The 122262-nt window shown below is 43.4% G+C and overlaps 7 protein-coding genes across 11 annotated transcripts; 4 read left to right on the forward strand and 3 right to left on the reverse strand.

Moving 5' to 3' along the window:
* Window positions 1-2892: 2892 nt before the first annotated feature.
* On the reverse strand, window positions 2893-4206 carry foxg1c (forkhead box G1c; the record flags this gene model as incomplete). The annotated part of the gene is made up of 1 exon (XM_080772975.1): window positions 2893-4206. The coding sequence occupies one exon, from the start codon at window positions 4204-4206 to the stop codon at window positions 2893-2895; it is 1314 nt and encodes a 437-aa protein (XP_080629101.1).
* Window positions 4207-6445: 2239 nt separating this feature from the next.
* On the forward strand, window positions 6446-11918 carry snrpd2 (small nuclear ribonucleoprotein D2 polypeptide). The gene is made up of 3 exons (XM_080771910.1): window positions 6446-6567; window positions 8322-8501; window positions 11499-11918. Coding segments are annotated over exons 1-3 (357 nt in total). The 5' UTR covers window positions 6446-6565; the 3' UTR covers window positions 11674-11918.
* An 8153-nt stretch (window positions 11919-20071) lies between these two features.
* Window positions 20072-60013, forward strand: vaspb (vasodilator stimulated phosphoprotein b). Of its 2 annotated transcripts, XM_080771786.1 has the most exons (14): window positions 20073-20597; window positions 45794-45965; window positions 49689-49869; window positions 50482-50548; window positions 52704-52786; window positions 53691-53971; window positions 54760-54896; window positions 54991-55033; window positions 55159-55186; window positions 55301-55343; window positions 55654-55710; window positions 57194-57269; window positions 57922-57979; window positions 58480-60013. In XM_080771786.1, exons 1-14 carry the CDS (start codon window positions 20593-20595, stop codon window positions 58512-58514), a joined length of 1266 nt encoding a protein of 421 aa, XP_080627912.1. In that variant the 5' UTR covers window positions 20073-20592; the 3' UTR covers window positions 58515-60013. The 2 variants fall into 2 exon arrangements, with proteins under 2 accessions (XP_080627913.1, XP_080627912.1); XM_080771787.1 differs by lacking the exon at window positions 55654-55710 and having other exon boundaries at window positions 20072-20597.
* A 1276-nt stretch (window positions 60014-61289) lies between these two features.
* On the forward strand, window positions 61290-96643 carry LOC308321657 (clathrin heavy chain 1-like). 4 transcript variants are annotated; one of them, XM_080772681.1, is made up of 33 exons: window positions 61290-61701; window positions 63479-63686; window positions 67337-67605; window positions 68531-68692; window positions 69035-69148; window positions 69517-69690; window positions 71998-72195; window positions 74559-74759; window positions 76401-76553; window positions 76720-76842; window positions 77003-77140; window positions 77309-77473; window positions 77659-77839; window positions 78397-78560; window positions 78723-78848; window positions 79829-79971; window positions 80315-80549; window positions 80823-80945; window positions 81516-81661; window positions 81752-81935; window positions 82330-82522; window positions 82860-83017; window positions 83406-83570; window positions 84366-84473; window positions 85341-85508; window positions 86025-86174; window positions 86304-86435; window positions 87247-87357; window positions 87817-87987; window positions 88544-88765; window positions 91107-91127; window positions 94386-94461; window positions 94918-96643. In XM_080772681.1, the coding sequence occupies exons 1-33, from the start codon at window positions 61660-61662 to the stop codon at window positions 95046-95048; spliced, it is 5055 nt and encodes a 1684-aa protein (XP_080628807.1). In that variant the 5' UTR covers window positions 61290-61659; the 3' UTR covers window positions 95049-96643. The 4 variants fall into 4 exon arrangements, with proteins under 4 accessions (XP_080628807.1, XP_080628806.1, XP_080628809.1 ...); XM_080772680.1 differs by having other exon boundaries at window positions 86025-86173; window positions 86294-86435; XM_080772683.1 differs by lacking the exon at window positions 91107-91127.
* A 665-nt stretch (window positions 96644-97308) lies between these two features.
* cfap45 (cilia and flagella associated protein 45) lies at window positions 97309-105832 on the reverse strand (the record flags this gene model as incomplete). Its single annotated transcript, XM_080772976.1, has 12 exons — window positions 97309-97476; window positions 97944-98168; window positions 98455-98648; window positions 99124-99237; window positions 99789-99935; window positions 100017-100146; window positions 100578-100756; window positions 101212-101382; window positions 102442-102586; window positions 105068-105207; window positions 105439-105564; window positions 105824-105832. 12 exons carry the CDS (start codon window positions 105830-105832, stop codon window positions 97401-97403), a joined length of 1656 nt encoding a protein of 551 aa, XP_080629102.1. The 3' UTR covers window positions 97309-97400.
* Window positions 105833-106462: 630 nt separating this feature from the next.
* On the forward strand, window positions 106463-113546 carry slc37a4a (solute carrier family 37 member 4a). Its single transcript, XM_080772234.1, has 10 exons — window positions 106463-106604; window positions 107327-107380; window positions 108037-108321; window positions 109076-109308; window positions 109653-109899; window positions 111189-111347; window positions 111647-111732; window positions 111893-112006; window positions 112539-112677; window positions 113345-113546. Exons 3-10 carry the CDS (start codon window positions 108165-108167, stop codon window positions 113509-113511), a joined length of 1302 nt encoding a protein of 433 aa, XP_080628360.1. The 5' UTR covers window positions 106463-106604; window positions 107327-107380; window positions 108037-108164; the 3' UTR covers window positions 113512-113546.
* Window positions 113547-116422: 2876 nt separating this feature from the next.
* On the reverse strand, window positions 116423-119153 carry trappc4 (trafficking protein particle complex subunit 4). Its single transcript, XM_080772440.1, has 5 exons — window positions 118962-119153; window positions 117909-118083; window positions 117708-117811; window positions 117353-117479; window positions 116423-116594 (listed from the first exon to the last, which is right to left on the reverse strand). Exons 1-5 carry the CDS (start codon window positions 119134-119136, stop codon window positions 116516-116518), a joined length of 660 nt encoding a protein of 219 aa, XP_080628566.1. The 5' UTR covers window positions 119137-119153; the 3' UTR covers window positions 116423-116515.
* Window positions 119154-122262: the final 3109 nt, after the last annotated feature.

A 122262-nucleotide genomic window follows, 5' to 3' on the forward strand; every position in this document is an offset into this window, starting at 1 on the left:
GGCTATACATCAAAACTATCCTGACCCCGAGTGTCTGGTGTCTTGAAAATCACATAATGAGAACTGTCCATATGCTGATTTATTCCCTTGTAATACCCTGTGGTAGGCAGCCCTACATCTGCACGGTGTGGTGATTTAGAGCTCTGGGGTTATTAGCGTGGATGTCTGTCAAAGGAAGGAACTTATTTATTACATTAACGGCAAAACAGTGTCACGTTACACCTGCAGCCTGAAGTCATAATACCGTTTTAGGCCAAAACCTGTTGATTCACAGCCCCATGCGTCACCTCTCTGTGCCTCTATAAGTGTCTCAACCACAATTATTCATGCAAGATGGCAGTGATGAAAATATTGTTATTATCTTTGTATCTATCTAGACCCTGAGTTTGACAACATACTGTCGCTTGTGTTGTGTGTCTAAAGTTACCTGATACAACCCATGTCTCATCCAACCACAGGCGACTGTGTGTGAATGAGACAGCCAGGCTGGGAGAGAGGTGGCTGGGCTGGCTGGCTGACTATGGAGACTTTTGGATAAAAGCCTCCTTTGTTTAATGGAGGCACCCTTCCAGAGAGAGCTGTTCTAATCTGTAACTCGCGCGCGAACGCGTGCACGTACGCACGCAGACGCAGGGCGCGCACGCAAACGCGGCCTGCAGTGGCGGAAGGTTCCTATAACGACAGTGGGTGCCAACCTTAGAGTATAGCCTATATATTTTAAGGTGCCCACCCGGCACCCGCCCCGCAACTTATTATTATTGGCTTATTATTTTGCCAGCGGGTGCTTCGGCTCCTGCGCACCCGCGGAGTTGACGCCGTTGGCGGCCTATATACTCGAACATATTTGTATTTATGGGCGCGTTCGGAAATAATCAAATAGCGCACTGAGCGCATGCTGTGCAATGCAAACTAATAGGCGAGTGCGCTCCCCCGGTGCGCATTTCCGAACGCACCCTATAAATCCCAGAGGAACCGCGGCGGGAGGAAAGGTGAGAGAAAGTTCATCCGGCAGGTGATGTCACACGCTGGGTGAAATCGTAGACGCTGCTTTAGATCAATAAGATGATGGACTGACTGACTCAGATGCGATGTCTATCTCTATCCATCTCTCTTCTTACATCACAGTCTGGTAGCCTCCAGGCTGCTACCTGCTGTTGTTGCACCTATACAAGCATGCACGATCTCTCACCGCGAGTCGCGACAGAATCTTCTGTTGCACATTTGAACTTTTGATTATCTTAAATCAACACTCTCTCTGCCTGTAATTTGAGGATTTCATTTCAGCAGTCATGTACAGTGCACTATAGGCCTGTGACCTGTCTATCATCATGCACGGACGTCGGTGACGACGGAGTTCAGTTGTGTCCAGAGTCCGAGTCCGACCCATTCTTCTGTGTGTGCGGATGGTCACTGGGGTGTGCGGGAAGGGTGTACGGTCGTAGCCTATATATAAGCAAGCAAGCACGATTCTGGATTTGTTGTTAAATGTCTGTTAAATGCACACTTGCAAACTTTCATTTGACATGAATCTCCGACAGCATGCAGGCACACCTGCTAATTTTCATTAGCAGAAAATCAGCTTTAACTTTAAACGATAAAATAATTAATAGTCAGTTTTGCATAGCCTATATACATTTTAAAAGTAAATGGAATGGGATTATTGCAGTTCGTATAGGCCTATAGGGCTATATTTAAAATTATTTATATAGTAGCCTATATTTTATTTTAGACTAGACTAGATTTTAGAGGCTAATTTGAATTGAATTGTATAATCAAAATATTGGTCTAAAAAAGGGGGAAAAAAACATGAATAGGCTAATTATTAGACCCGAGAGAGAGAGAGAGAGAGAGAGAGTTGCAAGAGATGGTCATTTTTTATAAACCCTATATCCGAATTACAACACCGCATTCATGCATGTTGCATTTTGCATGCAATCAAATTTAACACACTGCAGTATAATAACAACATCATAATCAGATTTTTCTTTTAATTTACGGTATCATTTGCAATATATTATTACATACAATGCATTAGGCATATACAGAAACAGTGACATGCACGCAAAACAGAAACGTATTAATTTGTGACAATTTGTGCAGAAACTATAGTGACTGCCCATGGTGAAAAATGTTGAAAGAAATCAAGAGTCCGACTATATACAGAAGGGTGAACAATTAATGTTGCAGTCTGTATACTCTGTTTATGTATATAGCCTATCTATAGGCTATATGTTCCATATACAAATATGTTCCCTTATAACTACATAAGTAGGCTACATGGGCTTATCAATTTGCGATATTTGACTTTTGACTTTCCCATTTAAATCATTCATAAAACTGTGTCATGCTTTTCTGCAACATTATTGCATGGATTGTATGCGCGTATATGGCCTATAAACAATGATGATGATGAATGCAGTTTATTAAGGCTGTTCTAACAAAGGTCCCGTTCATATAATTAGCTGAAAATGGCACAATGAACGTTTGATGAAATGCTCAGCAGGCCTCTATAGTGCAAACATTTTCATTTTCTTAAAACACAATTTTCCATTAAGAAAAAAAAAACGTATATAGGCATATGCGGGATTTTTGTCACGACATGGGCTTTTTGGTAACCCAAAAGATTTTGCACAGATGATGAGATATTTCATTTTTATTTTCTTTGGCTGTGTGTATAGGCCTTATGTTTAGGCCTGTAGTTGACTTGTTGAAAATAAAAAGTACAAGACTATAGGAACACATGAATCTATAAGCTATACACCAAACGAATGTCACGCAATGAGCGCATGAGTGCCCCTGCCCTATACGCATTGTGACTTTATGAAATGATATTTGAATGCATGGCTTCATTAAGTTCATTCTACCAATTACCCTAATATAATATATAACATTTCAGGAGAGAGGGCTCGTGCTGGCTTGAGGATAATAATTCAGAAACTCATTGCAGCTCCCATGAAAGTCATTCTTCGAAAGACACTGTCCAGGTCCCGTTGCCTTATTATTGGGCATGACGGGACAGTCATCTTGGCATGGGTGGTTAAACGTTGCGGAATAAGGCATCTGCTGTGAGTAGAAATAGCTGGCCTGCCCCGTGGAGAGCATGTTCAAAGAACAGGGATGATTGGGCAGAGTCAATGTGCATGGCACGGACGCGGACGAGAAAGCGGCGGCTGCGGTGCTTATTTGATGATGACGACGGGACTGCGCGCAACTAATCCCAAAGTAAGACGTCTCCTGGTTGGTGTGGTGGAGGTACCGGTGGTCAGCCCCGGAGGACACGGTGGTCGCACTGACTTGGTGATGGCGTGATGATGACGACCGCTGTGAAACGACAGATGCTGCTGCTGCATAATTGGAGTGATGTGGAGGATGTGGTGCAGGTGGACCGAGATACGAGCCCCCGGCGAGGTGGTGTGAGCGCACCGTAGGCGGCTGATGATGGAGGGAGAGAAACGACGCCGGCACGGGCCAATAAAACGAGCCGGTGGCGAAGGCCAGACTGGCCGCGGTGCTGGACGCCAGACGCGCGCCTCTTTTTATGGCCAGCTTGGCTCTGGAGCTCGCCGTGGTCCGGCGCCGGAGTTTGCCGGACGTGCCGCCTATGAAGACGTCGTCGCTCGACGGGTCCAGCATCCAGTAGTTGCCCTTGCCCGGGTCGTCGTAGTGGCGCGGCACCTTGACGAAACACTTGTTCAGGCTCAAGTTGTGCCTGATGGAGTTTTGCCAGCCCTGTCTGTTCTCTCGGTAGTACGGAAAGTTGCCCATGATGTACTCGTATATGCCGTTGAGTGTGAGTCGGCGCTCCGGGCTCTGCCGAATAGCCATCATGATGAGTGCGTTGTAACTAAAAGGAGGTTTCTCGGGTTTGGCTTTTTCGTCGGATGATCCCCTGCCACTTTTCTTCACCTCGTCTTTATTTCCGTCTCGTTGTTTGGTGGCGTTTGTGGACACCGCTTTATGTTCTTCGACAGGGCACTCTTTCTTCGTGTCGTTGCAGTCTGTGTTAACGTTGCAGTCTTCCTCTCGAGGCTTTGCTGATGGGTCTCCGGGGCATTGTTTTCGGGTCGGGGGAGACAACTTTTCGCCCTGCTGGGAAAGAGCCGGTGTCTCACTCATTACTCCCTCTCGCCTGAACAACAAGCTGCTGATGCTGAACGACGAGGACTTGTGGTGGAAAAATCTGACGGGAGTTTTTAAATCATCCATGTTGTTTAACAACACTCAATTCAATCAATCCCCAAAAGGCGCGTCTCTGAAATGTTAAAGAATCCACGGAGCGAGGCGCACACTGCAGTGATCCAAACGTCTCATCAGGATGCCACAGACATTATGCGCCACATGTGCGCACTCGGCTCACCAACCTGAAAACAAGATGTGCGCATGCATGCATGGACGATCACCCATGCAGTCAGCCGACTCGGAGCGCGTATATAGAAAGTGTGATTTAGTTGGCTGCGCTGCTGCCAATCTCGCTGACTGATCGATGAACTCTCAGGTTCAATTAACACTTCCGCAGCTCTTGTAACCCAAGCCTCTGTGTCTCTCTCTATCACCTGCGGATCTCCCTCTGGGTCCGCATGGGACCGCCTCTCTCCATCTCTTCCATTTCCCTTTTGTGTGAGTTGACACAATAATTTGGCAAACATCCCATGAAAATAACGACTGGTTGTAAGATCTGTAAATAATCCTTATCGAACAGAACAGGTAGGCTAAACGCGTCGGATTGTGTAAACAAACAACAGAGAGAGCGCGCACTGAAGAGAGGCTAGAGAAAGTCTTGGAAAGTCCGCCTGCGGGCACGCGTGTTCATGCACAGCTGTTGACAGACGGGCAGCAGCTAAAGGTGTGTGTCAGTGTGTGACATATGGTAACACAAAATATAGTTGCAAGTTAGTTTATTTTACCCTTTACCCTCTTTTCTCACTTTGGGTCCACTAACAATTCTCCATGCAGCTCCAAACAAGTGCGCACATGTTGGGAATGTTTCTAGCGCTGCAGGAGTCAGGACTCAGGACGCACGCATAATCTCTATGTCGAAACACTTGTAATCCTCACACTCTTGAGTCTTTTCTGTCAGATACTTCCTGTCAAAGATTATATTTGTTTTGGATGTTTAGGATTTTGCAGTGTCATGTTGATAAAGAGTTTGAACATAAAACTCATTAATAAACAATACACTTTTTTAAACAGTTTTTCGTAGGCCTATAAATTGTTTTCATTTTTGGTCAAAGCGGCTTATTTGAGTAAAAGCTATCGTATCTATTAGTGTATTTATAAACTATAGCCCAGGGGTTCTCATACTTTTTGCCTGGCGAGTGGCGACCTGTGGCGACCCCCAAAAAGGTGTCACGGAAACTGACACCCAAATCACATCGATAAATCAGTATAAGCCTATACGCAGTCGTGTGTCTCCGAAAACCTTTACCTATACCTAATTATATTGTTTACCTAAATATTCTGTATTATGAATGCATGTGCTTTTACTGAAATATTAGAAAACATTTACGGTAGTTTTTTTTTTATTCCGATTTTTATTAGGCCTATATATACTTTGAGTTGAGCATATAGCCTATAGCGTTTTTGTTCATTAACAGGCGTCGCCCATGCATCTCTCCAGCTCTTTAATAAACAGAACATACATGTTCAGGTTGATGGCCAATTTCATTGCCAGAATCAGGAAAGAGTTAAATTGTAGTAGCCTACAGCTTAAATTTTAGTATTCTACTTTTAATTTTGTCTGCTCATTTATTTCCCTTGTTCATCATGTATCCTGCATTCCCTCTCCTGCAGGATAAATTTGTATCCATGTAGGCCTATAAACTTTCCAAATAATTGTGGAGTATAGCCTAGGTAATATTGAAAATTGGAAATAGGCTACTCCACTAAAAATGCCCAACAATTGTACTTGTGTACAGTATGCTACTTGGAAATGTAGCCTACTTTTTTTTACACCACTGACAAAGACCTAACTGTTTGGTGTTCCAACATGTACCCCCTGGGCTGTCTCTTCTTACATCAGTTTTGTTTTTCTTCCCATGCAGGAGACAATGCTGTGTTTATCTGTAGATGTCAGTTGCCTACAAATAAATAAGGATTAATTACTTAATGTGATAATACATTTATGTAATAAAATAAAAAATAATAATATAAATGAAAATGATTAATAAATGAAAAACTGTATAAAATATTAAAATGTAGCCTATAAAGCATTTGGAAGAATGTGAAAGGACATATTCCTAAACGATTACCGGTAATAAAATAAAACCTGTATAAACATGTAAATAAGCATTTGCAAGAATGTGAAACAATCTTCCTAAACAATTCTTTAAAGAAAACCTGGCTGGCTGTATAAAAGAATAAGATTAAAATGTAAATAAGTAGTTGGAATTTGGTAACCCGGACGTGATTGCTGCATTTTCAAGCGCCCGCTGCTCGACCCGGAAGCAGTGTTTTACCGCACGAGTTGCAGTTGAATGAATCGTTGAATAGACGAAAATCTGCTGGAAAAGAATTGTCCGAGCTCCAAGTTTTAATTTTGAAAACACATTTTGTTCAAGAAGAAATCATGTGAGTACATTAGATAACTCTTGTTTTGTTTTGACTAATGCAGTAGGCTATACTGATATGATACTCCCAGACAGAGATAGAGAGTTGTAGACAGTAGGTGCTAGTTAGCATGCTAGCCCTGGTCCAGTGCACTGGAGCTAAGTGCTAAAGTTGTAATGGGGCCGGCCCGGCCGAGGTTGTATTTTTACATTGCCATTTATTTATCATCAGATAATTAACAACCAACCATAACCGGCATTCACATAGAAGGGCTAAGAAGGCACATTTATCGCAGCACCAGACCAGTGTACCAAAGCGACCGACGTGTAGCTATTTCATTGTTACAACCATGTTAGCATAACATGGTGTTGCTTCCAGCACTGGTTTTCAATTCTTTGCATGTCAAGGTCCATTATTTATTCGGCATTTGAGTCACGGACCACCATTTGGCAACATTTAGCGCCTCAGACCCTATCAGAGTATTTTCTTTGTCCACAATTCCATGCTGTATTGATGTTGGTACCATGGGAGAGACAACGGGCAAACGCTGATCAAAATAACAATTCTACATTCTCCAAATTTGTGGAATTATTGTAAATGAAGTAATGCACATCATGTTTAAAAAGAGTGAAAGATCTACAAAGGTCCATTTGGTTTCCAACTCCATCATTTAGCTGGGGAACACCTGGAACCTCCTCAAGGACCACTGGTGGTCCGCCAGTATTAGTGAATGTCTGTTTGATGGTGTAGAACAGGGGTGTCCACTCCAAACCTTTTTCAAAGGGGTCCATATTAGAAAACACCCAAGGCCAACTACATTTTTGATTGATTGAAATATTTATTAACAGTTTGCAGAATGACAGTACATTTCAAGCACAAACTCAATACAAAGACTGTTAACTGTGAGTGGACGACCCAATAAAGCATTTACACTTGTTACTTTACAAGAGGGTCCACCGTGTTCAAACCATTAAAACATATAGAGACGTACAAATAGACACTTCTATAATCTATATAGCAAAAAAAAAAAGAACAGGAATTCACCATAAAGGAGTTAAAAAGGGAAAAGAAACATACGGAAAAACATGCATGCACCAGGTTAAAAAACTTGAATGTAAAAATGTCCCATACTGTTGTTCATAATACAATTCAGGTATGAAGCTGCGGGCAGTATAAAATTTGCCCCAGGGCCGCATTTGGCCCGCGGGCCGCACTTTGGACACAGCTGGTGTAGAATGTAGATAGTTAGATACATACACACACACACACACACACACACACACACACACACACACTGTTTAGATGTGTCCGGTCCATGTTGTTAGGACCTTTAGAATAAGAACAGAAACAGTACCAATGTCAGGAGTTCAGCTGGCTACATGATACATGTACATACCTGATTGACTGACTGAACATTTTATTAACAGTTTGTAGAGTAAGTACAGTTTGAGGAAAGCACAGGTCTCCTAAGGGAATTTTAATTTACATTGGCTTGTTTACATTGGGGTCCTCCATTTTCAATTCATCAGAGCATTTAATGACATACAAATATACACAGTACTGTACAGTACTACACAGAAAACGTATATAAACGGTTAGAAATAAAAAAAAATACTGTAAGGGGTTATTTTTAACGGGCCAGTTTCAAATTCCAGCCAGAATACAATGCATGGGGGAGAATGTGAATTAATGACACTGGGTAAAACAAATGAATTTACCCCTATGCTCTGTCTAAATTGCACAGCGTCATGTTCATTCGATTTATTGTTTTCCAGGAGTCTGTTGACCAAGCCCAAGTCAGAAATGACCCCAGAGGAGCTCCAGAAACGAGAGGAAGAGGAGTTCAACACGGGGCCGCTGTCCGTGCTCACACAGTCTGTGAAGAACAACACACAGGTCCTCATTAACTGCCGCAACAACAAGAAACTGCTGGGCAGAGTCAAGGCCTTTGACAGGTAGGACTGGAGCTCATGGTCTTCTGGTTTGGGGACAGTCGGCGACTAAAACTATGTTTTTATATCATTTATTTTTTATTGCTGTGAGGAATGTGGAATTTGCCGAGCCTATCTGTGTAAGCACTGGCACGTCATTCCATGTTATCCACAGTTTTTGTATGTCATGTAAAAGAGAGAATATTTCAGTATGTGGATTTGCTAACTTTTATTACTGGGAGGAATGTGATTTGGTGAGATGCCTCTTCGTGAAACAAGGTGTTGGTCCATAATGTATATACATTTATTTTAGTATTTTTAAAATCTATTGGAGCACTATGGAAATCGAATCAAAAAATGTATTATCCCTATACAGAACTAGCCTGATTATCAGACTGTAGCGATGCAGTCCACTCAGAGAGTGGGCCGGGTCTTTAGGCTAATACAGAACAGTATACTAAAATATTTCAGAATGTTTCAGAATACATTTGCAGTGAGAAATAGGCAATGAAGTAACATGCTTTATTCAGCAGTACTGTTTTATTGGTTTTATTGTTTTACTTTGTGGTCCAGTGTAACGCGGTGCTCATAGCCAAATAAAAGACTTGCAGATACAGGGGCATAAATAGCGTGACGTAGTCAACGCAATTGTGTTGTTGGGGCACGGAGGCATTTGGGGCACAGCCTCCCACCCGTTGTGTTGGGGCACGGAGGCATTTGGGGCACACAGCCTCCCACCCGTGTGTTGGGGCACCGAGGCATTTGGGGCACACAGCCTCCCACCCGTGTGTTGGGGCACCGAGGCATTTGGGGCACACAGCCTCCCACCCGTGTGTTGGGGCACCGAGGCATTTGGGGCACACAGCCTCCCACCCGTGTGTTGGGGCACCGAGGCATTTGGGGCACACAGCCTCCCACCCGTGTGTTGGGGCACCGAGGCATTTGGGGCACACAGCCTCCCACCCGTGTGTTGGGGCACCGAGGCATTTGGGGCACACAGCCTCCCACCCGTGTGTTGGGGCACCGAGGCATTTGGGGCACACAGCCTCCCACCCGTTGTGTTGGGGCACGGAGGCATTTGGGGCACACAGCCTCCCACCCGTTGTGTTGGGGCACGGAGGCATTTGGGGCACAGCCTCCCACCCGTGCTGTCTGTCTATAAATACATGTATTGCCAAAGTTTGGCGGAGCCCGGTGGTGGCTGCTGCTAACACACACGTGCCCCGCCCCCCCAACAGCTCTGGTGGAGTGGAGTGTAGGGTAGCCTCGGTTCCAGCGAGTGTAGGGTAGGTTAATAACGTGGAGGAAGCCAGAAGAGGCGAGGCTGCAGTGAGCTTCCCCGACTGCGCTCAGCTGCTGCTGCTCTGTTCACAATTGTCGCAGGTTACAACTACTGTACAGTACCCCGCTGTTTATAAACCAAAACGCAGTTTGGGCTGCTTTCACCGGTGGCCGCGCTTGCGCGTAGCGGGGGGAAGCTGTGGGTGGGGGGGGGGCACCCGCTGACCAGCCTGCATCGGGGGCCTACTGACGACTAGTCACTTCCGATGTGCAGATGGTATGTGTCATGTGTGTAAAGGTTTACCCCTTCTTCATCGATGTGATTAGCTGAGACATGCACAGCTCCTGTTTTCATAACAATAAATGGGGAAATTAAATAATACCCTCAGCATTGGGGATGTAAAGAAAACGCACACACACACACACACACTATCTCTTGTGAGAAGTTAGCACTCCTGAGCACCAGCAAAAGGTTTTGATATGGAATCTATTTTTTTTTATTAATTAAATGTGTGTGTGTGTATATATATATATATATATATATATATATATATAAAATGGTATAAGTAACCGTAAAAATATCTACGGTATATGGGCCTAGGATTAAAATTAATTGTCCTGACTGTCTGTCCCTCATCTGTTTCTTTTTATCTGTTCACCTTGGTGTTCCATTTGATTAATATAATTCAAATGTATAAAATAAACGCAGAAGCCTTGAGAGAGGAATGAAGGCATATTCCATTCTAAAAATCAGAATTTATAGTTGGGAGACATGATGAAAGCTCACGTTTTATTGGTTAGAATAGTCACAGGCAGCTCAATGCTGGCTGCCGGTGAATGCAGGGATGTCACACAGATCATTCATTTCGGGAACACATATGTGACCAAAAAAGTCGTACTTTGGAGCTCTGCAACAGGACAATTCTAAATCACTTAGAATACATCCACTCATGCTTCCAAGCGATCCATTACGCACAGATGGAGACGGCCTAAAGAACACGACGCAGCTGCTCCTTGGACATTCTGAGAGAAATGGGCCTTTAAACTTAAGTGGAGAGCTACTCTTCTATATCTGTGTGGTAGGGTTGCTACCACACATAACATGTTGACAATGGCATTTTGATCTACCTGTGCAGAAAGAAAACTATCTTTCTGCACTTTCTAATCTCAATGTGCGCCGAAATATTACAATGCACCCATTTTAATTAAATGATCTGAAATTAATATCTACCATTTTAGATTTCTTTCAGCCTTAGGCTACACCGTTGATTAAAAAAATAGTTTGGTTGACAGGTAATTAACCGAATGATTATGATGTGGGCTTCTGGTTGCAACACTACCATTTTCACAATACCATTTCATGTTATCTTTAATTTGAAGGTGAAACTAGAGCCAGATGTTTTCATTCACATAAACAACTCAGTTGGTCTGAAATACAGGTGAGAAAAATAAAATAAATAAGAATTCCGAACAAGGGGGAAAACCGAAGCAGGTGGACCTAAAAAGAAAGAACATGAACTACCACCAGGGCTCACAGTGCATACTAAAATTATACATTTTAACATATAATTGACCCTACTCACCACCTCTAATTAGTATGAGACAACACAACTGCTTAATTTGACCTTTTATGGACCACACAGTTTTCAGACTGTCCACGACTCACAAGTGGAGAGAACTAACCCCCTGACTTGGAAAAACAACCCCCCCTCATTTTGTTCCCTATTCCTATAATTTCAGGCATTGCAACATGGTCTTGGAGAATGTGAAGGAGATGTGGACGGAAGTCCCGAAGAGTGGAAAGGGAAAGAAGAAGTCGAAGCCTGTGAATAAGGACCGCTACATTTCCAAGATGTTCCTCCGAGGCGATTCTGTCATCGTTGTGCTGAGAAATCCGCTCATCACTGGAAAATAAACTGTATTCGTCGGGGTCACCAACACCTTCCATTTTATGACAATATTCTGTCATTGTTGGATTTCTTTTCCTCCCCTTTCCCTTCATTTTTTTTGTATGACTTCGGTCATCATTATGTGAGGAACATTATATTCTGTATGCCTTTAGTGGCAGATTTAAGCTCACTGAGTCATGAGCTATTTTGCTTTGTCTAGAAGTTTTTGGTCTTTTTTCATTTTGATAATAAAAGTGACAGGAGTAATACATATGGTGTTGTGAGATTTTCTTCAATGTGGGCCATTAGCCAGCCAGTGCATTATTCTGTTCTACATCATTATTGCTATCGTTATTTGTACGATGCGCAGTTAGGAGGAGGCATTTTGCGCTGGATAAAGTGCCACGATGCAGCAGTGGGAAGCATGGATATTAGAGATGGTGAACAGGTTTTACCTTGGGAAAACACCTTTGGTGACGAGGTGTTTTTTCAACAGGTCTGGCAGGAGCCTGAAGTCTTTGTCTTAGAGGAAGCCGTTGCATGCACATATTGGTCGGTATTATGTCTTAATGATATGGCACATATTTCATGCCTTATGACTATTACAAAAAAATCATTTGTTATGGGCCAACCTTTATTACGTTTTCCTTCTTGAAACGGCAGTAAAGATGAGGGAGCCACTAGCTGTGATTTTGTTATGACCCACAGTTTTCTGCGGTTCCAGTCTGACCACTGGTCAGTGGTCATTGATGGATATGTATTATTTGCTTGTTGATAAACTTGATAATGCTTGTTTACACATTAATTGTATTATCAAGAAGCAAAAGTCAAGACTCTAGACTTGCAATAACTAGTTTATAGTCCAATGGGTCGCTACTATAATGCATGAGTTCCTTCACAAATGTAGCTACAGTAAAGAGCCATCGCCCCTTTCTCCCTTATCTCGCCTACCCTAATCGGCCTCCTCCAAAACCCCACCAATCCCTCTTGTTGTCCACCACCCCCCCTCCCTCCCTCCCCTGCCAGCATCTAAGGTGTCGGTCTTGATTTCAGTCCGCAGCGCTCAATATGCGACAAACTGCCGTTTAAAGGCCTGCTGCATTATTGATGAGACCAGATGTGCTGACTGTCACTTCACACCCTGCTCTCTCCATTTCAGGCTGTTACTCTCCCGCTCTTTCCCATCTTGTCCACTTTGTTAATTGCCTTAATAGCTTCTATAGGTGCTTTTTCTTCAAATGGCGGGGCATCTAATCTCAAGTTGTTGGTGCTGCTAAACTTGGCAATGAAAGTGTGTAACTAATAAGTGCACATATATTCTTGACTAGTTGTAATGTATAAATGTTATAGAAAGTCAATTGCTATTGATTCCTGCATTTGTGTTTAGGCCAGAGGTCAACCTCTTTTGTTACTTAAAGTCACGTTCAATTCAAATCAAAGCAAAAAAGTGCTTATTCACAGAGACAACCAAATCAATCCAAATAATGTAGCGTAGAGTATAAAAAGTATGTATATAAAGTAAAATTAGGAGTACAACGAGTGTACAGGCCTACAGGGTCATACCAGGTGAGCTGTTGGCTGTGCATACTGTGATGAAACAAGTCATGTATCATGTTGCACAAAATTACTGTATTGCAATACTTTTGCATGGGTTATGCTACAGTTAGGCTATTGCACACAGTGCACTGTTCTGTGCTACACTTAACAGTTCAATGTTCTTGGGGATTGTTAAGCTTGTATTCTTTATATATATATACTGTATGTATGTGTATATGTGTGTAATGGACCGGTCTGGTATGTGTTTTTCTTTCTGCCTTTATCTGATCAGAGTGAGGCAGAAATTGGGAGGGGACTGGGAGAGTCCAGGAGTGACATGCAGCTGCATGGCCTTGGGAATCGAACCCGGTACACGCTAACGCTGTCAGTCATCAGACCATCCATGTGGTAAACTCTTTGCTATCGTTCCCCTTCAGCTGTAGGCCAGTCAATCTAAGAAGATCTTGCTTTTGGTGGTGCCCCCGCATGCTGACGACGACGTCCCTCGTGTAATGTGTCAAACTAGTTGTTATTCATGATTCTGAATCCATTTCAAGCATTAGTTTTGCACGAAAAACACTCATTGGGCTAAATTAGACCATAGCCACAGCCATAGCACAATGTGAGTATGGCTATGGCTGTTTTTAACCCAATGAGTGTTTCGGTCTCTGTGTTTCGGTCTGACTCTGCAGAGCTTCCAAGCATAATCAAAATTTGATTCGGTTTTTTTTACTTTTGCAATTTATTTTGGGTCAAATCTTAGATTGACTGGCCTACTGGTGTTCCAAGTTTTAGGCTATTTAATCTGACTACATGTGTGTGTGCGTGTGTGTGCACACTGATTTACAGCTGTCAGGTGGAGCCATCTGAGATAGAACTATCATAGGTAGGTGGACAGCATTCATTGGATTTGTGAGCTCTTTCGGAAGACTATTTCCTCTATCATGTTATGTGTAGTTATGGTGTATTTTGACTACTGCTTTAGGCATATCCTTGCGTATATCCTTTCTGTATACACACAGTGACACACACACACACACACACACACACACACACACACACACACACACACAGTAGGGAAACTGCACTGACTTGCTAAATTGTGATTTACAGAAAGGGCAGGTGCGCAGGCATCCAGACAAATGGGTTAAAGTATTCAAGTTCATAATCAAAGTTTTCTCGAGGATACTCATGAAGACACTTTGAGAAGTCAATTTCCCTCCAGATGTCAGGATGAGTGATCCACAGCAGGAAGGGAGATGTTTTATTCAGAAGGCACGATAAGAGGGGAAGTGTGATTATGATAGCGATCGGCCACGCGTCGATACCCGACCCCCACGAGCAACGCGACACCTTGAGCCCCCCATCGATCGTGGCCGGTAACTGGAGCCACCGCAGTTTGTTTCCAAGCAGATCCCTGGTCCCGGTGTCAAAAGGCCAGGTGGAGAGAGAGTGTGGCAGAGTAGGTATAAACACACACTCAGTCACTCGTCTCTTTGTGTGTGATTGTGAATGACAAAGTCGTAATGCTGCAAGGACAAGTTCACTGACAGCCACAACAAAACAGATCAAGTATACCCCAGCAAATTACAGGTAGCTGTTAGGCCTATTTACAAACAGCTGATGGTGGGCAAAATTCCCAGGGGACTTTGACTACCAGAGCTGACTTGTATTTTATAGATATATACAGTAGATATATTCTTTTTTACATGCACATACATATTAATTAGGCTATGCGTTAATACTCGAAGTTCAAGTATGATAAAAATGTCTACAGTCTACCTCAGGGGTGCCCAAAAGGTAGATCGTGATCTACCAGTAGATCACACAGGCTGTGCAGGTAGATCACATGATGCCCATATAATTTTAATTTAAAATAGGCATCATCTGCCACTTGAATTAAGGCGACTTGACTTTTGACATCAAAAAGTGCCTGTCAGCTCAAAGCCACAATGCAATATCTTCTATGTTTTCAAAAGTGTTGCGCACAAACCTCAGTAGCATTACAAAGTTATATACAGTATAGGCCTACTAAAAAAACAACCAATTCCATTTCCACCCTTCTATTATACTGTATGTGACCACTATTCTAGGCTACTTTAGGAAAAAAAACTATTTTCAGCAAGTTGGCAATTCTTTGGGTGGGTAGATCTCGTTTAGCTGGGCATTTTGAAGGTAGCTCTCAAGTCAAAAAAGTGTGGGCGCCCCTGGTCTACCTCATACAGTTTGCATGCCCACCCCTAACCCTGACCATGCCTGTTCTGGGTGCATAAAAAGACCCTAAAAGATAAATGGCCTATAGGTCTTATTATAGGATCACATGACAAAAATCCTTGCCTTTTGCTTCTTTGATTTTGTGCTGACATTTAACCGCTGAGCTAATATAGACTCCTGCTTTCTCTGTGGAGAATTATAATTTTGACCCTCAGCCCTCAGGTCAAAATTTGTGTCAAACCGGAAAACCATTAAACCATGTGTCAAAGGTCGAGTCCAATGTAGACACTGACTGACACAGAATGTCTCAATAGAAGAGCAGGGATACCAAAAACAGCCACCCAATTGTATAAGTTACATACTCTAGCTACCACACAGATTGGACAATGTTTTTTTAATACAATAGTTTTAAGGTAAACAAACATTTACATGTTGCGTGTTCTTTCTTTATTTAAAGGACCACTTCAACACTTTTCAACCTATCTTCATATAATAGGTCCTCAATCTGTCTGTGTCTCATAGGAGGGCTGTGGGCAGTTCAGAAACCCGTCCACCAGTGACATCATCATGAGGAATCCAAGCTAATAGAAACTGCAGGCTTTCTAGTCCTGAAAAGTATACCGGTCTGTAGAAGTTGTTAGTATCATACCTCCATCTACAGGAATCCATCAGTAATACATATTGTTACATGAAGTACTCAGTAGAGGGCGTGCTGATACTTGAGGGATGAGAATGGAATGGATACACAGATGACTGCGAGCCAGACTGTTGCCTCCCACAATTTCCAATTGCCTCCTTCATATTATTATATAATTATAAATGATGGAGATTTTTTAGGTGCCCCCACAGCTTAGGCCGGGGATATTGGTCCAATGGGAAACTATAGGATCCCTTCTCAGTGCATTGAAGGACACTGTCACTCAAAGCTTGTTTGACACGCAATTATGCATTTTCTCATGAACATGTTTCATTCTTTAAGTTTTTTCCTTTTTATAGCCTACTTGGCTTGGGTCATCGGCAGTCACAAGGACCTTCTGACCATGTCACTTGGAGTTATCTGGACAGCAGCCCAGACCTCTTAAAACACACATGGTGACCGGTGACCCTCTCCCCCCACACACCCTCTGCTCTCCAAACACATTCCTTCCCTCTCAAAGAAACATGGAATGCAATTTTGAATATTTAAATGGTACAAAGGCCAGACTCTAACATCACTATCAAGTGGGAACTCAAATACTTTCAATACAAACTCAAATCAAATAACTCAAAAACAGTTAACCAGTTGATCCAATGATGAAGACACCAAGCCTAAAATGACTCACCAATGAGTAACAAAGGGCTAGCACAGGAGTGTAGAAGAATCACCAAGAGGACTCAGAGGCTGCTGCCTTATGCTGGCAACATTTTTCATAGGCTTATAAAACCTTCATTTTTTCACTTAAAAAAAGTACTTTTCGTGCATTTTGATCAAAGCTCCTGGGAGGAGATGCATTTGAACTGATTTTCATAGAGCACGAAACTTGTTCAGTATGAGGAGAAATTCCATTGTCGATGCCGGGTCAAATGGTTCATGAGCTATTCTCGTTCAAAAGCATGGCCCCCTCCTATCCTCCTCTAAATGTATAGGCTGACACAGATTAACTGTGTGTGTGTGTGTGTGTGTGTGTGTGTGTGTGTGTGTGTGTGTGTGTGTGTGTGTGTGTGTGTGTGAGAAAACTGGGAGGCCACTGACAAAAACTCTTGGCGCTCTGCTGTAAACGTAGCTGCGGTGAAGCTCAGCAACATCAGGCAGACAGCTGCAATGCACAAACAAACGTGCTCGCCGAAAAGGGTGACCAACCCACCCAGACCTCTACCGCAGCTGCATCAGGACAGGGCCGGGTTCAAGTGCACCAGTTGCCCGAGAACGTGCCTGCCGCTGCTGTGTGTGTGTGTGTGACTGTGTGTGTGTGTGTGTGTGTGTGTGTGTGTGTGTGTGTGTGTGTGTGTGTGTGCGTGTGCGTGTGCGTGTGCGTGTGCGTGTGCGTGTGCGTGTGTGTGTGTGTGTGTGTGTGTGCGCGTGTGTGTGTGTGAGACGCAACTTGGCCTGTTGTAGCTCCACCATGAGGCTGATTTGAAAACTGTCAAGTGGCATTTCTTCCTCAGCCTATAGTGGGAATAGGCATGCACGACTTCGGATATCCGTGGATATGCACGGATCTTAGAGTATACTCTAAGCTTGGGAAACACTGGTGCCGCAAAGCAAAGCTAAAGGACCCCTAACTCCAAACTCCTCCTTTGATCTTGAGCTTAGTCCAGTTACCCTGGGTATAGTAGTACCTTAATCTACCTTTCCTTTCCTTTCTACGCAAGCGATCGTGTGTGTATGTGTGCGTGCGTGTGCGTGCGCGCGTTGTTAAAGCTCAGTGCACTGTTTACTTTACACATGCCTTGCAGACGTAATGCATTCCTTCGCTGTCTCCCGTTCTACTTCTTTCCTCATTAGCAGGAAATAGTGCCGTCAGGAATGCTTCAGCATACGGTGTTGATAACTTGGCTGCTATAATCATTCATGTCATCTCCTTTCCGCAGTTGTTACCACCACTTCTCTACTAAAAGAATATAATTTTTCGGTCGAATATTTGTTGCACTGAGTCTGTAGGCTAATGAGTCATAATGAGTTGACCCCCATTTCACTCATTCAATTCAATTCGATTCGATTCAAAGGAGCTTTTCACTCATTCAATACAATTAAATTAGATTCAAGGGAGCTTTAAAACATACGTTCGGTTTACCTTGCCAAAGAAGTGTCAACATATAATATAAAACCGTTGAAAAATGGTACAGCCGCAGCATTGAGTGAACAGCTATGTGACATTGCAGCGTTAATTATAGGCTAAAGCTTTGTGCAACAAATAGCACCAATCTTTTGCAGTCATTTTGGGACAAATGTTTTCCTCAAAACTATACAAAAAAGTGCTCATATTTAAAATGTGTATAGCAGCTCTGTTTACATGTAGGCCTACAGTATGTCTACATACACGGTAGGCCATTCAACAGCCACGCTATGCTTAATTTATAATTCCGTCTGACTATTTTGGGCGCCTGCCTACAGTGTCGTGCGACGACGAAATATAAATCCGCCAACGTCGCGTCTGGTCTATGTATGGAACAACCATACCACCCTGACATTACGAAGCCGACCGCTAGGGCGCGGTGTTGTGGTGCGGTTAACCATGAAGGCAGGGGCCGGGCTGCCCTCACTGGGATGAGAATAGTGTTGCCATGTCCGCTTATTATAAGTACATTTGGGCTTGTTTTTCTGTAAAGTTGCTTATAGATATTGGTAGTTGCGGTTTTTTGGGGCTTGTTTGTTGTTTCTAAAGTGTAGTTGCTTATTTGGGCGTGTTTCTTAATCCTAATACTCACACATTTCCATGTCAAGGACCCCCAGATTAATGTATTGGTCCAACTAATAGTAGAAGCTCCAGAAGGGGTCCACGCGTTTGATTCTTTTTTAAAAAAAAATTATTTTGCATCCATAGGACCTCTACTATCCAGATTTTGATGATCCCAAGAACAAAGCTTACCATAAGTGTGTTTTTTCCAATGTTTTACTACCCCTATGAGACCTGCGGAAATGCTATTTGGAACACTGGAGACAGTGGAGAGGCTGTCTTTCGGAGACGGTGGCACGCTCAATTTTAGAGATAGACAAAAGATAGAGATACCATTTGATTCTAGACAACCTCAGGTTTCCAATGGGACCAACCTTGTGCCACCTGGCACAAGGGGGGAAGGGGAAGGGGGGGGTAAATACCTAATTGATTCAAAGTTTGACTACATTTTGGCGGGTGAAAAACGGCAATAGCCATTTTTCAAAAGTTCCCTTAAGCTGTCACTTCAATATATGTGAATGGAAATGGGTTACATGGTTACCTAAAAGCCTCCCCTGTACAGACATGCCATGTACAAATTTATGCCAATTTCATGCAGTTTTATACACAGTACAAATGTGTAATTTGACAGTGATACAGACGCAGAGAAGGCTCAAATACACCAGAGTAAGGCCAAGTGTGGACAAGGACGGACATGCACACCGCACATAGTCAAACTTTGAATCAATTACGTATTTACCCCCTTTCCCGACCAGGTGGCATGACAAGGTTGGTCCTATATTGGAAACCCTAGGTTGTCTAGAAATAAATGGTATCTCTATCTTTGGTCTATCTCTAAATTTGAGCATTCCGCAGTCTCCGAAAGACAGCCTCTCCAGTGTTCCAGATAGCATTTCCGCAAGTCTCATAGGGGTAATAAAACATTGGAAAAAAACACACTTTTATGGTAAGCTTTGTTCTTGGGATCATCACAATCTGGATAGTAGAGATGGATGCAAAAAATCCAAACTAGGAAAATAATTAAGGGGGTGCGCGTGGACCCCTTTTGGAGCCTCTACTATAAGGACCCTACAGCATTTAAACATATTTTGTGCCAGAGACCCCCATACCAGATTTATCACAAATATTCCACATTGTCACTTTTTTTCCAATATTTTTTAATAGCCTTCTTTTGTGCTTGTTTTCATGGACCTGGTTGCTTATTTCTCTCACACAATCTGGCAACACGGAGCCTAGCCTACTTTGAAGCTGGCGGCCGGCGGGGCGGGTTGGACGTCCATGAATTTACATATTATAGACTCTGCTAGTACGAACGACGACCGACCGACCGGGACAAGGCGAGCGTGTGGGACGAACGAAAAATCCAACATTTGCGAACGTGTCGAATGGAATTGGGGGTCGCAAAGAAAGCGATATCTAGTGGAGTGGAGGCAGGCAGGGGGGAAACAAAGTTGTAGATAATTTTTTGGGGGGGTTTGGTTGGTTGGTTATAAAAAAAGGAGTGTGGGATAGTGATTGGAGTTGACAAGCAGGCTGCTCCACTACTGTATGCACTCTGCTCCCCCCTCCTCCTCCTCCTCCTCCCCACAGTCCACACCACCACAACCAGGAAACCCGTCGAGGTGCGCTGCCTGCTTCTTTATTCCATACTCCCGACCCCTTTTCGCCGGGGGTTTAGATGTGTGTCGCCGCCGATTTTTGTCGTTTTTTCTTTTGCTGTTTTGCTTATTAAACCTCCCCCCGGGCTTCAGACTCAGACCTGAAGTGGCACAAGCTGCATAACAAGGAGAGGATCTCCACCAGCACTCTGGCCGAACAATGAGGTGGGTAAAGCGGGTCAAATAATGGGATCGCCTCTCCTCCTCTCTCTCTCTATCTTCATTGTGTTGGTTGGTGGAGCTAACATTCTGTGTGTGTTTTTTGAACTGCTGTGCTGTACAACAATAGTTTGCATGGAAAACTCTGAACGTCACACCACACCACACCACAATACACAAAGGATGCCCCGTCATTATTATAAAGGTTTATTTGAAGAGAATCGTATAGTTTTTACTAGACACACGACCAGTGAAGCAGTGGAGTGTTTAAATATATTTAAACGGTCATCTCGAGGAAAATCAATGGGGCGTGAGTTGGCTGCTTTTTACGATGTTGTCTCTATGAACTAGGTTCCCATTCCAAAGAACACTTTTTGTGTGTGATCCTGGGAATGAATAGGTTGCTTTGCGTGTCTGTCAGCGCCCAGTGCCAGTTAGAAACTTCTGTTCTGTTTGTATCGTCCACACTCCACACAGTCCACTCCACACACTGACTGCAGTCTGCAGCTCGACCAGTTCAGAGTGTCTGCTATAATCAGACATACTCGGAGGTGAGGCGTGAGGGTAGTAGAGCAGGTCCGATGACAACAGCCACATTGTTTTGTATCTGCTACAAACACAACTTTCTTTGAAGTTTGAACGGTCCTGTATTTTTGGCTGCAGCCGAACTTGCACATGGGTCCGTGTTTTTCCCCGTACATCACACTCTGCTACGTGTGTGTGTGTGGCTGTGTGTGTGTGACTGTGTGTCTGTCTCCATTTGGGAGTTGGGCAAGGCAGGGCTGCTCGGGCTGTGCGTGGAGAGCTCAAGTCCACGAATTCCACATCCTGTCACAGCCTGTGCACTTGGTAATTATTATACTTTGAAGCCACCCGCTCTTCACTCGGTTGGATTTTTTTCCCCTTCTCTCTCTCCGTCAGATTCAAACTGGCCTTGGTGACCCCCCACCTAGCCTGTAAACATGGAACGAATGTGTCACTTTCACTTGGACAATTTAACTATGATGTGCAAGCCTGCCTACAGAGATTCAGTGTTGAACAACTCTTTATCTCAGCCCTATCTCTGATTCTCCATAACAACCTCCTATTAGTTTCAGTTGTTGCACCATGGGTTGATCTAGGACTTTTATTTATTTTACACACCACCAACCAACAGTAAATTACTACACCCAAGAATACGATAAGAGTCCTATTGTAAGGTCCCTCTAATGTCCTGGCATATTGCCCATCCTGTCCTGTCAGCATGCACATTCCCGACATTGACACAGTTTTAATTGGAATAGCATTGATTCCACCACTTCCACTAACATCATCAATATATATATAGCCTTTTCCCAATGATGGGATTGGGTTTGCTCATTCTGCCCTTATTTGACTGACCCTATGTTGTATGAATGTCTGGCAGTTCAATTTCAGACCATAAAACGGGTCACGTCACCTTGCGTAATAGGTGAAGAATGGAATGCTGTTACACATTGAAGTTCATTGTCTCCTGTGGCCCTGGAATGTAAATGTTGACAGAAGAAGTTCATTTGATTAAAAGAAAAGAGGCTTCCACAGTTTTCCCTCAGTGTCTGCGAGCAACAACACAGCATATTGGCACCCCCAAGTTCCCAACATAACTTGGTGCTTCTGTCAATAGAAGCCTCCCCTTGCTGTTCACACATTCAGTGAGTGGGATACTTTCAGTATCCTTCTGCAGTGTGACCAGGTTTTAGAGCGTTGGTCTCCTTTAAAAAAATGAAAGAATAGACCTCGATGTTGAACATGAGATTCATTGTACTCCTCAACCATGTCGGTTACCACCATATACCAATTTAACCTTATAATTAATATAGATTATGCTGGAATCTGCTTCGGTATAAGCATTTCTGACAAAGACGTTTCTCCCCGCGTGTTTTATCGCTCTCTTCTTTTGACACAGGAAGTGCATCCGTCCCTTGCAATGATATGATAGCATTATGATTAATTGTTATTGTCAGAGTGGTGACTCTGCTACTATGACTCGCCTGCTATGCCTGTCTGCGACTAAATGACTACCTGATTTTGGCACTAATGGCACGACTCGGCTGCCTCTGGGTTCAAGAATGCGCACACACACTCGGGTGTAATGTGGCTGTTGAGACACCCTGTTTTCAATTTAACAAGTTGTTCCGTGAGTCTCAGTCTACAATCATTAGGATGCCTGGAAGCAATGCCGAAATTGCTCTGAGAAGCAGTGGATGATGACTGCTCAGCTTCACCCTTTGCACTTGAGCTCATTATTGATCCAACTTAAAAGCAGGGAAATGCTCTCCTCCCCAGTCTCCTCTGTGTCTCGCCTCCCCACTATTTACAGTCTAGATATCCTGGGATATAGTCAGCTACTTTTTATAGTCGGACAAACGGGATTGTCGGACTAATGCGCAGTCCCCCAATAGCTGTTGTTTTGACTATATCATCGACCCTTTTTTTCCCTGAAAGACCTACCGCATTGTTTTGTGATATTTGGCTTCTTGTGGCAGGTAATGTTGTGTAATCTTTATTACAGAATGTGAGTAGATGTTGGTTGATATATTCATGTCTCCACTTGTCTCCATAATTCCTTTTTTGAGTTGTTTTCTCTCTTTTCAAGTCAGATTTCAGTGACACTTTTAGGGCTGCATCAGTAGGACTTTTTCCTGTAATGCTATTTTTCTCCCTCGTTTTATATTTTCTGAATATTACAAATGGCATACATGAATAGTGAATAAGTCTGCATAAGCATTTCTTTCCTCATGAATATGACTATTGCATCCAGCTGAGCATCTATTGCAAGTGTAGCCAGTTGCCACATTTCAAATATTTTCTCTTTTGAACAAATTAGCTGTGCAACTGCAAAATGTAGTTATGAAAAACAGTGTTTATAAACACTGTGTGAAGGGCTGCATGTGGATCTGCACTTCAGAAAGATGTACCACGTTAGTGTGACAGCATGGCTAAGTGTTTACAATAATATCATAGCTCATGAATACATTTTTGAGGCTAGCCCCTCCTATATACAGGTTTAATGTTTGTCTTTAGTTCAATGTTTGTTTTGTAAACACCATTGACAATGAACTTAAGGGAAAAGTTACTCAAGTGACTCATTACGTCATATTGTCTCTTCATTGATAATGGCGTTTAATGTTTGTGTTGGCACTGTTTGTTTTACATCACCATTACATCACCTAATCAACATGAGTTAGACTTTAATATATTAGCGCCCCTCACTTCACACGGCTACAATTTACCCCCATCAGTCCTCCCTCCTCTCACACGTATAATAAATGGGCCTTTATGCCCGCCTTACTAACGCTGTGCTACAGGAGTTGCTCAACATACAAAACCTTCTATTGTCTCTGCAGTGACAAATCCAGTTTCCTCAGCGGTGGCTGCTGCTGTTTTTTCTTTTTATAGCCAGTTTAGGCTGTTTACACTCAACCCTCTGTGGGATTATTCTCTATGTTCTTCTCTAACCTTGACCATTACCAGATTTCTTTGAGGGGCCCTAGCCCCTCCTATAAACAGCTATTGTAATGTGTACTAGATTCTGTCTTAACACAAACATTAAATGCCATTGACAATGAATGGAGAATTCACGTCATAATATATGCGAGAGAATAATATGAGCAACTCGGCTGTCCGTATGTCGGTGGAAACCCTTGGCTTATAAGGGACCACCATTCTTGGTGACGTAACTAACTATGTTTCAAGGTTCGTAATCGTATAAGGTCAATAAGAGCGCCCCTCACTTCACACGGGTGTGATTATCTTTGAGGGGCGCTAGTTTGTTTTGTAAATGCCATTGATGACAATGAAGGGAAAATTTACGTCATAATGTGCCATTTATGTCATATTGTCTCTTTATTGTTAATGGCGTTTAATGTTTGTGTTTGCACCGTTTGTTTTACATCACCATTACATCACCTAATCAACATGAGTTAGACTTTAATATATTAGCGCCCCTCACTTCACACGGGTGTGATTTATTTACAATTCAACACCCATAACTAGTTTTTCTACAAGCATAACCTTTTGAAACTAGCCCTCTGGAGTTAACCTTTTCCTTGAAGATATCATTAGCATTGAGGGAACATTGTTCGGTCAGACTCGGTCTGCTAGGAATCCTCAAGTCCTAGCCTAGGACCGGATAGACTATTGCTAGGCATGTGTCATTATGTTAAGTAAGGACCGGTTGCTTGTTAATGTGGCAAACAAGAGATGAAACGGGGCTTTTGGTTATTGAGGAAGGATGCTGCTATAGCCTATATGTCTGCTATGGTCACTCATGACACATGCCTCGGTTATCTAGAATAAAAATACATGCAAAAGAGGGCACATGGAGGTTAAAGAGGACACATGGAGGTTAAAACAGGGACATTTTCACCTGCAATTCTGTCTGCTTTAATTGTTCAGATGGGAGATGGAAAACCAATGGGCAGAGAGAGAAGAAAATGCTAGGTAGTTGGGATTCGAACCCGGGGATCGGATGTAGAGTCTCTGGCCGGCTCCATATATGCAGATCTAGTATGTCAAACCATGTATGGCCGCTATATCCAGGGTTTGATGAAGTCAGTGTCGTGATTTTCATATATGGAGATCCAGGTGATGATATAGTCAGCTCCACATATGGAGATCCATGTGTTGTACCAACTTGGTCATTTGCAAGTGTGACTCGTGTCGCGACAACCACTCTGGTTATCATGAGACCGTCACAATATGACCATAATATTGACATTCCCATATATATTCTCCTGTTTTTCATTGACCAAAAAATGCACAATGAAAAACGGGTATGGCCAGGGTTCAAGGCCATATAGCACTGTGTAGACTCCAGGGTTTGATGATGATCGACATCGTCGTGATCTTCAGAGTTAGACGGCCATATATGGAACGTGTCACGAGGCGTGACAGACTGACGACCTCCAGAAGTGTGTCACGAGGCTTCCCTGATCTTCATATATGGTATGGAGACAGCGATATATGCCGCGTGTCACAAGGCGTGACGGACTGACAGCCATATATGGAGGTGTGAGCGATGGGCAGGTTTTGCAGGTTTTCTTAGTAATCAATAATAGAGTTGCCGAATGATGCAGTATCACTTGAAGTCTATAAACACTGAGAAACATCCAGAGTAGACACCCTGTCCGTGGCATCATTGTCAATGATGGGAAGTCTGACATCATCGTGAAACCAAAGCTCATTGTGGTTCAAGAGATGCTGTAATGATATAATGTATGGTCGGCATTGGCTGCATCTAATGGACACACACACACACACACACACACACACACACACACACACACCCTATAATGGGAGTGTAATGGACAGCAGTCTGTGTGTGCTATAAACTGCTTTGTATTACCAGCCATCTCAAGCACTCTTATCTCTCATCTATTCTGACCTCTACTCCATTCGTGTAGGGTGATGGTGATCAGCATTAGAAGCATGGTAGCATTTGTGCATAAATAAGTATTTGCTTTGCAGGTCTATTGGACCAGCAGCTCCATATATCTTCTATCAGCAGCATTGGTCTGCCTGCCAGTTGACCCAACAGTGAGTGGGCTAGCTAATTGAACAAAAAACACTGCAAACACTGCATCCCATTGCCTTCAGGCAGTGTAGCCTCTGTTGGACTAACTACTAACTAGTGGCTAGTTAGTGGCAGAGCCTTAGATATAGACAGAGTTACGCAAACTTCGTTCACTTCATGGGGCCAGTCCAATGGCTACATAGACTTCAATTGAGAATGGGGACCTGGACCAGAGGTAGGCAGAAATGTATTGGACTCAGGCAACAACCCAGCTTTAATGATCTTAAATTCCTTAGATTGATTTGTAGAAATAGTACAACATAAACATTAAAGAGACTTTAGTTGTTACTGCGCAACTCCAGCTTGTCTCAGTTCAGGCTGCATGAACAGCGCTCAAGCGTTCTGTTTCTGCCCCCCTCAATATAGTAACTCTTCTATTAGATGGCTCTGGTTAGTGGCTAGTTACTAGTAGCCAATCACAGATTGGCTAATAGTCTGTCCCAGCTCCAGGCTATGGTATGTGGCGAGGGGAGAGTCTATATTGTCTACAGTTTTGTTTACTTAGCCATGTTAGTTCTTACTCAGTGCTGATCACAACAGAACGTGGACATTTTAAGTTATTTAACAGATTTTGGTGTCCTGGTTGAATGAAGATGTTTGGTTTGGTGGGCCAAATTCTTTATTAAATACCTCATGAATTCCTCGTGGGCTAACCTGATAAAAATGTGAATGTGTTTTAAGCACATTTAGGGAAATGGCCCAGAGAAAATACCAAGATGGATGCACACTCGTCAAAGCACCTCCCATAAGCTCCATTCATAAAATAAGCTTGCAATTTGCAAAGAGGACTCATGCAGTAAAACTGATAAAATGATCCTTTTGTGGTTCTCTATCGTGATTGGATAACATTTGTATCCAATCTGAAAATGTATACTGTGAGAGATGGGGCGACCCCCTGTTACTGAACAATATAGCAATAATTACTATCGTGATATAGATCTTTATATATACAATGTTTTATTGTCTCCACCAGGCCGAAGGCATTGGGATGTTAACGATGTCACCGTTAACCCGGTCGATGTCAAACTTTGCACACACACTCCCTGGATGCCAGAACGGCCTGTTATAGGCTGAGGAATATATCCCACCCTTTTCACACTGGCCTGTTATAGGACCACTGATGCGTTGTTACCGTGGGAGAGTTATCAGATAGTCCAATGAACAGGCCGTAAAACATAAGACATGGAATTATAAGATCTGGCATATTTTATTGCCCGGGATACTTATCCCAAAATGAATGGTCATGTGATATGCATATATGAACAGCAAAGACATAGATGAAAGCAAATACGACCTGTTACATCACAAATCAGATTGGATCATATCAGTCCGTGGGTCGGGGCGCCCCTTGAAGCACAGGCCAGAGGGTTCGTCTGTCCTGGAGAATCCTGACGTGTCTCTACTTTTTCAGACACTATATAGAAATCTTTGTCTCTCTGTGACCTTGCTTGAGCACAGCTCGGGTGCACACTCTAATAAGTAATGGTAACTGCTTAAAGGGTCTACTTTATCCCAACACCACCAACAGGTGGATTTTTGCAAAAGACATTTTTGTAACAAAATGCCTCAGATCATCCAATTGCCATCAAAGGCATAAGAAGAAATGGCACCCTTTTCACATTGTTTTAATTGTTTAATACCAATCACTCTGACAAAACGGTCAATACAGTGTTAGAAAAACAGTTAAATAATTGTATTGATCTTTTTGCTCTTAAAAAAATCACTTCATGTTTTCGGGTGAAGTTCCTCCGCCCACTTTTTGGCTATCGCCTCTTCGCCTGCTATCGCCGATAGTTGCCGGATCCCATAGACAAATAATGCACTTTTTACACAAAAATTGGTGTTTTAACTAAGCATTATGTTATACTTTAGCTATTGAAAAATAGCAGATTGAGTGGCGTGCTACAAGCTTGTGGGTCTGCTTTCTTTAATCGTGAAAATGCGGCACAAATCTTTGAATATATATTCTTTCAGAAGACATTTTTGTTATTTCGACATCAGGCCGTGCATGGGTTTAAAACGTACTGTTAGTGTTTTCGATAATGTACCAGTATAGATTATTTCTACCTCAAATTTCTTGCAAGTTGCAACTATCATCAGAGGTTTCTGTTGGAACCGTAATGACGTTATTCAACAGTAATGTTGTTGATATATTCTTTTCAGCCAGTACAGTTGAGTTTAGGCTACCTTCTAAACGTATCAGATCTGTTGGATTAGAGAAAAGGCAAAGATTGATGGGATGTGGCTTGTTGCACAATAGTCATGTCAGGCCAAAGTCTACACAAGCACCCATATATCAAGAGTCATTTGTCAATTAAGAGGACAGGAAATCTGATATGAAGTCTGGCCTACTTTTGTTTTTCCCTACCCTTCGGGTCCAAATATATACATCCCCCCCTGGAAGACATGGAGAGAGTGCACAAGTTGGGACAATGCAGGAAAAGGGGAGTTTCTCTGTCATTCTCTTCCTACGTAGGGGCTGTTCTTCCGAGCGGTATGCCTATTATACCCCATGAGTCAGGGAGGGAGGACGGCGTGCTCCAACCTGTAAAAGGAATTGAACTCGCTGAGAGAAGAGAGGTGATGATGATGATGTTCCAAATAAGGGCATAAAAGTCTGCCAGTTGTGATCTCTCTCTCTCTCTCTCTCTCTCTCTCTCTCACAAAATGCTTTAGAGGAAGGGAATAATTAACTCGGGTTCATCCAGTGGACAAAATACTCAATTGTTTTACGTGAGTAAAAGGATCAATACTGCATCGTAGATTACAAGTAGAAGACCCATATTCAAAATGTACTAGAGTAAAAGTGCAAAAGTATCGGCATCAAAATGTACTTAAACTACTAAAAGTACTCCAGTATTGCAGCATGTTCCATCTCACAAGTTCAAAATGTATAAACATCTTAGCCGTTCTTCAAGCTCACAATGTGTCTCATTGCGACACATTGGCCAAAATGTATATAGGGCTGAAGTGGGTTTTGTGATTATAATCTAAATCTACAAAGTAACAACTAGTAACTAAAGTTTCCAAATAATTGTAGTGGAGTAAGAGTACAATATTTGGATCCGAGATGTAGTGGAGTAGAAGTACAGCAAATTGTAAATACTCCAGTACAGTACTTAAGTAAATGTACTTCTGAGTGGTCAGACACCAAGAAATGCATGAGACCGTGTGGTTCAGAAATAATGTCTCTTCATCGTTTCCACAACATTTGGAGGAATATCTGCTAAATGATGCCAGAGGATTGTTGAGGCAGCCGATGAGTCAGCACGCAAAGAATGCATCTTAAGAGTGGCTGAAGTACTAAAAAGAATTGCAGTCTAGTAGAAACATTTTGGGTGATTGTGTCTATGCCATTCAGACAGACACACTGAGGAAGCGCGCGTGTGAATGAATGAATGAATGATTGAATCTTTATTTTCGTGTCTTGTCGTTAAGACCCATCCCTTACGGAATTATAAGACACCAACATAAATAAACAATATCACGTTCACTTCTCACACAGAAGCTACACCAAGTATTTGGTAAAAAAATTAAATTAAAAACATCACATATACTGTGTGTGTGTGTGTGTGTGTGTGTGTTGCGGCATGCTAGGACCTGCTGTAAGGGGGTATTGCATGAGGAAGAGGATGGGGAAAGAGAGAGGGTGTAGGGCTGGGTGATATGGACATCAAATATCACTACATCTTTTATCAGAATATCATATATGTGGATATTGATAATAACGGACAGTGTCTGTAACTGACACTGAGACTGGACACTGAGTGACACTGAGACATAACGCAAACGGCTATTTAAATTGAATCATGCGCACAAAATAAATGCTCCCGTTGTGTACGGAATACTGTATATGTGAAATATGTGGCCTGGGCCATGGCTCAGTGGTCCAGGCACCTTGGCTGGTAATCCAGTCTGGCAGTGTGCCGCGGGTTCGACTCCCGATCCCGACAGCCTTTACTGCATGTCTCCCCCGCCATCTTTTTTTTTTAAATAGATGATTCCATCCTGAATGATAGAATTTAGAAGACAAAGGCGTTGGAATGTTTTGTTTACTTTCATATAGCTAGACCTGTACGTGCCTGTCTCAGTTGGCCACCGGCCTACTTGGGAACGATGCAACTTGGGAAACTTTAATATAATATTGATTCAATATTAACCTGTGTAGGAGCCGCTATAGGACTGCTTTCTGTGAAAATGGGGAACTTGAGTACCAGCACTCCTTTTTTACAATGGGAACAGGCCTTTTTTCTGTCATTGACAACTTGTATAAAATAAATCACCACATTACCATATTCAGATTAGATAACGTGTCTGTTTTTTGTAGTAGTTGTTTGAGAGAAAGCAGGATGAACATGTGGAATAATGGAGCTATAGATCTCTGCTCTTGACAGTTGTGTTGATCAACTTCACGGGTGCTGCGAGGACACTGCAGTGCACAGTGTCATGCCGGAATTATATTTTGTTGGTTGCACAACGAAAACGGCCGATCTACACGCTCACTCACAACACATGCGTTCATTGCCAACGTGTGTGTGTGTGATATTTGTAATGTAATTAATCCGTTCTCAAATCTTCTATTAATGGCTAGGTGTGCTGTCATGCTCATTTCAGCACGGCTGGATAGCCTATTTCAACCAGAACTCCTTTTTTGGGCGACTCCTCTGTGTACCACCAGAGGGGGGCTCAAGTACCACTGGTACTAGTACCACTGGTACTAGTATTCAGGAACCTCTGCCTTAAAGGACGACATCACCACTTTTCAGACCCGAGTAAAATGAAACATTTTCTAGAACATCCTATTTGAATTGTAAGACAATTACAGAACAGCCTCTTGCACCTGGGGAAAAATCACAGTATTTCAATATGGTGAAATTGAGGCCAATCATGGTAACACATTTATTTTTTTAATGTTTTTTTGGTGGCTTTCGCCTTTTATTTTGTATATTTTATGGAGGGACAGACGGTAGGCTGACAGGACATGGGGGGGGGGGGGGGGAGACATGCAGTAAAGGCCGTCGGGATCGGGAGTCGAACCCGCGGCACACTGCCAGACTGGATTACCAGCCAAGGTGCCTCGACCGCTGAGCCATGGCCCAGACCGGTAACCCATTTCTTCCCTCACTCTATCTACTGTTATGTCTGTGTGGCTTGAGTCTGTGTTGTGGAGTTTATCTGAGGTGCCACGATAGAGAAAGCTGTGTGGTGCATCTAGGCTCACATTCACGCTCCCCTCGGGAATGTGAAACTGTATCGACTGAAATGAAATGAATAATATCATCAGTATTATGATATTAACCCAATATTAAGTTGTTTTCCGTGCTGGACCGGTTGTGGTGGTGTTGTTGTTCCGTCGTGGCGGTGTTTTCTTCTCTCCGTGAATGTCGTGTGTCCGCTGCTCCGAGCGGGGTTGAAAACGCAGGGGTAGGGTCAGTGACGTATCGCGGCTGCGGAGCGAGGGTGTAGGCGACGCTTCCTGCTTGCTCAGCAGGGGTCGCGCGGTCTATGAGTTGCCGAACTGAACTGCGCACAAAATCTTCGCTCACAACTTGTTACCAGCGCAAATGTATATATATATATATATATAATAAGTAACACTTCAAAAATGTGAGTTGTAGGAACTAGGTAGTGTTTCAGTCTTGATATTCAGTGTTGCATTTTTGTTTTATTCAGGAAGAGAGAAAATTGTCAAATCGGAGTACCAGTAATCTTTTTTTCCAGGGACATTTCAATAAGCACATGAACCAGCTGTTTACATTTTCGTGATAGAAAAGTAGAGACGTTGTTTCACTGATGTCACTTGACTTGATCGAAGATCAAGATCAAATAACTTCAGATTAGAACCCAGTAAAACCTCTCTCCTTCCCAACTTCTAAGGCATATTTTCTTTTTGTCCACGTCTCTTAAGAAAGATTAAGACAGGGTTGAGGATTGCATAACTTATGAAGGTGGACCTTTTTTATGCACTGTATCAGCATTCTGATTCATCATCCAACACTGAGAATTTGGGCCTCTATTTTTTATCAACTACTGAAAAGTGTGGTCATACAGTAGACTGTGCAGATGGAATTGTGCAGCCAAGATGGAGATAACCCCTGAATTCTCTTTGTGCCTAAATCTCTTTTGTTTCCTATTTTATGATGGTTGGTCACATGAGATTTACTAGTTCTATGTCCATTGTGATGCTTATGCTATTATTCAGACACATTATTCATATTTGACAATGAGTCATGTATGATTCATTTATGAAGGCAGATAAATAATGTATAGCATTAGCTATTAATCCATTTTAAGCATGAAGCTAAAGCTACATTGCCTTCATTGTGAGTAAGGGTGTTAAACCTTTTAAGTGTTAAACTTATCTTCATATAATAGGTCCTCACTAATGATCATGATAGCTTGGTCTGTGTCTCATAGGAGGGCTGTGGGTAGTTCAGAAACCCGTCCACCAGTGACATCATCGATTGGGGAATCCAGGCTAATAGAAACGGCAGGCTTTCTATTCCTGAAAAGTTGCAATGCAAAAATGGAAGCCATCGCGTTCTCATGATAATACAAAATATTCTATTCTTGTTTAAAAAAAGAAATTGTGGTATTTTATCATGAACATTAGTGAGGACTAATTATATGAAGGTAGGTTGAAAAGTGGTGAAGTGGTCCTTTAAGTGACATTTTAAGCTCAGAGTTAATTCATATAATAGGTCCTCACTAATAATCATGAAAAAATGGCAGGATTTTTTTCTACTCAGTCTGTGTCTCATAGGAGGGCTGTGGGCAGTTTAGAAACCGTCTTCCAGTGACATCATCATTAGGCAGATTTTTTTTAAAACAAGTTTTTTTTACAAAATTATTTAGATTTTCATCATCGTGAGAACGATGCCTTCCATTTTTGCATTGCAACTTTTCAGGACTAGAAAGCTATAAGTTGCCCTGCCAGGCCTCATTTCAGATCACTTTGGATGTTGGTAATCATTACGTTTCCTTAAAGGAAAGGTACAGACTCTTTGTCAAGCTTACTTATTAATCATTATTTAGGGGCCTTGTCTTGCCATAATGTTGTAATGTCGAGACTCTGAGTGTGTTTCTTCTTTGGCACTACTAGCCCTCCGTTGTCATTCACTAGCAAATAGCAATGTTAGGGGAAGGCAGTTAAGTGGTTCCCAAAGTGGGGTCCGGGGACCCCCAGGGGTCCTTGAGGGAGTTCCAGGGGGTCCCCCAGCTAAATGATAGTTTGGAACCAAATGCACCCTTATGGGTTACTGCTAAAGCCGTAAAAATCTTCTCTTATGGGGGTCCCTGGCAAATATTTTCAAATGGGGGTCCGCAGGCTAATTGGTGTCAGTCTGTGGGGGGCCTTGACATGAAAAGGTTTGGGAGCCAGTGATTTAAAGACCCCCATGGGCACGGTTGGTGATCTGAAAGCTGAACATTATTAAAAATGGAAATGATGGCATCCATTATGAACTCTGGGTAAGATAAAGGGCGGCTGGTGGTATTTTAAAACGAATCCAGTGGTCTCTGTGAACCTTGTTTAACTTTGGAAATCATCACTTTTATTAACCTATTTTGGGGCGGCAACCCCTTTTGGTGTTTCAAGCATTCTGTTATACTTTAGCTATTGAAAAATAGCAGATCTACAAGCTACTTAGAGCGCCACCGAGTGGCATCGTAAAAATTGAATAGGTATATATTCTTTCAGAGCGAACGTTTTTGTTTTCATTTCGACGTCAGGCCTAAATGGGTTAAGCCCTCTTTTAATTGAATACTCGTTAATACCTGTTGTGTGCACTGGGTTGTTGTCTCTCGAATTGCAACACGACACATTCCTGTACGGGCAAATGAAGCATTTCTGAGTCTCTGTAAGAGACGAGAAGAGAAGAGAAGAGAAGGAGTGAGTGATGAAAGAGTGAGCATATGGTGGGAGGGTCAGGTAAATGGGGGAGGAGGGCAGGAGAAGCTGAGCCACTGGGCTTGACTGTACTTGTCGGTGCGTTTGGGGGGAAAAGTTCTGAGAGCAAAGCCATATACAGACATTTCCAAGAGACTGTGTGTGTGTGTGTGTGTGTGTGTGTGTGCCCCAGCCGTGCAGTGTACTTTCCTGTTAACCCTTCACTGACTGTGGAACCGTAGCAGGATGAGGAACCCCCATTCTGACTGTATTAAAAGCAACGAATAAGGACAAACGTAGCTCGGATGGCATGCGTTTGACTTTCAGATGCGTGTGCCAACTTAAGGGTTTTTCATAATGCATACCAACTTTCTGTCATATAAAGACAAAAATGTCATGTGCTGCCTTTCACAACGCACACCAAGTATAAATTGTGAAAATCCTCTATTTTGTGGGATTCTTGGGAGGGAAAGGTGCCATTGCTAGATGGGCTTTTTACCTCAATATACCTCTACAGTACATTCCAGTGTCGGAGCCAAGCATAGCCTATAAACCCCAGACAAAATCCAAGTCAACTGTGCACTGCTCACATAAGGCCTACAGTAGTATAAACTAACTCAAATAATATGACAAATAACCTTTTTGCACTGGCGACTTCTTTTGACATGATTCTATATTTCTTCCCCCCCCTGTCTCTCCCTTGCTCATTTTGAAGATTTTCTCCGGCATGCGATGTCATCTTGAAGCCAGGCCTGGGGATTTTCTGTCTATTTTGGCACATCGTATCACGCAAGCTGGGCTGAATTGCATTAGTTGTGATATTTTTGGGATCGTGCGCACCTCTAAAGCTGCAGTAGCCGCTCACTTAGTATAGCTGCTCTCCCCCCAGTGAACAACTGTGGTCTCTGTTGCTGCAGGAGGGACTTGAATTAAATGTTTATGGTTTCGCCTGTCGCGGTGCATTCCGCTGCTAAATCCCAATGCCCTGTCAGATCCCACATGGTTCCCTTTGGAGCGGGTCAACAACACATGCACGCACGTGTTGGCATGTGGCAGGTTGACAGGTGTGTGTGTGTGTGGTGTTATAGTATGCAAGTCCATGTGCTCTTTCTATGTGCGAGTGCCACACACGCTTTTATAGTCTCAATATCAGTAGTTCAATAATTAATCTCCTCACTTTCTCTCAGCCTCTCTCCTGAGCCCTCCCTTGGCTTTCTCTGCCATTAAAATGCATGCATGCGTTTCCCAATCCTCTTGTCTGGGTCCCTCCCTGTTCCCACCAGTCCTGGCCTGTCCACACAGTCAGGAGCATGCTTAGTAGTTAGTAGACAGAAGAACATCTAAATGTATTTGTTTTTGAGCGGTGCCAAGCCCTCCTTTGTATGTGTGTGTGTGTGTCTGTGACCTATTGACCCCTGCAGCTGATGCTGATCACTCTCACTCACGCGCACACGCAAACAGACGGTGACTATAACAAAAGTATAGTTGCACTGCTCAGTTCGCACAGGTATGATTGTTTCTTCTTTTTTTTTAAACACACAACGTGGGTTAAAATGGTATTTGCAGAGTTTTGCTCCTAGCTAATTATGTATGGGGCGTGTTAGTGGCCGGATGGGAACTGCAAGGTTTCCAGTTCAACCCCCCCCTGTGTGTGTGTGTGTGTGTGTGTGTGTGTGTGTGAGAGAGATATGCACAATTTATGTAAAGGGCCTTGGATAAAGGCACTATATGATATCTATATATATATATACTAGAATTTCGTGCGCGCTACGCGCGCACTCATCCCAGAGCGACTTTGCCACGCACTATGGGAAGAAATAAATGGCGGGAGTTGACTCCACATGTAGTAACGAATGGGTTATTGGAAATGTACCATTGTTTTGTCCTGAATATTTCCACAGCCTAAGTACTAAAGGATTGTGACTGTGGGACAGACATACAGTCTGACATACAATAGGCTACACGTGTGCACAGTGAATAAACAATGACCTATATGCCCAGAGTTCTTAAATTAACATAGTTGGATTTTAACAGAAAGACAATGCCATAAATCAGTCAAAGTAAGTGACAGACTCAACAGTAGCACACAGCATGCAAGGCAGCGATGCATGCATGCAAACATGTTTGTCCAGCTGAGATTTAGTGTCTCCATCTCTCTGTGGAAGAGGTTGCACATGACCTGTACGGCCACACTGAGGCGCTCCAACACAAACACAGACACAAAACAACACCACGCTGTTTGTCCAGTTGACCCAAATCAACACCAATACCTAGCCTGTTTGTCCAAAACACAGTATCTGCTGGCCACGTGTCTACTTCGCCACAACCTAATGTTAGTAACAAATGTAGGGGAGAGCCGCCAAGGTTGTAACGCTTCACGGTTGTAACATGGACGTTATATCTTGATTGGTCAACGCCACCATGACGCCATCGCGTCAGTATGTGTACAGCAACGTACTCTACGTGGCCAGGAGTTTGAAGTTTGAAGTGTTTACCTTCAAAATGCGTCTAATTTTACACCTGGAGTATATGTGTGGTACAATTTTTGTCTTTGGTGTTGGTGAATAAAAATCCACATGGATGTGTTCATGCTTATGTTCTTCATTAGTTTGCATCGTGTTTAGACGGAATTCACGTTCATTCTGGTCTGTAAGCAACTGCAAAGAAAACTTGCAAAAGCGGGTCATTTGTAACATGTGTTACAAATGGTCCGCTTCCATTCAATGCCATTATATGTAATATTTACATATTTGACATATTGGCCAATATTATATGTTCTGAAATGGTATTGTATCGTGTAGTGTATTCTGAAATTAGTTTAGGGTTGTATAACGTTGTACAACTCAATCAATCAAACGTTTGTTTAATCAATGTATTGCCCCATTGAAAAAAAAGAAATGGCCAAACTGGTACTGGTACACCCGATACTATTTAATATTTCCCTTATGTTTGATACATTTTCTTATCACATCCATGGTATAAAAACAATGCTAAGGAGTTGCTTCAATGAAATGTAATTGCTTTAAGCTGAGAACGATATGTTTAATGGTGTTTTTTAGCGTTGTTACATTTATCATGCATGCCGTTACAATTGATCCGATATGCGCAGCAAATGTAACACTGAAACAGCGTCCACGTTCGGTTGAATAACTCCCGACCTGTTTTATCAAAAAAATAACTTGAAGTGGTTTATGGTAGCTGACATGTGTAGGTCCGTTGCCTGAAAATATTACATGTGTAGCTAAACGGATCTCTGAGTAAAAGAATGAAACGTGCAAAATGTTACATCCTTGGCGGCTCTCCCCTATTAGTTTACTCACAGCACAGCACCGTCACTCCTGTCAGTTATTTCGTCCTAATAACTTGAAGTGGTTTATGGTAGCTGACATGTGTAGGTCCGTTGCCTGGAAATATTACATGTGTAGCTAAAGGGATCTCTGAGTAAAAAAATGGAACGTGCAAAATATGTTCTAAAATTGTATTGTATTGTGTAGTGTATTCTAAAATTAGTTTAGGGTTGTATAACGTTGTACAACTCAATCAATCAAACGTTTGTTTAATCAATGTATTGCCCCATTGAAAAAAAAGAAATGGCCAAACTGGTACACCCGATCCTATTTAATATTTCCCTTATGTTTGATACATTATCTTATCACATCCATGGTATGAAAACAATGCTAAGGAGTTGCTTCAATGAAATGTAATAGCTTTAAGGTGAAAACGATATGTTTAATGGTGTTTTTTAGCGTTGTTACATTTATCATGCATGCCGTTACAATTATTCCGATATGCGCAGCAAATGTAACACTGAAACAGCGTCCACGTTCGGTTTAATAACTCCCGAGCTGTTGTGTGTATTGCGTGGTGAAAAGGCCGTGTGTTTGTGTTGTAAACAACTCATGTTATGTCTGCGCACACTGTATGTTGCTATGGCTGCTGACGTTAGCATGTGTGCTATCAGGCAAAAGCTGAGATAGATATGCAACTACTACTGGGGAAAATGCCATACAAAACACAACACCTAATTTCGGAATGTTATTGTGACCTATTGAGCACAATCAGACCATCATGATTTGCTTGCTGGACCTATAATTAATTTATTAGCATTAAATGTCCACTCGCCCATCCAAAAGAAAAGCAAGATGGCTGCGACAGATTGTGAGCGCGACGGACTACGGAGGCCAGGAGGAGCAGAGCTGGTGACGTAAGAGGCAGGCAGTGTTGCCAGGTTTGCGAATTGTAAGCGAGTTGCAGTGTATGCAAGTAGCGTGGTTAAATTCCTTGTTTCTCGGCGTGTTGTGGCACCCGTTTATCTGCTGGCTCGATCGTGATTTTCATAAAAGTAATATTTGCAGAGTAAATAAGAAACTTGAACGGCTAAAAGATAGGCTATGTCAGTTCGGGGAGGGTGGCGAATTTATTTTGCATATAGAGATGTGTGGTAAAAGTGTGGTTCGGTCGGAGATAGAGCATGAAGAATGAGTATGGGTACACCTTTTCACTTGTATATAAGATAGCACTATATATAATGCACCATTTATGATTTATGTAGGCTTTTCCACATATGGCATTTATTTAATACAAAACTGTAGAAAGAAAGCCAGTCAAAGAAAAGTGATTCAATGCCAATTAAGAATAGTTTTTCTGACAACCTGGTTGGACACGCCTACATTTTAATGATTGTATCTAGAGCTGTGTGATGTATTCATCACACATATGAGACTAGATGGATATCATCCCACCTGCGATTTTGGTTGTTGTGATATGAAATGTTGTCTTTTCTTGGTCTTAAAAGCTGCATTACAGAGAAGTGACAATATTTTCTGAACTTGTTATTAAACTGTTCTTAGAGTAGAGGTGCTCCGATCGATTGGCCACCGATTCTTCACTCCAAATGACTTGATCAGTGATCGGCAATTTACCCAATCTGGAGAAAAACGATATTTTATACGATTTAAGTTATATAAAAGTCCATCAGAATATATATTATATTATTGCTTTGCGTCTTTGTGACAGGCCTAAACATTCTCCCATTCCTTCCCACACACAGAGGAACAGTTTTGACGTGTTTACTTTAGGCTCAAAAATACTGTTTATTTGTCATTTGAATATCAGTGAGGAGCCCCCACTGGGAGGACACCTATTGGCTCACCTATCAGTGAGGAGCCCCCACTGGGAGGCCACCTATTGGCTCACCTATCAGTGAGGAGCCCCCACCGGGGAGGCCACCTATTGGCTCACCTATCAGTGAGGAGCCCCCACTAAGAGGACACCTATTGGCTCACCTATCGGTGAGGAGCCCCCACTGAGAGGACACCTATTGGCTCACCTATCAGTGAGGAGCCCTCACTGGGATAATGCCTATTGGCTCACCTATCAGTGAGGAGCCCTCACTGGGATAATGCCTATTGGCTCACCTATCAGTGAGGAGCCCTCACTGGGAGAATGCCTATTGGCTCACCTATCGGTGAGCTTTAATTATCCTCTTTCTATCTAGTTCCACATGCTCTGCTGACGGGCGTCGCCCCGCCCCCAGCCCGTAGCAGTAGAGTTACTTAGTGCAGCAACACAGAGGGCTATCCCGGTGCCAACTGTGAACACGTTCAGTTGTGCTCATATATATATATATGGATGCTTGGCCAAGCCAGATTGCACCGCAGAGATTCAAAACCCCTAGTCTAGTGGTAAATGTGTCACTGGAGTCTGGAAGACCACAAAATGCTAACAGTTGCATGTAAATGCTGCTTTTGTCCCTAGCCTTATTTATAAGTACAGTACCAGGAAATGGGGAGAGAGAGGTGGCGAGTGACACACGGCAAAGAGCCGTCGGGAACTCGAACCCGTGGCACGCTGTCAGTCGGGCTACATTGGAGCCTCTGTGCTACCTGTTCCTAGTTAGACTGTTTTCTCTTGGTTCAGCATTCCCTTGTCAGTCAGCCACCCCGTCTCACTCTTTTAGTTTTTAATGTACCGTCACTTTTTCTTTTATACCCAAATCAAAGGAGCAATAATGGTCATAAGTTGGCAACCATTTCTGTACTCGCTTTGTATCTCAGCCAGGGGAGGGCTGCGGTCAGTTCAGAAACCTGCCTACCTGACATACAGAGCGTCGCAGTCCCACTTTGTATCTCGGGAGGAGGGCTGCGGTCAGTTCAGAAACCTGCCTACCTGACATATAGAGCATCGCAGAATGACGAAGGGCACCAGAAGAGAATTTCCGCCTCTGAAACGTCTATGGAAAAATGAATGAGAAATTCTCTTCCGGGGCGACTGCGTCGCTCTATACATTAGACATTATTGATGATTCCAAACTAATGGAAACTAATTTCATTTCCTGGAAAGTTACCGTGCAATAGAAGCCATTGTTCCTTCATTAATATATATATATTTTTTTGAAAGTTTGAAATGACCAAACCTGGCTATACCGCCGATGATGTCCCTGGTTTCTACACGGTCCACAGCACTCCTCTGAGATTGCAGAGTGATTAGACACGGGGCATTAATGAGGACCAATTATATGACGATGGACAATATGGTTGAAGTGGTCAATTGGTCATCGTTTTGTTATGTCAAATTAACACCTTGTGCGTGCGTGTGTATTCATGTTTTTTGATTGATTGAATACATAAGTCATGTACAGTAAACGGCACATGCGTGGTACGTGCCGACATTAAGGCTAAAAGGATAAGAAAGGGTCCTGGGGGCTTGTTTCCATTGTGGTCAGGATGTACAGTATGTATGTATGTATGACTACTGTATGGACTGTCTCAGACTGACTCAGACAGGCAGCCCTTATTAGGCAGGGCTGGCTGGCAGCAGGAAGTGGGCTGTGGCTTTAGTGCTGTGTCACCGGAAGTAGCAGATTGTATCACGGGCGGGACAGATGGAGGGAGGGAGAAGCAGGGATGGATTAGTGGACTGGAGAGCGGGAGAAGCGGGGATGGTTTAGTGGACTGGAGAGAGGGAGAAGCAGGGATGGATTAGTGGACTGGAGAGAGGGAGAAGCAGGGATGGATTAGTGGACTGGAGAGCGGGAGAAGCAGGGATGGTTTAGTGGACTGGAGAGAGGGAGAAGCAGGGATGGATTAGTGGACTGGAGAGCGGGAGAAGCAGGGATGGTTTAGTGGACTGGAGAGAGGGAGAAGCAGGGATGGATTAGTGGACTGGAGAGCGGGAGAAGCAGGGATGGTTTAGTGGACTGGAGAGAGGGAGAAGCAGGGATGGATTAGTGGACTGGAGAGAGGGAGAAGCAGGGATGGATTAGTGGACTGGAGAGCGGGAGAAGCAGGGATGGATTAGTGGACTGGAGAGAGGGAGAAGCAGGGATGGACTAGTGGACTGTACAGTGTAGAGTGTACAAGAGAAGAGAGAAGAGGGAGAGAGAGGATCATGAGAAAGAGGATGAATGGATATTATCTGATGTGACACCTAATGGTCTACTACTACTGCTTCTACTCTGGGTTACTCTGCCCCTCTGTCATACTACAAGTGAAAATGCGTTTTTCTTTGAACGAAGGGCATTTTATTATATTAATTGACTACGTCCTGGTTTATTTTTGTTACTACTATTACAACTAGCAAATCTCACACTCCTTATAGCCATCTCATTTCTCCTCTCTCACGCACGCCAGCTCGCTATCTGTCTGTCTCTCTTCAGTCTATCTGTCTCTGCTCGCTCGCTCGCTCAATCGCTCACTCACTCACTCACTCACTCACTCACTCACTCACTCACTCACTCACTCACTCACTCACTCACCCACTCACTCACTCACTCACCCACTCACTCACTCACTCACTCGTGCTCTCCTTCGCCCTCCTTCTTTATTGGTATCTATCCCACACCCGCTTGGGGGTTTTCCCAGTGTGTGACTAGTCTTCCTTGCTTGTGTGTGTGTGTGTGTGTGTGTGTGTGTGTGACAGTCTTGTTTGTTCTTCTCCTGTACTGTATGTGTAATCTGTCTGGGACCGTGCCAGCCAGGTCAGTCTGGGCTGCTTTGAGTGAGTGCTGGTGTCAGATGAACTGGCTGCCTCTCACATTAGGTAGTCCAAAGGAATGGCACGCTGGCTCAACTCACTCAAGACTTATGATTTATGACTCTCACATTAGACCTGGGACTGTCGGCGCAATCTCAGACACTGGACTGGTCTAGTAGGCTAGTTATTCTCAGTCAGCAGCATATGATTAACAGTCTTTCTTTATAGACTCAAGACTAATGACCACTAGTAGCCTTATTGAATGTTTGTCTCATGATACAACAACTACAGTTAGCCTTTCGCTAAACCCCAGCTCAAAAAGCGATTGTCCAATGCCAATATATAGTTTAGCAACTGTTGCTATGCAGGACAAGCCTTCGTTCTTCACCTCATAGCTGTCAGTGTTCTTTTTCATGGCTGTGTTGTTGAACACATGGGCAGCTTAACGTCAGGAAAGTTACACGGCTGACCCACCCAGGTGATAATGGCCGTAGTCTTACTATATGGATATGCAACATGAAAACTCCTGTCAGGCGGTCGTTAAAGTTGATGTTGCTTGTGTTTCTCCCATTTCCTCGTATTTCTAGTTTATGTAATGTCATGCACATTATTTTGTCCAGTGCATAGCCTACTGCAGCCTAGGCCTGGTTGACTAGATTTAGAATACATTTTGATGCTCTTGCTACATAAATGATCGATTTATTTATATGGTGAAATCCTGTTATTTTAACATGCATCTCAGCGTTCCTACAAACATAGGAACTTAGGAAGCCAATCTTGGCTCATCGGGATTGGATATGAAAGATCAGACCGATCCGTCTTGTTCACATGACTGACTATAGAGATCGTGTGTGTACTGATTTGCGGGAGGGAGTGTCACAATTACATTTACAATTTACAATTTAGGCATTTAGCAGACGCTCTTAATCCAGAGCGACTTACATTAAGCAAGAACAAAAAAGCATGGGAATACATCACATAAAAACATTTATCATGAAACATGCGTAAGCTAAGAAAGTAACAGTGGAATATCTATAATGAAACTGTACATATAAGCTATACATGTCACAAGTTACAATCTACTAGATCTGCTATAGCTTTTTTTTATATTTAAAAATGTATGGATATTTTTCAACAGGGTATTGAACGATTGACGATTATGCAAAAATATTTGCGTTATCTCAGATAATTGTGAAAAGACCTAATCAGTCACCTAATCATCACAGTTTTTTTACCGAGCTGAACGATTTGAGAGAAAAGAGGTTACAGACCATGGCACATACTGTACAATGTACATACAGGCAAGATAACACGGAGTACAGCTGTAGCTTGACGGACATAACTAGAATATCAGATATCTTGTTAATGTTGTTGTTGTACTGGTGTACATGATTACAAAGCGACACGGTTTTTACAGGATCCTCTTTTTGTTTTCACAAGGAGTGATTATTTTGTTCTTTATAAAACCTTGAAGGGTATTATTGCAAATCCCCACTTAGCACTCCCATTCCACGGCCCTCATGACTGTTATCAACTAGGTGTGTTCACTGTGCGACAGCTTTTGGGTGTGTTTTTCTCCCTGAGCTGTGTTATCTTAAAACGTGTGTGTGTGTGTGTGTGTGTGTGTGTGTGTGTGTGTGTGTGTGTGTGTGTGTGTGTGTGTGTGTGTGTGTGTGTGTGTGTGTGTGTGTGTGTGTGTGTGTGTGTGTGTGTGTGTGTGTGTGTGTGTGTGTGTGTGTGTGTGTGTGTGTGTGTGTGTGTGTGTGTGTGCGCGCCTGCCACACCGCGCCGCGTAGGAGGAGTTGGAGATGTAGAGCAGGTGGAAGGTTCCAGTCGCTCCTCTCTTAGGCGGGGAACACCACTCTACTTCCTGTCTTTGTCGGTCTTCATTGTTGTCCATGTGGCCCATCTTGTTTGGGATCGAAACCAATCTCTCCTCTCCTCCTCAAACCAGCCTTTTGCTGCATTCCTTTCCTGCACTACTTAACAGTATTTACAAAGCATTATAGATAGATTATATTTATGCTTTCCTATATTAGAGCAGTCTTTCTTTCAGGCTTGTTTATTATAATTACCCTAGTTTGCTCTACACTCTACAGCTACTACTACGTAGCCACTACTTCTAATATATGACCCTCATACACCCATCTGTTGAATGCATCGGTGCATAATTACTATCATGGCACCCATACCAAGAGGCGGCCCTAATCTTAGATGTTACACTTCAGTCTTATAAATGGCCCGTTTATTGGCGTCTGGACATGCATTGCTGGCTATTACTGCATGGCATAGCAATATTTGAGACACGACTCGGCATAATATTATGTGTCCAGAGCCTTACCTAGAACTATGTAATAAAAAAAGAATACCTGGAGTCCAAACCATGTTCCCTGTAGCCTGATGAAGACCCATATATTGCATTGAAACGTTTATTGGCTAATAATGAGTACCTTTCATTTCAAATGGTAGAATTGCACTTCCAAATTATGAGTGTACCGGCCAGGTCAAGAGAAATACGACTAATGACTTCATCCGACAGCAGATGCTTGAAGACATGTTGTGAAATGTTGATAATTACATACGAACGTCAGGAAAGTCAGGCGCAAGTATGCATTGCAGGTCTTTGTCTTTGGCCTAACCTACTTTGTGTGTTTGTCAACTTTTACATGAATGATCTGAATTGTCCCGATGCAGTGAACTCTCACCTGGCACTCTCCAAGGAGGTTAAAACAAACTACAAAGATACATTTGTTGTTGGCTTGCCTCAGGCCTTCTACCACCATTCATTTAGGATCTATTAGCCTGATGCTTGCAAAGACCTTTTCAGACTAGGCAGTGTGCTGTGACAGTGTGTCGAGCTAACCAGACGAGGCTAGCCTGGAAGGAAGGCTCCCGTCTCCAGAAGCCAAGGCTGTGTGACACACACACAGCTACGACAACACTGTCTCTCTTCTTCCTTGAGCCAACTGCAATTCACACTTCCTCTCTCATGTTTTTGAGTCATTTTCTTTTTTTATTTGCTTACATTTTCATACTCCTCTCTCTTCCTGCAAACCTCAGTGCTGCCATTCCCTCTTCCTCGACTCGACTGCCAGCAGGACAGTTTATTTTCTCGAGCTTTATCAGCAAATATTATGTGTAATTGACTTTCTTTATAAAGAATAAAGATTCCTCGTCTGTCCGTCATCTGCATAGGCTACAGAAAGTAAAACAAACAGAGGAACTGGATCATTTTGACAGAGTTCTCACAGTCCTAGAAACTTGGTTTTCCCCCAGACATGCGTCCAAACGTTTTGGTAATGAAAGTATTAGTGGTGCTTTGTTACCTGTTGGAGCAATGATAAGACGTAATACATTTTGACATGAGCCTCAGGTTATAGCTTTAGCGAGGTCAAACAAAAGTCATAGCTATCAGCTATTTACCGGTATTTAGAAAGGCAAATAAAGTGGCCTTGTACACTTTAAGTCAGGTAACATTGGAACTAACAAATACTTCTCATGCTAACTGCTGCAGTGTCATATGTCCACGGAATGAGGAAGGGCTTGTCGGGGCTCAACATTCTTTCCCTTATGTAATGCAATACAATTTGTGTAATTAATTGGGGGGCATCGACAGTGTTTTGCGACAGCAAGTCTCTTTTCTTTAATACATATAAAATAAAAACACAAGTTAAACAAACAAAACCAATTCTCTCTAAGCAGTGAGAGTGACTGTCTTTTATTTTTCTTTCTTTTCTCTCGCCTCAGTGAGTCGAGTATCTGCCAGGCTCGGGCCACTGTGATGATCTACGACGATGGCAACAAGAAATGGCTGCCGGCGGGCGCTGGTGCCCAGACCTTCAGCAGAGTGCAGATCTACCACAACCCCTCCACCAACGCCTTCAGAGTGGTGGGACGCAAGATGCAGACGGACCAGCAGGTATGGAAAACAGTGCCGTCGTTGGTGGATCAGGTGTTTTCTCATTTTGTCCTAACCCATTTTGGGCGGAAACCCCTTTTGGTGTTAGCATTATGCTATGCTTTAGCTATTGGAAAAATAGCAGATCTACAAGCTCATAGCGCGCCACCGAGTGTAGGTCTGCTATTTTTGAAACATCGAATAACCACTGGAATAGAAACATAGCTTTTTCAGAAAACTGTCAGGATGTAGAAGACATTTTTAGAATCTGATCTCGGGTCAAAAGGCAGGCTCACTCTCACTCATGCCACACAGTGCATGTACTTATATCATCAGTGTTATGTCATCATATAGAGCTGGGCCAGGGCGCAACATGTACACTATACCCTATTTGTATTCGGCCCACACAGCCCACATGATATACTGTATATATATAACGGTATATATATATTTGTTTTTTCCGACCTTAATTTACCCTGAGGAGGAGGTTTGCTGAGTGTGCATCCTGTTTTTGTTTATATTTTTCTTTTTTTTTGTTCAGCAGTCAGTCCGCTGCCTCACATTCACACCAGGGAAGTGCCACGGTCTGTGGAATGCCGTCACAGACAAATGCATTATTTTTAGCACCACCCCTAACTAGTACTAAGCACTGCAGCATCATTATTGCGAAAGCACTCAATACTCTTACTAGTATATTAAAACTCATTCTAGGCCATGAACTTATTTGACTTCTTTTTCACAAAAGAAGCCTCCAGGCCAAAGACGTTTTTAACTTTATAATCATGACTTAAGACACATCTTGTGGAATGCAGTCACAGGCAAATGCATTATTTTTTAGCACCACCCCCTAGCTACAGTACTAAGCACTGCAGCATCATTATTGCTAAAGCACTCAATACTCTTACTAGTATATTAAAACTCATTCTAGGAAATCTAGGCCAAGAACTTATTTGACTTAATTTTCACAAAGTGCCTCCAGGCCAAAGACGTTTTTTTATAATCATGTCTTTAGACACATCTTACAACTCTCGTTCAAAAGAAAAAAATAACAAATCTATTGGTAGCCTGTGCTAACTATTGCTACTGCCATTTAGCGGTGGATGAGTTAATACTAGGATTAACTGCAGACTAATGTGTAAAAAAACATACAGTATAATGGGTAACATTACATAACCCACAGCACTGACTGGGATCAGTTCTGTTTAAGACCTTATACTTAACTGAGCAAGCTGAGAGGTCGTTCTTATTTGCAGCCTGGGAGATGCAATTGCAGGGGAAGGTAGGGTTACACACACACACTTAGACACCCATCTCACAAATAAGAAAAGATTGCTGGAGGAGAGCATTTGGATGGGTTTACCACCCCACCCCCCCCCCCCCCCCATCATCTCCCCCGCTGCCGCCATCCATGTCCTTCTTTAAACATTCAAGCCTCCAAGTGTTCCCTAGAGATGGCTCTTAAAGTGGATGATGTTTCCTGCGAGATAGTATGCCTGCTCGGTCATTTCCTGGCGGTGACAATTTAGGAAGACCACCCCCCCCCCCCCCCCTGTCTCTGTCGTTCTCTCAGCTGAGGTGACACCTTCGAAAATCTGTTATTCTCAGAGGGAGAAAATGGGTCATTTACCGCAAGCGGCACATTCGTTAAATGATGAAATGCAAGTTGAGCTCAACCGCGTAAACCCTGGCGTCGCTATTTGTGCCATGTCATCGGTGAAGACGTTTCGGGAAATAGCAGATCTACAATCTCACAACAACTCATCACGTTGATTGCTTTGTGAGTTTGTAGCTTGTCAATGTTCGAAACATTTTGGGAAATAGTGGCATTTTTTTAAATTTCTTCAAAGTGAGTGGCTATAATGATTCTCTATTATATACATACAGTAATATTACAATGCAGTTAAACTAGACTCTAGAATGATGAGAGTTGAATATGCATGCCCCACCTGCTTCAGGCCACCTGCTTTGCACCCGTTTGTCTGTTTTCCTTTATGGCCATATATGAAGATGTCTGTATCTGTCTGTCTGTGTTTATGCCGATTGACGTCATATTGATAACATCAGGCCGGGTTCTCCATATTTGAGGATTTGCAGATGTATTGATATTATGTGGAGATCTGCTTATCCGACAGGCTTCTTTCTCACATGTCGCATGGCTCCCTCGGATCCTCTGTGATCGGCACACAGTTTGAAGTTGATCGGTTAGGTGGTTCTCGAGATACGCTGGTGACACTCTTAGTACTACATATATCGTAGAATGCCTCAATCTATTCAATTCAATTCAGAGGGCTTTATGAGAAACTTATAACTTTCTCATAAAGTTTATGAGAAACTTTATGAGAAAACATAATTTTTTTGACATTGTCAAAGCAAAAGGTGGGGGGTGGGGAGTCGCAGATGAGGGCAAACTTATCTTTCTCTCATATTCAGTGTCGGACCAGCTCAGTGGCCTTGTGGTTAGAGTGTCCGCCCTGAGACTGGGAGGTCGGAGTTCAATCCCCGGCCGGGTCATACCAAAGACTCAGGATTGGATTGGGGGTCCCTGCGACATATTGGCGTCATGTCCAGGGGGTGTACTTGTACATCAAGCTGCCTCACGCTACGGAAACAGGAGATAGGCTCCTGCCCTTATATGGGCCTCATGGCTCAGCAAGACTACTTACTTACTTATATATGGTGTCTCTTTCCATCTCTCCCCTTTTTCACATCATTTGTCTTTCTTCTCGATCTCTCCCCGTATCACTCCCTCTCGACGGCCTCACTCCTCCCCTGCCTGCCATTGACTCGAAACAGGAGATTGCATTTGTACGTTTGCGGTGCTTGCTCATGGTCGCATTCCTTCTATCTGTCCCAACCTGGCTGCATTTATCTATCTGCTGTTTGACAGGACTGGACAGAGGTTAGGAATGCCTCTCGCATGCCGGTTGCAGCAATTGAACTTGTTAGTTAGCCTCTCTCCCATTGGAGCACACGTGCCGACTACCGGTGTACTATTCACTCTGACTGGCTCTCCTCTTTGCCCCCCCCCCCTTCCCTCTCTCGCTCTCTCTCTCTCCTTTGCCCTGTGGAATTCAGAGGCTGTAAAACAAACAGGGAAATGGTGCGTCAGCACATTCAGGTTGCGCTCAACGTCCCCAAACCTACCCCCCCCCCCCACTGGTGTATAGTGCTTACGCCACCTGCTGGGAGAAACATATTTTCTCCCAGACATATAATGATGTTAACTTCAGTGCAAACTGTATGCCAAACATTAAACATAAATACCATGATGGGAATGCATGTGGTCTCTGAGGCTAATGTTGAAGAAACCTCTTTTTTCCCCCCCCACACAATTTTTATTCCTTATTTATTTTGTTCATTTAGTTACATTCTTCCTTTATGGAAACGTCTGACCCAGTGCTGCAGGTTTCTCACTCGCGTCTAATAGCTTCTGCTTTGTCCTTTTGTCAAATTCACCATTCATAAAGTCTTCACATTGCATCTATAGTGTATACCGGTACTCATAGTTTCATTGCACAGATATTCTACTGTTGGACAGGTGTTAGGTTCTTAGCTTGTTTATGATTCTTGATGAATATTTTATTTCTATGTATTTGATGTATTACCATGTGTTGTTGTTGCTTACTCTGTAAGTCTCTCTGGATTAAGTCTGCTAAATGCCTACATTTTAAATACAATTGTAATAGTAAATTGCATGTCTGCTAACACGGGTCACCTGTTGTGTCCGTCCAACCCGTTCTCTAGGTGGTCATAAACTGTCCAATCGTGAAAGGCCTGAAGTACAACCAGGCCACGCCTAACTTCCATCAGTGGCGAGACGCGCGGCAGGTCTGGGGGCTGAACTTTGGCAGCAAGGAGGATGCCGCTCTGTTCGCCAACGGCATGGCGCACGCTCTGGAGGTGCTCACTTCAATGGCAGACGCAGGTAATCAATGGCAACGACCGGTGGATCGCCTGAGATCCAGGCCTTGTTTTATGCTCCCTAAAGCCATTAAGACCTTGGTGGAACGCATCTGTGTCACCTTACCTTTTAACCACTTGTCTTTAACCATTATTTTATGCTTTAGCTATTTAAAAAATAGCAGATCTACAAGCTCATAGTGCGGCACAGAGTGCCACGATACGAACGTGTAGATCTGCTATTTTAGAAAAATCATGAATATGTGTAACTCAAATCTTTGCTTCTGGGGGTCCCTGGAACAGAATATTTTCAGATGGGGGTCAGCAGCCAAATACATATAATTTTGGGGGTCCTTGAAGTGAAAAGGTTTGAGAACCATTGCCATAGAAACATTTTATTTTATTTTATTTCTATTTTATTTTATTTATAAGACATTTATAGAAGCGGGTCCGCTTTCTATTTTAGGCACGTCAGTATAGGTGAAAATGTTCAAAGAGAAGTCTTGGGAATGTAGTCAGACGGTATACCTGTCCTTCTCACCATCTCACCTAGTGCTTTGTGTAGAAAACAGAACATGTATTATATACCATGCCCTTTAGCTAATCATCGGAAACGTCCCATGCTGTCTTTCTGCAGGTTACGCCACTCTCCCTCGCCCAGTCTCAAATGGACCAACCGCAGAGGAGCTGGAACAACAGCGAAGGTACCGGGACTGGTGTTCTTTTTTTTTACCATTTATTTTGGGCTTTTATGCCTTTTATTTATAGGACAGGAAATGGGGAGAGAGCTGGTATTGCAGCCTAGGGTGCCCGGACCACCACGCCCGCAGCCCGGGCCAAGACTGGTGTTCTTTGGGGGAGACCGGGTGCTATCCACATCCAGTGCCCAGTGCCCACCTTGTGTTTACAGGTCTACTATGTCTCTTTGACCAGAATTGTACTCTTCAAGGTTTTTGGAGGTGTCATTGTCCTAGAGAAGATGAGTAGCAGAGTAGGTGATATGCCCATTGCCAATTCTCCCCTACTTCCGAATGTAGTTGTTCAAGGTGTAAGTAGCTTCAATCTAATAAAGATTTCCTTTCGAAACAAATTGGGCCATTAGGTGTAGCTGATGCCTGGTGTGGGGAGTGTCATGGATACTCTCTTGCTAAGCTTAACGGTGATATATGAGAAAGAGGGGTAACAGAAGAGCTACATGTGTCCCTCAAACCACCGGTACTCCTGGAATGGAATTCTACGCAAAGAGAGAGAAAGAGTTATGGCCAAGGCACTCGAGGTAGGTTTGAAAAATGTCAATGCCTTTAATAATTGAACGGGCTTGAGACGTTAAAAAAAAACGACACCAAAGCATGTCGGCTCGTGCCTTCCTCCGAGGCAAACATTCTTTTGTCATAACTCTTCCTCTCTCTTTAGTGATATATGAGATTTTTGTTTATTTTTGAAGATAATTGAAGGTATTAGGCAGACCTAACGAGACGAGTCCATCTGTTCAAATGAAGTCCACTGTGGGTTTTAGTTGCTATCGATATAGTCGTACAATGAAAATAGCTAAAATAACTACATGCTCACAACAACACGTGCCACGCGACACCATGTGACAACACCTCACAACAAAGTATACCAAGGCTGTCAGACTGTCTTGGCTTCTTTCTTCTGTCTTGCCTGCACAGATCTGCTAATTGTGCATGCAACACACACACACACACACACACACACACACACACACACACGTGTAGCGGATTTGTAGCGCATTAGCCCTCATGCTGCTTAAAGTCCATCTAGGTTAAAGGTTAAACAGGGGACAAGGAAGGCCAACACATCTCGTCTCACATTAAAATCCCCCGTCTCTCCCACCGTCCCTCCATCCATATTCTATCCCCTCGTCCACCAACGTGTCTGTGCTGACCCCTGCACTGGCCTGCATAGACTAGGTATTAACCTTTTAATCTCATTTCAGCCTAAATGGTCATATGCAGCATGGCAGGGAGAGGCTTTCTGATTGGCCAAGAGAAACTGTCTGTCAAAAGGAGCACTATATGTTGTTTTGATGCCGCACGGCTTATGCAGGGTCCAGAGCTCTAATGAAGCACCGGACTGACTCACTGACTTATATGCACAAAGTACTGCTTGAATTCACGCTAGTTTTTCTGCCCTAGATATGATTGGTTGGGATTTGCATGGCTCACCAGCCTCATGAGTAGTGAGTAAACCTTTTAGAAATAGAGGAATGGAAGCTCTGCAGGGATCTGTTAGTGGCTCTTAGATGGGTGCTCTTTGGTGATGCAGGTAAAACCATATAGACAAAAGGTATCCTTCCTCCAAGTTGTACTGCTTGTCAAAATGTGAATTGCAGACTTAATAATCCAAGGCACTCCGTCTTTAGGTGAAAACTTTAATAGTTTATTTGATTATGAGCAAGGCAAATAAATAACAGGACCAAAGTAGTGAGTAAACCTGATCGATTCCGAGAAGGAACAGTAATGTGTTCCCCGGCCGTCCCTCCCTCCCGTCTGGGCACAGTGCCCGAGTAGACCAACAGTGCTTTTAAATCTCACCACCAATGTGTGTGCACAGTCATGCGCACACGCACACACAACACACGGCATGCTTGAGATTGCTGTGTTTGAGATTGTGCACATGTCTGTGTGTGTGCACATGTCTGTGTACACACATGTGTGCCTTCCTGACTGAGTGTGTGTATAAAAGATCTTTGTGACTGACAGATGTGTAAAATGCCCCATCCTTCATATATTATGTAGCACCACAAGAGTTCAGTATATTGGAGAGTAGTTCTTTAATATCCTCCGTATGGATGAACTATTGTAATGCATTTCTCAATGAATGTGTTGTTGTCTACAGAGCGGAGCAGCAAAGACTGGAACAGCAGGAGAGAGAACGACAAGAGCGGGAGAGGCAGGAGAGGGAGAGACAAGCGGCCGCAGGTCAGGAAACGCCTGCGTTAGTCATCACAACCAACCACCCCCCATTAACCACGCTGTTCCTCTTCCATAGAAAAGACATGCTGCCGCTGCTCCTAATCATTCACATCACCACAGCACGGTCCCTCCTCGTATGATTTACAAGTCATAATAGCCAACTACTTATTAAGCCACTACAGTACAGTTCATATTGCATGATACTGTATAGGTTACAAGATCTCCCAAGACGTACCTTTTTGTAACAAGTCATGGCTAGGGGTCAGTTGGTGAAAATTGTGCTAACTCGGCTACATTTTTACATTGTCAGAAACACATTGTGTTGACGAGATTCAGCAGACAACAATCACAAAACTAGCCAACTCTTTTGCGAGAGCCAAACAAGCCCAATAATATGGCGATGTATTCCCCAAAAGTTCGATGCATTTATCATTATAAATATTATGTATGTCTATAAAATTGATGTTTTGGTCATTTATTATACTGGTATTACACACATACTTTAGCCTAATACCAGGGCTTAATAATAGACACCAGACCGACTCTCACACTCCTCAAATCTATGGGTATTTATAGTATCAAAGAAATCTTGGCTTGTTGGAACAAGCCACCGCATTTTTAAAACCAGCTCAAAAACTGCAACCCACGACTCTTAATCTTTTTCCTGCAACTCTGGGGAGAAAAAAAGCGTACTTGGCAACCCTGGTTATCACTAGTCTGATCTCTTTATGAGGAGTACATGTGGTAATGTTCACTAGTATAGTATATAGTATAGTCTGATCTCTTCATGAGGAGTACATGTGGTAATGTTCACGCTAACCCTGGTTGTCAGTATCACTAGTCTGATCTCTTTATGTGGTAATGTTCACGCTGAGCGGTGACAGTGACTCATTGTTGTTCTCGTCTCTAGCCGCCATCCCCCCGGCTCCTCCCATGATGTCCTCCGCCCCCGCACCTCCGCCGGCTCCTCCGCCGCCCCCGTGCCCTCCCCCGGCCCCCGCCCCTCCTCCGGCCCCTGCCCCTCCCGGACCTCCTTCCTTAGGAGGAGGAGGTGGTGGGGGCCCTGGAGGACCACCTCCCGCCCCGCCCGCACCACCCCTGCCCTCCGCTGGAGGAGCGGGCGGCGGAGGTGGCGGCGGTGGGGGACTGGCCGCTGCCATCGCAAGTGCCAAGCTCCGCAAAGTAAACAAGGTGTGTATGTTTGTGAGGGAAACCATGGAAGTTAAACACAATAGGTTTATGTTGCGTTGCGCACACATTGCCACCGTCACAGTACGTTTCAACAGCGGTGCGACAGCCTGGGCGTATTTTCCGGAAGTGTGTGATTTGATTATGGGACCCGGCAACTACTGGCGATACCAGGCGATAGAGGAAAGTGGGCAGAGGAACGTTGCTCAAAAAACATGCAAATATTTCATCTTTGGACAACATCGTCTGGCGATATCCAATCAAATGTGTTGCTTTGTTTAGGTTGCTTTGTTTTTTTGTTTGTTCAGGAACGCCCACTAGGAGACGGGCGTAGTAGTACTTACCGCAAGGCTGTCTTTACTGTGTATCTATCTTTATTGAGGTATATTGCCTGTACCAGCCTTGTCATTGATGGCATTTATACTCTCTCTACGCGTGTGTATATTATATATACAGTTTTCTAACTGGGTATTGCATAGCATACCGCCCCCAGCAGACTCCTAACCATTTGACTAGTTACAGAGGCCCTGATCGTAGTATATCCACACACGCTGTATTAAAGTCACCTTGTGTAGTGCAGCTACTACAACTACACCTTGGTCCTTTTCCAAACCGTGGGTTGGGACCCATTTGTGGGTCACGGCACACGTTTTCTACATTTTGTTTGGGAACTATTGGGGAAACTACCATTGGGAACCACTGCCCTACGCCTACCTAGACTAGTGTCTTACAGGCACAGTGATTTTCAATTCATGTTCACTCCTGACTCTTTGTTATGCTGCCCTCTGCAGGAGGAAGGAGGATCTGCGGCCGCGCCAGCCAAGGCTGCCAGTAATTCCGGAGGAGGAGGTGGAGGAGGAGGAGGGGGTGGTGGCGGTGGCGGCGGCGGAGGCCTAATGGGTGAGATGGCATCCATCCTGGCACGGAGGTGAGTGGCATTTTACTTTGTTGTCCAGGAAAAACGGTTGACAGTTAATATGTACCTGCTGATTATGAACACGTGATTTTGTTGAAATCCGCAGGAAAAAAATGGCAGACGGCGGCGAGCCACCGGCGAAAACTAATGTGAGTAGTAATCTAGTTTATCTGTCATTCAATACCCCTGACTGGCTGGAAACTGTTTGTGACGTTTGCGTTGTTGAGAGCCCATCCCATTTAACTGGAAGTCTCTCTCTCTCCTCTATCTGCAGGATGACTCAGAGTCTCAGGGCCAAAGTGGTGAGAACTGAACCTTTTTAAAATCCACAACATGACAGCTGTATGAATTCATCCTGACATTACATGTTTGTCTAGCACTGGCGTGTTCATATTATGTACTTTTTGTCTTCTCAGAACCCGTTAGAAGACCTTGGGAGAAGGCGTCTACCATGCCCAGGTAATGCAGAAGTCAGCTGTTCCCATGTCCCCCTGTGGCCAACCTCAGGCTCACACGCCAACGCAAAGTGTTTCCGGCTTCCATGTTTTAACACGTCTTGACATGAAGCGCAGTTTTCCGTCATCATTTAATTTGTGTTTTAATATCGACATACTCCATCCGCACATAGACGCATGTGTGCACACACCTGTACTTTTGTCAATGAGAAATTGAGAATGTTGTGTGCGCGCCGTGTGTGTGTGTGTGTGTGTGTACACGTGTGCCTGTCATTTCCTTTCTAAGAGCAAGAGTGTGTGTGTTTCACTAACAGGAATAACTCGGTCCCCAAGAACATGGACGCCACTCCCTCATTGTCCCAGGGTTCCAGGTATAATACAATGCTGCCCCATCATCCTCTCATGTCCACGGTCCTCCCTCTGTCCCTTCCTCTCTCTCTCCTTCCGTCCCCTTCAGGTCAGCGCAGCCTCACTGCAGAATGCTGCCTTGGGTGGGGATGGTATACTGTACAACTTGATAGCACCATGCATCTAATGGACTGCAGAATGTCATGCGTTCAAAGGCCCTTTTTGAGTGCAATGGTGATGCTCTGGTTGGACTTGGTGACTTGCTGCCGGTCCTGCAATTCAGGCAGATTCAGGTCATAAATACTGACATTGAATAATTGTGGCTGGACAAAGATTGTGAAAAATCGAAAAAGAAGTGTGTACTTGGCTAAATTAATATATTTTCAGATTCATTCAGATGCTGGTCTGTCATATTTAATGTTTTCCACCATATGTAGGTGGTAGGTGAATAGCAAATGACCTCAGAGCCGACCCGCGCATCACTAAAGTACATTTTATCTCACTGCCGGAAAAAAACAAGATATCTCTGTGGAAGTGACCATGGTTGTCCACGCAAATATATTAATCATTCTTTGATTTGCATGGAATTTACAAGCATTAGATGGTGGTGCTGTCTGTGGTCTCCTAGTGAACTCTCCGAAGAAGGCTTTGGGTGTCTTTTTTGTTTGTTTTGTGTTTACCGTGTTGCTGAGGGACATGTGCTGTGATGTAGAAATATCTGAAAAGTTAGATGGACACCAGTTGTTCAACAACCTGAGGTGAGCAGTCACTGATATAAGCAACATATTATACTGTTGGTTTTTTATTCAGAGCTTCTATATAAAAAACGCCAGAACTTCGAAGCTTCAGCGACGAGCCAGGAAAAAAAAAAAACATGGCTGCAGTAGAACAGTGTCCCAGTAGTATATGTGTCTGTCTCCCACTATCTCCACTATCACTGTGCCGTTTCATTAAGAATCCTCTGTGTTGTGTGTGTGTGGGGGTGTGCCTTAGACATGTTCGAATCCCATGCCATCGAACGAAGCTTCAAATATTCGAATGTTTTTGGGTCAGCCCTAGCGTGCGCGTTTGTGTGTGCGCAGTGCGCACCCTGGCATAACCAAACCCATCTCCAGCAACAAACATTTAGGGTATTTCGTATACACATTCTTTACTAGAAAAACATATCAGTGATGCTCCTTCATAGACTGTATGTATAGATTGATAGTGTAAAGACTCTTATCATCTGGAGAACAACACAGGCATTTGCTTCAGTACACTGTATACTGTAAGTGGCATTGTTGTCCATTACATCCCTTGATGTATGTACCTTTCTATCCTCTGGTGCTTTCCCTCACCCCCCCTGCAGTGGCTATGGCGATGGGCTCCGTTGGTTGACAGCAACAGTTTCTATGGTGGAATTGCCTGGCTTTGGCAAAATGTCTGCGGCTGTGCAAAAAGGAGTCCAGGGCTTTCGTCAAATCTGTCTTCTTCATGTGCCTTGTTCTGTCTCTCGTTCTCTCACAGGATGAAGAGCGGTGCTGCTAGTAATAATGATGCCAGTGGAAATGACGACAACACAGACTTAGAGAAAATGAAACAGGTATGTCTCCCCTCTGGTTTCTGTGAAAATAGCAGCTACTTACAATAGATTGGCAGATTCGCAGAAAAGATCTAGGGGAAAAGAAGAGGACCAAACAAGTATAGACCCCTGGAGGACCCCCAGTCAACAAAGTCTATTCAGTAGTGGTTAACTGTTACAAAACATATTGCGCTTGGGTTTCCCTGGTGAACTGTGACATCCTGGGTTCCAAATGCACCTCAAGGCCCCTGTCTCACGTATACTGGATGTTAGGGGTGTCAAAAAAATAGATTAGATTCCCGTTATGAACTATTCAAAATCGATTAATAATTTCCAAAGATCGATTTTGTTACATTTACAGGAGTTTTCACTACATGGTGTTTGTGATATGAAATGTAAGCTTGCCCTAATCACAGTAAACATCATGTCTTCAGTCATTTTCAAGTTACTGTAGTATAGTCACTTCAGTTGGCTGGAGTAGATTGTGATGAAATCCTATGTATTGAATCGATAATCATTTTGAATAGAGAATTGTTTTGAATCTGGAATTTTTTTTTAATCTATTTTGAATCGAATCGTGACCCCAAGAATCTGAATGGAATCGTGGAACACCCACATATTCACAGCCCTACTGGATGTCATGTGATGTTCATGCCAATTGTTTGCCCTGTAGGAAATTCTGGAGGAGGTGCGGAAAGAGTTACAAAAAGTAAAGGAGGAAATCATTGGAGGTAGGTCAAGTTAATTATGTTAATTGCATAATGCAACAGCTTATGTGTCCATGTTATAGTCCAGTCTGTGTGTATTTACTGTACTTTGCATACTCTGTGTACGTGTCCAAACGTCATGTTAGACTGTCTTAACCCATTCAGGACGGGAACCTCTTTTGGTTTTCAGAAAACGTAGGTCAGGCGTTTTAGAATCTGCCTCAGTCCAATACCGTAGATGCGAATGTACATAGAGGGTATGCGCGTGACATCATCATCGTACCCGGAAGTTATGTGGGATTGCCTACTAAGTCGCAAGAAACTACTTTCTGGCCTTGACAGCCCCATTATACATCTGATTGCATTAAACATTAAACTCACTTTGCCCGTCACTTTTACCACTCGATTTGCCACTGGCTTTTTATGCATGCGCATAACCCTCTTATTTGACAAATAAATATTAATCGTTGCTCTCTGACGGACGGTTGTTTCTGAACTAACTGATGCTCTCTCCCACGCCACAGCCTTTATTCAGGAGCTGCAAAAGAGAGGCACATAGTTCTGTCAGGAAGAAGAGATGGATGGATGGAAGGAAGGAAGGAAGAGGCTATGCCCCTGTGGACGTGGATCTCTCCTCTGCTGCCCTCTCCTGTGTAGCCCAGGGATTACTCTCTCCCATCAACATTTTCACACACACACACACACACACACACACACACACACACACTAGAATCATGTAAAACGAGAAATGGCCAGAAAAGGTAAATCAGGGAAGCTAATCACTTCACCACCCACATCCTTTAGCTTTTACAAACTGTGGTTGCTCTTTCCCTTTCCAAGTACAATTACAGCCCCCTGCAGGAATTGCACCCTCGCTTCTTCTCCCTCCAACTGTAACATTTTTTGTCAACAGGGCAGTCAGTCTTCAGTATTCAGGGATGACATATTATTCACATATGTTACTGTAATAAGATGCTGGCATGTGGCAATTTGTCACGCTCCCCTCTCTCTCTCTTTTTGTCTCCATCTCTTTGTCTTTCTCTTCATTTGGAGAACATCATTATTCAATCTAAAACAAGAAAAAAACTGCCTTTTACAGAGAGACAGTAATTTCAGACAAGCCCTGCTAGGAAAAAAAAGAAAGGACTATCTCTTTTCACCTGAGTGACACTCTAAGGTGGAAGGTGGAACGAGACATTGATCGTCTATGAATCAGGGATCCCCGATGTGGGGGAACCACCACTCCTATAGCAAGTCACTGGCCCTTGAAGGGCTGAGGTGAGGGTCCTTCTGTCTGCCCTCTCTGTCACTCCATTCAAGTGGATTTACACCTGCTGACGATAGCCAAGAACAACACCCGACGACAATACAGCACAAGCCTTTCATGTCGAGAGATGGAGGAGAGATGAGGAAGGAAGACGTGAGCAAAGGGAATGCGACGGACAACCCGAGTGCTGTGAAAGAGTATGTTGTAGTTCTGTGCTAGTGTGAGAAATCCTTCTCTTTGCATTGCACTTGTTCCAGAGAAAGTTTGTGTGTGCGACGTGCGTGCGTGCGTGCATGTGTGCACCACTCTACTGACACACTCTTTCCCCCGTCAGTCAGAATGAGATGCTACTTGTTGGGCAGTGCAGTGGTGTTATACTGTGCTTCTCACCTTTTTTCTTCCATTTTAGGTATGTTTTGTAACTTTGAAACATGAGAAATGGCCATGAAAAGGTCAATTAATTTGGCCATGACCAACTGCCTTGAGAATAAATATATAAATATATATATATAAATATATATATATATATATAAGAAAAAATATATATATGTTTTGAGGGAAAATGTTAGCAAAAATAAAATGCTGTTTCTATTTTAATTGAGATGACTGGTGAATGGGGATCCTTTTTTTTGGATTATTGTTTTCTTATTATGAATTGTTATTTTTGGGTTTACTGTTTCTTTTTTTCTAATAGAGTATAGGCTTTTTACACTGAAATATAAAGAAAACAGCTTAGAGACACTGGATTAGAAATGCCTTTATAGTCAAATACAGCTGCTTCTTGAAATGGATTATGTCTTGAGTCTTCCTTTCCATTTCAAATGCCTATGTGTTACATTTTTAAAGTTGCATATTTCACGCATTCACACAAGCACCTCAACAGTGCAGGAAAATAGAACAATTCAAACCCGTAACCTTGGAACTAGAGTTGATATGCCATGGTACGGCTTGTGTTTCGTTTGTCCTGGTTTTAATGGCTGCATTAGGCTAAAGGGGTGTATCTGACTTAGAATTGTTGGCCATTTACCTACTAACCACTAATTCGATATTGAGGTGCATGTATCCAATATCTAAAATATTAGCCTATTGTAGCCTATCACCCAGCCCTACAAAAAAAATTATCGATGGAGGTTGCCAGCAAGTTATCATGCATTGCAATGTGATATTCCTAGCTACTACGCAGAACTGACGTAGGCTACTACACCAGTGGTTTTCAACCAGTGGTCTGGGGACCACCAGCTGTCCTTGACGAGGTTCCATGTGGTCCCTGGCTAAATGATGGAGTGTTGGTAACCAAATGGACCCTTATTAGATCTTATCAGGGTCCATTTGGTTTCATTTTACACCTGAGTTAAATTATTAAGTACACAATTAGCCTAGAACATTTGCCTGTTATCTCTCCTATCTGGTACCACATCGATTCGATACAGCATGGAATTGTGGACAATCTTATCCAACGTTGACAAACTATTTAATTTTGGGTCTGAACAGTGGTCCATGGGTGGCTCAAATGAATGCAGTTGCAGACTAAATAATGGACCTACATGAATTGTGTGATTCATTGATTGAAAATTGTAAGTTTGTAGAATGGGTACAGGTCAATACAAAGTTTTCATCAGGACATGATTAACATTTACCAATATACACTTCTATGAAAAAAGGAAATCATAATATAGAATAAAATAAAAAAGGGGGTAAACGTGTACAGTATGGAAAAATAGGTGGGGGGGTGGACTTTTTTCTCTCCAGGTGCCAGTTTCAAATTGCAGCCGTGCTCTTTGAAGAGAGGGTTTGAAGGAGTCTAGGGATTCACACATTTCTCAACGGCCGTTGGTAGGGCGTTCCACATTTTAGTGGCATAGGACTGGAGCGAAATTAATTTACCCCCCCCCCCCTGTTGTGAAATTGAGATGATAAATATAATAGTGATGATGTGGTCAGGGGTCTGCGCGTAACGTCACGCCACAGAGTTTATGCGTCACGGTCAGAAGTGTGTCCTTCCTTACACCACAGTGAATGATGCTTCCGGATTGTGAACCGTTCTGTTTCTGAGCCCATTTCCGCCGCCATCATTGCGGATTTTGGACTTGAACCAGCGCCGTGTTTAGCCACTGCTGCTGCAGTTCATTGATGCAGTCCAGTGGCGAAAACGCACACTGACTGACGGCGACGGACGGGGGGCCGGGGAAGGAATACATTTAACATTTTTTTTTCCTGGGGGGGACGTACAGCTAAATACACTCGCATAACGCATCATCTTTCCCCAGTGACTGACTGGCGGCTCCCTCCGACCTACACCGATCCACTGAGGAGGTCGTAGCTAGCTAGCTCGCGCCGCTAGCTTTAGCCAGCTATCGTCAGTTTCGCTTGTATTTCCAGGCGGGGGGGAAGGAAGGAAGAAAAGCTGGAACAGAACGCAACAACAACCACCACAGCCATGGCGCAGATTCTCCCTATCCGCTTCCAGGAGCACCTGCAGGTAAAATAATGTGTGAACACACACACAGCCGCCTTACACGCCAGTCAGCCACCAGCAGCAATTTATATTGGACATTGGTTGGGGGGTTTAATTATTACCGGTACTTGTTTTCTCCGGGTTATTATTACTATTACTGTGGCTGTTTTTGACAGCTAGCTCGTCTAGCAGCGGCTAGCTTTTGGCTAAAGTTAAACGTCAACACCAGCAGCCAGCAGAACCAAATGAATGACCTCCCCTCCCCCGTTTAGCCGTTAGCCCGCTCGAGCTGCCTCCCTGCTAGACGAGCAGTGGCTACACCGACGTCGGTGACCTATTGAATTACGTGACCCCCACCACCGCAACTGTGTCTCCCAGAGGAACGCGAGTACGCGACAGTGCATGCCAGACAGTTGCCATTCTGATATATTATGTTTTCATAAACGGCAACACCTAAACAGTTTGACATCAAGTGATACCATGCATGTTTAATAGTTTTCAAATCCAACAGATGTAAGATAATCAGATTCAGATGGCCTAAATGTGTCAGATTGTATAATTTTCTCCTGCCTCCTGTTCATTGTACAAATATGACAGTTGCCATTCTGAATAATGTACCGATCGAGTGACGCCGACTAAAATACACTTCAAACACGAATCAACGTTTTTATATCCGACTATTTTGCGCAAAAGATTTCAAATTCTGTCTGAAATAGTAAAAAAAAAAACATCGTATTTTTAGATGGGGCACCGTTTTCTGTGCAACATTCTATTAGCTGCTCGAGGCTATTTAGCTCGTCTCCATAGCTATCTGTCAACGTAGCTACTGTACGAGCAACTCGGTGAAATGTATGCAATACCGATACATTATGTTTTACGATGTTGCTCTTAAAACGCAATAGATTTTCGTTAACCTTTGCATGCATGTTAAGCTAGCATGCAGTTCAGTTGTCTGGGCTGTAGTAGTGTGTACTACTACTGTGTCGTGATACAAATGAACCAATGTCACGATAATAGACGTCGTATTAGTATTAAGCACATTATAATGGAGCATTGGAGCTGGCAATGTTGATTGTATCACGGGCGGTTATTTCCAATTGTTTCGTTTGTTTTTGTTTTATTACAATATATATAGCGATCAACATCAGAGCTGTCAGATCCTGCTCGGCTGGCATCATGTCATCACTTGCTCACACACCACTGTCACTGCGGGTCATTTCTTTTTTTGGCAGACCTGCCTTGTGGTTCTTCATACCTGCAGGAGGAGAGCTTAAGTGAAACGGCAATTACAAGCAGTATTTTTTTCTATTTGACATCATCTCACTTCCCCCTCTCCCCATCTTTCTCTGCCTCTCCCTTGGGACAGCCTGATATGTTAATAGAAATTATACATACAATTATTTCTGGAATTTTAGGATTAGAAGTCTTGTCTTAAAAATGTACTACTCAAGCATCATTTTAATAATGGGCATATAAATCGGGGATGGAACCCTGTGGTGTTCTTTGACTGCTGTTTTTTTATCGTGGCTATGAGAGCCCCAAAATTCACCTTGGAGATGCAATATTACATGAACTTAAACTGAAAAGTACTGGCCTGCCTTACTACTAGGTTACTAAGCTTGGTGGATTTTTCCTTCCTTGATTTGTAAAAGGTTCCATGTTTTCCAGAATACAGAAGACGCTGGAGCAACTTGGACTATTGGAGCCTTTTACTTTAATATAGGGAACAGGGCAAGGCAAACGACAAACGTCAGATTCCATCTTCTTCGGCTCATGTTATGTTGTGTTTTCCCCTTTCCAGCTCCAGAACCTGGGGATCAACCCAGCCAACATTGGATTTAGTACTCTAACCATGGAGTCGGATAAATTCATCTGCATCAGGGAGAAGGTGGGCGAGCAGGCCCAAGTCGTCATCATTGACATGGCAGACCCAAACACTCCTATCCGCAGGCCCATCTCTGCAGACAGCGCCATCATGAACCCTGCCAGTAAAGTCATCGCCCTCAAAGGTAAGTTCCACACACAGGGCTGTGTTGTTGGCACATAGTTTTTACCAAATAAAAATGAATTCAGGGGATGACCAAAACCTTCATCTATGTCTTACTTTACTAGTTTTCGAACATCAGCCTCATTGGTGTAGTTTATGTCTGTCTTTGTCTGCCAGTTGCCAAGTTGTCTGCATAGTCTGCTTCACATATTGATGTCCGTTATGCAGGCATTCTCATTTGTTTGTAAAAGAAAAAAATGAATCGGTAATTAAGATTTTAAAGAAGAGGAGCGATCCAAACACTCAAAGGTTAAAAAAAAAAAAAAAAATCAGGGTACTTTATTCATATCAAAAAGGTTAAAGCCAACATGTTTCGACCCACTTGTCTCAGGTCCTTATATACATGAGACAGGCCAGTCAGGCAATCAGCATTAGTGTAGAAACACACGCAGAGCTACACCATGTGCCTGAGCAGCACAGAAACAATCAATCAACAGGCTAATCAGGCTATATCTCTTAATATAGCCTCTTAAATATTGCAGGCAGTGGCACACACTTGTGTAGCTCTGCACCAACGCTAGTCTCGTGCAGCCAGACAACTGTTCCACAATCTCAGAATTCTATATAGAGTCTGAAACTACACCTTCCAAAATCCTAGTAAGGAAACCTTTCACGAAAATATATTTTAAAATATCTTTTACATTTTGTTTTTTTTTATTTCCACTTCTGCTAAACAGCAAACTATATATGATTGGATTATTTTGATTCATATTTAGGATAAATTTGCACGACTGTAAAGACGAAACAGAATTAAGGAGGAGGCTTCACTCACAACTAATGCTGATTGCCTGACTGGCCTGTCTCACGTGTATATATAAGGACCTGTGTTTGTTTGCTTGCTTCATACATGTTCTGTTGGGATTTTTAACCTTTTTTTGATATTAATATTGTACCCTGATTTTACTCCAGCCCTCTCCTTTTTTTTGAGTGCTTGGATCGCTCCTCAAGTTTTAGTCCCGTTGATCCTAGAAGCACCAACCATACGATATTTAACTCCACTTGTACCTCCACTGAGCACCTGGTTGTTCCCTTGTTTCGCTTTGCAGTCATTAAGATTTGTTCAAACTGCAACCTACCTACAGGACATTAATATTACTGTGATATAAATAAAAAGTAGCAACGCTAGCAGAAATGTCACACTATCATGAATGCTTTGTCTATTTTTGCTTGTTTTTGCTCTTTTTCATTTCTTACTGCTTTCTTATGTTTGCAGACGGTGAGTTGAACTTTACCTCATGAGTTGTCAAAGTGTAAATCCTGTATATGCACTGTGTTGAAATGATGTCTCCTACGGTGTTGATGTTCCTCGCTGCTGCAGTAATGCGTGCTTGAATGTATAACGGTAGTGCTGCAAGCAGGGTGACAGTTCAACAGCAGGATACATTGAGGGGAATGCAAAAATATAAAAAAAAGCTTTTCCAGAATTTGAATCGGATAATTAATCAGGTAGTTAACCTGTACCTAGTGAATGTCTGAGACTATAGGAATATAAAATCCTGCATACTTTATTTAGTTGAATAATCTAGAAGATTGCAGAAAGCAAGCAGTGGCATTGAGATCATGGTGTTTTTTCTATTGATGACAGTGTGGTGTATTTTCGCACATGTTCTATTAGCAGCATCTTTGAAGATTTATAAGATTAAACTAAATTATTTAGCACACAGACTATTGCATTTCTTTTAACCTTTTCAGGAGAATGCCTGAGAAAACGAATTTTCAAGCACATTGCATGATATATCTTTTACAGAATGTAGGCATTTAGCCTACCCTCTTATTTTTGGAGGCGGAGCGCTTGGTAGTTTTTTTTGACTAATACTGATGACATTTACCTCACAGGATTAGACCCAAGTAGCTTAAGAAATCTAAGCTTCCGTATTTGTCGTGCAGTAACCTCTAATTTGACTCTAGTCGAAATGAAGAAGCCATGTTTGTAAATGGTGGTTTCTGTTAATTAAATTAAATTAAAAGTAATTTTTCTTACTCAAGCCCCTACTGTATTGAAGTTGTAACCTAGTAACTATTGTTGTTGGGAGCTATTGTTTTCATTTGTCCTGGACTCGAATTAACTATCAGCTGTGTGTTTACACAGCATAATTTGTGTACACACAACAGGAGAAGTTTCTTTCTCGATCATTCACACGTTTTTATTTTATAATTTTTATTTTAGTGAGTGGTTGTGTTTAATATAATTATCTAATAGCTTTTTTTTATTTTAATGCACAGTGAATATTGGGTGTAGTTGAGTTGAAAGGAGACTTTTGATTCGTCTTGACTGAGATGCATATTATAGGCTAAAAGGATCCACTAATAATAATAATAATAAGAAGAAGCCGGTATTAGGGGGAGGGGCTGTGATTAGTGCATCCCTCCACCAACCTTTCTGTCATCACATCTGTTTGTCTGCTTTGTGGTCCTTCTTTCTTAATCTGCATTCAGCCCCAAACACCAAAAACGTCCCCATTTTAGGATTAACATAATTGCTGTGAATCCCAAAGAGGATCTGATCACATGCTTGAAGTTCTCTGTTTTTTATGTATGTATAAATATTTGCAGAGCTTGAGCCAAATTAACCAGAGTGCTAAATATGGGTGGGTTGAACTTCCACATGGGCCTGGAAAATTCTATTTTAAATTGCATTGGGTTAGGGCCTCAAATGATGGGCTCCCTGAGCAGTTCAGACGAATAACGGTCTCGGTCCATAATTTATTCTGACCCCTCCCCGAAAAGGCCTGTCTGTACTCACCCCTAATCCATGGAACATTTATACATTATGGATAATTACTATGGACTTAGACTGTTGTTCGTCTCAACTGACCAGATTTTTACTATTTAGGTCAAGACAATTTACTGTACCGTTGTAGAAATAGACAAAAGCCTTTTTCAAGTGCTTGGTATTTCTAACCAGCAGGCATACCTATTACGGACGGTTACACGAGACTATAGTTTTTGTAGTGCTTAAACAGTGTCCTATTTATGTGTGGGGGGGGGGGGGGGGGGGGTCTTGCAGGTGACGCTAATGCCTAAGATTGAGTTTAATTAAAAGGAAATGTTTTCCCAGGCTTGAAGAGTAGTTTTAGTGTCCAAGCATACCATACGTTTTTGTACAGCCCCAACCCAACTTGGACCCACTTGAATAGCATAAACTCACATTAGTTTTTTTTTCTTCTCCTCTCTGTTCCTGGAAAGCTGTCACTTCACTGTGCCACAAGATGTTTACATATTCAGCCACAGCTGCATTTGTTTGTCCCACACCTGTTTATTGTCTCAGACCTAACTGAATGCAGATCCTCCTTAAGCACTTAACTTGCTTTGCCCGTTTGTTGGCCTTGCACCCGTTCAACTGCTGCTGTCTTGTTGTTATGGTCATTTGGTGATATGACTCGCACCAAACCCTGACTCACCAACATTTCTCCCAACAAGTGGAATCTTGGTAGTCCCTCCCCCCCAACCCCCCCCCCCCCTCTCCCTCCAACCCCACCCACCCCCCCCTCTCCCAATGCCTGGTGTGGTTTGTGTGTATTGGTCTGAGTAGCAATTAGTAAACTTTGCTTTTCTACCAAACCTGCGCCTATGCAATCGGCGCGCCTCAACTTGGCTCGTGAATGTTTTCAGCGGCAAAGACCCTGCAGATCTTCAACATCGAGATGAAGAGCAAAATGAAGGCCCACACCATGACGGACGACGTCACCTTCTGGAAGTGGATCTCGCTCAACACGGTGGCGCTCGTCACGGACAACGCCGTGTACCACTGGAGCATGGAGGGAGACTCGCAGCCGCTCAAGGTCTTTGACCGCCACTCCAGCCTGGCCGGCTGCCAGATCATCAACTACCGCACGGATGCCAAGCAGAAATGGCTGCTGCTCATTGGCATTTCGGCACAGGTAGACACACACACAGACGGACCCCTTCTGGTTGAAGCGCTCTGACCGATCGGCACTAATTTGCTGCCCTTTCAATGCAATCTCCATTATGTCCTATTAGATACTGTTACTGTAGAGATGATTTCTCCTGAATGCAAGCAGTAGGTTGATTTAATATATAAACCTAATCTTTAGTTTTTGTAGCCTAACAAATTCCAATGTCTCCTGAAAAAAAGAATGTGCCTTTCCCTCTGCCATTAACAAAAAGCTCTTTGCAAAAAGATTACATTAAAAAAACAACAGTTTTAGAAGGTTTAAATTAGTACCCTAGCGGTCGGCTGTTTCCGGCTCCGACCGACACGACAACATCCGGGCATGACACCACACACAGCAGTTTGTCATTGTAACATTCGGTTACGGATATTTGGCTCTTCAAAGTAAGTGTTACGCGCGATAAAACCTTGGCAATACGCTATCGAGGGATTAATTGATGCTGAGTTTTAAAACGGTGGTTTTCATCAACCCTTTTTGTATCAAGGCCCATTATTTATTCTGCATTTGAGCCACGGACCACCATTTGAGATTTAGCCTCTCAGACCCAAAACTAAAGAATATTCTTTTATTGTTGGATACGATCCACAATTCCAGGCTGTATTGATATGGTACCATAGGAGGCAAACATTGATCAAAATAACAATTCTACATTCTATTGTGTAGACTTCTTGTAAAAGAAGTAATGCAGATTGTTTAACAATAATTTAACTCTCGAGCGTGTAAAACGAAACCAAAGGCCCAAGGGTCCATTTGGTTTCATTTTACACTCAAAAGTTAAAGATCTATGATGCTCCATTCGGTTACCAACTCCATCATTCAGCTGGGGACCACCTGGAACTCCCCCAAGGACCACTGCTTTAAAACATGGATATTCTGCCCTTGTTTTCTCCAGCAAAACCGCGTAGTGGGAGCCATGCAGTTGTACTCTGTGGACAGAAAGGTGTCTCAGCCCATCGAGGGCCACGCGGCAGGATTTGCCCAGTTCAAGATGGAGGGCAACACAGAGGAGTCGACCCTGTTCTGTTTCGCTGTGCGAGGACAAGCAGGGGGAAAGGTATTATTACCCACAGCGCCACGTCCCGGCCTTTAGTGCTGCATTAGTAGAGCGATGGGGATGATATCCATCGCTACAGGGGAAATGGACCTAAAATCTATGTTAATCTTATTTTGACATAACGGCTGCTTTTTTAGCACTTTTTGATACTGGTAGGCCAATGTATGTATTTGTTGTTTGATTTTCTTATATATATACTGTATATATGTATATGTATATGTGTGTGTGTGTGTGTGTGTGTGTGTGTGTGTGTGTGTTACATTATCAATAAAGATGTCAAAGTTGTGTTGAGATATGAACGTTAACTTTTCCTATTGGCTACTGTCTATCTTGTTCTCTTAGCTGCACATTATCGAAGTGGGGACTCCTCCGACAGGCAACCAACCGTTTCCAAAGAAAGCTGTGGATGTTTTCTTCCCTCCAGAGGCTCAGAATGACTTCCCCGTCGCCATGCAGGTAATACAAATGAGTTTAGAGTAGACCTACTACGGTGCCTGCACTTTAATTCAAATATTCATTCTCAGTACAAAAAGGCAATCGCTGGCCCAGCATGGTGATAATATTTTAATAACTTCCCACTAGAATGGGAATGGCACACTCTGTTGAGGGCAAAAGTGTTGGTGTATGAATAAGTTGAGATGTAATTTATGTCTATGAGTGTAAATGACTGCGTGCGTTTAGAAACTGTCAGGATGTAGAAGACATTTTTTGAATCTGATCTCAGGTCAGAATGAAAACTGTCAGGATGTAGAAGAACATTTTTAGAATCTGATCTCAGGTCAAAATGGGTTAAGCTTTTGTCTCTTCCTCGCCCCGCCCCTTAGATCAGCTCCAAACAAGACGTGGTGTTCCTCATCACCAAATATGGCTACATCCACCTGTACGACCTGGAGACCGGCACCTGCATCTACATGAACAGGATCAGCGGGGAGACCATCTTCGTCACTGCCCCCCACGAGCCCACAGCTGGTATCATCGGTGTCAACAGGAAAGGACAGGTATTGTGGTTACTATGAAACAATATGGGCATGAATTAACTGCACACATTGATCGTTTTTAGACTTTATGGCACAGTTAATTCTATATCCCTTTCGTTATGTCATCAGTTCTTCTCAAACGACCCAAGCTTCTGATCAGTTGGGACAGTATAGTATATGAACCAAAGTCACTGTATTGTATAGGTTCATGCAGCACCGAGCTACTATTCCTACTGCTACTATTCTGGATGATACTAGCTTACTAGCTAGTATCATTTGTCTCTGGAGGTATTTCTATTGTTTTTGAGAGGGAAATATATAGTATAACAATATAATAACTCAGCCGGAATACATTTCTAGACAATCTAGAGATAAGAAATTTGCCTACTTCTAGAATCGGATACGGTGTGCACTCTGTGGGCTTAGATTAGTTCCTATTTGTCTACATCCATTTTCCAGACATCCACCAAGACACTGGATACTATTGATCACAGACTTCTGTCTGTTTATTTCTCTGTTTTCATTCCATTGAGTTGATTTCCAGTCATATCTGTGCATTCCGACAGTCCATCTCAGTCAGTTAGTGCGGGTCAGTTTTGAGTTAATACAGGCCCTGTGGAATGTAAAAGGATATTCGTCATGACGAGAGATCAGATTAAATGTGTCAGTTTTGCGTGTCATGGTGTGACCTTGATCGAGGGGAATCCCTGTGAACAACGTCGCAGGCTGGCAGCACTCCGCAGTGTGAGACATGTGACAGCCAAAGTAGGAGGGCACATCGCAGCTTGCCAGTTAGGCATCCTAATCTCCTTATTGAGCTTGTATGGCCCGATATGGCACAATATGTTGCCGAAACAGAGACACACTTGCTTGCACAATGCACACCAGACCACATACCGCAACTACTAAGCCATCCGTGTAATTCCGTCCAATAATTTGCCTAATGCTGTGAATGTGATTGACTTAAATGTATTTTCATGCATAAATATTAAGTGCCTAATCGAAAGTCATGGTTAGCTTAACTACGATATTCCAGCTCTATAAAATTGCAGTGTTCATTCTTGCCTTGTGGAGGCGCATATATATATATATATATATATAGGGCTGCACATAAGTGGTGCGCCAGTGCGCATGCGCCGTCAAAATTAATAATGCGCTGTCAATCAAGCGCCGGGAAGCGCTTCGGCGTACCAACAGCTGGGGCCGCACAGAATGATTATCATGGCCAGAATACTATTAAATTCTGTGGCGAGAGCATTTCCCACTGACTGCCACTCAAAGTAGCTACTACTGGCTAATCACAGCACGTCTTGCACAGGTGCACTGGCCATTGTGGCTAATCACAGCACGTCCTTAGTCAAACGAGGGAGGATTCCATGCTGCTCGCTGCTTGTTTTCCGGGTGCTGGAGCAAGTTGCTCGTGTGCGATGCAACTTGCTCGTGTGCGATGCCGTCTCTCACGGACTGGCACTGCTGCTGCACAATACGAAGCTTATCAACATGACAACAGCGTGTCCCGACATACTGTCCCTTATTATCGTAAAGTCGGGTAGTGTACACTGTTTATAACTTTTAAAAAGTTGTGTGCAGCCCTGTATATATATATGTGTGTGTGTGTGTGTGTGTGTATATGTTAGATAGTGTGCTTATAGAGTAATAATGGAACTCTACATTTATTTTCTTTAAACACAAATTGTGTCAATCCTAGTTGTGATTTCAACATTCCAGGAATATATCATAAAATCAATGTGTGTACTTGTCAGTGCTGCCATCTACAGGTTGAAATGTTCCCCCTGCCCAAAAAACGCATCAGATCTTTGGAGCCTGCGGGACTCTCCTTCCTCGGGTTGAGAACAGCAAGGGCAGAGTGCTATGGAAATGTCACCTATAATGGCAAAATAGGGATGGATTTGTTTTCACGTCCGGATTTGTTACCCCGTCCAGGACAGGCTTCAGACGCGCCTCCTCAGGAGACTTGGCTCAAATCTGAACCCATTTTGATTTGGTTGCGACCCCATGCCCTTGCTGAAGTCGACCCCAGGCAGGGTTCGAACCCACAACCTTCCGCATGAAAGGCACATGCTCCAACCACTACACTGTTGCAGCTTCTTAGAACAACAACATCTGAAATACATGCAGCCTGAGTGCTAGGGATGTTAATCGTTAATCAATCGTTAAAACTGTCTCAGTGTGGGCCGGTTAAAATGTTTGGTCGCTTATCAACGCTGCTTATCAACTAACCGGTTAATCGATCAATAAGGTTATCAATTAGTGAATGAATCGATAAATCCCATCCCTACTGAGTGCAAATATGTTTCTCTCCACTAGGTGCTGTCGGTGTGTGTGGAAGAGGAGAACATCATCCCTTACATCACCAACGTCCTCCAGAACCCGGACCTGGCCCTGCGCATGGCCGTGCGCAACAACCTGGCCGGCGCAGAGGAGCTGTTCGCCCGCAAGTTCAACACCCTGTTCACGGCAGGGAACTATTCAGAGGCTGCCAAGGTGGCTGCCAACGCCCCCAAGGTACTGTACCATCCTGCGCCCACGCAAGTAGAGCCTCATGACCAATGTTGGGACCCATACTTTTAGTAGAGAATCAGATCCGTCTGAACTGAGTGGTGCTGTTGGGGTGTCTGAGTAGTGGGTGTCTGTGGAGTAGTGGGTGTCTGACTAGTGGGTGTCTGAGTAGTGGGTGTCTGACTAGTGGGTGTCTGACTAGTGGGTGTCTGTGGAGTAGTGGGTGTCTGACTAGTGGGTGTCTGTGGAGTAGTGGGTGTCTGACTAGTGGGTGTCTGACTAGTGGGTGTCTGTGGAGTAGTGGGTGTCTGTGGAGTAGTGGGTGTCTGACTAGTGGGTGTCTGCTGAGTAGTGGGTGTCTGACTAGTGGGTGTCTGACTAGTGGGTGTCTGTGGAGTAGTGGGTGTCTGCTGAGTAGTGGGTGTCTGACTAGTGGGTGTCTGCTGAGTAGTGGGTGTCTGACTAGTGGGTGTCTGTGGAGTAGTGGGTGTCTGCTGAGTAGTGGGTGTCTGACTAGTGGGTGTCTGCTGAGTAGTGGGTGTCTGACTAGTGGGTGTCTGACTAGTGGGTGTCTGACTAGTGGGTGTCTGCTGAGTAGTGGGTGTCTGACTAGTGGGTGTCTGCTGAGTAGTGGGTGTCTGACTAGTGGGTGTCTGACTAGTGGGTGTCTGCTGAGTAGTGGGTGTCTGACTAGTGGGTGTCTGCTGAGTAGTGGGTGTCTGACTAGTGGGTGTCTGACTAGTGGGTGTCTGCTACAGACAGACAGACATAGGGAGGGACAGACATTGCTGCCTAACCTAGGCTCCAATGTAGCGTGTTGCAGGTTTGAATCCCGACGGCCTTTGCTGCGTATCACTACTGTACCTACTGTACTATCAATAAAGGCATAAAAAGCTCAATAATAAACGTGCCAAACCTTGAAAGTAATTTGGACATTTTTGATTTGATTAAAGTTTCTATTTGAGAACATTTCACTGCTGAGCAAAAGCAGTGCTTTTAGATTGGCTCATTTGGAAAGTTTCCACCTAATAACAACGAGCCAACAAGTAAAATGATGGCCAATGTATTGGCTGGGACTTAAAAGGTTGTTCAACCAGCAGGGTTTTAGATGCAGTTCCCCTAATACAAGCTCAGACTGCGCAGATAAAGACTTATGTAAGCTTAAGTAAGCCTTGTCGAGCCTTGTGGCCCCAGAGGGCAGAAGCCTGTCTCCCTTTTCTGTAATGTGAGGCAGCTTGATGTATAAGGACACCCCCTGGACCTGATACTAGTAGGTTAATACAGGGACTTAGCCGTTTCATTTCATCTGTTTTATTTATAGTGCAACGTCACCCCAAGGCACACTTCACAACAAGGATACAACAAAAACACAGCAAACTAGAAGAAGTGCCCCTCGGGGGCACAGGTCTCCCTCCACCAGGATAATAGCGTTTGTGATGTTTGGACAAAATGTGTAGGAGTAATGTGAAGTTATGAACATGTTTTTTGGTTTGTTTATAATATAATAATAATAATAATAATCTGTCGCCTGGTGGTTGTATACAGGGGCAATAAAAATAAATTCAATGTATAAGATGTAACATAATGTGTTGTAGTGCACATACAAAGGAGGTTGTGACTGTGACTAGGTCGTCTACATGTTTGACCAGCAGCTAAAGCAGCTGGTAAAAAATAAAATATAAAGGAAAAATGCAACATAGTGAACATAACAATGGTTTCAATTTGTCAACTAGGGGGAACCGTAGTGCAGCGAAAAAAGATGGGGTTTTTCTTTTAGCCTAGATAAAAAAATGTCCTGAGAGTCGGCATCTCTTGACAGCTTGTGGGAGAGCATTCCAGAGACAGACAGGCGAGATATGTGAATGATATGATATGGCACCAACTGTTATCTTATTGTGTTTTGTCACTGTGACCATACCTTTGATGCCGAGTGCCAAGCAAACATTGATACGTTTATACGGTCTTCATCAGGGCTCCTTTTAACATCAAGTGTGTCCGGATCTCCGCTTTGTTCGATGTAGCCCGACACACACTGTCTGTGACCGCCTGGAAAATAGAACTGGGTTCTATCGGCGCGCCAGGCGACGCGGCGCGACGCGGCGGACGGAGCCGGTGTGCGATAGGTTCATTGAAAATAATGGAGGCGGCTGTGTACGCCGCGCGGCGGACGCAGCCGGTGTGTGGTGGGCTTGAGTTATCCCGATTGATCCCAGGAGCACCTTTTTACTATTTTTACTATTTCTTTTTATACCTGCACACCTCCTGAGCACCTTGGTTGCTTCCTTGCCTCTGCATTGACTTGTTTATGTATGCATCATTAACCCTTCCACCTCCATCCTTTCTCCTCCTTTGGTTCCGTACCACTCCAGGGGATCCTGCGGACCCCGGACACCATCCGTCGCTTCCAGAGTGTCCCGGCCCAGCCGGGCCAGACGTCCCCGTTGCTCCAGTACTTTGGCATCCTGCTGGACCAGGGGCAGCTCAACAAGTTTGAGTCCCTGGAGCTGTGCAGGCCGGTCCTCCAGCAGGGCCGCAAGCAGCTCCTGGAGAAGTGGCTGAAGGAGGATAAGGCAAGTTTGCCATATTTTCTTTTGATTAAAAAAAAACACAAGAGTTGAGGAGTGGTGTGGACAGATGGACAGATGCATGCACACCGCACAGACTTGGGGCCGATTCATACTACCTATTTTAGAGCCGAATAAAAGTCGGTTCGGCGCTGTAGAGCCTACAATGTGTCATAATTTGAGGTTCTGGAGAGGGGGGGGGGGGGGGGGGGGTACCGTCCTAAAGTCGCCTCTTCGGTGCTACTGGAAATTTCTGACGAGCCGAAATCATTTCGGCACTACAGCGCCGAAACGGCGGTAAAATGGCAGTATGAATCGGCCCCTTACAGTCTGGTGAGACGTGGGAGGACCCTAGGCAGGAAGCAAACGACAGAGAGGGCCTCCTGTTGGCTCTGGCATAAGAGAGGACCAATAGCTGGAAGCCTGGATGAGACGGGCAGTGATTTGGCCAATCATTGCTCGACCCGCCAACTGGAGAGTGTAGTGGTTGAGGGTTGAAACACTCTCTTCAGGTTGGGGACCACCTAATGTCCTCTCTTCAGGTCAAAGCTTTATCCATTACAGATGGATTATGATCGCATCTTTGATGTATTTATAAACGGACGTCAGTGGTCGTCTCCTGGTCTCCCCAGAAGGAGTTTTGTAGAGTTTAAATACAATTCAAGTTTACAGGACCGAATTCTTTCTTTATTATTATTTATTTATTTATTTTATGGGGCAAAACTGGTTTACATAAAAATGTGAAGTTACCTGCAAAAGCTGAGCAGATGATGTACATAATATATTCATTTTTTTGTTGGAGTACATTTACACACATTTTCTCCAGTTGTGGTTGGGACGCCTTTCACATGATTCTGATACCGTTCTAATCCTGGAGATGATCTCATCATAGTAGGCCTTGAAATGCTATACTTGACAGTAGAAGTTTACGGCTTCATCAAGTAAATGTTATAGATCGACACTGCTTGTTTTTCCTGCTAATTGTTTATAGTGTTGCTAAGCTGAGTAAGCTCATAGATGTGCGTCAAACTATTAGTGTATTTGCAGTTTCCCCGCTTGAAAGGGACGGTACAGGGTTTCACTCGTACAATGACCACAACGTCTTCTTCTTTTTACTCTTCTTTACTTAGTTTTGGGTATAGTTGAGTACACTTGTACAGCATAAGGTGAAACTTTAACCCATTCTGACCTGAGATCAGATTCATACGAGGTTTCCACTGGACACACACTGGTCTGATTAACCCATTCTGACCTGAGATCAGATTAAAAAAAATGTCAGTCGATTTTTCAAAAATAGCAGACTTACAAGCTCGTAGCGCGCCACTCGGTGGCGCGCTATGAGCTTGTAGATCTGCTATTTTTCAACAGCTAAAGCATAACATGATGCGAACACCAAAATGGGTTCCCGTTCAGAATGGGTTAAAAGGAAAATAAAAAAATAACTACTGTAAATACAATGCACATGAAATCAAAATACAAATAAACATACTTTGCATATCTGTTTTGAACACTTGTAAATCTAGTTTTTACTTTATAGTGCCTTTTTTAACATAATAGTCTCATGAAATGCAAATATAATAGACTGAAGTTTAGCAGCATTCAGCATTCAAACAGTTTATTTTTATTTCTCTCTTTCTCTGTCTCCAGCTGGAGTGCTCTGAGGAGCTGGGGGACCTGGTGAAGTCAGTGGACCCGACTCTGGCCCTCAGCGTTTACCTCAGAGCCAACGTCCCCAACAAGGTCATCCAGTGTTTCGCAGAGACCGGACAGTTCCAGAAGATTGTCCTTTACGCCAAAAAGGTACAGAGGACACTCCATTTTTATCCTGCGTTAAAATAGGCAAGATTTAGATTTATTTGCTAATAAAGAAAATGTAAATGTATTATTCTCTTGCTGGGAATGTAAGAAGCTCTTACAGTTGTGTCCCTTCGTGCTGCATTATATCATCATATAAATTATCTTAAAGGTGGGCTACACTCCCGACTGGATCTTCCTGCTGAGAAACGTGATGCGCATCAGCCCAGAGCAGGGTCTGCAGTTCTCCCAAATGCTGGTTCAAGACGAGGAGCCTCTGGCTGACATCACACAGGTCAGATCACTCAAAACTATGCTTTATATGTAGATTTATTTTTATTGAACTCAACATGAAACCCAATTAATTATATTGTAAATCTGACGAGGTAATGGTTTGGCCTTACAAAAGGACAACTGGATAATATCTCGACCGATGTGTGTTTTGTTTTCTGCAGATTGTGGATGTCTTTATGGAGTACAACCTGATCCAGCAGTGTACGTCGTTCCTGCTGGACGCTCTGAAGAACAACAGACCCATGGAGGGACCCCTCCAGACACGCCTGCTGGAAATGAACCTAGTCCATGCTCCACAGGTAAACACATACACGTGTGTGTGTGTGTGTGTGTGTGTGTGTGTGTGTGTGTGTGTGTGTGTGTGTGTCCGTCCCAATTGTACATATAATGGAACCAAAGCAGACCTGCTAATCTTCCAGGGCCCCGGCCACTAGTTAAATCTATTTTTTTGCCGTCATGTTTTACAGGTCGCAGACGCCATCCTTGGGAACCAGATGTTCACCCACTATGACCGCGCCCACGTGGCTCAGCTGTGTGAAAAGGCCGGCCTCCTCCAGAGAGCGCTGGAGCACTACACCGACCTGTATGACATAAAGCGTGCCGTGGTGCACACGCACCTGCTCAACCCTGAGGTAAACGCCACCTGCCTAAAACCTGCCGTCACCAGGCTTTCCCACCTGCTCTGTGTTTCTAAATCGCTGTGAGATCTGGTCTAGACCGGATGGTTTTAGACCATTCAGTAAAACACCAACACCGTCGCCTTTTGAGTTGTCCCCTCCCTACTGACCATGGTATCGCTTCTCTCCACTCCATCCAGTGGTTGGTGAACTTCTTCGGCTCCCTGTCAGTAGAGGACTCCCTGGAGTGTCTGAGGGCGATGCTGTCGGCAAACATCCGTCAGAATCTGCAGATCTGTGTCCAGGTGGCCTCCAAGTACCACGAACAGCTCTCCACTCAGTCCCTCACGGAGCTCTTTGAATCTTTTAAAAGCTTCGAGGGTAAGCTCTGAAGGGAGGGAGGCCACACACACATCTCATTTATACATACATATATGGATGGATGGATGAACAAGTAGGGATGGAGATAGAAACCTTATAACCGACAAAAAAAACTGATTTATCGAGTACCCAATATCAATAAGCTTTGGGCTTATCGGGCCTGTTATCGAGCATAGCGGCCCATGACGTCCTGTTTAAACAATCAAGACAAGAGGCGACATATCTGTCTACAGTAAAAGTGATGACTGCCAACTACCAAAATAAGTGATCAAGTGCTCAATAGTGGGCTCGATAAACATGATCGATAAGGTGCTCGTTATCAATAACGATGAACAAGCTCCATCCCTGATGATAAGTGGATAGATGGATCGTGAGATAGACGGATAAATAGTCAGCAGCCAATTTACGCTTAACCCTCCTGTGTGTGTGTGTGTGTGTGTGTGTGTGTGTGTGTGTGTCTGTGTGTGTGTGTCTGTGTGTGTGTCTGTGTGTGCGCGTGCGCGTCTTATTTTTGTTTCAGTTCCCTTTAACTTATTTGCTTTCTCGATGCTTTCCAGGTCTGTTTTACTTCCTGGGTTCCATCGTGAACTTCAGCCAGGACCCAGAGGTTCACTTCAAGTACATCCAGGCTGCCTGCAAGACGGGACAGATCAAAGAAGTGGAGAGGATCTGTCGTGAGAGCAACTGCTACGACCCCGAACGGGTCAAGAATTTCCTCAAGGTGACGAATATAGATGATTATACGGTTTATTATAAAATTAATGAAGTTGTAGGAACCTTTCATGTTGATCTGTGAAAGAAAGAACACGGTTGTGAGGAAAGCAATTATCCATGAATGGTAGTTAAAATTGACTATCATGATTTATTCTTTCATGTTTTCCAGGAAGCCAAGCTGACTGACCAGCTGCCTCTCATCATTGTGTGTGATCGCTTTGACTTTGTCCACGACCTGGTGCTGTACCTTTACCGCAACAGCCTGCAGAAGTACATTGAGATCTACGTGCAGAAGGTATGTGCTCTTAACTGAAAATAATAAACTTCTTATATATAAGATAATCTTTCTAAAGTGTCCTATTTCATGCTGTACGGGATCAACAAAACTATAAAAAGACGGGCTCTGTAATTGGGTTTTATCGCCAACCCTTTTATAGGTCACTATTGGAAAAGATACGCTTGAGACTGCTCTGCATCCTATATTTAGTATGGATGTCCCGATCATGTTTTTTTTTGCTCCCGATCCGATTCCGATCATTTGATTTTGAGACATTTCCCGATCCAATCTTTATATGTTTATACAACACTTGCCATGTGAGAAATGTATGTCACTCTATTCTAGTCTGTTGACTTTCAATTATTCAAAGTCAAAAATATGTGACTACTTTTTGTAGAACTAGAAATAAAATAATGATTTATTGTTTAATTAGATTGAATGAATCTTACTGCAGCTTTTGTAACTGAAGTGAAAGTTAAAACTCTCGTAGAGAAAACCCCATTTGCATGGCTATCATTCTTTCAGAGTGAAAGTTTTTAACTCAAATCTTTGCCTCTGGGGGGGGGGGGGGGGGGTACCTGGAACGGTAACAAGAAAAAAAAAATCCGGGAGGAAAAACGGGCAAGCACCGGGGTGAGTTGTCCAGTATTCCCTGGAACAACATATTTTCAGTTGGGGGTTTCGCGGCCAAATACAGTTAATTCCGGGGGTCCTTGACATGGAAAGGTTGAGAACCACTGACATAGAAACATGGGTTTTTTCAGAAAACTGTTAGAATTTAGAAGCCTTTTTTTCAGCCTCATGTCTAAATGGGTTAAGAGTGCCATTTGTTTCAGGTGAACCCGCAGCCGTCTGCCGGTGGTCATCGGAGGCCTGTGCCGAGGATGTGATTAAAAACCTGATCCTGTTTGTTTCAGGTGAACCCCAGCCGTCTGCCGGTGTGTCATCGGAGGCCTGTGCCGAGGACGTGATTAAAAACCTGATCCCGTTTGTTTCAGGTGAACCCCAGCCGTCTGCCGGTGGTCATCGGAGGCCTGCTGGACGTGGACTGTGCCGAGGACGTGATTAAGAACCTGATCCTGGTGGTGAGGGGACAGTTCTCCACCGACGAGCTGGTGGCCGAGGTGGAGAAGAGAAACCGGTGAGCCAGCACAGATAAACCACAACTGCATGCATTGCATCTTTTTTTTATTTTAAATATACATTTCAGGTCAGGTCAATTATTTTTATTGTCCCATGGGGGGAATATGATATGTGCTCTGAAGCAGGTTTTAAAAATGCATAAACCATATAAACAAATGCAGTGATAATTGAGCATTTCAATAAACGTATGTGCATATATATAGTAGGTGGATTATTGCAAATCATTTATTTATTTTTGAGGGGCGCTATGTATCTGTGTGTATGAGCACAACATGTGTTTGTGATGATTTGATTGGCTGAGCATGGAGTGTGTGTGTGTGCGCTTTGTGTGTTCCCCACAGTTTGAAGCTATTGCTTCCCTGGCTGGAAGCTCGTATCCACGATGGCTGCGAGGAGCCCGCCACCCACAACGCTCTGGCCAAGATCTACATCGACAGCAACAACAACCCCGAGCGCTTCCTGAGGGAGAACCCGTACTACGACAGCCGCGTGGTGGGAAAGTACTGCGAGAAGAGAGACCCCCACCTGGCCTGCGTGGCCTACGAGAGAGGCCAGTGTGACCAGGAGCTCATTCATGTGAGTGGGAGGGGTGGTAGTGGAACATAACGTTGAACTTGGAGAATCTTTAGGAGCACTTGGGTTTTCCTGTAAGTCAAACAAATGTAAAAGAGACTAGATAAAAAATATATGTAGCAGAATAATAACAAAACAAAAAGGGGTAGGAGACCGACACGATCAAACCATTTCCATCTCGTATTTCCAGTTCTGTGTTTCTTCATCACAGTCGGTGAAATGACGGTGACATAGATTTGTCTCATTTTGTTTACCATTGTTTGTCGTGGTGTGTAGGTTTGCAATGAGAACTCCCTCTTCAAGAGCCTCTCCCGCTACTTGGTGCGTCGCAAGGACCCGGAGCTGTGGGCCAGTGTGCTGCTGGAGAGCAACCCTTACAGGAGACCTCTCATCGACCAGGTAGGACCGAGGCACAAAATAGAATTAAAGGTTAACGTTCCTATTTGTCACATACTGTACATTGCAGCATGTGAGATTTGTTCTCCGCATTTGACCCATCCCTTGGAGTGGTGAGCTGCAGCCGTGCCATGCTCGGGAATCACTTGTTTTTGATCAAGTCCAACCCCTTGATGCTGAGTGCCAAGCAGGGAGGCATTGGGTCCTATTTTTTACAGTCTTTGGGAAGACTGGGTATCGAACCCCGACGTCCCAGTTTCAGGGCGGACACTCTAACCACAAGGCCACTGAGCTGGTTAAAATTGCACCAATCTTAGTTGGTTCACTATCCAAGTATGAGCAGGTTTAGTGTATTTTTTTGTACCTCCACAAGACTGTGTTGTTGTCACACTTTTCATGATATACATTTTGATGACCAGAAAAACTTAATTTATTCAGAAAGCCACTTACATCCCTACTGCTGTAATACATTTTCTTTTTTTTCATGGTGATACTAATTCTCTTTTTCAATGAAGGTGACACTCATTCCTTTTGCCTGCCATTGAGCTAATGTGCTTCTCATCTTGACTCCAGGTGGTGCAGACTGCCCTGTCGGAGACCCAGGACCCAGAGGAGGTCTCGGTCACGGTCAAGGCCTTCATGACCGCCGACCTGCCCAACGAGCTCATCGAACTCCTGGAGAAGATCGTCCTGGACAACTCTGTCTTCAGTGAGCACAGGTGAGGCCGTTTGTCAGACGGATAAAAACAATTGTGATCCGGATCTCCCTGTCGTGTTTTGATAACAACCCCGTCCCGTTTCCTTCTCAGAAACCTCCAGAACCTGCTGATTCTGACGGCCATCAAGGCGGACCGGACCCGCGTCATGGAGTACATCAACAGGCTGGACAACTACGACGCCCCGGACATCGCCAACATCGCCATCAGCAACGAGCTCTTCGAGGAGGCCTTCGCCATCTTCAGGAAGTTTGACGTCAACACCTCCGCCGTGCAGGTCAGCGCGCCGCGTGGTGGTTGGCCGCTCTTTGTGGCTTTGTCGTAAGCTTAGGCCACGTTTACACGGCAACAGTCTACAGAAAACGTCAAAGTCCCGTTCTCACTTTTTATTCAGCATTTACACTCGGATGCAACAATGATTGAACACTAATGTTTAAACAATCAAGGCAATAGGCAACGTAATCATCCATGCTGGCACAAACGTCAGTCTAAAAGTGTATTGATACCTGCCAACCAGCGCTGACCAGGGAAACAAAATGACGCTTTTGAAGTGACGGTACACATATTAACCAGTTAACGGTTTATTTAATATTAAATTATTGGCAAAAATGTCAATTGCCTTCCGTCTGTTAGAAAAGTGCTTTATTTGAATTCCATGTTTCTATATCCAGGTCCTCATTGAGCACATCGGTAACCTGGACCGAGCCTACGAGTTTGCGGAGCGCTGCAACGAGCCTCCAGTGTGGAGCCAGCTGGCTAAGGCTCAGCTGCAGAAGGGCCTGGTGAAGGAGGCCATCGACTCCTACATCAAGGCTGACGACCCCTCAGCGTACATGGAGGTGGGACAGGCTGCTGCCGAGAGCGGTAAGACCATCTCACTTAAATTCATTACCTATTTTTAGTATGTAGGATTTAACCCATTTAGGCCCTGAAAAAACGTTCGCTCTGAAAGAATATATACTTTGTGCCGCATTTTTACGATTTTTCAAAAATAGCAGACCTATAAGCTTGTAGATCTGCTATTTTTCAATAGCTTAAGTATAACATAATGCTTAGTTAAAACACCAAAAGGGGTTCCCGTCTAGAAAGGGGTAAGTGGTTAACGTAAGAACATTTAATCACATTCGATGTTGAAATCGACAATGTGCCTGTTGTGACACTGACATGTACTTGATCAACATCCATGCTGTATGTATTGTAGGTAACTGGGAGGACTTGGTCAAGTTCCTCCAGATGGCTCGTAAGAAGGCCCGCGAGTCTTACGTGGAGACGGAGTTGATCTTCGCCCTCGCCAAGACCAACCGCCTGGCTGAGCTGGAGGAGTTCATCAACGGACCCAACAATGCCCACATCCAACAAGTTAGTAGGCTTTAAGTTGCATCACATGCACATTCGGATACACACACACATATCAACCTGATGCCTTGACTCAATGGGCCCGATTCAATAAGATCTTTACACCCATACTTTAGGTGAAAAGAAAGTGTCCAACTCTAATGACTCATTAGAATGCCTTATTCTAAACTACTAACTGGGGAAGTTTGGAAAATTCCGTTACACCAAAAATATGAATCGGACCCAATGACTTTGTCAACTTTCAGTCAGATGTTAACTTGAAAATAAAGTGCCGTTTTAACAGCTGTTGTCATTTGTGTCTTCGACATTTCACTGCCCCTCCTTTACTCACATTTCTTTCTCTCAATCCCACCCACCCCCATCTCTTTCTCGTCCTCTCCTCCTTGCTCAGGTGGGCGACCGCTGCTACGACGACAAGATGTACGACGCGGCGAAGCTGCTGTACAACAACGTGTCCAACTTTGGCCGCCTGGCGTCCACCCTGGTGCACCTAGGAGAGTACCAGGCTGCGGTGGACGGAGCCCGCAAGGCCAACAGCACCCGCACCTGGAAGGAGGTCAGAACTACACCATGCATTGTCATTCGATACATGGAACACACCGTATAGTGTTTATTTACATCAATTTTCCATGCGACTGTTTTGGAAGAGAGAATGAATTTGCTCAGAACGCCCCCGGTCCTTTTTTTTTCCATGTTTGGAAAAAGACTAAAAACATGTAACTAGTCCAGGAATGTAACAAAAGGAAGTGACCTGAGTCACGTGACTGGATGCCGGGGATGCGCCATGACGCTCATCGGTGGCAAACCTCACACCGGAAGTTCAATGAAATACATGGCAGTGAATGGAGCTGGCTGGACCAGCTCACGAACAAACACTATTTATTGCGACCTTGCGATTGCAACCTTTGTCATATTCAGGAATATAATTAATTTCCGCTGTGCACTAGGTATCATTTCTGTCTCAGAGGTATTGTGAGATTTGGTTGCCAGACAGGAAACGATGGATAGTCTTGCGATACTTGGCACGTTAGAAACGTACGTACAAAGTGTCCACATCGAAAAGCAACGCAGCCGACAATAATCTGTTATGTCTTCGTTTATTATCCAGAAGTGATTATTTTACAATAGTCTCAATCATTCAGAAGTAGCGTTTGTTCATATGGTTGGTCACTCGGCTCCATTGATTCCAAAGTATTCCACCAGAGTTTTGGCTGCAGTTTGCCACACAGTGTGACGTATCTGCCAGCTGGAATTGCAGGGTAGAGAAAATGACATCGACGACCTTTCCTTTGATCAGATTCCTTGTAACTAGTCAGGAAATGAGTGTGACTGTTTTTGTATTTTCCTCCAGGTGTGTTTCGCCTGTGTGGAGGGGAAGGAGTTCCGTCTGGCCCAGATGTGTGGTCTGCACATCGTGGTCCATGCTGATGAACTGGAGGAGCTCATCAACTACTACCAGGTACTGTACACACACACAGCTCATCTTCTCATCCGTCCAAAGAAATGTAAGCTGTCCTCCTGATACTTATTATGCAGCAATATCGCCGTCAATAAATGTTGCTGTTCTATATTTATTTTTTAATGAAGTTACCGGTACATCAATGCCCAGGTACATTCCTTATTGTTTTGTCTACCTAACTCCATGTGAGTTCACATTCCACACCTACTAGTAACTTGTTATCCATAGCTACAGGTGGCACAGGAAAGACACACCATTGTTAGGTGTGGTCCTTTAAAGGAAGGTCGTATTCTGGGCAGGACACTACGTTTTTCATCAACTGGCATTAGAAGCTGCTGGATTTCAGAGTTCACCAGGCAATTATGGAATTACTTTATTGAATGAACAAACGACAACGTTTCGATCTTTATAGATCTTCGTCAGGTCAGTATCATACTGACCTAGAAGTAATTCTTTACCAGGAGGTAGGGCCCGGTGTCCTTCCATAATTGCCTTATTGGCCCTGCACCCACTGTCGAGGTGCGTGTAAATAGGTATGCTCTGAGAGAGTTCACCAGGCAGCCAGTTTCTCTTAATTCACCTGCTGAATTGACATGAAATGATATGAGCGTTAATTGAAGTAACCGGCAGAGTAAACTTAAGCAGACACACCAAAAACTTGACTAGCCATTGACAGGTGTTAAGTTCCCTCCCTGGTTTTAGACCATCTCACTGTATGTTTTTATTGAAGCACCACAGGAATATAGCTTTTTTCTTTTGTGTGATCACAGGAATATTGCACGCAGACTCGGGATGTCCAGGGCTGGCTACTTGCATAGCTAGCTTCAGGTCGCTGTGAGTGACGTGAATATGTGTGCTTTGTTGCAGGACCGTGGCTACTTTGAGGAGCTGATCACCATGCTGGAGGCCGCCCTGGGCCTGGAGCGCGCTCACATGGGCATGTTCACTGAGCTGGCCATCCTCTACTCCAAATTCAAACCCCAGAAGATGAGGGAGCACCTGGAACTCTTCTGGTCCCGCGTCAACATTCCAAAGGTAGGCGGAAATCAAGGGATAATTTTTATTATTTTTCACAAATAATTTTATTTAATTTCAATGTAGTATTAATGAATGAATGAATGTATACCTGTGTCAGGTTCTGAGGGCAGCGGAGCAGGCCCACCTGTGTTAATGAATGAATGTATACCTGTGTCAGGTTCTGAGGGCAGCGGAGCAGGCCCACCTGTGTTAATGAATGAATGTATACCTGTGTCAGGTTCTGAGGGCAGCGGAGCAGGCCCACCTGTGTTAATGAATGTATACCTGTGTCAGGTTCTGAGAGCAGCGGAGCAGGCCCACCTGTGTTAATGAATGAATGTATACCTGTGTCAGGTTCTGAGGGCAGCGGAGCAGGCCCACCTGTGTTAATGAATGAATGTATACCTGTGTCAGGTTCTGAGAGCAGCGGAGCAGGCCCACCTGTGTTAATGAATGAATGTATACCTGTGTCAGGTTCTGAGGGCAGCGGAGCAGGCCCACCTGTGTTAATGAATGAATGTATACCTGTGTCAGGTTCTGAGGGCAGCGGAGCAGGCCCACCTGTGGGGGGAGCTGGTGTTCCTCTACGACAAGTACGAGGAGTACGACAACGCCATCATCACCATGATGAACCACGCCGCGGACGCCTGGAAGGAGGGCCAGTTCAAAGACATCGTCACCAAGGTATTCCAGCTGTTGGTTCACCGGCCATCGACCGGAAAGGACTGTTGGAATGATTTAGTCTTTTTGATCACATTATCCTTCACTTTGACTTTACTTGTCTTCTGCACGTGTTCGGTTCTGTCACTGCAGGTGGCGAACGTGGAGCTGTACTACAAGGCCGTCCAGTTCTATCTGGAGTTCAAACCGCTGTTACTGAATGATCTGCTCATTGTGCTCTCCCCGAGGCTGGACCACACACGCGCTGTCAACTACTTCAGCAAGGTACCAAAGACACTGTTAACTACTTCAGCAAGGTACTGAAGACGCTGTTCCTTTCTTTAGTCCACACACACGCTGTTAACTACTTCAGCAAGGTACCAAAGACACTGTTAACTACTTCAGCAAGGTACTAATTCTAAAGACGCTGTTCCTCTCTTTAGTCTGGCTGCGAGTGTTACACGATATGTGAGTTAGCATCAGTGTCTGCTGTCTGTACAAGATGGATAATTAAACTGTAACGCACATATGAGATGCTCTACCTTTTACTATTAATGTATTATAATGGTAGAGGAATTATTTTAGTTGGCAAGTGTACAACGCTCAGATAGGGTATGGTAAAGGTTACCCTGAAGAAGGCAGTTGCATCTGCCGAAACGGTGGTTTTTATTCTCTGCGTCCTATTCTAATCAAGTTTAGAACCTTCGTCTTTTCAAGACTTCACATTTAAAAGGTTGTACAATACATCTATTGTTAGGGTTATTATGACAATTCAAAACTAACTTAAACTAGGTTTAAATAAAAACTAAAGACATTTAAAGAACTAACTCCAAAATGTCTTAACAATTATAGTTAGTTGAATAGATGAGAGTAACTCATGGTTGTCTCTTTTCTGTAGTTAATGTGTGCTTTATTACTATGTTTAGGTATTGCTGATATGTCTCAGTGAGACATGTCAATGAGCTGATATGTCTCAGTGAGACATGTCAATGAGCTGATATGTCTCAGTGAGACATGTCAATGATTAAAGTAAAGTGTGCCTTCCCTTTCCTTTTCTCTTTCTTGACTCTCTCTCCGTCTTTCTTTTTCTCTTCAGGTGAAGCAGTTGTCCTTAGTCAAACCATACTTGCGGTCAGTCCAGACTCACAACAACCAATCGGTCAACGAAGCTCTCAACAACCTCTTCATCGGGGAGGAAGACTATGCTGTAAGACCACAGCCTGACCCATGTCACATGTCATCTCTTTGTAGAAGGACTCCAGTGGGCGCATATACCACATGGGCTTGCAAGTCCACCAATTTGACCACCCGAACCATTTTACTGTGGGCCACTCCCCCACTCTCCATGTTTGTCTCTCAACTGTCAAAAAACAGTGCCATAAAAAAGAACTAGAAGATAAAAAGTATTATCTTTCGTTCCATAAATTTCAATATATTGGATTTTTAGATGGGCTATTGCATTTTAGTTTTGAAGTTTTATATTGTAATCGGAAACATAATGCAGTGTTTTTAATGGCACCCCTGTCTTTTTAAACCTGTGATCATGCAGAAAAGTTGAGTAAACATAATAAATTATCATGCCGAAATCTATTGATTTTAATTTTTTCTAAACAAAACCTTTTCAAAACAATGTATTTGTCTCACTCGACTCCTAACATCTCTCTAGGCCCTGCGTACTTCAATCGACGCATATGACAACTTTGACAACATCTCGCTGGCCCAGGGCCTGGAGAAGCACGAGTTGATAGAGTTCAGGAGGATCGCAGCCTACCTGTTCAAGGGAAACAACCGCTGGTCGCAGAGTGTTGAGCTCTGCAAGAAGGACAAACTGTACAAGGTATAAAACATAATGTCATGTACTCATGTTTGCATATTTATGTGCAATAGATTCATATATTAACAAATGCCTGTTGTGGGGTGGTGCAGATGTTTGCTTATTGCTAACAAGATGCATGATAAGACGTCTTATTTATCTTCTATGAAATGCACCAAGTCTCTGTATATGTACGTATTTACATAAATCCACATGAAAGGCACTGGTCCAAACAATGGAATGAGATGCCTTTTAGGGTACAGAATGTGGCGTGCTTACATGAATTATGAGGTATCAGAATCGAGTGGAATAATTGGTTGATATTGGCCTTGTCGGCCTTTCTGTTCTCAAAACACCTGAATTATTTCCAACAGGGACGTGCAGAGAATGTTAGAGAGGCCCCTAGGGGCATGGGCTGTAGATCAGCTATTTTCGGGGCGCGACCCCACACTTTGCCTTTTATTTTTCTCACCATAGTACATGCTGCTTTAATGGTCTCCAGGACGCCATGCAGTACGCTAGAGAGGGCAGTTGTTTTACAGACGGGTAAAAGGTTGTTTTCCCCCCTGGCTGTCTCCAGGACGCCATGCAGTACGCGTCGGAGTCCAAGGACACGGAGCTGGCGGAGGAGCTGCTGGCCTGGTTCCTGGAGGAGGACAAGAAGGAGTGCTTCGCCGCTTGCCTCTTCACCTGCTACGACCTGCTGAGGCCCGACGTGGTGCTGGAGACGGCCTGGAGGCACAACCTCATGGACTTCTCCATGCCCTACTTCATCCAGGTCATGAGGGAGTACCTCAGCAAGGTGGGTCGGCGAGGGAGGGGAGGGCCTTTAATGTGGACATTAAATCATACAGCCAGCCGGTCAGTCTTCCACAATCATAGACATAGAAAAGGTCTCTACCGTTCTATGTCTATGATCTGCCTCTTTAGGCTCTGGGGGCGTGTGTACTCCAGTGAGGGCAAGCTTCCGTGTTGGTACTTTTGCGAGAGGCGACGGTCTGGAAAACGCGGGACTAGTCGGTGCTTCACTGAAGCTTCCGCGTGCGTCACGGTCAGAGTGGACGTTCGCCGCGCTCCCACCCTCATGTCGACACAGTTGGCTCCAATGCTGCAGCAACCAATGAGGCATCTATTTAGTTTTTATATCTATGGTTATGATCACAAAACCAACTCTGTTGTGGGAAGGGTTCTGAGGGTAGGAAGTGGTAACTTAATCACAGTTTGCGGCGGTCTAAAAGACGAAATTTGGTTGGGGGAGATAACTCCATATGGGGGGGGGGGGGTGTGCTAATAACTTAGCCAAATAGTATACATCCTTTCTTTGTTTTTTGTCCACTTGGAGTACCACATGGGTACAGAATTTGTGTTATTCAGAAAGTCGTGTTTCCATATTAACTTATTAAGTGGTCAATGAAGAATATTATAGACTTCCTTTGACTGTCCAAAATGGTGAAACTTGCTCATCTCGTAACATCAGGCCGGTTTAAAATAAACACTGTCCTCCAGACAGTGTTAAGAGCACATTTTAAAAGCCTCCAATCTAAGCCTTTTCACTTCTTTTATTAATTCTCATCATCCTGCTGTCAGTCTTATTGACATTGGCGTGTGTCCCTTTTTTGTTATTGTGTTACAGTTTTCCGCTACTTTTCCATACAAATGTGTTCCAGAAGAGATTCACCACGGCTGTATTCTCTCCCGTGTCTCATGTGTGTTAACATGCCATGAGATCCTGTTCACTTGCTACTCTGAGTCTGCACTATAGAAGTGTTAGGCCAGACATTGTGTAAGCTAGACCTGGGTCAAACAGTAGAGAGATACACAAGCAAGGGCTCAAAAAGGTTCAAATAAGAGGAGAGGGTGGATATATAATCAGGGTACTTTAAGTTTAAACAAGTCTTCATCAGGGCAAGTATGATAGTAGATGGATACACTTACAGGTAATCTACCTTTCATTGTTTAAGTCCAATGGTTTAATGTGGTTGCAGTGCCAAATCGTTGGCATTTACCGTATTAGGACAATCTGGATCGTGTTAGCCATGTCGTGTTAGTAGTAGGGCTGTCAAACAAATAATAGAACCTTGAATAATTGCAGACTTTGGGGGTAAAATGCACAATTGATTGTAAAAATATACTGTTAACAGTAGATTAGTCGTGGCTTCCATTTAACATTTTAATGTCATTTCAACCAAAGTGGTGCGGTCTTTGATGAAACGCCTCATAAACACATTCCATGTCCATAACAAGGACAAAAACAGCAACGCGTTCACCATGATTCAAGCCATATGACTTCACAATTTTGTATTAAAAAAAAATACTCCAACTCCGGACAAACAAAACGGCATGAGGGATGTTGATGGACAACAGAGTTTAGCTGACTAAGTTTGGCAACCATAAGATTCAACTATAAAGACCTTATTTCACGCCTATTGTTAGTTCTACTTGAATGTTGTCAGACATCAGGTAATTTTTCATTAATGTTACATTTTGTCAGCTTGTTGACAACCAGCTGCAAACACCCTCTTGTTGGTGCTGAACGGTTCTGTCATTACATGCATTATGTGCAGACTTTCCTATATGTAAAATATAACGATTATTGAATATAAACATAAAATCTTAATTGAAATCATTTCTGAGCTCAGTTGACAGCCCTAGTTGTTGGACATAGAACAGTGTACCGTCCTTCAATTGTTCAACCTATCACTGTGCTGTCGTGTGTGTCGAATCACCTCCATCTCATTTTGTTAATTTCTATTTGACCTTTTAGGTCTGAAAAGCAATTAGTTCTCTGCTGAAATACTGCACCTTTCGGTCAGATTAACATCTCAGAACATAGTAATGGCGTGTAATAGTCGGTGTCCATGTCTGAACTATAAGCATTGGGAATAATCTCTCCTGGTGTTGTAAGTAAATGATGGAAGGTGCCAGAGTAATCTCAACAGTGTGCATTTGTATCAAAAGTGGCATGTGTCGCATGGCTTTTGATGATTTTATTTTTCTTCTCCTGGTTTGTCTGTAAGCGAGGATTTCTCTATTGTTTGCTCTATTTTTCTCTTTCTGTCCCTCTTTTCCTACATGTTTTTGGGAGACTTGTGTTCTTTTTTTGGTTTTTCTCCTTAAGTTGCCTCTCTGAATTTCCCTTTCAGGTTGATGCGATTAAGGAAAAGGTGAAAGTCGAATCCATTTTCCAACTCATTCTTTCCGAGCCCGTCCCCCCTGTAGCGTGTAGTTTGGAGGAGTGAATCTAGCGGAATCTGCATGAGTCTGAACCCCTCTCCTCTCCTATCCCTTCCCATATGTCACTCTGCTGCTTTTTGAGTCCACACCTCCCACTAGATTTCTACCTTTCCTACCTGTACAAAGCCACAGAGGACTCCAGAGTGGGGCTCTCCTACTGCTCACCCTGCTGGCCTCAAACACACTGGGTTTACTGGCATCTGTGATCTCTATTTGTTCTGTCTGTGTCTGGTCAGATTACGGCTCGATCAGAACGAAAAGTTGTCGTCCGTACCGCAAGAAGCATAGTGTCGAGGAACGTTTAAAAAAAAGAAAATAAATCATGCACACTTTGTTGAGCAGCACCAGTTGTCTCATTTGACCTTTGTTTCCAAACCTAAATGAGCAATCAACCGGGTGTCTTTTTGCACACATGCATAAGATCAATTCAGTACAATTAAATATAGTTAATTGTTAGTGCAGGCAGTGCCAGGCACCAATCAAAGGTTGCAAATCCCTGATTTACATTTACAACCAGCATTATTTGTTGTTTTTACTTCATTCACTTCATCCAAGCCACAGTCGAGGCACCATATAATTTCCTCCCAACACCCCACATAGGCCTGTCACAATTATTACATAATCGTCTATTTCTGCTATTTTGTAAAGATTTGTGTTGGTGATTATCTTGTATATTTAAGTTATTTGTCATATCTCCCCTGTGCAATTGGTGATTTCGAAGCCTAAAAGGCAAACGGAAATACTAATTATAACAATTGAATCGTCAATCACAATAATATTTGTGACAATTAATCGTCGACTTATATTATCTGTAATCGTGACAGCCCTATCCACACAAAGTCAACAGCTGCACCTGATGCCAGCATGCCTGGCCAGTGGCCACCCACCTCTCCAGGGGCAGTGGGACCTGGCCAGTGGCCACCCACCTCTCCAGGGGCAGTGGGGCCTGGCCAGTGGCCACCCACCTCTCCAGGGGCAGTGGGGCGTGGAGAGCACTGCTCTGGGTCAGTGTGGATACAGCAGGTCCTCTTCTTCCCTTTAGACTCGTATGAATACTAATGTCAAAACGGTTCGTAACGGCGCATAGCTGCAGTCTGCTGCTGGAATCCGCCAATCCTTACTCTCCCCGGTTCTGGTTTTGGGTACTATAGGGTTTAGTTTGGTTGGACATTTATAGTGCATACTTTAAGGAAGCAATTTAGGGCCTCATTGTGAATGTTCAGCCATTTAATCGGAGGAGGCTAGCCACAGTGCTTGTTCATAGCCAGGTTGGCGGGCAGCAATGTAGACCACAGCAACGCATCAAGACGTAATTGCAGGAATAGAAGACCCAGTGCAGCATTTGATGAGTTTTCTTACCCATTATCTTTTCTATGTCTATGCCTATTCCACTGAATGAACCTCAAAGCTATAAAAATAATCACATTTCCATTACTTTTTCAATTCATTTGGAGCACTTTTCTTTCTTTTTCCTCCCCATGTTTGAGTATTCCCTGCTGCTGTAAAGTGTGGTCTCTTCAGTGACATGTGACTAGGGCCTGTGGGAAAAGCATAACCCGTGTACTGTACAGTAGTTTGAGTGTACTGAGCTGAAATGTGTAGAGCAACAAGCATGCGTTCCGCTCCTCTCTATAGCAGCACCCTGGACAGGCTAGGAGACATTGTCGTTGGCTGTGCCTGCTTCCGAAAAGCCTTGAATTGGCCGTACAAAACCATCCCCTCCACCCCTTTTTCACTCTCCCTCCACTTTGCTGTCTGTCTCTCTGCCTGTCTCTCACTCTGTCTCTGTCCGTCTGTCTTTCTCTTGCACTCTTCTCTTTTTAACAGAGAAATTAACAAAACTGCCGCTTCACAGCATGTTGGTCTCTTCCCTGTAATACTTTCTCGATTGAAACTAAAGCCTGACTTGACTTGAAACGGCCTGCTTAACCTGACTGACTGACGGGTGGGTGGATGCCGACCAGCAAGTATGTTGAGAACTAAACCCCCAGGCTAGTGAGAGAGGTATTATCGTATGTGTCAACTATAATACTGAAGCCGCAGACTATTCTATAGCCGCAGACTGATTTCTGAAATTTGCTCCTTCCTACTGTCAGAACTTTTTTTTGTCCATTGACACTTGTGCTGCCAATACGTACATATTTAAGAGTGAAATCGGAAGTCCCGCAATTCACACTTAGATTCTGTGTTGTACAGTTGACAGTTGTACAGTTGACCGAATTCCGGTCATAGTTTATGTATCTTAACTTGTGTCAGGTTTGGTTGGTAATGCTTATTTAGAACGTGGTAGTTTAAACTTGAAGGGGTTTGGTTCTCTACATACTCAAAGTAATTGAGATTTAGATCACGGTAATTGGGTGGCTGGATGGTGGGACCATTGTTGTCTAGCTTTTGTTTCCCTTTCTAATTCCTGACTAGTCTCCCCTCACCTGACAAAAACGGATTTGAGTGAAAATCAACCGATGATTCCCAGTAGGTTAGTTATCAAGCTGATCGTATCGGTCTACTGCACACGTAGGGAGCCTACTGAAAACGACGAGCCTCCTCATACCCTCACCTAAACATAAGTGCAAACACGTAGCAGCGCGGTCTCAACCTTAACGCATGTTCGCAGACCTTAATCCGGTCGTTTTGGTCTACTGCCTACTGAAAAACAACAAGCCTCCTCATACCCCAACCTAAACATAAGCACAAGCACGTAGCAGCGCGGTCCCAACCTTAATCGTCGTTTTCCTTTCATCAATGCCAATCGCAGCCAGTAGGCTCCAAGACTACATGCAGTAGGTCGATAAGATGGGCTTTATATAAGTAAGATACTGGTATTATCGGTTGATGACATTCGAAGCGGGTGAAAATGCTGGGCTGTGTCTTATCTCTAGAGCTCATGTATAGCGTCCATAGAGTATTAGAGTAGCCAATAAGTAGTAGTCATAGTAGTCTCCTCCTTGGCCAGTAGGTGGCCTTCCCTCCCGGTAGCGAGGTCGGCCTCTCCGGCCTCATTTAATTTTAATCTGGACTCTTATTCGTCTTCGCCTGTCAGGACTCATGGTCCCATCCGTCAGCCAGGGAAATAACCCAGAGGTCAGTTTCTCTACAACAAAACCCGCCCTCGCTCTTCAAGAGCCATCTCTTTTGTGGCGTCCTCCATGCGGTCTCACTCCTCCAACGTTGTTCTGTTTCTCAATCAGGTCGACAAGCTCGAGGCCTCCGAGTCCCTGAGGAAGCAGGAGGAGCAAGCCACAGAGTCCCAGCCCATAGTTTATGGTACAAACACCACTAATATTTATGTACATTTTAACATAATACCACCAGCAAATATATAACATTTATGTACATTTTTCTTAACAAATGCAAGACAATGCATGGCCATGCTAATGTAATGCATCATGGATATCCTTGCATCTTTGGCAGTGGTTTTCAGTCTTGAGGACCACCAGTGGTCCTTGAGTGGGTTTCCGGTGGTCCCCAGCTAAATGATAACCAAATGGATCTTTAACTTTTGAGTGTTGAATGAAACCAAATAGACCCTTACGGGGTCCATTTTCCTATCCAACAAAATCTGAGGCTAAAGTTAATATCAAATGGTGATCCGTGGCTCAAATGCCGAAAAAAATAATGGGCCTTGATATGAATAGGGCTGAAAACTGTATGGGAATACTTTGTGTTGTATGTGTGCAGTAAATATGTGGAAACCGTTTGTAATGGTTCTTGTTTCGCCAGGCACACCTCAGCTGATGCTCACGTCAGGGGCCAACGTGGCTGTGCCTCCTCAGCAACCTTACGGCTACGGATATACAGCGCCGCCCGGTTACGGCCAACCCCCCCAGCCCGGCTTTGGCTATGGCATGTGACCGCCCTCTACCCAGCCAGCAACCCTCTCCTCCAAATTGACCAAACCTGTCCCTTAAAACACCCTCAGTCACCCATCATCTCCATCTGTCTCGCTTTCTCTTTTCTTTGTGTTCCCACACCAGCTTTACCATGGTCTTCTACTCACAACAGAGGCCACAAGCGACAACCCGTTCTCGTTTTAATTACCATTTTATTATTATTATTTTTTACTTTCTCCTGTTGAAGAAAAATGCAAAGTGCGATGAAGGACTTTTATTTGTATTGTTTGAGAAGATATCGTCTGTTTTTCACATTCCATATTTATGACTACTTTTTGTGTTAGAATTATTATTATTATTATGTTTTCTTTGTACCGGTATGTTTGTTTTTATGCTTTTGTGGGGGACGTGAACTTGCTCGAGCTCAGCAAATGAACCTCTTGTAGTAGGTGGAGGAGCATCGGATTTGCACTCTGTCGTGAGAAGAAATGAATATAGAAAGCTCTTAATTTTGATGTACTGAACATGTGAACAGCTTACATTGTCTCGTTTGTCTGTATAATGCATTTCATCATTGTATATTCTGAGAAGAAGAAAAGTTACATATAATATTTGAACATATATTGCCATTTGGGTGGCTTTAGCTAGCAACACTAAGTAACAATAGTATATTCTGCACAGGCGTGTAACTTTATGGAGTTTTAAATGCATACAGATGTGTGTTGGTGATTGAATGGGGGCGTGTGTTTACGTGTGTGCGTGAGTGAGTGAATGAGTGTGTGTGCGCGTGCATATGACCTAATGATCTAAATAAGAATTTTAAACCCCCCTCAGCCTGTAACCGGGCTGTCCAGTCCACCCCCCATAGATGTTAGCACTCCCTCATCGGCTCCGTGTGTTTAGGTGACCTTCTCTCTTGTGCCGTGTACAGTGCTTGTGCGTGAGACCGTGTCTGTGTGTGTATGTATGTGCAGGGATGGGGACCGCCCACGGCTACGATAAACTCCCCAGGGGACCTTAATAACGTTACAGTGTGTGTATTTACTCCTCCCCCCCCCCCCCTCCTCGTGCTGGGGGTCCGTGTATGCCTGGTGTTGTGATGTTTCCTAGGCCACCGTTACTTTCTCGTGTGTACAGGTGTGTGTGTGTGGGGTGGGGGGCGGGGGGAGGATGAATTGAAGAAGAAAAAAAGAAAAAACCGAGTCCCGCCAGTCCTCCCGCCCGCTGTCTGGTGTCCAATTGACTCGGGTCAATGTGTTCAGCGCCAAGAACAAAACAAGAAAAAGGAGCAAGTAAAATAAAATAAGACGGGGCGGGGGAGGGGTGGGACCTTTTGATGTCCTAATGTCAACTTGATTAGATCAGTTAAGCACTCCTGTAGGTTATGTATTTAGATGGTTATGATGAACTTAGTACAAGTACATCATACAGTTCTCTGTCAAGAATGGTCTGAAATAAAAGCCTGTATTTACCTTGATGTACTAAAAACCTCCCTTAATTACTTTGAGGTGTGTGTCAGTGTAAAACTGTCGTCCTTGAGTTGAATTTCCTCTCCGTTTATGCACAGGAACGACAAAAGGGACTGCCAGCGATACGTGGAAGGCGACAAAAGGGAATTACATTCTAGGCAAAATAAAATGATCCAAATTTGTATCCTGACGATGTGCAGTTAATCTGTGGAGCAAGGAGAGTTAATTATTCCAGTTTGAAGGAAATTGACAAAAATGCACTAGGGCTTGTGTTCAACATTTATAGAAAATGTAGTTGGATCATTTGTAAAATAGACACATTCGCAGACAATCAATGGTGTATATGAATGCCCACTCTTATTTCCAGGGACCGGAAGGGTTCCAAATGGACCCTTAAAGGTCTGGAACCAAATGGACCTGTATCTTATGGGGGTCCTTGAAATTAAATGGCTAGAGAACCACTACATTAAAGCTAGTGTAAGTGATTTGGTTAAAATAAGTGTTAAAAAGCTCTATATTGTGATAGTACTCATTGCTATATAGTGTATAGTATCCTATTACCTTCCTTATCCCTAAACTTCTTTGCCTTTTTTTTTTTTTACTATTTTGAATAGTTCAAATAGCCCATCTACAAGCTCACAACGTGTAATGTTTTTTGTATAAGAAGTTTAGGTAATATAGTAAGATACAAATGTCAACAGTCAAACGCTTATATAATCAAACAGCCATGAAAGTGCAAAGTGAAGCTTTATTCTTATTCATTCCTTACTGTTGCAATGAACTAACTTTAATGAAATCACGTATGAAAATGCAGTGGTGGAAAGAGACGAACTACTGTGTGGAGTCTGCTCTGGGTGAGTACAGTATGTTTGGGGATTGGGTTTCATTCACGGTGAAGATCAAGCTAGTGAATTACAGCCGACAATACACGGGCCTTCCTTTCCACGTCTTTGCAGTATTTCTCTGGTAAACCAGCAGCCCTGCAAACACACAATCATTTCAGAATGAGGACACTTGGATTATTCCCGCTGCTTTCATTATCTGTGTTGAGCAAGGTGAACGTAACTGTTTTCTTTTTTTCTACAGTAGAAAATTGCCATGACTAATAATGGGCCAACCACACCAAGCACGACAATACAAATGACCCACACTGCTCCCGGGTTGCCGTCTACATTCCGGCTGTCACCCGTCTGTCTCCCCGGTGGTCACCAGACTATACCTGGTTGTCACATAGTCTATTCTTATGAGTCACTATAGATGGAATACCTCAGAACGAAAATACATCGCATGGATGCACCTGGGACGTATCCTCAGTGATTTACCACCATAACTATATCATAACCTTTCTTACCTATGTCATCAGAATCATTGTGTACATAATTGTACTTTGTGTGTGGACAGCCTCGAGTGTTGAACTTGATCTCTACGCTGCCTGGCCTTTACTTACTTTAGCTCCATCAGCTTCTTCTCCTTGATCTCGTTGAGGCGGACACGTCTTTGGCGCGCCTCCTCATTCAGCTGGTCTCCTTCCTTGAAGATGTCCCGTCGCTTGGCCACGGCCAGCATCTCTCGCTCCCTCACCTGCTGTCGAATGCCGTCGGCGTGGTGCAGCACTCTCTGGACATGTCTCTCCTCCTCCTCTTTCTGCTTGGTGATGGCCTCCTGCTGGGCCCTGAGAGACACAGAATGCTGCTTTTGCAATAACTTGTGTACAAGTAGAACGTTTGGCCTAAAAAGCCCAAACCGCACCAATGATTCGCCATGCAACTCCTTGCAACATGCAACTACTTGCAACCATTTCCCCCCAATGGCAGTTGCAAGGCGTTGCAATGGTGTGGTTTGGGATTATGGGGTCACCCCAAATCATTGCTGAGTGCATTCAATTTCATGACAATCTGCCCATTTAGATTTAGAAATATAGGAAAATTTGGCCTAAGAGAAAAAGGAAGAATGAATACCTCAACACCCTCTCAAACTCGGCCCTCGCCCGGCCGGCTTCCATGGCCTGCTGGCGCTCTTTGTGGACGACCTGCTCCAGACGAGAAGCCTTCAGCAGAGCGTCCTCCTGCGCTTTCCTCTGCGCCTGCTCCTTCTCCTTTCTCCTCCACTCCCTCTCCGCTGCCTCCCGGTTCCTCCGGGCGCGGAGCTCATCCTTAGAACACAGGTAACAAGATGTATAACCCCCTCTTCAAGAAAAATGTTTAGATGATTTAGAAGCCTTTTTTTTAATCAACCTCAGTCCAAAATGGGTTAATAGCCAACGTATAAAATGACAGATGACAGAGGAGGGGAAAGGAACTGGTTGGAATAACGTGTTCCTTCCACGCGCTACGTCCAACCAGGGAAACTCCCCCCTGTCAGGTGTAAAAGGAGCAACTTGGACACTCGGGCATGAAGGAAGCATGAGTTCAAGTCCGTTGCTCTCCCCTTGTCCCCCATATATGGGGACTAGGTTGGTGGAGGGTGTGTAGAGCCCAGGATCACATTAGTTGATTGACACAGGGGTGAAACATTTAGAAAAAAGGAAAAAAATGACAGATGCTTTCCCAATGTTAATGGTATGACCTAAGGCACACACCACTGAGCATTCCATATGTACGGTCACACACACACACTGGGTGAATTACCTGCTCTGCCTTGTAGTCTCTGTCTCTCTCCTGCAGGGCTCTCAGCCTGGCCACCTCCTTCTCCTTCTCCCTCTTTACTCGCTTCTGCTCTGCCTCGTACTCCGCCTCCCGCTCCTGTGGGGTGTCGTTCATCATAATACAGAGGTTACGGTTAACCCAGTGCTGTGGTAGGACTTGGTTCAACCGCACTGACACCCCCAATGTTCACAAAGGCAAAACCATGAAAGTGTAACTAAAGCCAGTGATAAAGATGAAGACATACGTGTGTTGAGGATGAGCACGAAACATCGTGCGCTAATGATGACTTTTATGAGTGCTGCAACAGTTTTGCACTTTAGAATAACCTGTCATTTTTCTCGCATAAGGGACCTACCATTCAGAATGTTTGATAGTACTGTAGGTTTCCCACTACTATGTCACTTATTAGCCTTGTCAGTATGATTTACTACTGCTAACTAACTGTACGTACAACTGCATGTTTAGCCTTGATACACCTTGACACCTATACAACTAGCCACCAGCCACATGGCTCCGTAAGGCCGGGAGTGGTTGCACCACTCTAAAATAAATTAGGTTTTTCCATGGACGGTTAGCGATTACCTCTAATGTCAGCCAAGAGAACGATTGAAACAACAATTCAATGCTTGACCTCCATATATTCTGACCATTTTCTTGTGAGTGAACTCCATGGCTCGGTGGTCCGCCAGTCTCTCCTCCTCCAGCTTCTGCTCCTTGGCTCTCAAGACCTCGGCGTTGATACGAATGATCTCCTGTTGCAAGAGCCGATGCTCCTCCTTCTTACGCTCCATGGACTGGAAGACAACGCAAGTTTGTTTTGTTTAGAAGAATATTTCATAACCAATATCATCAAACACATACAGTACGTACAGTACCTCCAGCTCCTCCTCCTGCATCCTCTCCAGGTTCTCCAGCATCTGCTGCCCTTCCTGTTCCTTCATCTCCTCCTGAAGCAGCTTGTCTTCCAGACGCTCCTCAATCTGAGAGATAATCTGCTGGTTCCCCCTGGAATAATAACGCACATGCGGAGAGCACATTTTTATGTGTGTGATACAGTGATAGGAACCTGCATATGAAAACGTGTGGTGTGTGTGCGCGTGCGTGCGTGCGCTCACTTGAGAAGCACTCAGCTGGGTGAGGCTGGAAACCGAATTTAACCTGTGGGATGACATGGGTCTAAAACACTGGTTCCCAAACAGTGGGTCGTGACCCATTTTTATGGCTCGAGTAAGAATGACGAGACTGTTTTAGCGTTCGTCCCAGCGATGGGATATGTCCCGTTGCACGTTGACCCGCGTCGATTCAACTGGTTCAATTCAATGGCCCCAAACCACACCAATGGGTCGCCATGCATCTACTAGCTACCGTTTGGCTGCAGCTGAAGGAGTTGCATGGCGACCGATCGGTGTGTTTTGGGCTTCTATACGTCTGCTCACCGGATCATCTGCTGCCTGCGGAGCTGGTCGATCTGCTCCTGGAGCTCCAGGGCCCGCAGGCGGTCCAGCTCCATCATGCCGTCCAGACGCAGCTCCTCCTCCGACAGCTCCCCCTGGATCTGCCTCTTCTCCAGGATCTGGGCGTCGCGCACCGCGTGGCACTGTGCGCCCCGGATCACCTGCCGGGAACCAGGAGGGGTGAGCGCACGCAACACAATACACACACACACACACACACACACACACACACACACACGCATGCACATGCACAATACACACACACACACACACACAGGTGCACTTTGAGTTACAATGCTGGCTGTGACTAATGAAGCACAGGGAACTTTCCATGGTTAAATAAAACATGTTTGTCATGACTGCTAAAAGCAAACCTTAAAAGTTCATAGATTTGGCTGCATGCCACGTGACGTCATGTCATGTGTTTTTTTTGGGGGGGGGGGGTGGGGGAATGCAAGTCCATAGAGTTGGCTACAATATCAATTAATTTCTGAAAGCAAGACGTCGGAGGGGATAGAGCCCCTCAAAAAAGAAAACAGAAAGCCAGCAAACACACGCACGCACACACACACACACACACGCCCACGCACAGCCTGTGCGGTAGTATAGAGCTTACCTCGTTGAACCTCTTGACCTCGTCCTCCTGCTCCATGCGCATGGCGTTGGCCCGCTCCAGCAGGTACTGTTGGCGGTCGCGGGCCTCGGCCTCCAGCTCACTCAGCGGCTGGTTCTTCTTACGCGACAGGTCCGCTCGGTGCGTCTGGGCTTTCCTCTCCTCTGCTGCAGCCTAAGAGAGATGAAAGCAGACGGAAGGCCAGGGGGTGGATGGACATTTTTAGTGAGGGGTTCGGGATGCATTGATGTGTGTGGGATGTGACAAGACGGGTGATAGAACACCGTTTCTTTCTATTTATTATTATAGGTGGTCCACGGATTAAACGGTCCTTGTGGATAGAGCGTCCTCCTTTCATGACGACGAAATAATTCCCCATGCCTTTTTCCCCATAGACATTTCAAAAAGGTTTTATTTAAAGATCCGTAAGCTTCGAACAAAGCCAACTCGGATCGTGAGATTCGTGACAAATCATAACAAACACAATATGTTGGGCCGAACAAATAATTAGAAACACATTTTTTGGTTGTTTTTCTTCTTTGTAATTATTTGTTGTTTGTTTGTCATAATTTGTCACGATCCGAGTTGGCTTTGTTCGAGGCTTACAGATCTTTAAATAAATACTTTTTGAAATGTCTATGGGGAATGAATGGGGAATTATTTCCTGGGCCTGGGACTGTGACGCTCTATAGTGATTATAGGAGTAGGATGAAGGCTCTATCTCTGTCCTCCTGGTGGGGGCTCCTCACCGGTAGGGTAAGTGATTTTCTTTGGTTAAAATAAGTGTTAAAAACCAGTTTTTTCAGTAACAGGAGTCTCCATGTCTCTTCAGCTTTTTATCAAACAGAAAATGCATTTTCACGTCGGGATACCAATTTTATCCAATCAGGATAGAGAACGCAGTCAGGATACAGATCAAACAAGTGGAATTGTAAGTGATGGCACAAACAAAATGTGCAGGCAAAATTGGAACTGGTGAGATTTCAGATTGATTGGCTGAAATCTTGTCATCTACCTGCTTTAACCTTTTAACAACAAATGTTTTGTTTTAACCAAAGAATATCACTTACTCTACCTTTTAATTGGCATGAAGACTAAATTGGGGAGAAAAAGGGGAGAAAAATAATGGACTACTACTACTACTAAAATATAAAATAATCCTAAACCCACCTTTAAGAATGATATGCAAATGGCAGTTAATGCATTTGTATTGGGGATTTAAAATGTTCTCACAATGGCCTCCTCTCTCTTCCTCTGCAGCTCTTCTGCCATGGCCTCCCTCTCTGCCTGGGTGGGAACGTGGGATGCAGAGGCCATGCGCTTCAGTTCCCACGGCGGCAGGATGATGGACAGGCCCGATGGATCCTCGTTTCGGATCCTGGACAGAATAAATTAATGTTTGAATAGGTTGTGATTTACTTCTTGGCCAGTTACGGAGATGCTGCATGGGGAATGTGTGCGTGCGCGTGTGTGCATGTGTGTGTGTGTGTGTGTGTGTGTGTGTGTGTGTGTAGCCTCTAGACAGTTTATGTACCAGAGGCACATAAACTGTCTAGAGGCTTTCCATATATTCTGCCTTCAAAGGATCCTGGGTCTGACCTGGGCCGACAGGGTGCCATACACTGAAATATATGACCGGACCAACACACCCAGCATTACAGCTCTCCTTGGCCAAAAACATCTCAGATGGGTCGGGCATGTGATCCGTATGCCTGCCCATCGCCTACCTCGACAGATCCTCTATGGCCAGCTTCAAGCCGGTCAAAGGGCTGCCGGAGGTCCAAAAAAGCGGTACAAGGACCACATCAAAACCCTCCTGAAAAAATGTGACATCAGACCACCAGCGCTGGAGTCCCTGGCTGTTGATCGCCACACCTGGAGCTTTACCTGCCACCAGGGAATCGCTCAACTTCAGGAGCAGCTCACAGAGAGGAGAGCACAGCGGCGTGCACAGCGGCACCAGCGTGCTAGGGGTCCACCGACCACCGCTGCTGCCTTCCCCTGCCCCTCCTGTGACAAAATTTGCGGATCACGCATTGGTCTGAGCAGCCATCAGGCTATGCACAGACGACAGACACAACAATAATTATCCCTTGAACTTTATTTGGAGCAACGTCTTCATCGATGGACTGCCATAAGTTAAGTAAGCGTGTGTGCGTGTGTGCGTGTGTGCGTGTGTGTGTGTGTGTGTGTGTGTGTGTGTGTGTGTGTGTGCGCGCGCAGTGGTGGATGAGCATCCCAAATGTCCCCTGTCACTCAATTTGGTATAGATACATATAATATAGCAAGAAGTATAATATAAGTATATATAAATTAAGCATAGAATAATGAATCAAGTATATCTTTTCAACACAATTTTAGCAGGCACTATAGTATAATACATAATGGGCTCTTTTTTTGTTATGATTTAACAATTTCTAAAGCTATTTTAACTATTATAAAGCTACCAGCAGACTAATGGCCATGGGTGCCGTTCCGAAAGCTGCCACTAAGGGGCAGTAAAGTCCTTGGCCTGGGGCCTGCAGGCACCTTCCCGCAGTAGTCTATGGTCTGTTACCTTCTCACATGATGTTTATACGACGTCCATACGACGTCACACACAGACGTCTCTGTAAACCACCAAACCCCAAAACGTACAAACGACGTCCTAGTCGCCGTCCCAGCCAGACGTCCATACGACGTCGTCGATACGACCTGACAGTCAAACTCAGGATACGACCAGGATACGTTGCAAAAAGACGTTCATATGACGTCCATACGACGTTGACAGGACCTGCTTGCATTTGGCTCCGTTCACATCAAGGAAGCAGCTTCTAGCTTCGTGGTCCCATGTTATCTCTATGCAGAGCAGCTTTTTCGTTTTGAAGCTTGTAATGAACAGCTTTTTTTTGTTTAGTGTGCTTTTTTTCATAGATAATATTTTTTTGAGGGAATAATTTGTATTGGTTTATCGCATTCATGTAGGCCTGATTGATTGAAATATTTATTAACAGTTTGCAGAATTACAGTACATTTCAAGCACAAACTCAATACAAAGACTGTTAACTGTGAGTGGACGACCCAATTAAGCATTACACTTGTTTACAACAGGGTCCACCTTGTTCAATTCATCAAAACATTTAGAGACGTACAAATAGACACTTGTCTTCTATATAGTTAAAGAACAGAACAGGAATTCATCATAAAGGAAGCAAAAGGGGAAAAGAAACATATACAGTTAGGGGAAAAGGTGTGGGGGGCGGTGGGATTCAGATTTTACAGGGGCCACTTTCGAATTGCAGCCGTCCGTAGGTGCCCTTTGAGAGTGGTTTTGAAGGAGTCAAGGGATTCACATGTCTTAATGACTGTTGGTAGGGCGTTCCACATTTTGGTGGCATAGGAGCGAAAATAATTTAGTCCCTTGTTTGTGCCAAACATGGTTTGTTGCACTCCCTCTGGTGTTGTGGGTGTGGACTTTTACATTAAGGAAGTATCTATAGACAGGTACATGGGTATCTTGCTGGTGTATTGAATCTTGTGGACCAGACCCATTGCAAGATGCTGTACTCTGTCGTCGACCCTAAGCCATCCCAGCCTGTCAAAGTGGGCAGGGGTGAGGTGGGTTCGAGGTGGGTTCGGGGGGTGAGGCCAAGTAGGAGCCTGCCTGACCAGTTTGTTTTGAGGGCCAAATTTAAGGGTTCCAAATTTCACTGCGATGTGAAATTTCACACACAAATAGTTCAAGCAGTCATTGTAACTACTTTTTATATTGCCAATATGTTTTGTTCTTGCTTAATGTAAATCAGCGCCCCTGGTAATCACTGCTCTGCATGATTTATTTGTGAGTTAGCGATCAGAAAAGTACACCTTTATGACCTACTTCAGGTCACGGATGAGGTCCTTAGTGATGATGCGGACTTTGTTTGGTTGACTCCTCTGAGAAGGAGCAGAATGGGCCTTGGACCTGGACCCTGAGGTTCCCCTCTGCTCCACGTGTTTAGTGTCATCATGGGGCAATTGCTTGACAGAAAGAAACGTAATTATACAAACACACTCATCAAGTGTATTCTTTAGTTTACCATGGTTCACCACGGTAAAAGATACATAATTTTGTCATATTTGTCTTTGCTGCCCTCAAATTTGCAGATGCTAAGGTTGACTTAAATTCAAATCTATTTAATATACATTTTTAACAAACTACACACACACACACACACACAGACAACGTTATATACATGCTTAAAGTAATACCAGTTTTGGGGTCCCGAAGAGGCTCTCGTCCACTCTCGAGGTGAGGGCCAGGGTTCGGTAACGGCGTGTGTAGGAGCTGCCACTCTGCCGTGAAGCAGATGAGACTGTCCCATGCACACTCTGCGGCTAGATTATGAAAGGCAAATTATACATCAGTGCTTCTCAAACCTTTCTCAAGGACCCTCTTGACATGAAAATTTGAATTGGGGCTGCAGACCCCAATCTGAAAATATTTTGTGCCACGTTCGGACCACCATACAAGATGTGTGTTGTAACTGTTGTTACACAAATATTTAATGATTTTCAAATTGTTATAGCCAACCCACTTTGAGAAACCTGTTATACAGTGCACATGAAAGTCTAATGCATCAGTATAGTACAGTACCACTACCATCATGTTAAATGTGTAATAAATGTAGCCTATAGGCATACTTAATTGGGTCAGAGGGAGGGCTAATATCAACTGAACCATTCCATGATATTCACAGACTACGCTATAAGAAAAAAGCTGAACATTACATTGAAGTCTAAAGAAATGTATCAGTGATTCTGCTGATTCATTTTAATGCCTATAATATTAGCTATATATAATAAGCTATAGCCTAATCCTATTGAGTGAGTGGGGAGGGATAATATACTGAAATTTGAAACTTACCATGACAGACCGGAATGAAGAAATAAAAGCAGCAACGATGCGGAATATATTACGTCACCAATCTCGACATTATGGTTGCATAAACTAAAATAAGCCTTTTAAACTGTGTTGATCTTTTTTTGTATATGGGTTGCGATCAGGTTGCGATAAGAAGTCGCCTACACTCACATCTCCATGTTGTGGTTGTGTTGTAACCTAGGAAACGCGTTTTGGGGGAGGAGTAGGAGGAGGAGGAGGACGTTTGACAGGCAGATGGGCAGGCATCATCCACGTGGTCTTCCTGGAAGTTCCTGCCCGTGTTGCCGAGAAGATATACGGTATCTATGCGGCTGCCCACACGTTACACTTACAACAGGCTAGCGCTGCCTGGCTGTCAGCCACCTCCTTTGAAGTCTGGTTCCAAAGCAGGCGCCGGCCCCGCGGGTCGGCGCAGATGTTGTGCTACAGCTACACCTTCAAAGTTCCATAACTTCCATTCCATGTGACAAAAGAGAGAACAATCCGTTCATCAGTTCTAGGAGTCCACATGGAGGAGGGCTTGACCTGGAGCACAAACACCTCTGAGCTGCTGAAGAAGGCCCAGCAGCGACTCTACTTCCTGAGGGTGCTCAGGGGGAACAACATCACACAGAGACTGCTGGTGTCGTTCTATCGGTGCTCCCTAGAGAGCATACTGACGTACTGTATATGTGTGTGGTACACCAGCTGTACAGTGGCGCAGAGGAAAAAGCTCCAGGGGGTCATAAATACAGCACAGAAGATCGTTGGCTGCCCTCTCCCCACACTGGAAGAACTACACAGAGACCGCTGTCATAAAAAAACTCTGAACATTATGACAGACACTTCCCACCCCGCTCACTCACTGTTTGAACTGCTGCCATCAGGCAGACGGTACAGAGTGATCAAGTCCAAGACCAACAGATTCAGTAATAGCTTCTATCCCACAGCGGTAGTTGCACTCAATGCTGCTAAAAAATGATCTGTTACTGCGACACTTTTAGGTTTTTTTATCTGCTATCTTAAAGTACAATAAGGGTTTGTTGTTGTGCGATAATAGATGGAATTACATGTTTGTGCATTATGCTGCTGGGGTTGTGCAATAACAAGAAGTCATGTGTGTTTTGTTTTTAGCTTGTATAGGTTGTTTGTGATATAATGCACTGATTGGTTGGCACTTTTAATTTCGTTGTACACGTTGCAATGACAAATAAAGATCTATCTATCTATTCATAGTAGCCTACAGTAGGCCACTTGAACAAACTACCCGAAGACCTTATAGTGATTAAGGTAAAGTTTCGATGCGCTTTGACGGACGTCATCTTTTCGTACAGAATGTCGCTGCATGCAGCCACGCTTGATGGAGTCTGACTTTACTTACATAACATACACGCCGGGTTTAGATAATTAAAAGTCAGACACGATAAAAATTCACACATAGGGCCTATACAAAATATACAAAAATAATACAGTATAGCTAGATCTTGATCAAATACTTTTTTTAAATTATTAACAAAACCTTATTCATCAGTTTAATTTGTTTAAACCCCACACTTCTACAATGCACTTCTAATAAAGTTCTGCACATGTGTTTTTATAGGACATTAAATATGGATCATGTTGTTCAGGGCTTCAGGCATGCATTCCATCATCACCATTCACCATAGAGGACTCCCAGCTCAATGGATCATTAACGAGACACAACACGACAACGCCAAGGTCGAAGGCTTTAAGGCCGGGGATCATTATTTGTTTGTTTTTTGTCCCACTGTAGGCCTATACCGATTCGATTCCCGAAGAAATTCCAGTAGACTATTGTGAACACAAACATAAACAATCTGCCCATGGTGAATTAATAACAAGAGTCAAGAAGACAAGACACATTAAACCAGTCAACGCTTAAACGCTAGATAACCAATTAACCATTAACCCTGTATTGATTACAGCGCCTCAGTCTTTGGTATGGCGGATCCAGAAGCAAAGTTCAGTCCCTGACTGACAAGAAGAGGAGCTTCACTCGCTCCTCTGAAGCTAGACTCCCTTTTCATTGCATTTGGCTTTTTAAAAACCAGCCATGGCGACGACAACCGCAGCAGGATATGGCTACTACCGCACCACAATCTTTCTAGCCATGTTTGTTGGCTACACACTGTACTACTTCAATCGAAAGACGTTTTCTTTCGTGATGCCCTCCCTGATGCAGGAGATCACGCTGGACAAGGACGACTTGGGTAAGGTTGAAATCTGCTAGGCCTATAATTGTAGCCTATACTCAAATAAAAACCAAGCTTCATTTACAGAGCATTTAAAACAATCGAGATTGACCAAAGTGCTTTATACACAGCAAAAACATTTATGCATGTAAAAACATCATAACCATGTAGATGTGTTCATGTGCACCCACATGGCATCAAGGTATAGATCAGATTAATAACAACAAAACGTTATGTATATGTGTTGTGTACCTACATCATCAAAACACAAGTTGGATACAAAAATAAATAAAAGGTCATAGAACAAATAGTCTTAAGTAACATTGTATAATGTATAATCTATCTTATATAAAATAAGTCAGTCATAATCATAACTATCCATGACCCCAGAGATGGCCCAGCCAGGTGCATAAAGATGGACAGCCGATTAATTGACTATGTTATTGTCCATAGTACTACCGTAACCACCTTGCCTTTACAGTGCACATGCCAGAGTTGACTTGCAGAGCAAGTACAATTCACCGTCAACTTAAATGTCATGATTGTGACAACCCTAGCGATTGCCACAATCATCATTTTGAATGAATGAATTGTCCTACAAAATTATTGCAATTAATGGGGAACAGGAAGTGTCAGGGAGACGTAGAGGGTGGTCTTATCTCCTGAACTGTTGTTATCAACATAGAAGACCGTTGCATTTTCTTTCTTTCAAATGTGTGCCATGTATGTATGTAATTGTATGCACCCTGTCCTCAAACCTTCATCGATGCAGGCATGATCACCAGCAGCCAGTCGCTGGCCTACGCCATCAGTAAATTCATCAGCGGCGTGTTGTCGGACCAGATCAGCGCCCGCTGGCTCTTCTCCATCGGCCTGTGCGTGGTGGGAGGCATCAACGTGGTCTTCTCCTGGTCCTCCACTGTGGCCGTGTTCTCTGGCCTCTGGTTCCTCAACGGCCTGGGGCAGGGCCTGGGCTGGCCTCCCTGTGGTCGCGTGCTGCGCAAGGTATACATCCTTTTGTTATTATAGTCCATTAGACAGGCCAAAGAGATGTTCTGTCCTCCGTGGCATCAGTGCAGTGCCCATTGCCGAAAGGGTTTTCATGTTCTCTCCGTGTCCCCCTAGGGTACGTATGTGTCCCCTAAGGTACTTATGTGTCCCCTAGGGTACGTATGTATGTACCCTCACAAAAAACATGCAGTAATCCTGGTCTCTGGCCAGCCGCAACAAGTCAAAGACTTGTTGCACACAAATCAGGAAGCAGCACATCACCACCACCACCCGGCTATAACAGTTATGATTGAGTGCTATTGTTATTCTTATTATTATTTATCTTCTTCCTTTGTCAGTGGTTTGAGCCCTCTCAATTTGGAACATGGTGGGCCATTCTATCCTGCAGCATGAACCTGGCTGGCAGTCTAGGCCCCCTTATTGCCACCGTGATGGCCCAGAGTTACAGCTGGAGAACGACCATGTCCATTTCGGGCATGACCTGCGTGGCGTTGTCTGTCGTCTGCCTGCTGGTCATTAAGAATGAGCCCAAGGACGTGGGTCTCCCCAACATCGAGGCAGCAGCAGCCAAGAAGGGCAAAGCAGGTGAGGACATGGTTCATAAGAACTGTTCTTGTACTTGAAGGGCCACTTCACCCCTTTTGCAAACGGATCTTATTTTAATGTTTGGGAGAAAATAAACACCTGGGGTTTTTATGTGGGTGCTATATGTTTTTAGATATTTTAGTATTTCAAAGTGTCTGTGATGTCACTTCCTTCCTGGATTACATGTTGTCTCGGTAAGACAGCCCTCTCTCTCTCCACAAGGTGGGGTGAGACTAGTGCAGCAAAGCATTATGGTAGGCTAAAGGTCCCTGCACACAGAGCGCGTTTTTCAGATTTATTGCGGCGTTTCTTCATCGGTTTTCCGAAAAACGCGTCCAGTGTGCAACCACCTTTATTGTAGTAAATCGAGCAGTGAGACCAGTGTCCATGACACTGGTAAATATTCTCTATGAGGCAGTTCTCTGGGCAATATCGGTAGAGGGCGCATTGGAGTAACTAAAAGTATTTTTTCCCAGTGGAAACAAAATCACTTTCTGGCCAAAAAGTACCATTTATACGTCCACTAAGGAAAGTAGGCTTTCTAATGACACAACCCGCCTTTGTTTTGGTGAGTAGCAAAAACTTTATTTTTAAGAGGAGAGGCTGGTCTGAGTTCCATGTGAGAGTTAAAAGCGAAAATAGCATAGTCAATGCAGGGCAGAATCATATAAGCATTGGCTATGGACCAGAGCTAGTATGAGCACTGCATTATGCCTTTGTGTCCAAGGGTCAGTGACACTGAACTCTGTACCCAGTGTGTGCCCCTCACATCTCTCACGCAGTGGTGTCATGCTCGTTGCATGGGGTACCACGGTGTGGGACCAAAACAAAATTGACGTGCAGGCGTAGGTAGACGGTACACGCGTGTCCACGCTAGAACGCTGTTAACGTTCTCATACACCACAGCAGTACGCCTAGCTCCTCCATTGAGAAGAGAAAACTTTTAGCTTCGCTACTGTAGAGCAGTAAAGATGTTGTCTGATTGTGACACAAAACATATTATATTTCCTAATTGAATTAACTGAAACTAGAAAACAAAAACTCAACAATGCAAATGTAATTAAGACAGTTTGAAGACTAGAATTAACATCGTTTTTGTTTCCCCACCATTTTACTGTGTATATATCCTTCTATTATATAGATAGAAAGGAGCTGAACGCCTTTTCAGCTCCTAGAATTCAAAGTATTCGTTGAGATTTACTAAATGTTTCCTACTACTATTTTTACACCCGTAAATCTAAGTACAATTAATATTATACTTACAGTTGTTTCTTCCTGATCTTCATCAGGATCATCCAGCAATGAGTGCACATTGAAGGAGTTCCTGCTGTCTCCCTACTTGTGGCTGCTGTCCGTGTCTTACCTGGTGGTGTTTGGTGTGAAGACAGCTTGCACCGACTGGGGACAGCTCTTCCTCATTCAGGACAAGGGACAGTCCACACTCATGGGTATGTTCCATTTAGTGTACAGTGGTTTTCAAAGTTTTACATTTCAACTGGGACCCCCAAATTTGAAGACCACAATAGCAGCACCCTGACTCTGTTTGACGAGAATGGAACAGAGCCTTCATTAGTATCAGCAGTAACACCTGTGAAAGTAGAGAAGGGGCCCAAGTTCTTTCCAATATGGCGTGTATGCATTGAATGCAACTTGCAAGTGAGATATAGTATGTCAACCAAATGAAACAATAATTGTTCTTCAATATTTTCCTGGTTGAAATTTGCTTAAAAGTTGTTGCTTTACACAGGGAGTTCCTACATGAGTGCCCTGGAGGTAGGAGGCCTGCTGGGAAGTCTAGCTGCTGGATACTTCTCTGATAAGGCTGTGGCTAAAGTGAGCATCCATCATAATAGTACAAGTGGTCCTAACGTTGTGCACACTGCCCATATGCACCTGAATGTATTTAGCTGTGTTTTTCTCAAGCTTTTTAAAGATTCGGACACCCTAACCAAAGCATTATGCAGTTTTCGCTTAACCTGTCCTTTTTGTACAGCAAGGTATGGGACTTAATGGGAACCCGCGTCATTTCATCCTGATCTGCATGATGGCCGGCATGTCTGTGTCCATGTACCTTTTTAGAATGACAGTCACTCCAGACAGCCCTAAGGTAGGCCTACATCTTAAAAGTTCATTTATGCACCTAAATTATGGAACACAATTCCTCAGGAAATCAGAGAGGCCAACTCCACCAACATTTTTAAACAAAAAATAAAAACACCCCTCTTTAGATTGGCCTACTCCGTCCTCCCTTAGCACTTTACAGGGTTCCCCAGCACGTCTATTTCGTATCATTCTTCTAACCTTGTGCTTGACCTTTTACTCCTATTTTTATGTCATGTCCATGACTTAATGTATATTCTGTGTATGATAATGTTAACTTTGACCAAAGCACTTTAGTTCTGTCTTGCCTGTGAAGTACTTTGAACTGCAACTCTGTATGAAAGGTGCTATACAAATAAAGTTGTTTATTATTATTGATATTATTATTAAAAGTTTGCATTTTCATTTGAAGTACGTTTTTGTCAAGACATTTAAGCATCAAAATCTATTTTACATCATTCAGTGTAGAGTCCTTTTGCTGAAAGCATCATTGTGGTGCCTGTTTGCTGTCACAGTGTTTTCTGTGTACATGTACGTAGGTGTGGATACTGTCCCTGGGCGCTGCGTTTGGTTTTTCATCCTATGGGCCCATAGCATTGTTTGGAGTTATAGCCAACGAGAGTGCTCCTTCCAACTACTGTGGCACGTCACATGCTATTGTTGCTCTCATGGCCAACAGTAAGTTCAGTTTCTTTTTTAAAGTTAGATTAAATCATTTGGAAACATTTGGTGCTTCAGTTAACTTCGTATATTTAAATGATAGCCACTTAATTGTGCAGAGCTCAACAAGCAAGCACCTATGTGAAATTGGTTGCGTATGCCGTATGGCATCACCTTAAATTAACAGTAACTCATTTTATTAGCATTGTGATTCATAGGCAATGTAGAAGTTGTATCTTTGCTCAGATATTAAAATGTGACCCTAATCATGCCGTGGCACAGGGCATGTAATGTCAGTGTTACTAAACCAGGATAATCTTCAAATTGGATGCAGTGGGCACCCAGAGCACTGCTGGCTATAATTGAGCAGTTGAGACGAAGAAGTTAGAACCATCATAAGATAATAAATCCATAATTTATTCTGACCCCTCCATCTGTCCTGAGTCCTGACCCCGTATCCATAATTTACACATTATGGATAGTTATTGTGGACTTAGATGGTTCATCGTCTCAGGAACTAATACTTGAAACACCAGGTGAATGCAGTCAACTTCCGGCCTATTATTAGATGGCCAAATGATTCGTGTGCCTTCTGCTATTGTATACCTTTCATCTGCGACTTCTCTGCTTAGTATGCTGTGTATAACCCTTGAAATATATAAATAACACATTTATATTTGTTTAGTTGGCGGTTTCCTGTCTGGGTTGCCATTCAGCACCATTGCCAAGCATCACGGCTGGGAAATGGCCTTCTGGGTAGCAGAGGTTGCCTGTCTTGCCACCGCTGTTGGATTTTTCCTGTTGCGCAATATCAGAACCAAGATGGGCCATGTTGCAAAGAAATCGGACTAAACTCATCACACAGAAAACCCTCGTCTGTCCCCTGTACCTTTCTCCTTAGGGGGTTGACCAATTAATGAAATTGCAAGTTGTTTTTTCACTTCCCAAGTTTAACCCATTGAGACCAGATCCTCTTCTAAATCATGACAGTTTCCTGAAAGACCTATGTTTCTAATATCAGTGGTTCTTAATCTCAAACTATTTAATGTCAAGGACCCCAAACATATGCATTTGGCCGCCGACCCCCATCTGAAAATATGTTGTTCCAGGGACCCCCAGAAGCAAATAAGAGTTAAAAACATTCGCTGTGAAAGAATATACATTCAAAGTGTAAGAACCATTTGAGCCACCATATTGTTTAAGTTTTTCATTGTCATTTGTCAATCAAGTTCAGGTTGCCACGGTTACAGGGAGGGTATTTAATCCCGTCCCTAATGAGGTGCAGGTGTTGCCAGTGGCAGAGGCAAACAGTTTTTAGACAGTGTTCTGATGACCTGTATCCTGTGTGCGTCGACGGTTTATTTATGTTTATGGCTTTGTTTAGGACTTTGAGCAGAATAAATATCTAATATAAACTCAGTGAACGTTTGGATATCAGTTTCTGGAGCACATGTCTGAACTTCCTCGGCAACCAGTCCAGTACCACCAAGTATAGGGACTTGGGCTCTACACAAAGATTTGCACACATTTCCATGATTTTTCAAAAATAGCACATCTACAAGCTCGTAGCACGGAACTCTGTGCCACACTATAAGCGTGTATAATGGTTAAAGTGGTTCAAATCTAAGGTGACAGTGTGTTCCAGGGTTAGGCTGTTATTTATCATTTATTCCACTGGCTACGGGATCTGTAGTCCCTCCCAAGGCAGCTCTTGGTTGGAGTGTTATTCATATACAGATGTGTGTTATAAAGTGAGTATAATGACAACATAGCCTGATTATCAGACTGAAGCTCAGCTGTGAAGCTTGAGTCTGAGTGGAGTGGGCAGGATATATGGTCTGGAGCCAGGCTAACGTTCCTGTTTCCAGCTGACCAATTACATCAATGATATACTATAATTATAAATTAATACTGCATATAATATATCATTCAAAATAAAATTATGTTCAGTATATCTGTTGTCGTAGAAACAAAGTAAATCCATACCTGGTGAATCGTAATTGAATTGAATCGTGCTCAATGCAGGCAGTGCCAATGCACACTAATACAGTAGGCCAGTGATACTCAACCTCAGGCCCGCGGGCCACATCAGGCCCGCGGGACCATTATGACTGGCCCACCAATGAAAATCTAAAAAAAAGAAGAAAAAAAAATCTGCAAAATGAAATAAAAATAAAAAAATCTGAATGAAGTTATCTTTAATTACATTATTATAAGTAATACTATTAGAGTTGTACTATTACTCGAACAGGTAACGGGGGGGGGGGGGGGAGATGCAATGCAAAAATGAAAGACTATTCCCTGACATAATCTTATAGCTAAACGGACAGAATTCTATTTTATTTGAATGATGAAACCCAGCTGCCATTAATAGTTGGAAATGGAAATTGCGGAAATTGTAATTGCGGAAATTGCGGAAATGGTGGAAATGGAAATTGCGGAAATGGTAATTGCGGAAATGGTGGAAATGGAAATTGCGGAAATGGAAATTGCGGAAATGGTAATTGCGGAAATTGCTCTTCACTTATAGCTATCTATTTTCAGGTAGATTGTTTTATTTTACTCAGTCAGCCATATCACTACTCATTTTTTTTCATGAAAAAGGTCATAGCTGGGTAATCTATTTTCAGGCAAATTGTGTTTATTGTATTTTATTTTACTCAGCCATAACAATTTATTTTCTGTTAACCAACTTGCTGGCTGGCAGGCAGGCAGACAGCTACTCATAGACAGGCAGACAGACAGACAGCTACTCATGGAGAATTGGACAGGCAGGCAGTCAGACAGCTACTCATAGACAGGCAGACAGACAGCTACTCATGGAGAATTGGACAGGCAGGCAGACAGCTACTCATGGACAATTGGACAGGCAGGAAGGCAGACAGCTACTCATGGACAATTGGACAGGCAGGAAGGCAGACAGCTACTCATAGACAGACAGACAGCTACTCATAGACAATTGGGCAGGCAGGCAGACAGCTACTCATAGACAGACAGACAGCTACTCATGGACAATTGGACAGGCAGGAAGGCAGACAGCTACTCATAGACAGGCAGACAGACAGCTACTCATGGACAATTGGACAGGCAGGCAGGCAGACAGACAGCTACTCATAGACAGGCAGGCAGACAGCTACTCATAGACAGGCAGACAGTAAGACAGCTACTCATTGACAGACAGACAAATAACTACTCATGGACAGACAGGCAGGCAGGCAGGCAGGCAAAGAGCTACTCATGTTATGTTATTATAACAGCTACTCATGTTATGTGCAATAATCTGTGCAGTTATGGAAACAGCTCTTTGTGTTTATGCAAGAAAATGTAACACATTCATTTATTTACATATTGTGTATATGTTTTTTGCAATAATTTTCTAGGGGAAAAAGTACATAGAAATAAAACCGGAGAGAACATTTCCCATTGTAAGTCTCCAAGAAGTGCTGCATGTTTTTTCTTTACACTAACAGGAGCTTGACTGTAATGTGTTGAAATGTATTGTTAATTGAATAATGTGCAATATGTGTTGAAATGTTTTGACATTTGTTTACATTTCCTATTTGAATTAGTTTATATACTGTCATTTTATAAGAAACAACTGATTCAAGTGGGCAATCTATGGCTTGGAGACATGGGTTATGGTTAATTTACATAACTCAAAGCTCTGTCCTAATCCCTTGTGAACATTATACAGCAAGTCAAAGATCCCACATACAGTACAAAATCTTAAATGATCGAACACTGTCAAAGTTATTGACATAGATGGATTTATTCTTAAATATGTACAAAAACATTAAATATTTACATTTGGGTGAAAATGACAGTTTGAGTTGTTTGTCTAGGAGGCTTTCCTGGTTCAAGAGCTGGGTCCAAAGTTGCCAGCTTTCTCTGCAATCTCCAGTGCACCCTTCAAGTTCTGATCAAATAGTTCACACCTGAAATCAGAAGACAAGACATGATCAGACAGTGATGTACACTGCATGTCATGTGTTACGCAGTAAAATACACTTAGCTCCAATAAGCATTACTTCCACAATGTTTCAGGTAGCCCTTGGTAGGGGGCATTACAATGGTCTTTGAATGTCTTAATTATTTTAGGAGAAATACAACAAAGATGTTCCTCTATTCAGCAATGTTGCGTTCACACGAGGCATATGCAAATATCACCGCATATTTGTCGCTTTGTATATCTGTTGCTCACACGGTCACTGACGTCATCAAGCGTCCGTCCGTACTCCGTAGTGATGTGTATCGGAGGCGCGAGGGACATTGACAAACAATCCAGCATGGAGTGTCAACTGCGAGCCCTTTTGAATCTAGGTATTATTTATATGCATTGGAAACAACTGAAACGGACTAGAAGAAGATGCAGCGATTTTTTTGTGATTTTGTCATCCAGAACATGGTGAGAAAAAGCAAAAAATGCAGCTATAGTTATAGCTTTCAAGCTTTGTAGCCTTGGATCTGGAAGTTGAATCCAGCTCGGCTTCAATTTGTAGCATTGCATCTTTTGCAGCGGCTACAAACATTGGATTTGCTTCGTAGCTTCACGACGCTGGCTTCCATTGACGATGAATGGTAGACTGTCTTTGCATCTGCCCGTGTGTGAACGTACCATTAAGCTTTACCCTGGCCATGACATGTCTATGCATATGCACTTCTATGCTCTATACCTTCCTCTTGTATCAGTTACCTGATAGGCATCTCCAGAGAGTAGAAGGGGTTCTTGAGAGCAAAGTCAGAATAGATCTCATAAATCTTCCTCAGCAGTGCATCAATGCCAGATTGACGGGGGTCTGCCAGCACTATGAACTTAATCCCTGCAAGAAAATAGGGATTTATGAATACAGCAAAAACTGTGCTGATAATCATATAAATATGGCAAGTGAAAAGTGATGATTCTACGAATGTATTGAATACTTTGTTGGTATTTCTCTATCACATCATATCTCCTCGCATCACATCTGTATTATTTTTCAGTAAATTGCCCTACAGTAGTCAATCAAATTGTGGCCCATGGAACACACACACTTATTTACACCACTGACCTGTGAGAGTCTGGAAGCAGTGTAGTTTGAATACATCCGTCTCCAGCATCTCAATCCCTGAGCTGCCAACTTCAGGGGACAACTGTGAACCGATGGCAAACAACCTGAGGGAAGAAACAAACTCAGTTTAAACATCCTTCTCTATCCATTTTGAAACAAGAGATGTTTAACTTAATAGTACATATACGAGTGGAGCCTTACGAGTGGAACATCGAGGCCAGCATCAGCTTTTCGTTGGAACTCAGGCGAGACCGTCCAAATCGAATGGACACTGGGTAGTTTGAAGGGTCTTTCAAATACTCTATGATGTCCTTGCCATCAGCCGTGTTCCTTCCAGCTACGTCCGCCCCGTTGATGGATAGCAATGCGTGGCCCACTATACAAACACCATGACAGCAAGAGAAGTCCTTTGTAAAACAATATAACATTTTAATGGGCCCACTGAGGGTCTAAATGGACCCTTGTAACTCAGAGTGTACAAATAGACATATATGTTTGTAATCTCTGGTACTCTCCAATCTATCCTGTACAATCCTCAGTGTTAATGTAGCCTTATACAACAATGACTGATGACGATCTTGATCCAAGCTGTTATAGTGTTAAATGATATTACTAAAAACAAATGTACAAATGAGGCCAAATGTTTACACATCAGTTCAGTAAGTTGCAGACATGTGGACCTTAGAGAAACAGTGATCTATATGGCATTATGATCTGTTATATTTATATTATTATTATATTAATGTGCAGTTCGACGATGGTGAGCTTGGAATAAATGATGTCATTTCATTTTGATCTGATTTCATCCCAATCTGATACACCGGGAACCACAGCTAAATGGAGAGTTGGTAACCAAATGGACCTTTACAGATCTTTCATTCTTGAGTGTAACATTTAACCAAATGGTTTCATTTTAATTAATTAATGAATTAGACTTGTAAGATAATGTAGAATAATTATTTTGATCAACGATTGCCTGTTATCTATCTCTCTCTCTCTCCTATGGTACAGCATGGAATTGTGAAAATCTTATCCAACGACAACACAGTAGTTGGGTCCGGTCTGAGAAGCTAATCAAATGGTGATCCGTGGCTCAAATCAAATGCAGAATCATGAACCTTGATATGAAAAGTGTTGGAAACCCATGGAATAAACCATTAGATTCTGTATGCTGCTTGCAGAACCTGTGTCGTTTATGACTACTGTCTGGACTCCGGAGGAAGGGGAGTGACAATAACAGCAGCTATAGTTTACCTCGGATTCCATCACGCTGTCCATACGAAACGACCACCTTTTCGTCGTGGATCTTGAGCACCAGATCTAAAGGGTAGCTGAAGGTTTTCTCTGCCTCTGCTCTGGGCACATAGTTGTCAAACTGATAGATCAATCCACCGGCCTTATTCACAACATACACACTGAAGATCGCCATCTTTACAGCAGTAGTGCATGAACTTCCTCCTCCCAGTCAGCTGACACACACAGGTGTCATGTGACCATAAATATTTCAGACAGATAAATACATAATAGTGTAGAGGGTTGGAAATAGATTAACGAAAAACAGGTACCCCTATTTCTTTAAGTTTCATTGAGTTTAGTCATTCCTTTAATTTCACAGAAGGTAACAGATATTTACATTGCCTTTGCATTGGTGATATAGTTTCAGTGTGGTTGCTGTTTCACACCCAGGCCGCTAGAGGGCGCCTGCGGTTTTGGGATGAGCAGCATTGAGTGCACCTGTGTGAGCTAGAGGCTCAGTCAGAACAAACAGTTTCAGTGGTGGAGCTCTTACTACGTCAAACAAGTGTCCTTAAAATAAAGAAATAAGGATTAAAATGAACTAACTCTCCTAAAATAATTGGCAAAAGTCACACACGGTATGTTACATGTTGTTGTTTTGTTTGTAAACAGTATTGTCATGTCGTCGTTTGTGAACATGTGAATGTAATGGACATTTCATTGTGTTTGTTTATAATGTGGACATTTATGAACATGGACGATTTCATGATTATGGACACTTAAAAGAGACAGCTCGACTGTCAAAGAGGACATTCATAATTCATATGCATGTTTAATTCATTGTTAAAAAATATTATTTGTTTGTTATTCTTTGCAGTTTTGTTGTCTAGGGGAAAATAAATACCCTTGAGATATCAGTTGGAGCGTTGTTCATTCTGCTGGTTTTATTGTTTATTGTTTATAAGGATCCCCATTAGCTTTTGCCTTGACAAAAGCTAGTCTTCCTGGGGTCCGACACAGACAAACATTTAACATTTAACAAAGGCAATACTTACAATTGTTTACAAACACTAACTCAAAATAAAACATAGTAAAATAAAATATAAAATAAGAAAATAAAAAACATAGGAGAAACATAAGAAAGCAGACCTACAAGCTCATAGCGCGGGTGGCACGCTATGAGCTTGTAGGTCTGCTATTTCTATATTCTGCTAACTGTGGGTCTTTGAAGCACTATAGTCTAACACATATCAAACTGTGGGTCTTTGAAACGAAAGCCTTCTGGGAATCACTTTACCTTTGTACTGTCTGTGTTGTCTCCATCCACGGTGCAGAACAACCTGTCTGTCTGTGTTGTCTCCATCCACGGTGCAGAACAACCTGTCTGTCTGTGTTGTCTCCATCCATGGTGCAGAACAACCTGTCTGTCTGTGTTGTCTCCATCCACGGTGCAGAACAACCTGTCTGTCTGTGTTGTCTCCATCCATGGTGCAGAACAACCTGTCTGTCTGTGTTGTCTCTGACCCCATACGAGGACATGAGGACACAACGCGGGACATCGGTCACCCACATCTGACCCACTTGAAGGTCCTGGAGATGAGCTGGACCCTGAACTGGACCCAGGACGATCTGGACCGTGTGAGCCTTGCAGCCTGCAGACGCCAGCCGCTGGGACTGAGGAAGACTACCTCCAGAACTACCACAGGTAAAGGTCACTACAGCACTGGATTAGAACTCCTCATGTGATCCAACAAACATTTGATTGATTGATCGAAATATTTATAAACTGTTTGGATAATTACAGTACATTTCAAGCACAACTCATGTACATACTATATACCGTATGAAACAGTAGACTCTCTGCTTTCATAAGAAAAATACTAATACTGTAAAAATAATAAAAATCACACCCCTGTGAAGTGAGCAGTGCAATTGCACTGCTCACTTCACAGGGGTGTGATTTTTAGACTGACTAGATATCAATCAATAAAATACTTGAGCATTCATTTGATCCCTTTTTGTGTTCCTCTTAGGTGACTATACTGTATAAATGCAATAGCCTATATCTGTATGTCAAAGTCAAATAATTAACAGGAGATATTAAGTCAAAGTCAAATAATTAAAAGGAGATATTAAGTCAAAGTCAAATAATTAACAGGAGATATTAAGTCAAAGTAAAATAATTAAAAGGAGATATTAAGTCAAAGTCAAATAATTAAAAGGAGATATTAAGTCAAAGTCAAATAATTAAAAGGAGATATTAAGTCAAAGTCAAATAATTAAAAGGAGATATTAAGTCAAAGTCAAATAATTAAAATTCTTGTACTTCTTGTGGTAATATTTATCACAATTATATAATAAATAATAATTCAATTTTTAGATTTTGTTTTAATTTGATTAGATAAAATGTGTAACTGAAGCTGAATAAACATGATGGAGGAGTTGGCATTTTAGCAGTTGCTCTATAGAGTCTACTCAAATCAGGGATTATTTTAATATTTCACTCTGAGGTACAATTTATTTCTCGTCTATGGTAGAAAACCTTAAGGAGTATTTAAGATAAGCTTTTTGGACTTGTTGTGTTTTTGCTTATTTTGAACAAGATATGCTGATATGATCATATGACCAGTGTTGTCACGCCTCCAGGTCTTTAGTTTACTCAAGTTAGGGAATAAGACCTGGTAATACAGCCCTTAATGACTAAAACTAAAATAGAAATTTGCTGCCAAAAACAACACTGCCTGGTACACTCTGACATGACACAGAAGTCAAACAGCAGGCAGGCTGCTGGGTAATTATCAACCCACTCGACTAGAGCACTTTAGCTGCATCCCAAACATACTGTACGGGCTAGAGAAAATAAAATGTATTTATTTTTGAAATAGCCTATCATTTTACTACAAATAATAATAATGTATTTTTTTTAAAGCGAAAACCACTTATTTTGAACTAGATGTTTATGTTTATGTATTTGATATGGATATAACAATTACATTCACTCATCGCACAGTTGTACAATTAGTAGATGTATTGTTTAAAAAACAATACAGTTCAGTTCAGTCAAATACAAAAAAATATACATTCTAATAATATTTACAGCTAAATTACCAATACCCATTACATAATCTCCAATACAATAGTAAACATAATCACAGTAACCAGTCAAGCTATACATAGTTTTAGGTGATAAGCAACTCACCTTTTAGGTCAGTGGTTTTCAACCCTTTTCATATCAAGATCCCATTATTTATTCTGCATTTGAGCCACGGACCACCATTTGAGCCTTGCAGACCCAAAACTAATATGTCCACAATTCCAT

The sequence above is a fragment of the Protomyctophum bolini genome, assembly GCF_963924005.1.
Source record: "Protomyctophum bolini genome assembly, chromosome: 9".
NCBI classification, from domain to species: domain Eukaryota; kingdom Metazoa; phylum Chordata; class Actinopteri; order Myctophiformes; family Myctophidae; genus Protomyctophum; species Protomyctophum bolini.

Bases quoted from the DNA above. Each gene is read 5' to 3' on its own strand.
- vaspb (XM_080771786.1), top strand. The intron at 50,549-52,703 runs GTACCGGGACTG...TGTTGTCTACAG, and splicing joins GAGCTGGAACAACAGCGAAG to AGCGGAGCAGCAAAGACTGG. The intron at 55,187-55,300 runs GTGAGAACTGAA...TTGTCTTCTCAG, and splicing joins AGAGTCTCAGGGCCAAAGTG to AACCCGTTAGAAGACCTTGG.
- LOC308321657 (XM_080772680.1), top strand. From the start codon at position 61,660: ATGGCGCAGATTCTCCCTATCCGCTTCCAGGAGCACCTGCAG. The intron at 63,687-67,336 runs GTAAGTTCCACA...GAATGTTTTCAG, and splicing joins TAAAGTCATCGCCCTCAAAG to CGGCAAAGACCCTGCAGATC. The intron at 83,571-84,365 runs GTCAGAACTACA...ATTTTCCTCCAG, and splicing joins GCACCCGCACCTGGAAGGAG to GTGTGTTTCGCCTGTGTGGA.
- slc37a4a (XM_080772234.1), top strand. From the start codon at position 108,165: ATGGCGACGACAACCGCAGCAGGATATGGCTACTACCGCACCACAATC. The intron at 108,322-109,075 runs GTAAGGTTGAAA...TCATCGATGCAG, and splicing joins GCTGGACAAGGACGACTTGG to GCATGATCACCAGCAGCCAG. The intron at 111,733-111,892 runs GTGAGCATCCAT...CTTTTTGTACAG, and splicing joins CTGATAAGGCTGTGGCTAAA to CAAGGTATGGGACTTAATGG.
- snrpd2 (XM_080771910.1), top strand. The intron at 8,502-11,498 runs GTAGGACTGGAG...CTATAATTTCAG, and splicing joins AGAGTCAAGGCCTTTGACAG to GCATTGCAACATGGTCTTGG.
- trappc4 (XM_080772440.1), bottom strand. From the start codon at position 119,136: ATGGCGATCTTCAGTGTGTATGTTGTGAATAAGGCCGGTGGATTGATC. The intron at 117,812-117,908 runs GTAAGGCTCCAC...TTCTTCCCTCAG, and splicing joins CTGGCCTCGATGTTCCACTC to GTTGTTTGCCATCGGTTCAC. The intron at 116,595-117,352 runs GTAACTGATACA...TTCTGATTTCAG, and splicing joins TCTCTGGAGATGCCTATCAG to GTGTGAACTATTTGATCAGA.